The sequence below is a fragment of the Genypterus blacodes genome, unplaced genomic scaffold (genome assembly GCF_046128005.1).
Source record: "Genypterus blacodes isolate CSIRO-AG114 ecotype Tasmania unplaced genomic scaffold, CSIRO-AGI_Gbla_v1 ptg000021l_1, whole genome shotgun sequence".
Lineage (NCBI taxonomy): Eukaryota > Metazoa > Chordata > Actinopteri > Ophidiiformes > Ophidiidae > Genypterus > Genypterus blacodes.
In genome coordinates, this window is record NW_027466834.1 from 11222203 (window position 1) to 11361616 (window position 139414).

Consider the following 139414-nt stretch of genomic DNA (forward strand, 5'->3'; position numbering starts at 1 on the left):
GAAAAAGTCAATGAATGAAAATGAAATGTATTGTCACACAGCGGAATCTAAGTCTCTGTTCTCTGCATGTAACTCAGCCTAGGAAGATGGGACACTATTCTTTTGTAGCTCCACTTCATAATTGAGGCTGAAAATATATATTTTTCAGAGCAAATTTCACTTTTTAAAGTCTCAAAAGAAAGAGAGAAAGCTGATATATAAAGTCTCTGCTTATCTATCTATGTTCAACTCACACACAATTAAAATCTCCCCATGTCACAAATCTCAGAGTGGAATTTCATTTCTTTAGCTTTGTAAATGTGGAATCAGTGCATTGAGAAATTAGGCAACATGTTTTGCTTCGTAACTCCTGAGGTGTGCCAGTTGAGGGTTGACATGTTGACATGACAACAGGGCTTCCTTCTTTCCATCATCCACGTTTTAAAGGAAAATACTGCATGATGTAATATCTGTGGACTAAACAGTCGAGTTGGCTGCTGCAGGACTAACGGCCACGTTTGAAGTGACCCGTTTGACATGAGGACATCCTGACCTGCCCGTGCTGAAGGTGCCACCATCCAGTACAGGGGGGGTTGTCACATGGAGATCGAGTGCTGTCATCATTAAATTGAGCAGGTAGCCGTGCTCATTGCTCTTACTGCTCGGCTTAGCATCGCTGTCTTGGTGATGTCATTCTGCCAGATGATGTGCTCAGTACGGCCGTGTGTATGTTGTTCCCTTCATCCTCTCAGACTTAAGTTTCAACAATGATGAAGAACTCTGAGGAGGGAAAGAGATTCACATTTGATACATCGGTGTCTGTGATACCTTCTTGATTTACTACTTTAGTAACTGTGGTTATCTTGGTATCATCTCTTTTTTCCCTCTTCTCTGGTGTTGGTGTTTGGTCGATGCAGGTAGTAGATCACGTGCTAAGAGGAGCCGCCATCTAATGTTACAGTATAAGATCAACACAGAGCTGTTGTCAGTGTAAACAGCTTTGTGCCACTGTGGCTAAAACCAGCTTCCAGAACGGTCTTCTAAACAAATACATATTGAAACTATTACACAATCTCAGAATAAAGAGATTACTGCAGTGAGCCTAGGCTGTTTATACTGTAAGCAGTAAAACCTTACCAGACAGGTTTTTTTTATTCACAGTGGAACTGAGTAGGTTGTGACAAAACAAACCACTTCAAATGTAGCAGTGCATTTTTTTGTATTTGTGTAATTATTTTAGATGTGAGGAGTCCAAAGTTTTTATTACAAAACATATTTGGCTGATTCCCTTAAGTCCAGAGAACTATTTTTGCTTTAGTGAGAACTACAATTACACATAAAACCATCTTGAGTGCCAATAATACCACCTGAAAAAGTATTTTTGACGCCTAAAATACATTTGAGAATGTGATCAACATAAACGAGATGTGAGCCTTGTAGATGTGGAAGTACAACACAAGGTTTTAATGTTTCAAAACAGCAAGTTTGTACACATTATAAACCCATTAAATGAGTCACAAGTTGCTGTTCCAGCTTGAGAAAGTCTTCATCAGGCAGGAGAAACCTCTGAATAATTTCCACTACATCTTTCTCTGTAGAGCGATCGTAGTCGTGCTTGTTCTTGAAAGGCAAATGTCCGGCGAGCTCACACAGAGCAACGTTAATAGCCGATTCCTCTTTGGCTCCAAAGCAGGATATCCTGGGCCATAAGGCCACACGCACACCTTTCCTAGAGCTGCGTCCCTTCTCATCCTGTGTGCAGTCGCCGGGCAGAGACCCCCTGGTCATGAAGAGGTTGTGAGCAACATCTCCGTCCACAAGCAGGTCAGTGACTTGACAGATGGCCTTTGTGACTTCATCCAAATGCTCTGATTCTGTGTAAAATAAAAAGCATGCAGGAAATTCTTCCAGGCGGTAAAATCCCCTTTCAGGAACCAGAGGCTTTACAGGCACCGACTCTATCTTCAGCTGGTGGGCCAGGAAATATCCGTGTAGATGTAGATGATTGACAGATGCAAACGCTCCCAGACTGTTGAATCCCACGCGAAAGCCTGGATCTGAGCTCAGGAGCACAGATTCGATTCCGACCCGGATGGCAAATTCTGTCAGAACCTGCGGCAAACAGAGTGAAGGGTCTGGAACAAACAGGCAATGTCCAAACTCCAAAGGGCTCACATTGACTATGACAATGATCCTACAAGGTTGATCCTCCTGGGGTCGAGTCTCCTTTATCATCTCTAATATGATTTCTTCTGGGTTGATTCTGTTGAAATTGAACTGCCCGGCATTGAACTCTTGCTGGATGCTCAGTATCTCCTGAGGTTTCCTTCTCTCGACCCCTCTCTGGACATTCAGCTGGGCTACAAAGCCACATGGGCCCGGTAGGATTCGGGTTTGCAGATCCCCCAGGTGGTAGCGGAAGAGCCCCCTGTCCATCCTGTCCCTCCAGCCAGCTTGGAGAGTTGAGTCAAACCTTGTTGGTGTTGATGGCACCACCCCAGGACCATTTTTACCAGTCTGACTCAGATCTGTGACGAAATCCTGGTTGCTATAAATAAACTGGAGCACCATGGTGGGTCTGTTGATGATTGGAAGAGAGAAGAAGAAAGCTGTTCATCATCATCATCATCATCATCACAGGACGCTCTGTAATCAGCTGTATATGTGCCTGTGACACTGCATGCTTTTGTTTTTTAGAGCTATGGTTGCTTCGTGGGTTGTTTGGTAAAATAACAAGCCGTAAAACTCAATATTGGGCTCTAAATACTACGTTAAAAGTCTCCTAAAAGAAACGTACAAATACTCACTTTCACATTTGTGCAATACGCGTGTTATCTGTTTTCAGAAGCCGGTTAATTTCCGCGTTTCCTCGTGTGTTACGTCATCGGCAGCTAGTGAATTACTTCCGGTTAAGTTTTCAAAATAAAGCCCCTATGTTTACGTGTTTAGTAACCCGGTTACTGTGTGGTGTAACCGGGGTCACGCTTCTTTTGGTCAATATAGACCTTATGAATTACCTGAATTACCACAAATCCCCCTTGATGTCATCATTGTGGTCATTTAGCTATGTGTTGATTTCACAGTCAATTTTTACCCCTGTATCTGTTCTGTTTGTGTCTCCATTCAGCAACTCACAAGAATAAAAAAGGCTTTTTGGTAATAGATAGAGGTTCTGCCTTTGGTCACATGAGAACCCCCCTTCCCTCTTTCCAAAAACTATTTTTGTTTGGCATTAAAACAAATATTACCCAGACTTTACGTGCCCTTTTTTTTATACCCCTACAACCCACACATCCAATCTCATCTCATTGATTACACCTGGGTCCAATTTGGGAACATGTCCCTGAGTCATACATTTTCTTCATCCCTAAAGTAGATCAATTTAATGACTCCATGTTGATTAATTTGTGAACACAGAAATGACAATATCAATAATTTCGTTGTGACAGCATTTGATGAGTAATTATTTACTTTATCGAGCAACTATATTTGGAAGATACCATTACTAGAATAGTATCAGTATAACATTTAACAGTTGAGTAAGTATCCAATTATTTTTGCTGTGCTATGCAAGCTTAACTAACTTTGCAAGAATGAGCAGCTGGCCAATCAGGCATCAGGTTTATTTTAGTCCCTGCATGCTTTTAGAGATCATGTAGGCAGTGACTGGCCAAGCTGCATATATCTGCCACTGACCCAGCTGCTCAACACAGAAGCTTCATCTTGAATTCACACTGAAAAACAAGGACAATCGTGAGGAATAATGGAAGAAAGCAACAAAAAAGTAAGTCTGACACTGTCTGAAATGTACTAGTATGAGCTAACTATATATGGAATTTCATAGAAAATGGAAATACTTCTAGATTCAAACATGTTTTAATTCTTGTGTTTCTGAGGTGGAATGACTGTAACATATGAAAGCTTTCACAGCGAATAACACCAGCCTTATAGCTTTTTAGCTGAACAGATAGCAACTTAGTCTAGTCTGCTGTGCCTGTGTTATTTTTACCACCACCAAAGTTTCTATTACTAGTACTGTCATTAGGCTGTAGTACAGCATTCGTAAAACACCAAAGTTAGTCTTAAGACATGAATAGATTAAGTGGAAATTCATTTTGCAACAGCAAATTTTAAGAAAAAGTTATTATAGGCTAAAAGTAATGTACAGAAGCACTTCCCAACAAACAACACATATAGATTGTGAATAGATAGATGCGTTTCATTTTCTCTTTGTACCCTCTTACCATTTTTGTCTCTCTGTAGATGGAAACAGGAGCTGAAGATAAGGCTGAAGATAAAGCTCAGAGTCTAAATATAAATGTGACACCAGAGAGTGAGGGACAACTCATGGCAAAGGATTCCCCGTCACCGTCCAAACCCATTGTTCAAGGTATGTCATATACTCATCAACACGTCATCGAGACAGTGGATATTACTGTTTTGCTATAAACAAAGTATCTCTAAAGGTAACATGTCACACACATTTTATGTGTTGAGTTTGAGTTTTATATCTAGTGATACAGCTATTTTGAAACAAAAATGTCCTTAGATGCTCAGTATATTTTTATGGCTTATTTAACTCTATATGTCATGAAGCCAAACACCAGAGTACACAGGAAAAAATAATTACAGAGCTAAATGATATTATCTATGAATATTGCACATCATTTCAGTTATGAGGTTGATGTGACCAATGCTAAAAACTATTTATTGCTTTTGTTTCTCAACAGCAGGTCAGCTTACTAGTTCTGCTGAGAATGTAGAGCACAAACCTAAACCACCCAACCCAGTCAAAGATAAGGAAAATGCAATTCAGCCAAAACTGCAGTTAACCTTTACCACATTCACAGTCAAGTGTGGTGAAGAACTGAAAGTAGAGATCCCAATATCTGGACATCCAGCTCCTAAGATTGAATGGAAGAAAGACGGTCAAGCAGTTAAAGAGACGTCAAGGCTTGATGTTTTAAAGACACCATCATTAACAGTTCTTCATATCAGACACGCTGCCAGGGATCACTCTGGCCAATACGCTATCACAATGAGCAACAGTGCTGGGAAAGTCACAGGAGAAATCACAGTGACTGTTCTTGAAAAGCCTGACCCACCCATAGGACCTGTCAGGATTGATGAGGTCAGTTCTGACTATGTGACAATCTCCTGGGAGCCTCCACAATACACAGGAGGCTGTCAGCTAGACAACTACATTGTTGAGAAACGTGACATTGCAAGTACAGATTGGCAGATTGTGTCAGCAACTACAGTAAGAACCACAATCAAAGCCACCAAGCTGAAGACAGGTTGTGAATACCAGTTCAGAATATTTGCAGAGAATAGGTACGGAAAGAGCACTGCAATCACCTCCCCTATTGTAATTGCACAATATCCCTTTAGTGCACCCAGTGCTCCTGGTGCCCCCCGTGTGTCCACAGTTACAAAGTACAGCATGGTGGTTGAATGGGAACTTCCAGCTAAAGATGGAGGCAGCCCCATCATTGGCTATCACCTTGAACGCAAAGAAAAGAACAGCATTCTATGGACCAAATTAAACAAGCTTGAAATACTTGATGCTCGCTTCAAAACAAGTGGACTGGCGGAAGGCATTGAGTATGAATTCAGAGTCTTTGCTGAGAATATTGCTGGACTTAGTCCATCTAGCAATGTATCTGATTGCTACGTGGCAAGAGACCCATGCGATCCACCTGGTAAACCTGAAGCTATTGTCATTACAAAGGAGAACATCACACTGCAGTGGGCAAAACCCAGATTTGATGGAGGAAGCACCATCACAGGCTATGTGGTGGAAAAGAAGGAGCTGCCAGATGGCAGATGGATGAAGGCAAACTTTACCAACATTATAGAGACACAGTTCACAGTGACAGGCCTGACAGGAGGCGAGGGTTATGAGTTCAGAGTAACTGCCAAGAATGGTGCTGGTGTTTGGAGCACACCTTCAGAAAGTACAACTATCATTGCTCAGGATGTCATTGAAGCGCCAACAGCATACGTGGACCCCAAGTTCAAAAGTACTACTGTTATTCAAGCTGGAGAGACATTTAGTATTGATGCCAATTACTTGGGAAAGCCCCTCCCTCAAGTCACATGGTTGAAGGATGGAAAGGAAATTGACAAAAGTACACAGAGAACGGAGGTCAAAAACACCCTAACTCATACCACTCTGACTGTCAGAGACTGTACACGAGTTGATGGAGGACAGTTTGTCTTAAGTGTTACCAACAGTGGTGGAACTGTTACTATTCCAGTTAATGTGAAGGTGCTGGATAGACCTGGTCCTCCAGATGGACCTCTGAGGGTGAAAGTGTTCAGCGCAGAGAAGTGCCAATTTCACTGGAACCCTCCTTCAAATGATGGTGGTGCTAGTGTTTCACACTACGTCATTGACAAAAGGGAGACTAGCCGTGTCTCATGGACGGTTGTCGAGCCTCACATTGAGGCAATCAGTTACAAAGCAACAAAACTGGTGCCTGGAAAAGAATATATATTTAGAATTGCTGCAGTGAATAAATTTGGTGTTGGTGAACCTCTGGAATCAGACCCCTTTATAGCACAAAACCCATTTACAACAGCTACTGCTCCATCTACCCCTACAGCCAGTGCTGTGACTGGAGACTCTATTTTGCTAACATGGGAAAGGCCTGAGAATGATGGCGGCTCAGAGGTTGATGGTTACATCCTGGAGAGATGTGACAAAGATGGTGTCAGGTGGACAAAATGTAACAAGAGAAGACTTAATGACTTGCGTTTCCGATGCACTGGACTCTCTGAGGGACACTGCTATCAGTTCAGAGTATCTGCAGAGAATGCTGCTGGTGCAGGTGCACCCAGTGAGCCAAGTGACTATATCAAAGTCTGTGAAGCCACTTACCCACCTGGCCCACCTACAAACCCCAAAGTGACGGACCATTCCAGCAGCACTGTGACTCTGACCTGGTCAAAACCCATCTATGATGGTGGAGCAGCCATCAGTGGCTTCATAGTTGAGATGAAAGAAGCAGCAGAGGATGAGTGGGCCACATGCACACCAAGCACAGGGATAGAGGACACAAACTACACTGTAAAGAGACTGAGAGAGAATGCTGAGTACAATTTCCGTATTCGCGCAATGAATATTGCTGGACATGGAGAGCATGTGGAGCTACCTATGTCTGTGAAAGCAGCTGAAATATTAGAAGCACCTGAGATTGAGCTGGACAATGCCTTGAGGAAAATTGTTAATATTCGGTCTTGTTCCACATTGCGTCTCTTTGTCACCATTAAAGGGAGACCGGAACCTGAGGTCAAATGGTCAAAGGAAGGTGGCACTCTAAATGAGCGTGCTCAAGTTGAGGTGTCAAGCGCCTACACAGTGTTACTCATTGAAAATGTCAATAGAAATGACACAGGGAAGTATGTTTTGACTGCTGAGAACTATAGTGGCTCCAAATCAGCATTCATCAATGTCAGAGTGTTGGATTCTCCTACTGCACCAACAAACTTGGAGGTGAAGGATGTGAAGAGAGACTCTGTGTTGATCACCTGGGAGGCACCTCTCATTGATGGAGGAGCAAAGATTTCAAACTACATAGTAGAAAAGAGAGAGGAGGCCAGACAGACTTTCACAAACGTCTGCAGCAGTTGTGTGAGGAACTCGTACAAGATTGAAAATCTCCAGGAAGGATGCTTTTATCATTTCCGTGTTCTAGCTGAGAACGAGTTTGGTGTCGGACTGCCAGTAGAAACAACTGAGGCGGTTAAAGCATCTGAGACTCCCCTGACTCCAGGTAAAATGACACTCGTTGAGGTTACTTGCAACAGTGTGAGACTCTCTTGGGAAAAGCCTAAGAATGATGGAGGAAGCAAAATCACAGGCTATATTGTGGAAATGCAGGCTATGGGAGATGATACATGGACCGTATGTTCAGAGATTAAAGCCCTAGAAGCGACAATTAATGGGCTGACAAAAGGAAAAGAGTACTATTTTAGAGTGTCTGCTGTGAATGAAAAGGGTAGGAGTGAACCAAAGTCGCTGCTGGTACCTGTTAACATACAGGACAACACTGCCGAACCCACCATTAATTTGATGTCCAACACATTCAGTGTCAAAACAGGAAATGACTTAAAGATTGATGTTCCATTCAAAGGTATGCCGCTGCCTATAGTCGCCTGGATAAAAGATGGCAATGTATTGAAGGAGACAAGTAGAGTTAATGTGCAAACATCTGACACATCTTCTCAAATCGTTATTAAAGATGCAACCAGAACAGATGTGGGAGTATACAAGGTAACTGTGACCAACTCAGCTGGAACTAAATCTGAAGAGATCTTTGTCAATGTTTTCGAAAGGCCAGGACCACCTAGTGACATCAGCGTGGATGAAGTGAGTGCCGACTTTGTGTCTCTATCATGGCAGCCTCCAATATACACAGGTGGATGTCAATTAAATAATTACGTTGTTGAGAAGAGAGATGCAAGCAGCACAATATGGCAAACTGTATCAGCTACAGTTGCTAGAACATCAATCAAAATTGCTCGTCTGACACAGGGCACTGAATATCAATTTCGTATTGCTGCAGAGAATCGCTATGGCAAGAGCCAGTTTGTTGACTCTGATCCTGTTGTTGCCCAGTATCCTTTCAAGCCTCCTGGTCCACCAACCAACCTCTATGTTGCACACGCCTCCAAATCTGCCATGGTAGTAGCATGGAGCAAACCAGACCTTGATGGTGGAAGCCCAATTATTGGTTATCATATCGAATGTAAAGATCAAAGCAGTATACTATGGACACAGTTAAACAGGAGCCCGCTGACTGAGAACCAATTTAAAGTAACAAGCATCGAGGAGGGCCTGATATATGAGTTTCGTGTCAGTGCTGAGAACATGGCTGGTGTTGGACCCTGCAGTAAGTCGTCTGAGGCTGTAGCAGCGAGAGACCAGTGCGATCCGCCACGCAACCTCACAGTCACCAATATAACCAACGCATCAGTTTCCCTCTCCTGGGACAAACCAGAATATGATGGTGGAGCTAAAATAATTGGTTACATCGTCGAGCGCAAAGAACTTCCAGATAGTTGTTGGCTGAAGTGTAATTTCACCAACCTGCTGGAGACCTTCTTGGAGGTGACTGGCCTCACAGAGGACGCAGAGTATGATTTCCGTGTTGTAGCAAAGAACTCAGCTGAACTCTTCAGCGCACCCTCTGACACCACTGGAGCAGTTACAGTAAAGCATGATGTGGATCCGCCGAAAATGGTCTTGGAGGACAGATTCAAGCAGTTGGTGGTTGTCAAAGCTGGAGACCTCCTAAGAATAGATGCTGATATCTCTGGTCGACCCAACCCCACAGTGTCATGGCTGAAAAATGGCAGACTTATTGGCACAAAAGGAAGGGTTGAAGTGAGCATAACAAATACACATACCTCCCTACTTATCAGAGAAAGTGTCAGAAAGGACTCCGGGCAGTATATTCTGACCCTACAGAATACAGGTGGCAGTCTCTCTAAGGTTGTTAACTGCAAGGTCCTGGACAGGCCTGGTCCACCTGCTGGACCTCTGGAGGTTTCTGGACTCACAGCGGAGAAATGCACCCTCGCATGGGCGCCCCCTCAGGAAAGTGGTGGGGCTGAGATAATGTACTACATTGTTGAGAAGTGTGAAACTAGCCGTGTGGCCTGGACCCTTGTGTATGGTGACATGATGGCGACAACATGCAAAATCGCCAAGCTGCTCAAAGGAAATGAATACCTGTTTAGGGTGAAGGCGGTGAACAAATATGGTGACGGCGAGGTGCTGGAAAGTGAGCCCGTGAAGGCCTTGGATCCCTTTACAATCCCATCTGCTCCTACAGATGTTGAGGTCACAAGTGCAACCAATGAGGCGATGACCATCAGCTGGAAGAGACCTGCCTCTGACGGTGGTAGCAGCATCAGTGGTTACATCGTAGAGAAAAGAGAGAAGCAGGGTCTGCGCTGGGTTCGCGTGAACAGAAAACCAGTTTACGACCTGCGGGTTAAAGCCGCTACTCTACGTGAAGGATGTGAGTATGAATTTAGAGTTTTTGCTGAGAATGCGGCTGGAGTAAGTGAGCCCAGTGTTACAAGCACACTCACCCTAGCAGAGGATCCCAAGTTTCTACCATCCCCTCCAGCAAAGCCCGCTGTAAGTGATTTCTCCAAGTCCTCAGTCACTCTGTCATGGAACAAGCCTCTGTTTGATGGTGGAGCAGCGGTGACTGCGTACAAAGTTGAATATAGAAAATCAGGAGAAGATCACTGGTCTGTTGGCGTTCTGAACACAGATAAAACACAGTTTACAGTGACTGGACTCACACAAAGGGCAGAATATGTGTTCACTGTCAGATCCATAAACAAGATGGGTATCAGTGAGCCCAGTCCTGAAACAGATCCTCAAGTGACCATGGAGAGAGAGGAAAAGCCCACGTTTGACATAAGCAATGACATGAGGAAGACTCTACTTGTTAAAGATGGCAGCTCATTTACGTTGACTGTGCCTTTCACTGGCAAACCAGTTCCCACTGTGGTATGGGACAAAGCAGACGTGGATCTGAGAGTGAGAGGGCTGATCAACGCCACAAGCTGCGTCACTTCCATCACGATCGAAAGAGCAACACGAGACGACTCTGGCAAATACACAGTCAAACTGCAGAATGTCGCTGGGACTGCCAATTTGACCCTGAATGTGAGGGTTTTAGATTCGCCTGGTCCCCCGTGTCGCATTGCAGTCAAAGACGTGACCAAGACCTCTGCTACAGTTGCCTGGGACACCCCCGACAATGAGGGAGGAGCTCCTGTTAACAACTACCATGTGGACATACGGGAGATCAGCAGAAAAGGGTGGACGAGACTCACAGACACCTGCCACCGACTGTCCTATAAGGTGTCCAATCTGGAGGAGGGAGGGATCTACTTCTTCAGGATCACTGGTGAAAATGAATACGGCATTGGAGTTTCAGCCGAGACCATGGAGGGAGCAAAAATGAGAGGTAAACACACATAAATAAACATGTTAGACTGGGAAAGAATTCCATAATCCAATACATATATCAAGAAGTAAAATTTTCAACTGCACATTATTCTGCTTCCTTGTTGAATCATGATTTTTTACATTCAGAAACAACAGACTGGGACATAGAACCATCGACTTAACAGATTGGAAGCGGCCCCTCGTTTCATCCCCATGCTGCGTTATTCATCCTCCTGCCGACGACATCATGCACCTCCGGTTTTTTACTGTCAGATGTATGATATGCATTTGTGGATTGTGTGTAATTCCCAACATTATAAGACTTTGTGTTAATAATCAATTGCTGTGTGATTGTATACGTTACCAGAAAGAAAGAAATCCTTTTATAGATATATTTTGATATTTCTTGTTTTGTACACAAATTGCTCTAATCGATAATATCGATAAAAAATATGTTTACAACTGGTCAGAGAAGTGTCAGAAGTCAATGTACTCAAGTATTGTGCTAATAAACCTTTGATGTAGAACTTCACATTTCATTTTTGTGATAATTATCAGTGTAACACAAACATAATAAATTGCTATACCTTTAAATGCATTGAATGTACCTTGTTACTGTACTGCCGTATGTTGATCAAAACTATAGGACTGATTGATAACTTCTAAGCATAGCACAGACAAATAGTGACTCAATAGTTTTTCAATATCATCTTCTGGCGTTGGAAAACAATTGAAAGGGTTAGATTGTTGAACCTTTGTACTGATAAAACACAGGAATAGCTTTGTAATAGCTTCGCAGCGCTACCTGCCACCTGTTGTTGTTCTGTCAGTCTTTTACGTCTCTATGGAAACAGTGACAGGAATACAGGAAAAGGAAGAGGCTAGCTACGTTTTTCGCACCCGAGATCCGACAACAAGGATGCGATAGGTCATTTGCTACCACGTGACACCGACATGTCGTACCTCTTTCCCGGTTTTGCACAGATGCGTATACATTGAGGCTACCTTAGGCTACTTGGTTTTATCCCGTTCACTAAACCATAACTTTAAACATGTCTAAACTTTGACAATTTGTCAATTTCCTTCACTTCCGGGGACGGTTCCGCCTACTTCTTCTCATTGGCTACAGCTTTCTGGTCTGCCCGACTTGTTGTCGAAGCTCGGGTGGGGAACACAGTAACGCAGTCGAACCGAGAAAGAGGAAGTAACACACAGTAAAAGTTGTCGAGATAGTCAACAAGATACTTCAACAAAACTCAGTTCTCGAGGCGAAAAGTACATTATGGGGACAACAGCAAGTAAACTGGGGAAGGATTTATTATCAGAATACCAAGTAAGTACATAGAGAGGAAACTGCAGTTGTTTGTTTTTCCGGACCATAATAGTTCTGGCTAACTTAGCTTGCGGATTTTAGCAACAACACACAGGAAGTCTTACCAGCTTTAAGCAGATACGCACACGTATATTAGTGTGTATGAAGGTGAAACTAATGTCCCTCGCTCGTCTCTAGCAATCATTCTAACGTTGTTTACTTGTACTTTCAGGAGTTGGCGTTCTTAACAAAGCAAGAAATCCTTCTGTAAGCAATCAGCTGAACACTTGAACATCACACTTTACAATCAGTTGATTCAGTCTGACGCTCCTTGTTGTTATACAATGACAAATCTGTGTTTTTCATGTTGTCCAGCGCTCACAAGAGGTTCACCGAACTGCTCTCTAAAGAAGACAAAGCTCTGCCAAACCCCAGAGTACCGATGGAGAGCATTCTGACCCTGCCAGAGCTCAAGGTACAAAGCTTTAGGAGTCAAATAGTTGTTTTATTTCAGGGTTTTGTTCTGTATCTGTCCTGCTCTGTCTGTTCTAGAGGAATTCTGAGTGTGATGTCACGCTGATAAGTGTGAGTGACCCTTGTACTTCTTCCCGTCACAGTGTAACCCCTTCAGAGAAAGGATCTGCCATGTGTTCTCAAATTCTGACATGAAAGATGGAAGTCTGACTTTCGAGGACTTTCTGGATCTCTTAAGTGCCTTCAGTGACTCGGCTACTCTGGAGATCAAGTCCCACTATGCCTTCCGTATCTTTGGTAATTACTTTGAGTTTGGTAATCAAGATGTTGTGGCTGAGAATTCTTTTGTCTAATCAACATTTTTGTGATGTATTTTAGATTTTGATGATGACGGCACCCTGGACGGCGGCGATCTGGAGAAGCTGGTGAATTACCTGACTGGTGACACAGACGACACCAGACTAACCGCTCGGGAAATGAAAGAGCTCATCCACAATGTGAGTTCAGCCTCCCCGCATTGATACACCGTGGCTGGTTAAAGCAGGTCCAACAGTTGTTTCTGCTCCTGGTTTAGATCCTGGACGAGGCGGACATTGACAAAGACGGAACAGTGAACCTCTCAGAATTCCAGCACGTCATTTCAAGATCACCAGATTTCGTCAGGTGAGATGTATTGTCAACTTTTCCTGTTTTGTGTTTTACTTGTGTCCGACCTTCCTGCTTTAACCACAAACATTCATATTTCCTTTACAGTTCTTTCAAGATTGTGCTGTGAAGACCTACACCAGTATATAAACACGGGTCTCTCTTTGATCCTCACATGGTTGCTATTTTTCAAATCAGAACAATTTTACTCATTTGCCTTAATTTATATTTACCTGTGGATTCTACTGTCTTACTCTTTTATGCAATGTTTGAAATACAAAACCTTCCCTTTTATGTTTTTTTAAAACTTCTACGCAGAAATAAAGTTTACATGAACCTTTAATCTCTGTTTGTTTAGGACTAACAAGACTGTACACTTATAAAAAAAAGACACTGATTCCAGTCAATGTGTTAATAATTACACTTCCCTGTATGTTATCCAAAGTCCAGTGTTTATCCTTGTCAAGGGGACTCGTCATTTATACAAAGTTCAAGCGGTTTCCTCCTTGGCGATGGCAGCAAAGGTGTTCCATGCTCCGCATTCTACGTCCACCACACGCAGCCGCTGCTCCCTGAAGAACTCCACCCGCTGAGGCTCATCAGAGCTCGTTAAGGTCTTGTGTCCTAGTTGGCCGTATTCACCTGAACAGCGATGAAAGAACAAAGGTAGGCACGCAGATGCAACGTATACTTTCAAAACAATGGGTATCAGATTAGATTCAAATACAAACGTACCCCAGCCCCAAGTGTAGAGGTCACCAGTCGCTAAAGTAGAAGAGAAAATATCTGATTAACAAACATTCACTTCATAAGTACACACACATTTTTCCTGGAGAACGTACTTGTTACTGCAGCTGTGTGCCGGGAACCACAGCTGATTGTTTTCACTTCACAACACGGCGTGACGTCCAGCAGTGCTGGGAACGCTTGGATGGATATGAACACATCTTCGCTTTCCTTTCCCCCCTCCGGTTCTTCACCAGGAGACGTGCCGGCGTCTTGATGGGACGACGGCGCTGTTGAGAGCGGTTTCGTTTAGTTTAACTTGTCTGTTAATCACCATTAGCACAGTTGAAATGGTACAGCTGAAAATGAGATCACATTGCAGTTTCTTGGTGCAAATCATCCAGTTCTGGTGCGACTTGATGGGAGATCAGCTTTACCTTCAGTCAGCAGATTATAGAGGAAATCGTCATGATCTCTGGAATGATTGTTTTTGTGTGTTGTGTCCCTTTGCTGTATTTCTCCAACAGCACACACACACAGATTCTTTCTGGAATCAGACTAACCTGTGTGCGGGCTGCTTTGCTGCTTTGCGTTCCTCAGAGCCCGTGAAGGAAGTCCGAGCTGACCACTCTCGTTCCATCCCCACACATACAGGTCACCCGCATCTGTGGAAACAAAGTGTGTTTTTTTGAAAGGGCGTTACATGACCACTGGTGAACCTTTACTTTGCCCCCACATCACACACATGAGGCTTACCACTGATGCAGCCAGAGTGCCAGCCACCTGTAGCCACAGAGCTCATCGGCATTCCCCACAGAGCCTCCACTGCCCGGGGTTCCTCCTCAGGAGTGAGGCCTCCGTGTCCCAGCTGGCCGTGGCTGTAAAATGAACACGTGCACAAACAAAGAGATGATTCAGGTGGATTCCAAAGGGGGGGGACAGGCGTGTTCATTGCCGTCCATCTTTGTCAAAGGGAGGCCACAGAATATGTCGGTCTCAGTTTAGAGAGTGTCAGAGTTTTGATGTAACAAGACTCAGCAGCTACAAGTGTGTATCATAGTACAGAGCTGGATGAGATTCTCGCGTTCCCTTTGAGTGGAGGCTCTGGTCTTTGTCAGCACTCTGCTTTGTGCTCCTGTGTTAACCAAGAGATAATGATAGAAGTAAAGGAGTATTTACAAACCTCCACCCTCTCTCGTCTGTCCATTATCACAGAGGTGGTGTGGATTACATATATGAGTTATATAAGCTATTATGAGTGGGCGTATTTGTTGTACCTGCCCAGTCCCCAGGTGTACACAGTCCCAGTGGTGGTGAGGAGGATGGCGTGTTCTGCACCCAATACCAGACTCTTAGCGTTCAGCTCTGGCGACAGGGGGCGGTAGAGAGGCGGCTTTGCGGCAATGTAACCCCCAGGTACTAATGGTAGATTCAGGGAGGGTCCTGCAGTAACAGAGCAACAATAAGTGTATAGTTGGGCCACTGTCATTTATCCACAAACACACATGAGTATATTACCTGAATGGCCTGAGTGCGTTTCTATCTCCATGCTCCATGTTCGCGTCTTCTCGTTGCCCTGCAGGTCCCAGCACTCGACTCTGTCCGGGAAAGCAAGAGTCAGGTACGATTCACCGACGATCGCATCCTCGCAGCCATAACTCTCCTCCATCGACACGCCACAGCGCCTATCAGTGTCGGGGACCGTCCCAAAACCTGCCACACACACGCGACTTCCGCCTGCGAAAGACACACAAAACAGATGTCATTCACACCGCTATTGCCTAATCTTAACGTGGCTCATTTTCTGATTCATCTGTTAAAGTTGCACTCACTTCCATCATCCAAATGCAGAGACGCTCTTCTACTCCAGCAGGCTCTGATTCTGCAGATCGTCAGTCTGCAGTCACTTTTGTCCTCATGCTTCTTTATCTCCGCTGGATTTATTACTTTGACTTCGCTTGCGTCCGGTCTTGATCCTTCGTGATCACATATCTGTCCGAAGGCGTTAAACCCGAATCCGAACCAGCGCATCTGTCTTTCACCTGCTTGTTTTTGTCGGGAGACGCAGTGAAACGCAGATGTCAACACACGTGAATAACCCGGAAGTGCTGCGCATGCGCTTCAGGTCGCTGCCAAAAACGACGTATAATGGAAAAATGAAAGATCTTTTATTTTTCTGTTCATCTTTTCAGTCACTTACAAAATCATTCAGTTAAAAATTCGGAATGTAGTGTGGTGCAATTAATACAGGATGAAATGTGTAACTAAGCACAAATAATATAATGAACGTAAATGAAAGAAAAGATACAAAATTCGCCAGAATATACAGGATGATGTAATCTGCCTGGAGAATATTATGCAAAAATACTATGGGACCTTAGTAGATAAATACAGGCAGCTGGTGAAGCTCAGTCATTACCTTCAAGGGTAACATGATATCTATTGCCTTGTTTACAGCTCAGGTAAATTGTGTCAGTTGTGATAATAAGGCACTAAAGCCACTTCTATAACTTAAAGGCAAATTCAACCACCCAGCCTCTAAGAGTGGCTTTAGTCATTCAAAGCATTTCTGATGTTATAGAGGTTAGTATCCCTCTAATGTCACAAATGCTATGATTGTTGATTTTTTTTGCAATAACATGATTTTAAATGTAAATAGTATGTGGTCCCACTTTTACTATTTTTGGTAAAGATGTGACCATTTCAGTGACATCCGCTTACACACTTGCAAATGTCAAATGTATGTTTCCACACAGAGCTAGAAGCACTTGAATGCTGCATTGTTGTCAGGGCTCATTTCCTGCCACTCTTTCCTTCCCGTCCCTGCTCCTGATGACACCGTACTCCACTGCCATGTCCAGACAATTCTGGGCTATCTTTGAAACTGCAGCGGCCGTGGCTCCTTCTCCCTTCGCCAGGACGGACAGGATCTCCAGAGCCTCACTCTCCATGAGTGTCTCGGCCAGGCTCTTGTCCGCCTGCATCATGTTCTGCACGATGACAGCTCCGCGGTGCCGCAGGTCTGCTATCTCACTGAGCAGCAGGGCCTGCAAGATCTCCATCCAGTGGGTGGTCTGAGAAGAGTACAAAAGGAAGTCGCATTGGCCAAAACGGATCAAAGAATAGTTGCGATGTAGCGAGTGTGGAGCTGTTGTGGTCTGCTCACTGTTTCGGGGATGCGGGCGCAGAGCTCTGGCTGCTCGGCTGTCAGCATGGCCAGTGTCCCTGCGGCAGCTTTCCGCAGCCTCTCGTCGTCCTCTCCACTGTAGAGCACGAGCAGCTTCAAACGGTCGTTCCCCGTGGCCAGGTACAGCTTCTGCACCTGAGGACGCAGGAAACACACGCTCCTGTTTTATCTACACATCCTGCAGACTCATGCCAGACAATGGATGAGTTATAGTGTGTGTGTGTCTTACCTCGGTGCTTAGAACCAAATTACACATGCACTCTGTGGCAGAGGCTCTAACCAAGTCATGCTCTTCAAACATGTAGCCTTCCACCTTTGGTACGGCCTTCTCTTTTATGACCTTTTGCCTGTGAAACGATGCACTTCATTAGAGCAAGTTATTCATACACATACTGATTTATTGTGTTAGTTACTATTCTAATCAAGCTCTAGATCAGCTTATTCCATTATTTACATATATTTCTAATTCTCTCAGACGAAAGGCTGCATTCAAAGGCTCCTCCTAAGCCACCTAAGCACATGACCACCTCCTCAAAGGATGCAGCCCATAATGGAGAGACAGCTGTAGTGTTAGGAGAGAGCTCCCTCTAGTGGCCAACCTGAGTCGATCATTGAGGCCAGCCAAGTTGGTGAGGGCCATCAGCGATTCGAAGTTCTGCAGCAAGGTGCATTCGAGGCTCAGGAGACTGATGAGAGGGCGCACAACCTCGTAGATCTGTGATATAAATGTGAGAAGAGAACAATCAAAGCCATGTTTACACATGTTTAACTGGCGCTGGACAGAATGTTGCCTGCTTTCCTCACCCTTTCTCCTGGAAAGGCGATCTCTGGGTTAGATGTTATGGTGATTTTGGCCAAGGCTTGTGCTGCTTTGGTTTTCCCTTCATCCGTGTTGTCTGAGGCCAAAGGGATCAGAGCCTGGGAAAGAGGAGGAACACAATATAAGGGAACTAGGATGAAGTGCGTAAACGAGTGTGTGGCTAATTATATTCTATACTATATATACTGTATGTATTGTGTGCGCTACCTTTCCTCCCCCCTGTGCCACCACTGTGCCTCTGTCTTCTTGTCGTTCCACCAAAGCCAAGAACACCCTGCCGTGACAAATGGTATTTAGCCTTAGTTCGTCTGAGAGCATTTTAAGTGAAGACTATGTGGGACAAAGATGTGCAGCTGGTTTCCTACCTGGCGATACACTCTCTACAAGCCTCAGTGAGGGCTGGACTCTCATGTTTGACCATACACACCAAGGCAGACACCACGCCCGCCTCCAGCAGCTTCACCAGCCTCTTCTCCACATAGGAGGACGCATCCTGATGTATGAAAGGACGACAGATTTGCGTGAAAAATGCACTCTTTACAGGGAAGCACATACAGAAACTACTGGATTCTGGATTAGCACCTTTGGGTGCTGCTCTGGTACATGCTGCTTTGCATATTTGGCCAGCTCCACCATCTGAGGGTCTGGCTTCTCCACTTCGTAGCTGTTTGTGCAGTTCACCAGGGTGGAGCCGACTGCAAACAGCACCGTCTTATCCTCAGACTGCAGGACACAGAAAACAAAGCTATTTATAAAATGAAGATCAGAGCAAAACATCTCTTTGTGTGAGCGCTCATTTTAGGAACATTTTAAGAAGACTGTCGATCATAAATCGATTCATGGTTAAGTTGTATTGCATTTAAAACAATGTCAAGTGGTTTTGTAATAATAGAACAATAGCAAACTGACACTATAAACATTGGAAGAATACACCTGGACAAAGAAGCAGGTCTCATTCAAACCTTAGCTAGCTCAAACATGGCCTGGAGAGCGTTCTTGTCCTCCACTAGGTCCTCCTTCACGTCAGCATCGAAGGTGAGGTAGGCGAGACCTTCCACAGACCACCGGCGAGAGGTTGCCGGGAGAGACTCGTTGCACAGCCACCTAGCAGAGGCCAGGCAATTTATTTGGACTTGTAAATCCAGGAGAACACATTTTATCTATTGTGTTTCAGGCACATGAGATCAACCTCCACATATTAGATCAACCCCAGGCGTACGTACTTCCTGCACTGCTTGGCGAGCTTCAGCGTCGACCCCTCTGCAAACTGCTTCATGCTGAAATCCGTCCCTCCTGCCGATCCGAGCTTGCACAAACCCTGGATGATGACCCACAGGAGACCGTAGTTACTTTATATTCAACTCTGTTCTTTTCCTCAACTCTTTCGTCAACTTTGCTGCAGCACTCACCACCAAGGCTCTCACGCGTATCCTGTCATTCTCGCTCTGCTTGTAGAGGTCCTTCAGGAGGGCCACGCCGTTGGCCGTGATGAAGGAGGCTCTCTTGGCTTTGCCTGCGGCGTGAATAAGAGCCTCCACCGCCACCTGCTGGTGAGTCACATCTTTGGAGGCGCACAGGGAGATCACCGCATCCATCATCCCCGACATCTCCAGAGTTCTGTTCCCCACGTCGCTCGGCCCCTGGAGGAGCACCGAGACTGCCTGGATGGCCCGCAGCTTGCTGTCCAGGCCGGCTCGGCTAAAGTGTTGCCTGATCAGAAAAACACGAATTCCTCTCAGATTAGATATTTGCAGAGATCGTAGTAATTTTAGTAACAGAAATTGGAAATTAGAAGGACAATCAACCCACTGGACATATTCTTCACACAGTTTGACAAAGTTCTCCCTCTCTTTCTCACTCTTCAGATCATCAAAGAGTTTGCTGAGCAACACGGAGCAGCTCATGTGGGAGTTGTCGGTCAGAGGTGGACCTTCAGAGAGCTCGGGGACTGTTCCAGCCACCTCCAGGATCTTCTTCAAACCTACCAGAGGACAACAAATACTCAGTAAATGGATAACAATCATTCATGATTTAATCCATCAAAGCATAAGCAAGTGAGAAGGTCTAGATGACCGATGGGAGCGTTTCATACCCTGGTCTATCACCCATATGGTGAGGGAGTTGTCAGGGTTTTTTAAGGACTTGCGGGGAACTTGTTTGACCAGCAGGTTGATGGCGCTGTCTCTGCCAGGCCCCGACACTTTAGGCGCTGGCATCATTTCCAGGAGATGGCGCAACATTGAGCGTAACTCCTTCGATGGTTCTGCATTGAATTAAATTCATACAGTCAGTGCGACTCCAGGCAAGAACAAATGCAATAATGCTTTTAGGAGAACACTCAACTACACCATTAGACTCGATACGTACCGGGAAGTATGGCTTCATCTTTCCCTCTGATCTCTCTGTTCATGCCCTCAGTCAGAGCCTCAAACATCACCTGCAGCAGGTGGCAGGCAGCTAGAGACACTGTGGAGGCAGCTGATCCCATCACTGCACAGAGCTGCTCCATCCCCAACTCATTCACGATGGCCATTGTCTGCAAGACAGCAAACACCAAAGATCACAAAACTGCACTGTGCAACGAAGCCACTAAAGTTTGTCTACACCAATGGGGGAGGGGGGTCTATGTCACACTCACTCTGGACTGATGCCCTGTGCATAAACCAACCAGGGTCCTCAGAGCAGACAGGACCACAACCTCCTGCTTGGAACACAGAAGCTTCTGAAGTAGCTTCACTCCATCGTTGCGGAAGATCTGCTCAGCTCCGGCCTGTTCTCGCGACAGCACCACTAGATTCTGAGCAGCCTGAAATGAATCGAGATGAATGAATCATACTTTTATTTGAGAGTTACAACACACCCATGAACAAAGAATTAATGATAAGAGTTGGTAGTGTATGATTCTATGGTCTGCCATATGCTTACTTTCTGTCGATCACAGTCTTTTGCAGACGCATCTACGAGGAGGGAGAACATTTGCTGCACACGAGCGTCTGTGGAGTTGAGCTGCAAAGACTGCAGAATCATAAGAAAATACAGTTATTAATGGGTTTCTCAGTCTACAGTTGACAAACCATCATGGCCCCTATTCTGAAACACAACACTACCTTCAGCTGGATTTGTGCTCCGAGCTCTCTGAGCAGATCCTGGAAGGCTTTGTTCTTGGGCTCCAGCTGGGCACACCTCTGAGCATCCAGAAAAGCCTGGTCAAGCCGGCCCAGTCTCTGGAAAGACTGAGCCCTACGGAACCTGGCTTTCACGTCACCTTGATCTGTCTCAAGAGCTGAGGACAAAGAAATCATTTATTTGACTAATGCTAGAGTTTATATACAGACATTAATCTTTAGCACGTAATTGTTCTTCACCAAACACTCTAAATCGTTTTTTGGTCCCACCTTTGGAAGCATCAGCCTCTGCCTTGGTGTACTCCTCCAGTTTAAGGTAGCAGGCTGAGCGGTTCCTGTACAGAACAGCACCGTCTGTTTGGCTGCTACTCAGCTTTAAGGCTTTGGTGTAACAGCTGACAGCTCCCTGCATGTCTCCTGCCTTGAAGAGGGCATTACCATCCTCCTTCAGGGCTGCAAAGTCCTGAGAACGCAGATGAAAGCAAAGTTTTAAGTTTAACAAGAAATAAAAACTATAATATATATAAAATATAATAAATAATAGGTTCCTTTACATTTTCATTGATTACATTGTGTATCCCTGGCTAATATCCACCTAACAGAGCTATATAAATTCACACAAATGAAGAACAGTTGATCACATTATATTACAGTTCATGCAAATTAACTCCAACATGCACGTAGGGCTTCTATATACACATGTAATATATTATAAAGAGTTAATATATATACTGTATATAAACAAATGAGAACCAAGTTCGTCCCAAATATTCCGTTCATTTGAATGAAAACTGCGATAAAGCATGTTTCTATAGGAGATTACAGAATGCACAAAGATTTGCAACGTCAGTTTTATTTAGCAATCAACGGATGAATTAAAATATTGTTTATTTGATTTACAGCCAGTTTACAGAGTGACTGAATGTCTGCTAGTGGAGCGTTATCAGGCATAGATGCTTCTGGAAAAATGCCTGCGAAACTGCGGCTTCCTTACCTTTCCGGCTTCACCCGCACTCATCTTCAAGATCCGATACGAAACACCACGTTACGTAATGTATCTAACGTGTAGTTTTATTCCTTTTAGCTCACTAACTACACTCTTTTTAGCTAAACATGTTACATCTCATTTCGCTTCCGGGTGTCCGGGGCGCAGTGATGACGTGTCAGACCAATCCCCGCCCACTTCCCCCAACGCTCCTTTACCTTAAAAGGAATAGAGTTTCCAAAGCTGCCGAGCACAGAGCATCTTCGCCACCGGCTTTATTTGGTTATATTTCCAGCCCCTGGCTTTTTATCAAGCTGCTCGTGTCATGTACAGCTGATTTAGGAGCGTAGAAGCTGCATTTTAAACTTATCAGGATCAATAAGGTGAAATCAGCTGAACAGATAGTCACACAGTGTTTGTAGTGCCTTTTGAGCAAATCACTGACTCTCTTCCTGCTCCAAAGGTACTGATTCGCAGATGTGACAAGTACATTTACTCAAGAATTACACATAAGTACACTTTAGCTGTCTGTATATTTACTTGTCAATTTCCATTTCTTACCAGTTTATGCTTTTATACAGCTCATCCATCATCAAGCCAAATTTGATTCTACTGCTACATTTTCAGGCCATCTGGGGACATAATAACAAATCACTTTCCAAAATGTTTATTGCCCTCCAAAATAAAACTCCATTTATTGCACTTCACCTTATTCATGATTACCATTGTGACAATATTTTAGTCTAATGTACTGAGATGAAAAAGGTAGTAAATTCTGTCGGGCAGGCTTTTATGAGCCCGCTGATAAATATTTCTTTTTACAAACAGGCGCTGTGTTTTTATAGACTGAAATATGACCTGACTGAGATCTTATGAAATTTGTCAAATAACCCAATATGATGCTAAAATCATTTTGGTAGACGATGGACAGTAAAACCACTCTAAATAACTAAACTGCCAATCCAGCTATTACATTTTAGTGAAACATAGATTTCACAAAATTGAGTTGCAACATAAAATTGGTAAAAACTGGCTTGACTGATAAGTTGATTGATTCACTGCAACTGCTTTTTTGTCTCTGTTCCATACAAGAAATCTGCTCCGTGGTTTCCTTGGTCTCCTCCTTCTGTCCTGTCCTCTCGCTCACGTCCAGCGTCTGGTTCATGTCCCTGATGGTCTGCAGGAGACACACATGTCCATCTGGCTCTCTGGGTGCACAGCTTGATCAGAGCAGATCAGTCCCCCAACCCCCGCCCCCTGCTGGCCCAGGCACCTCTCCAACTCCTGCAGTTTCTGGGCTTCCTCCCCAACACTTTGAAAAGGTGACAGAGATCATCCTTGGTTGCCTCAATAATTTATGTCACATTAAAACCTTATTCAAAAAGTAACCAACAACGACATCTTCCAGTCACGCATATGACATAGGGTATTCAGCACAATATTTTGGAGCACAATGTAAGGCTTCAGAATATTTAAACATTGTATACTATATTTCTTTTGGTTCCTTAGGGAGTCTCACTTACTGGGACAGCAAGCCTCTATTGTTACATGTCCTCTGCTGCCTCAGAAACCAGGAGGATTCCCACAAGACCTTGTCTTGCGGTACACCTGCTAACTCTCACATTACCACTGGAGCTTTGTGAGTTTTGTGAAGACGGAATGACTTTCTCGGATGGTTGATATTTATGCCCTCAGGACTGAGCTGTGGAACCCTCAGAGAATCAGTCGGACTGGAAAATTGGCTCATTGGCTGCAGTCAAAATCAAAAACAGCTGCGTAAACATGTTTTGCTTATCACAACATTATCATGTGAGCGAGAAATGTTGATATTTTCAGGAGAAATCCTTTCATGACTGATATATCTACTGTTGTACATTCTGCAAAAATCTATTGCTTATAAATAAACAATGTTGTACCAAGGTTGTGAACCACTTTTTTAATGACTTCAAAAAGTTCACAAAGTCTCCCATGGTTGCAGCAGGACAACACCAATAATATCAGCAGATGGTGTGTCTTGCGCAGTTTGCCAATTAATTATTGAAGTATGAGATCAGCTCTTGTTTCCATAAATACAAAAGGAGGTCATGAATGATCCATCAAAAGTGTGACTCACGAGCAAAACAACACTGACTTTTGTACTCTGGCCCTCTCAGGTTTATTGGACCTTGCTGTGTTACGGCTGGAGGTGCTATGTTATGTTAGTTAAGCCGTCATACATTATTAACCATGAGCCCTAACATGGCACAACTGGATTACTCACATGTCATGAATCATACAATGATTGGGACTTTAATTCAGAAGTTGTTACACATTCTCTGCATTGTCAACAGAATTGTCTCCTTTCTCAAACGTTACAAATAAAGGTTGCAACTACTCTTTGATAATAACATAATAAAGGATGGATACAACAACGATGAACGATTTAAAGTAATTGAGTAATAAACAGCTAATTGGACTTGGTTATTATGTAAAATCACTCAACCAGAAGAAGAACTGTCCTTTATAATCATACACAGAAAAATAAAAACGTTGAAAATTGTGCTGTTAAATACACAAGGGATTATCAACTTGAATTTTACAACATCATTTACCACATTGGAGCAATAATGATTTAATGATTCGGAAATCTCGCTCACACCCTGACAGTATTAATCAATACAAACCACAGAAATGTGAGTGTATTTATGTGGGCCTCATCAACAAGGCCCGGGTCACCCAATGACTGAATGATCTTGCACATTTTCCACAAGGTGTAAATTTATTCTATTTAAATACACGTATAGTTATATTGTGAATACTCCACTGTCCATATTAAATTGATAAGCTCTTTATTTTCATTCTACATTGTGATGTAAAATAACTGTGATTTATTTTTCTCTTGATATTAATATTTATTTTTCTCTAAATATCTTTATTGCACCAAACACCATAACAAATTCCTTGTAAGTGAAAACGTACTTGGCAATAAAATCGATTCTGATTTTGATTCGGATTCTAGAGCTATTGGCCAATCAGCGGCCGATGCGCGCGCGGCCCCGGCTCTTCCCACAAAGCTTTGCAGCAGCAGCTCCTTGCAGCGCGAGCTAGCTGTTTCTGTTGGTAATCTGTCAACGGGCAGCTAAAGGAACAGACACACACACACACACACACTCACACACACTCAACCGGGGCACCTCTCTCCTCTCACACAGGTAACGTTGTTTGTTCTTGTCGCTCACACACACAGTCCGGGTGCCGTTGTCCTCCGTGTTCGGTTAGAAGCAGAGTGGACGGCGAACCAGGAAGAACCAGCCACGTATTAGTCTAATGTTATCAGTCAACAGCAGCAGCTAACCACAGACTGATGGCGTTTCCTGGGTAATGCCGGTGGGACACAACCGTCTCTGCTATTCTCGTCATGTCTTACGTCAAAGTGCTCCGTTCTCAGATTTTACAACAACGGAACCTGGATAATTATTAACCCGCAAATCTAGTAATGCCACATCTGATCGCTACTGGCGCTAGCTTGGTTAGCTGCAAATCCATCCGGAATCCAGCCTCAAGTCACCGCGGCGTGAAGTTGTATGTGTCGGTGTGTCGGATAGGTTAACCGGGGTGTGAATGTGACACGGTGTAAGATGATGCCCTCCAAACTCTGTGTTTGTGTCATTCACTTAGTGGGGTTGTCAAGTTTCAAACTACGCAATGTAACCTGGCTAGCTGCCCACTGAGAGCTAATAAACAAGTTCCAGCTTAACGGAGCTTAACCTCTGGGTCAGCAACGCGAAGGACATTGTTCGGTGTCATTTCATGTGTTACTATGCGACATGTTTAAAGGAGCATTACCCTTATTGTTGTCGTGACGCGGTGTGAGTGCTTTAGAGCAGGTTACTGGATGTTTGACTAAGGAGATTCATGCTGTAATCGTTTATGATCACTGTCAAGAACCTCTGCAAATCAGCTCATTAAGCCTGTTTTACAGCATATTTGAGTATTTAAGACTTTGAAGCACAGATGGTCTTAGGTCACTGTAGGTTTCACTCATGTCAAGGCAGAGGAGAGTCCCCCTGTGGTCAGTCAGTCACAGCCTGGCAGTGATTGGATTACTATCACACTGGATTTACACAAAGGAGGAAAGCAGAAACGCCTCAGCTCGCAGAGGAAATCCACTCCACTGAGCTCCGTTCAATTGTTTTCCCGTAGCACTTACATGTCAGATCAAACAATGTCTCTCACTCTCCCACACAGTCCCTTGCCTTTGTGTTTCCTGTGACTGACAGTGCCCCTCAATTCAATTACTGTAACTTTTTCTTTAACAGCTGCACAGGATCCTCTGATGTCATTTCAACTTGGCAGTACTGATCAAGGACGAGCACACAGCCCCTGCATCCGCCCGCTGATGTGATCTGTTTCTCTGCTCGCTAAAGAAGAATGACATTTGTCTCATTCTAATTCCTGGAGGTCCTTGGGCAGAGCTTTGTTTCGTTTAAAAAGGCTGCTGCTCTAAGCCAACCCAGTCTCTGCCTCTGCCCTCTTTATTTGCACTGCTGCAGCCCTAGCGTGCAAACTGTTTCGGCCCTGGAGGCCAAATGAGAGAACTGGGACTCTGGCTGTACTGGAGGATCAGACACTGCTGTGGAAGTGGGGAGCGGAGCGGGAGAGAAGGCCCACACAGACACGCATCATGCTGCAGGGACACTAGGCTCAGTGTTTGAGCCCCTCCTGTGTGGTGCCACTTGTTTTTTTCCTCCCTTTTCCTGCAATCTCATAGGTTTGGATGGTTGAGGACAAGGGCAACTTTGAAGGAGCCCACCGGTGGCTGTGGTTTGGCCAAAGCTGACGGACCGCTTGCCAGCCACTGCTGATTTAGTACGCCTGTCCACTCCTGCCGTTGCCGTAGCCCCCTTCACTGTGGTTTCCAGTATGGTGAGCGGAGGCTGGAGGCGCCGTGGATGTGGTATTGAACCGTTAACGCCGGTATAGCTGGCTGATTCCTCATCTTTTTGAACTGTGAAGGATTTCATTCCGCTGTTTCAAGGACGGACTATTTTTTGTTTGTGACCATAGTTGAGGTTATTTGTTTGAAAATTCTCTGCGAAAGAGAGCACTGCTCCAGAAGAGGATGAAGCTGAGGAAGCAGGTGACAGTGTGTGGAGGGGCCATATTCTGCGTGGCTGTATTCTCACTTTACCTGATGTTGGATCGAGTCCAACATGATCCCGCAAGGCGACAGAATGGCGGGAACTTCCCAAGGGTAAGGATAGAAACTGTTGTGGTAGTGGTCTAAAAGCCCTTTACTGTAATTACTTTTGTGGCACTGTGCACATTGTGTTGTAACACTTAATGGAAAACAATTTTCTGAGGCAATGCGTCGCAGAAAAGCTGGTTTTGTAAACACACTTTCCTTTGAAGAGTCACATCAAAGCCAGAATTAACATAAGCCACGCTGTAAGGCTTAATTGTTAGAGTTTGCGCTAAACCGAATAATTTGCTTACTTCAACATATTTTTGTACAGACTAACCTGAGAGGATTTAATATAATTTAGTAACCTTCCAAAATAACAACTGCCCTCTTATGTAGGTCGTAGCATTAAATGTGTGACATACATATTGTTTTCATAGAGATTTTAACGACTATAAGAGACTAGAGGAATATTTGTTTGGTCAACAGATGGTTTGTGATGACACACATCTGTGTGATTAATGAATGCGTGATGTGATGCATTTGCACGTATTTTTTTTTCCAGAGCCAGATCTCAGTTCTGCAGAACAGGATCGAGCAGCTGGAGCAGCTCCTGGAGGAAAACCACCAAATCATCAGTCACATAAAGGATTCTGTGATGGAGCTCACAGACACAGGAGCTGTGTCTCCCAGTGGCCATCTGCCCTTCAGGAATGCCAATGGTTCTTGGGTTCTACCCTTCGATGGTCGCCCCACTTTCTTCTCCGTCAAATCCCAGGATTGCCAGTTTGCTGTAGGCAGTCCAGTTCAAACAGACGTTCAGGTGCGTTTGCCAAGATAGTGGGAGCAGCATCAACGTGGCCAGATATTACGTCACCCTCGCTTCGTTGTGGATACCGCTGTATGTGTATGAAGAGAAAATAACGTGTTTCTGTTTTATTTTAGATGTTAGATGTTTACTCCCTCCTGAAGTTTGACAATCCCGATGGAGGCGTGTGGAAACAAGGCTTTGACATAACTTACGAGCCAGAGGAGTGGGACAACGAGCCGCTTCAAGTGTTTGTTGTCCCCCACTCCCACAACGACCCAGGTGAGCTGCGAGCACATTCAAACACACAGTGAAAGTCAGAAGCGTCACATGCAAACCCTTTTCAATATGCTTGTAAATGTATACCCGTGCTTGCACTCATTTGATCTCGTGCTATAGCTTTCATGCAAAGTCTGCTGCATACAAAGTCCCATGCAGGCAAATTGAGTGTGTGGCGAGAATTCAAAGCCGAACAAAGGCAGGAACAATGTGGACGATTCCAATGTAATCAACAAAATCACCCAAGTGCAGGACACCTCATTTACTTTACTCGTTCTACCCAACATGGTTGATGCTCGTGACTTATTATTTCTCTGTGAGCTTCTGTTAAGAGAGAAAATAACACACCCTCGGGTGCGGCACGACTTGCTGTCACATGAACAAACTCTCCGAATGTAGCGGTCCAAAGGAACAAGACATTAAAAGCGGCGATTCCTCTTTTTAAGAAAAAACTCTTTGGTCTTTATTAACGCGACGGAACTCCAGGCGTGAACGCAGCCTCAAGGAGCTAACAAGTAGCTGCTCGTCTGCGCGGAAAGAGACGAGCCAGACGTGCCACAGTGGGAGGGCGGCAAAAATCCCTCACAATTTGATCCATTTCGTGTCGTTATTATTAGCATAATGCCGCCAAGAGTGATGGCTTATGCACAAACAATGTAATTAGAAACATATTGGCATTGGGAAACTCTTTGCTATTTTTCCACTTTCAATGGCTGAGATTGTATTTTGGACTGACATTTCCATTAAGTGTGTTTACCAGCCCTGCCGCTAAATTGGCTAGATTGACAGTTATTTATAAGTTGACAGGTTGCGGAGACCTGTCCATCAATAACAGGAAGAGGTGCCATTTGGACATGCATTCAATTAAACTCTGCCGTTATGTCATCCCGAGCAATATGAATGCAATACTGTGCAGGGAAGGAAGGAAGGTAGTGAGATATTGCAACCCGAAATAAAGCTGTCAGCTCTGAGTGAAGACGCATTACTGGTAATGGGCTCCCTTCTCTAAAAGCGTCTCTGGGGGGTTTTTCAGCTCGCTACAGGTATGTAGGTCAAACACAATGAGAGGAGCGTAGCGTTTCAATGGTTGTTCTGTCTCTTCCGAGTCCTTTTGCATGCGAGTCGACAGACCGGCCCTGATGATAAGTCTCTCTAGTTCACCTGCTTTGAAAGACGAGTGTGTGTGTGTGTGTGTGTGTGTGTGTGTGTGTGTGTGTGTGTGTGTGTGTGATTCTGCAGTAAATGGTGTTCTATCGGTTTGTGCTTTATTTTATGTGGAGCTTTGGTCTCAGAAATGCTTGACAAGGTTGTTTCTAAGCTATAGTGCCGTGTTTCTGGATACACTTAAACTGCATCTCGGCCATTTGCACAATACTTGAGTGTTATTTCTTGCTCCATTCAGCACTTTTTCTCCTTCATTTCGTTGTCTCTCTTACCGACTCGCTCACGAATCGCTTACGCCCGCACAACTTGACAGGTTGGATCAAAACTTTTGACAAGTACTTCACGGACCAGACGCAGCACATCCTCAACAACATGGTGGTGAAGCTGGCCGAGGACCCGCGCAGGAAGTTCATCTGGTCGGAGATTTCGTTCTTCTCCAAGTGGTGGGAGACTGCGGACGCACAAAAACAGGAAGCCATGCGCAAGTGAGTCACGGTCTCCCAGGTGGAAAGCAAGCAGAGTGGGCAGTGTGTACATTTACTACTGGTGTTAAGTGTCTTACACAGCAGAATGTTTTCCACTTGCGTATTGTAGACGCTCTGGAAATAGCTTGTTATCTGCTTGACGTGACCCTCCCACTTAAGAGCCGGATTATCCTCACCTTGCTTTCTAAATCCTCTGTGTTCAACAGGCTAATCCTCTCGGGACAAGTCGAGATGGTAACGGGAGGCTGGGTGATGACGGACGAGGCCAACGCTCACTATTTTGCCATGATAGACCAGCTCATTGAAGGGCACCAATGGCTGGAGAGGAATCTAGGTACAGAAAACACCACAAAATGATTCCTGTCTCCCGAAAAGTCCATATTTGCAGGTTTAACATTCTCTTGGCTCTCTCAAAATCTGGGAGGGCTCTCAGCTTCTCCTCACTTCATCTCTGTCTGTAGCAGAGAACAAAGTCTTAAGGATATGAGTCTTTTCAGAGCCTGAAGGTGAAAGCTGAACTCTTCATCTGATATGCATTAAGTGTAGCTTCACACTCAGCAGGGTGATAAAAACACTTCTTTAACCGTGGCCTACCCTGCTGAGCAGAAAAACCAAAAAAAAAGAAAAGATGTTTTCATTCCTTTATCTTAAGAGCGCTGCTGAAATATTCCATTCCCTCGTGTTTTCTTAGGTGTGACTCCTCAGAGCGGGTGGGCGATTGACCCCTTTGGTCACAGCGCTACCATGCCGTACCTGCTGAAGAAGTCCAATTTGACCAGTATGCTGATCCAGAGGGTCCACTATTCCATCAAGAAGCACTTTGCCTCAACACGCAGCCTTGAGTTTATGTGGCGGCAGGCCTGGGGTGAGTGAGCGAGCGAGCCCCAGCCAACAATATCATTCAAATCATGTTGCTCATCTCTCTGAGACTCATTCCTCAATGAGTCATGCCACTTTTTTGGCCTTTTTGAAAGTAAGGGAAACTTTGGAGGGTACATCCAGTTCTTTGCTGCTCCCTCATGCTGTTCTAGATTCAGTATATTCATGTTTTCCACCCTACCATATATTCCATTCTTGCCATTTGAGGCTTTTATCAGTAGAGATGTTAAATCTTTGTTCTACAATCTCTTTATCGTTTCTCTCTTTGCTTTATCGGCTCGGCAGATACGGCATCGAACACGGACATGTTCTGCCACATGATGCCGTTCTACAGCTACGACGTACCGCACACCTGCGGGCCCGACCCCAAGATCTGCTGCCAGTTTGACTTCAAGAGGTTGCCGGGCGGTCGGATAAATTGCCCGTGGAAAGTGCCGCCCAAAGCCATCGTGGATCGCAACGTAGCAGAGAGGTGAGAGGCACTTTGAAGTCACACTGTCCAGCATTTGGTCACACAGAGGACATAATCCGGTGGCTAATAAAAAAAGAAGCTTTATCCATCCAAGGTTATTGTAATTTCCCAGAAGATTGGCGTATGCAAAGCAGGCACCGATTGGATGCCAAGAAATTTGTCCTTCACACTCTCCTCTTCTTCCTCTCATCCTCTTTGTGAAACAGGGCACAAATTTTACTGGACCAGTACCGTAAAAAGTCCAAGCTTTTCCGCAGCAAGGTGCTCCTGGTGCCTTTAGGGGACGACTTCCGTTACGACAAGGGCGTGGAGTGGGATCAGCAGTTCGGCAACTACCAGAAGCTTTTCGACTACATGAATTCACACCCGGAGATGCACGTACAGGTGAGGAAGCGGATCTGTCAGCTGCTGTCGGAACACAAATCCACAACAAGCCGTTCAAAATCAACATTAAGATGAAAAGCCCACGCGTATCAAAGCTTTTTTCCTGTCTCCGCTTGTCTGTCCAGGCCCAGTTTGGGACTCTATCTGACTACTTCAACGCCGTCTACAAAGCAAACGGAGTGCCGCAAGGACACAGACCTGCAGAGTTCCCGGTGCTAAGTGGCGATTTCTTTGCCTACGCTGACCGGGAGGATCATTACTGGACCGGCTACTTCACCTCCCGGCCATTTTACAAGAGCCTGGACCGCGTGGTGGAGTCGCACCTCAGGTGAGGAAGGTTTAGTCGGACACATCGCTGATGAATAACAGGGACGTGGCCTCAAATGCTTTTTCTGCAGATGGGATACAGGGAGCTGCACGTTGCACTTTTTATTTATAGCAGCATGTGATCTCTTTCTTTTTTAGCAAAAGCAGATGTAGGATTTGGCTTATTCGGCTAAAACAGATACGGGGCAACTGCAAGGTCTAGCATTTGAAGGAATTAATCAGATTTCATTCTTTCCCATTTTTTATCTGTGCAAGCAATCAAAATAAAGCAAAATGTCCAATTATGAAATGCAAAACAGGCTGACAAAATGCCAAATGGAACTAAGGTTGTTTTCCAACTTCAGAAATTCAAAGTTTGAGAGGGAGAGTTTGAGAAATGTGTAATAATAACACACCTTCATCTGCCTGAATGAACTTGCCGTGTTCTTCCTCACGGTGCCTGTAAATGCTCCGCAGGGGGGCAGAGATCCTCTACAGTCTGGCTGTGGCAAACGCTCGGCATGCGGGGATGGAAGGGCGTTACCCCGTCTCAGATTATGCCCTGCTGGTCGACGCGCGGCAAACTGTGGGCCTCTTCCAGCACCATGACGCCATCACTGGCACCGCCAAGGAGAATGTGGTCGTAGATTACGGCACCAAGTAAGTAGGGAGTGTTGTTCCTCTCCCTTCTCTCTCCTCTGGATGTGTGAATTTATAGAGCCATTAGCCCAAGTAGCGTTTCTGAATGCTTTTGTTCTGTCCTTTTGAAGGAAAACGGCAAACTGCGCAGCCATTCATTCTCCTTATTCCCTCCCAGGTTGCTGCGCTCACTCATCGGTCTGAAGAGAGTCATCGTCAATGCGGCTCATTTCCTGGTGATGAAGAACAAAGAGTTTTATCGCTTCTACCAGACGGAGCCGTTCCTGGAGACGGTGAGGGGAAACTCTGCGGTCGCGGGCGGAATTAGATGTGAAAACATGCACACCTTGCTTTGGGGAAGTAATGGGCTTTTGTCTCTCTTTGTTTAGGATGACAGGCGTGCGACTCAGGACTCCTTGCCTCAGCGCACTTTAATCGAGCTGGACCCAGCAGGACCCAGGTACAATCAGCAGCCCGTGGCGTGGTCCCTCTGCACTCGCCCCTCCCCTCCCCCCTCACCTTTACACGCTCCACCGCTATTCCTCCTCACCGCTCTTTCCTTTTTCCGTTCCAGGTATGTCATTCTGTTCAACCCCATCGAGCAGGAGCGACTCTGTGCCGTGACCGTACTGGTCAACACGGTGAAAGTGCGGGTGCTCACTGAGGACGGGCAGACCGTCCCCGTGCAGCTGAACGCTCAGTGGAGCTCCCCCAGCCAAATGAGCGCAGAGGTGTTCGAGGTAAGACAAGAAGAAGACGAAGGTCCCGAGGGAACGTTTTGCAGGGTAACTGTCGACCATTCAGCGGTTTATTAACTCATCCGTCTGTAATTCTCTCTCCAGGCTACATTCATGGTTCGTGTTCCTCCCTTGGGCTTGGCCGTTTTCCACGTCTACGACACTCCCGACTCCCCGATGACGCTCCGCTCCGACACCCTGCTCAGGCTGTCGGAGCGGGGGGCCAGCGCCCGCTCCCTGGACCCCCTGCCCGTCCACTCTCAGCAGGCCGACGCGCAAACCTTCTTCATCAGCAGTCAGTCTCTAACGCTGGGCTTCTCTGGAACCACCGGCCTGCTGGAGGTCAGTGTTTTGGTTTTTTTCCTACCTGCTGCAGCAGCGGAGCAGATCAATATCTTGTCGACAATAAATCCGAATGAAAGATTATGTCATTTTGCTTTCATCTCAAGTGCTTGTTTGATCAAAGTTAACATGGCATGGATTTGCGGCTAATTAAACATCCTCTTTGAACTCACTTTCCATTTCTGTTCTCTCTCTCTCTCTCTCTCTTGTTCTCTCTTGTTCTCTCTCGCTCCTGTGGTTGTTAATTTTCCAGAGCATCCGACTCAAAGATGACCCCCAGGAGGTGAAGGTTCAGATCGAGTTCATGGTTTACGGCACGCGTCCCTCTAAGGACAAGAGCGGGGCGTACCTCTTCCTGCCCGATGGAAAAGCAAAGGTATACACCGGGATCCCACGCCGGCTCAGCTGTTTACTCACTTTGATGGGCCCTCCCTGGTGTATTGTACCATGCTGGGGAGCTCAGGGCTGCCTGGGTGCCCCTTCATCTCACTTTGATTGAAAGATAACACAACACACTGCAGCACAAGGGGCTCACTTGCCATATTTTATCGTGTTATTGCTGTTGTTCCTCCTTCTTTCCCCCACTGAGTCTCCCGACGTCTCCCTCCCTCAATATCTGCTGTGTTTTTTTGAGGTATTTCTTTTGTGATGCATCTTCCTCTTCCTCTCTCTCTGCGTTCAGCCGTACGTCCAGAAAGAGCCGCCCGTGGTACGCGTGGTAGAGGGGCCGCTCTTCTCGGAGGTGGTGGCACACTACCAGCACTTCCAACAAACCATCCGCATAAACAACGTGCCAGGTAATTAATACGCATAATATTGTTGTGTGGAATGAGTTCAAATAGTTTTTAGCAGGAAGCTTGTTTCAGGCAACAGATGGTGCAGTACATATGCCAAAGAAGCTAAAAATATGGCAGGAAACAATTTCTAATTCCAGCACTTCTCTCAACTCAGTGTTTCTGCTTATCCGGTACTTTCAGCTCCGTGATTCATTATGCTCTTTTGCAAATGGGGTTGGGACAAAATTTGGAGTTTTTGCATATTCTCTCACCTCGCCGCACCCTGTGGCCTGGCTTTGTTTTGTTAATGGCTCTGTGTGTGTCAGGGGTGGACGGCCTGTCCGTAGATATCACCACAACGGTTGACATCAGAGATCAGACCAACAAAGAGCTGGCCATGCGACTCGTCACCGACATTCAGAGCGGGGACGTCTTCTACACCGACCTCAACGGCTTTCAGGTCCGTCGCCTCCCGGACAGCAGAGTGGAACATTCTTCAGTTATTGATTGTCGTTTTTTAGAATCCGAGCTTTTGTGTCTCTCTCCTGTAGATGCAGCCCCGTCGCCACTATTTAAAGCTTCCTTTGCAAGCCAACTTCTATCCCATGCCCAGTCAGGCGTACATCCAGGACAGCAATCACCGCCTGACGCTGCATACAGCTCAGTCGCTGGGCGTCAGCAGCCTGGAGAGTGGTGTGTGTTTCATTTAATCACATTTATTTTCATTTCATTTGACAGTCCTCGGCGAACAGCGCAGTCTTCCCATAAAAAGCTTTACGGAGAACAAAGCGATTAACACCTTTGCTCCCTAAATAGTCCCTTTATCTTTAAGATCTGAGCGGGGAGAATTTATAGCGGTTTGTAAGCGACTTGTTTGTATTGAAGTCGTTGCCTTTGCTCGTCCTCTCTTAGGCCAGTTGGAAGTGATTATGGACCGGCGGCTGATGCAGGATGATAATCGGGGACTTGGCCAGGGCCTGAAGGACAACAAGAAGACAGCCAACCGCTTCCGACTGCTGCTGGAGCGGCGTTCCACGGGCAACAAGGTCAGGCAGGCGACAGTGCAGGGAGTCGTTAGAGCTCAGTGAGGAAGTTCCACACACAGCATCTGCTTCTGCGCTCTCAAATGAATCTGTAAACTCTATGCATGCCCGTTGAACGGAACAGTATTGTCCTCCATTCTGTTCATTAACACCTTTTCTCCATATTTTTTTCTCCATTACCCGTCACCGCCCCATCTGTCTCTGTGTTCTCCTGCTATCCTCTTGTTTCTTTCACACTTTCTCCTTCTCTCTCTCTCTCTCTCTCTCTCTCTCCGCTTCATTACACTCAGCATGACGGTTTCTTTGCCAAACTCTCCGCCATGTTCCGTTCTCTCCTCTCCCAAATCTTGAGTCACGGAGTTCAAGAGGTAACGTTGCCTTGGCAACAGTAAAGATGCTTGTTAGCCCCGCTTCATAGACGACACACCGGCTCTGTTATGTCTTTATTTTCCCTCCATTCCTTCCATCCCTTCGCCCAGACACTCCATCTTTTTTGACAGCACCATTGCAAATAACTAATGAAATCATTTGTCAGGTAAATGGATGCAGATTGACAGAGAGAGGAAGGACCTAGTCGCAGTTTTATTATCTAACTCTCTCTTATATAACTGCCGACCGTACTTCAAATGAAGTTGCTTTGGCCTGCAGCACTCCTCCATCCAATATGATGTCACACGTCATATCAGATGAGAAATTGCATCGCGCTGTTAATATAAAAGATTGCCATTGCACCTCATCACCGGGCTGCAGCTGCAACACAATCCCAATATCAATCGATTTAGTATTCAGTGTTCGGTGTAGATTGTGTGTGTTTGTAGGTAGAAGCGTGTGTGTGTGTGTGGCATAATACAATCGTAGCAAAGGAGTCGTTGGGTCCAGAGTGGAGTCACTGGTGTGTAGATTAGATTGTGTTTCTTGCTGTGGCTTCAATCTGTCTTCTGTTGTTCCTCCCCCCACCTCCCTCCTCCCCCCCTACAGATGATGGACAGCGGATCGACGAGCTTCCCGTCCATACTCAGTCACATGACCAACGCCTTTTTGAACCACGAGGTCTTGGCTCTGCCCGTCCTCCCTAAAAAGCGAGGCATCCCTCCCCTGCAGACCTTTGCCCCCCTCAAGTCCCTGCTGCCCTGCGACCTCCACCTGCTCAACCTGCGCAGCATCCAGAGTCAGGTGACCAGACAGAGGAACACACACACACACACACACACACACACACACACACACACACACACACACACACACACACACACACACACACACACACACACACACACACACACACACACACACACACACACACACACACACACACACACGCTCATGCAGAATACTAGAGGCCGTGTTTGTTTTGACTTTGAAATATTCAGTGTTTTGCTGCTGGCTCGTATTTTGATTCTGTGCTTTTGTGTGTGTGCGTGTCTGTGTATGTGTGTGTGTGTGAGCAGCAGGACCCCCACTCTCCTTCTCCCTACACAGCCATGATCCTCCACCGTCTTGGGCTAGACTGTGGCCTTGAGGCTCAGAACCTGGGATTCAACTGTACGACCACACAAGGACAGGTCAGTGTAGACACACACACACCCACACACACACACACACACACACACACACACACACACACACACACAGAGTGCTCTGGGATCGGCTGGCAGTAGGAGTGAAAACATGTCTGCTTTGAGCTGTGTGTACGCAATAAGATGAAATCTCCTCCTCTCAGGTCTCTTGTCGATCATCACACGTGTGTGTGTGTGTTAGTCTCTAACATCCTCCCTCCTCTTCTCCCCATGCAGCTGAATGTGTCGGGACTCTTCAGGAACCTGGACCTGCACCTGCTCCAGCCCATGTCTCTGACTCTGATGCACTCCGGCGCCCCTCTGGCTAACGACTCGGCGGTGAGCCTGGATCCCATGGAGCTCTCCTCCTTCAAGCTCAAACTGCGCTAGAAGCAGCCCCGGACCTTAACAGGCAATAAAGCCCCAGCCAGGCTCAGACTCGGACCAAGGACCAGGCCCCGTGCCGGCCCCGTACAGGCTCAGCACAAAGAGGGTCTGGCTCTTCTGTTTTGTTCTGGCGCACATGCAGAACCACACACACACGACCACTCGGGAGAACAAGGATCCACTGTAAAGGGACTAACTGCACAGCAGGGGGCAGGCGATAGCCGTTACTGTGGATGTCTGCGAGCGAGATATCTGGGTGGATTCTTTTTGTAGCCGTTCCTACTTCCTAAACAAGAGAGAGAGCGTCCAGCTTCCTCATGATGCAGCTGCGTATCTGCTTTTCCACCGCAGTCATTATTGGAAAAGGAATCTCATTCACTTTTTGCAAGAACTTAATTAAATGTGTCTTTTTTCTATCTCTGCTCCATTCTGGACTTACTACTGAATGTAAATATCTCAATGATGGGTGGGGGTGGGTGTGGGGTTGGGGGGAAACTCGTGCTGCATCAGAGTGCAATTGATTTGTCTTTAAGCTTTATTTGGTGTAGGGTTTGTTTTGGATTCTGTACGTAGGCAGCGAAGGACTTCCTTAATAGAATTTGTTTTTGTACCTATAAATCAAATGTGGACTGAAGCATTTGTTTGACGGAGCCAAATGCAGCAGCGGACATTTTCAAAGCGAATGTGTGTCCATCTTCCTCACCGTCGGGGTCCCAAGTTATGGCTCTATAAGCTGTCCTACGTCTGAGCCCAAGAGTCTCACTTCGGTCACTGTGCTACATCAATCTGATCATCTTCATCATCGTCTGCTCATATCACCCTCTGCCCCTCTGTTCTTTGGTTCTTCCTTCCTCTCGCTGTGTGTGTGGATGAGTAAACTGTGGAGGGTTTGTGACGGCGTTTCATCTTCATCATTCTGTGCTTCTATGATCACCGGTGCGGGGGTTTGTGGACCTCACTGTATGCAGTAGAAGAGTAGACAAAGACTATACCTCATATGTAAACAAATGGTAGATGTATCAGTGTGTGTGCGTCTGTCTGTCTGTCTGTCTGTGTGTGTGTGTGTGTGAGAGAGGCCTGTGTGGATGTAATTACAGGAGGGTGTGTGTGGGTGTAGCGAGGTCACAGAGGACACTATCAGGGACCATTTGTTGTACTAGGCGTCATTGATCGATCGGTGAGCGTGGAGGAGAGAGTCGTATCATTCAGGCGTCCCTGAAGATCAGAGTGGGATTCAAGCAGAGGCAAGGATCCCCCAATGAGTTCCAGCCCCACAGCTCGCTCTCTTTCACTCTCTCTCTTTTTTACTCTCTCTCTCTTTTACTCTCACGCTCTCTTTCTCTCTGACTCCTCTTACTCTCTCTTTATCTGACTCCTTACTTTCTTTCTCTTTTTTACTCTGTTTGACTCTCACTCTCTCTTTATCTCTGACTCCTTACTTTCTTTCTCTTTTTTACTCTGTTTTACTCTCACTCTCTCTTTATCTCTGACTCCTTACTTTCTTTCTCTTTTGTACTCTTTTACTCTCTCTTTCTCTCTGACTCCTTACTCTCTCTTTCTCTCTGACTCCTCTTACTCTCTCTTTATCTCTGACTCCTTACTCTCTTTCTCTCTGACTCCTCTTACTCTCTTATCTCTGACTCTCCTTACTTTCGTTCTCTTTTTTACTCTCACTCTTACTCTCACTCACCATTTTACTCACTATCCCTCTCACTCACCATTTTACTCGCTATCCCTCTCTTTTACTCTCACTCTCTCTCTTTTATTCTCTTCCTTTCTCTTTTACTCTCTCTCCCTCCTGTATCTCCTTTCCCCTTGGCATGCAGGATGTTGTCATCTGCAGGTCAAGTCACCCTGATCTGCGCCGCGCAACCTCTCCCTCTGCTCTGCTGCCTCCTATCTTCCTCCCAGTTGTCTCATTCAGTTTCCCCCCCCCCCCCCTTTCCTTCCTTCCACTCCTTTTTTTTTGTTGCAATGCTCCTCTGGCCTCTCGTCTCGTCCGCCACAGTTCAATAAATTCCACTCAACCTCCCAGCTGCAAACTCTGCAGATTCCCTCTCTTCTCTCTGGCTGAGGTTAACATTTCTGTAAGACCAGAATCCGCTGCACATCGATTTGCACTTATTTTCCCCCGTCGTCTTTTATGCATCATATCTTCTGTCCTGCTGTTCCACCCCGTCCGAGTCTCTGTACAAATGTCTTGTTTCTTTTCTTTTCTCTTTTTTTGAATGTGATATTTGTTGTAGCATTGTTTTCTTGTTTGTCCAGATGGAATATACGGACGCAGGTGAAGTCTAACCTGTATTTGCTTTATTATCTGTGGACAAAAGTCACAGTTGTAGAATGACAGAGGAGACGACAGTGAATAAAGATCAGATCAGATACACTCATTCTGACCTCGGTGTGATTTCGCACATTTTACACATTAATAAGGGGGGGAGGATTCTGCGGTTCGTCAGTAGGGGGCAACATTGAGCAGCATATTCTCCCCCCTCAGCCCACTGAATACTGAATGTGTCTGGGTTGCTCCCCAACATGAAGAGACGGTGGAGCTAAATCTTGATTTTAAAATTCACAGGGCGGCGTGCAAGAGGAGGAGACGATGGTTCAAACTGGCAGTGAGGAGGAGGAGGTGGAGGAGGAGCGACTGTCCACGGTAAAGGCGGCGGCGAACTAAAGCAGGTGGGAGACGTGAAAAAGGAGGAAGAAGCAGCTTTTTTTGCTTGAGGGGCTCGTAGTTAAGAATGCAAGTGTGACAGCAGGGACGCCCGAGGCCCGTGACACACACATGCACACGCACACACACACTCTTTCTGGTGCCACAGGTGACTTGCTCCACATCGTGTCTGAGTCTCCGCCAACCTGAAGTGACAGCGGATCGGATGAACACATTCACATGACAGAATGTGACATCAGATGATGAGCGGCTGCTTATTAGTGTGTGCGCACGCACACGCGCCTTATCAGAAGCAATGAGCACATCAGTAATGACCGTCATTAATCCGGAATGATCAGATAATTTTTTTTGTACTCATTTATAATTTTAATTAATTCTTTAAAAAAACGACTGAGCTTGAATGCAACACAGACCTATTTGTTATTTTAATTAATAGGTGAAGGTCAAGACTATTTCCATGATCATTTGCATAAGTTACACAATTTAAATGCTTAAGCCTCATGATTTAAAACAAAATTTAAATGAAATCTAATGAGTAAATTTATCCTCCCTTTAAATTAGTGTTAAGATATCTCAGAAATTAGAGGAGCAACTTTACTTTGACACCATATTTCTATTACATAAAATAATAAATGAAAGAATGATGTATTTGCTGGTAGTCCATAGCAAAGAGGTAGAGCTTCAGTATTGCATTATCATTATTGATCACTCAGGTATTGATACACAGCTACATCCTTGTTCTGGACACCATACTGCATGCAGACAGTGTTTGAGTGTTGATGGAAGGCTGATGGGAGAAGTTTTGCATTGATCTGATGGTGGATCCAAGAAATGTTTGATATTTTGTCAGAGAAAGAAGAAATCCACCACAGCTACAAAGAAACAATGGGGCATATTGATCCCTTGGTAGGTGATCGATACGTGCGATTTGGTCAAGATCTTACGCAGCCAAATAACCAGTCTTCTTTGACAGTACTAGTTCGTTGCCAGGACTGCACAATATCTTTATTAATACACAAACATCACCAAAAATGAGGGTGAGAATAAATGCATCATTCATTTTCAGTACATTGACACGTTGGCTCACACTTTTACTTACATATTCAGTGTTTAAATGCCAAAGATGACGTGTCCCAGGGGCGCTGAATTGTTCAGCGAGTTCTCCAGGCAGAGCACAGAACAGATGTACTGTCCCTTCACCCGCCTGAACCCAGCTGCCCATACACAGGCGGCTAATGAGCAAACTTGTGCTCACCCTATATTCCTGCAGAAACATACAATTTTATTTTAATTCCAGTGGCCAATATTTTGCTGCTGGATGGAGTGAATAGAAACGTCCTGCAGGCTTATTTCTTGCAGTTCTCTTTGTTGAGCCGGACAAAAGGGTGAAGAGAGAATCAGCACGGTGGTAAAACTCAACGCCCTGAGTGAAGGAAAGTGTCAAGAAGAAGATGTATTCTCCTCGTGTTAGTGAGTGTGTGTATGCCTGTGTGTGTGTGTGTGTGTTATGGGATGTCTGGAATATGTGTTAGAACTGTAACTCTGGACAGTGAAGACAGAACAACTCTCTGCAACAACATCATTTTATTCCAGCATAAAACTTTACCACAACAACATCCACTGTCAGTGAAATAAAAAAGGATATAAAAGCAACGTACAAATTGCAAAACAACATCATCTTCATTCACTTTCACTCCTATTCATCCCCCCCCTCTCTTCTTCTTCTCGTTAATAGAGTTCCCAGCTTTGGGTCTAAAAGGCTTTAATTCAACCTGTATAGCCAAAAGTACATTTGTCATTCAAAATGTATGGCGCTCCCAACAGAAAGGGAAAAGTGCTTTACCCTGATGAAAACATTCAGGGAGAGAAGCCCCCGAAATCAATACGGGCTCTGTTGGAAAATGAAGAGAAAATGATCTTATTTCTTGCCGGTAGCGAAACCGAGAAGAGAAATGTAGTAAAGGTCAGCCTAGCAGCTCTGAGCTAAGTGCTTTTTTGTATATCATTCAAAACACTGTGCGCCGCTTGGCAGGCAGTAACTCCTCTGCACGTCAATAAGATGTGTGACGGAGAGATCTGATATGTTTATGCTGTGGTTGCTATTCCCACCGGGTCCAGATTGAACACAAAGCGTCCTCCGCTGCCTCCTTATCTATCCGTGGATCTTTATTCCCCTCCCAGCGCTCCTCGCTCAACAAACTGCCAATGCTCACTTTAAAGTTTTCAAACTCTGTAGTGAAACGCACGTCAACTTTTCTGACCCTTGGGTCAAAAACCCGAGCATGTAAATGTGCTACTGTCGAAAATAAAAAAAGGGTGAAATTAAAGATTGTGTGTGTGTAGGAGATGAGTTTAGCTGAGAGGATGTGATGATGAAGTCACGCAGGGCAGAAAGATAGAAAATTAAGTTGCATAACATTGGAACATAAAGGAACTACATTGATATAAATAACTGGGAGAATAAATGCTTCTGACCTTTAAGATATTAATGAGAAAAGTAGAGTGCAAATAAATATTATTTTCAAACAGATGAGCGACGTTCATGAGTGTGTGATGCTGACGGGAGGGTGAGGCGGCAGCGGCCATTTGTTTTGGTGACGATAGAGTTGAGCCGACGTAAATCACATTCACGTAACAGTTTGGTAGAGTCGGGACGCCGGCGAGGCCTCGGCTCAGACGGCACAGCTACAGAGCGGACAGAGCGGGGGAGAGAGGGACGGACGCTAGAGCGAACTCTGCGTCTTGATGAAAGCTGTCCTCTCGCTGTGACCGTCCGCTCCCTCGCTGTCTGATTCAGACTGGATCATGTCCTCGTCCCCCCACACAGTGGGGATCCCCTTGTAGCATATCCGCGCCTTCCTCTCCCGCCCTTGACTCAGGCCCAAACCGAAGCCCACCCGGGCGGTGTTCTCTGAATACACAGAGGGCAGTTTGGTCCTCCAGCTCGACCTCACGCCGCGAGAGCGCAGCTGCAGCAAGAGGAAGACCCCGACAAACGTGGCCAGGATGAAGGCACAGCTCAGCACGGCCACCAGGGCGGGCAGCTGGGAGGTCAGAGCTATACCGAGCCCCGGAGGTTCCTCGCCTCCCCCCCTGTCGTCCTCCGCCGGGCTCGGCCCTTCCGGCTGGTGGGTGTCGCCCTGGAGCTCCCCGGCGGACGGGGACTTACGCTGGACCTGGTTCTGGTGCAGGCAGGAGGTCAGGACCAGGTGGCTGTGAGACGGGCAGGACAGACAGTCGGCCGGCCCGACGCCGGAGCAGGTGAGGCACGCCGGGTTACAGGGCAGACACGCCTGGACCGAAGACAAGTCCACCCAGTTCTCCAGGGACAGGTTGAGGAGCTGCAGGCCGGAGGTGAAGCCAGGGGGGCAGAACTTCACGCAGCCCTGGAGGAAGAGGGAGAAGCCGGGGCTGCACTCTGTCAGGGACAAACAGACAGAGCAGAGGTCAGTGAACGCTCCGCAACTCTACACTTTCACAAAGTCTGTCAATTCTTACTTAACTTTAGTGTAATATTACTGAAACCTGACTGGAAACCTCCAATACACTGCAACCCTCCTTTTGTTTTCCTTTGGGGTCTCATTAACGTCCGGCTGCACTCCACTCTCTCTCCTTCTCCGTGTAACCGTGGGTGAATTTTCCTCTCGGCTCTCAAACTTTGTAATCCTGATGAACTCTGCGTTTTTCTACCTGCAGTGCGAAGCTTATATTATTTTGTAAAGCCGGGTTGTCGATCTTTTCTTTTAGCCAGACACGAGTTGCCGACGGGCTGAGTGTGGGCGGGCCGCGTTCATTTGCGGTTCGTTCCTGCCGGAGTCGGCGGTCAATAAATGTGAAGGATGTAGCGCGTTGCACTTTTGGCTCCTGTTTATACAAAAGCTTTACTGTTTATGCCAGCTTCAGTTTGTTGTACCGTCCCTTTGTCTGTCTTCCCCTGCGGCTCGGAGCCAAGAAGACACCGGAAGCCTTGTCTACAGACAGTACAGTGCAAGCGTCTGAAAGAGCCAAACTTGGGAGACATTTCATGAAATTAAATCAGCTGAATGCTTGGATCCAGCAGAAATATACGGGACTCCTCCTCCCCCTCCCTCTCCTCCTCCTCCTCTTCTCCCCTGGGCACCTGTTTACCAGCGCACCACCTCCTGCACTAATCTGTCCTGCTGCTGCTCCAGACGTCCCCACACTCTGGTCCAAACTCATATGACATATGGTGATGTTCATAGCTGCACAGGCGGCTTTGTAAAGTGGGCAATCTGTATTCGCAACATCCACTTCTTCACAACTTGCAGATACTCTAAGTCTGACCCCGGCGTCTGCTCGGTAACAATGGCGGCGCCGGTGCCAATACAAATGAGACACAGGACACTTAAGGGAGAGAATCACGCGGAGGCAGAAGCGGAGCGGAAGATCCGATTTGTCTCACCGATGCAGATCTGCTGAGCGTCGAAGATTTTGCAGCTGTTGTTGGACGGCCGGGGGAAGTCGGAGGACGAGGTGTTGACGGTGCTCGGTCCCGTGCCCCAAAGGGTGAGAAGGAACTGACTCAACATACCTGGAAGAGAGAGAGAGAGTGAGAGTGAGAGAGAGAGAGAGAGGGAGGTAGAGAGCATAACGTGCGAGGAGAATATCAATTTAATACTCCAAACAGAAGGCAACCGGCTTAGAAACGGGAGGAGAGGAACACGAAAACTGAGCACAACACTGGAGGGAGGAGGAGGAGGAGGAGGAGGGACAGAGGAAGAGGATCAACACATGCAGAGGGAGAGACACAGTGTGTACCAGTGTGCCCATCTCCATATCCCCTGCCGCTCAAAGCAAACAAACTTCACAGCAACGCTCCTGGAGCTCCAGGGTTAAATCTCTCGCCAGCGTTCTCCCCAGAGTCGCTTGGAAGACGACGCGGCGTTTGTTCTTGCCAGCCAAACGCCTTCATCAGAGAGCTTTATACTTTTGGCGCAGAGGGAACCCATCTCTGCCCGGCAGCCATGTTGGATTTGAATCCCGGGCGCGGTTGGGTTGAGAGCCGGAGTGGCAAAGGGAGGAAATAGTTTGGAAACGCGTGGGACACTTACAGACGGATGGAAACACAGGGAACGGTTAGCGGCGACGGGTTCATTCTCTCACCGTAGTCACGTCCGTTATCGGCGACGTTCTCTATCACCAGGGTCCATTCACCCTGAGGGTCCTCATCCCACGTGTGAGTGGACATAAAGGCCCAGTCGTTGAATCCCTCTGAGGAGAAGTCGTTGGGCCTGAGGGGAAAGGAAAGAGGAGAGGGTGAGAAGAGAGATAGGAGGAGAGAGTGAGCGGACAGAGTGGAGAAGAGAGAGTGAAAGGGGAGAGGAAACAAGAGAGAGGGGAGAGGAGAGAGTGAGAAGAGAGAGGGGAAAGGAAAGAGGAGAGGGGGAAAAGAGAGAGGAGGGTGAGAAGAGAGAGGAAAGAGGAGAGAGTGAGAAGAGAGATAGGAGGAGAGAGTGAGAGGACAGAGTGGAGAAGAGGGAGTAAAAGGGGAGAGGAAACAAGAGAGAGGGGAGAGGAGAGAGTGAGAAGAGAGAGGGGAAAGGAAAGAGGAGAGGGTGAAAAGAGAGAGGAGAGTGAGAAGAGAGAGGAAAAAGGAGAGAGTGAGAAGAGAGAGTGAGAGGAGGCAATGTGTTTCCTTATACTTTTCTCTTTGTGGCAGCACGCAAGAGTTTTTAAAGGCAGACGTCTAACAGAGTGTGTGTGTTTGTGTGTGTGTGTCAATATAATAAGGCCCACATGGGTGCACACAGTGTTTACCTAAGTGTTGCAAAATGGAATAGCTCTGCTTTTTACCTGTTAAGTGAGCGCGTGTGTGTGTGTGTGTGTGTGTAAGGGAGAGATAGAGAAAGAGAGATTTATACCCAGTGTAGGGCCGGTGTGTGTGTGTGTGTACCTGGGGAACAGCAGGGTGGAGTGTGTGCCCAGCGGGCTGATGAGATGGATGGCCAATTTTCCTCTCTGGTTGTGGGAGAGAGTGAGGCGAGCCTGGACGTGTTCCAGGGAGTTGACGAACTCTGGTCGTCCCCAGCAGGCGTCCACGGTCTTGCTGAACACCAGCTTGTTCCCAATGTCTCTGCAAGGGGTTGATAAGTGGAGGGTGGAGGAGGGAGGGTGAGTGTGTGTGCGTGTGGTTAATGTTGTGTGGCCTCAGAAATGGACAAGCGTGCAAGAAATCCACACAAAAACCTTCCAGCTGAGGAGGAAACACGGCGGGCGGAGCGACACAGAGACAAACTCTCACAGCGTATAGGGGAGGACTCGCTGTTCGCACACATACACACACAAACACACACGCTGACTACATTTACACTCTGCAGTAACGCTCGGGTACTGAGATTTTGATCACAGAACTTCAATCTGTCTGCCTTGCGATCGGTGGGCGAGCTGGAGGCCGTCGCTCCGTTTAAACCCGTCGTTCCTTCTCGATTCGTGGACTCCTCACTCCTTAAAATGACTAATACGTTTCCTCCCCCCCCCGTCCCTCCCTTCACCCCCAGCTCAGATAACATCAGGAGCAGAATCAGGAAGCTGATGCTGGATGACATTTACAACTTATCAGCGTATTTGATGAAAGAGCGATTTCAAACTGTGTGCACAGCGTGAAACACGACAAATCAGAGTGAAACGGAAAAAGGATTTGATATTTTCTTACTGGGAGTAAAGCTGTTGTAGATTTACTCAAGCATGCACATAATCTTAATGCCTTTCCTCACCTCGCATGTTTCTGATCTTCTATATAATCACTGTACCACAGAATCCTAGTGTGTGTGTGTGTGTTACATGTTAGAGTACGGAGCGTGCAGCAGCGTCACTCCCACTGCCACACTCACCTTGGCTCTGTCAGCATGGAGTTCACACACTGGTGCTGGGGCCCCACTGTGGTCCAGTTCTGTGCCAAAGACACCATGGAGCCAGCATCCAGCAACCCGTAACCGTACGAATGACTCACTGTGAGAGAGAGAGAGAGAGAGAGAGAGAGGCAGAGAGAGAGAGAGCGACAGAGACAGAGAGAGAGAGAGAGAGGCAGAGAGGCAGAGACAAAGAGAGAGAGAGAGAGAGAAAGACAGAGAGAGAGAGACAAAGAGAGACAGAGAGAGAGAGACGGAGAGAAAGAGAGACAGAGAGAGGAAGAGAGAGTGAGAGTTACACCTCAGTGATACCATCTGTCATTGATTTGGACTAATGACTGTGGCCGTTCCCGACCTCTGCGTCCCACTCCGTTGGTCTTCCAGTCCCCGGCGCTGAGGTGTCCAGGCTGGGACGTCCTCACTACCAGGTGCTGCATGTCCCTCCAGGTCAGGTTCATACTACACACACACACACAGACACACACACATGCGGTATTCAACGCAATGCACTGAGCATATTTGAGCAGAAAGTCAAACGTGGGAGATACCAGGATCTTGCGGATGCTGATAAGGTCAAGAGGTGTGTAGACACGCCTGAGACACACTGCAGCTTCACACACACACACCCCCACAGGAAGGACGACCATACAGTAATGAAAGATTACGCCATGAGGGAATCGTCGGTCAACCGTAGCAGAGATACGAGCTCACATTATGGATTGAACGCCGACTTAAAACACCAATATAAAAGCTACAGCCTGACCTGCTGTGATGAAAGGTCAGGGAAGACGGTAAAACAGCCGCTCCTATACGGCCGAGGACCGTGTGTCGTCGTGGTGACAGCTTCTAATGAGCTTCGGGGGATTTGAGGGGGGAAGAGGAGGGTCACCTTCCCCGCACGGAGCCGCCACTAAAAATATTGATTTACGAGGAGACACAGCGACGGGGGGAATCGTGCGTTCTCGGGGCGACGCCTACCAGACGACAATAACCTGCTGGGCGGCTTTGAGGTAATCAAAGCGTGAAACCGTGCGGCGACAACTCGCTCGGTGCAGCGACGCGTGCTGAGCAGAAATGGAAACGCAAAATTACAGTGCGGCGTGCGCGTCGCCTCCCCCCCCCCCCCGCCCCTCGTCGCGTCTGCGTTGGTGTCTCACGTGTGTTATTAAGAGGACCAACCACCCACCCGATCCACTCAATGTCATCTCGCCGGAGGGAGGGAAGGAAATAATGAAATAATAAAACATCAGAAAGCCAAAACACGCTTGGCCTATTAAATGATTCCATCTCTATGAATCCCACTGTGGTCCAAATGCGATAAACTAGCTATCCTGTTATTACTGCTGTGTGTGTGTGTGTGTGTGTGGGTGTGTGTGTGTTGGTCTCAGCCCCGTCTCTGTCAGGCGAGTGCAGGAGCTTCACATCTTTGGGTGACGCAAGGATGCGTGCCCGCCGCATCATCAGGCGAACCCCAAACTATCCTGTGAGGTGCCATTAGTCTTCCTTTGACACATGTCAGACGCTCCCTAATGAGAAGGGGACGCAGCGGGGGGGGCCGGTGCGGAACAGAGAACGGCAGAGCGATGAGAGGAGAAGAGTGACACGCGTGGATCTGAAAGTATCAACGCCATTCAAAGTATTAGAGCGGCCGACAGTAAAGAAAAAACCTGGATTCTGACACCTGCGGTACCAAGCGAGCGATAATGAGACACTCTGGAGATGAAATTGGTTACCAAGGACCCTTCAGGTAATCAGACAGGCTGTGTGTGGGTTGTGTGTGGGCCGCTTAGCTAATGAAGAACCTAGCAGAAGCCTAGTGTAGCGAGGAGAGAAGCTTCCGCACCGGGATATAGGCCAACGCTGGCTCCCAGACACGGAAACTTCCCCTTTAACCAGGCTCAGCGTGCGACAAGGCAAACGGCGTTTACAATTAAATCCACTCTTTAAGCTTTTTTGGCCACGAGGAAGACTATTAAAAAAATAAACGTTAATACCGATACAGGAGAAGGACGAATCATTGTCACTCACTTGGCCTCCAGTGCCAGAGCGATGATTCCAGCTGCCAGCGGCGCCGACGCGGATGTTCCGGTGTGGGAGTCTGTGCATTTCTGCCTCAGGTCTGTGGTCACCTTGGATACGGTACAAGAGGAAGAAAAGGCAGAGAAGTACAGAGTTAAACACAGTCAATGTGATGCGCTGAGTTCTCCACTTAGGCATGAATGGAGTGCGCGGCGAGGGGAAGTGGAGTGCAGAGAGGGAGAGCAGAGGCTCGCAGACGTCGGGAGCTCCGGTTGGAAGTAAAGTGGTGACGGGAAAGGAGGATCAGCAAATAGGTTTCAATGTGAGCGGAGTGGACGGCTGCCAAAGGTCACAGCCAGCCAGGAGGGCAGAGTGTGACAGCCAAAAGGCGGGCGTGACCGGGGGGAGCGTGCGGGGACACGGCGTGTGTGTGCAGCGCAGCATTAATGAGGCCTGTCTGGGCGAGGGCGGTGGGGGGAGGGGGGGTAGAAGCCACGACGCCGCGTGGGACGGCGCCTCGGGTGAGCGACAGATTGACAGTCACCGATGATTTCCTGACAGCTTAAGGCTTCGGCGTGCAGCCACCTCGGGGTGACAGCCGGGCTCCCGCAGGGCCGGTCCACCGGATTGTGACGCCCCTTGCGGTTTGTGTCTCTCACCCCCGGAATCCTGATTGGTTTATCTGAGGCAGGAGACGAACCCATAATGTACCAATACAGTTTTATCTTCATAGCCGTCTTTAGTGCTCTGATTTGTCTGTGCGGCCATGTTTTATTATTTAAATCACTCTGCTACATCAAAAAGCAAAAGCCAAGTGTCACTTCTATTAAATATGGACTAAAGAACGATGGAAGTCTATTAGCTTTGTCCTGATTCAACTTCTTTCAGACAGAATTCTGAGTTTATTTGAAGGATATCATCACGAGAGGCAAGAATTAGGTTCCATTGCCTGCTTGTCACATCCAGATAATACAGAATGCAAGGCGGCATCCATCCTACTGGCAAAACATCTCAGAGTTGGAATGAACCCACGAGCGGTAATCATCGCCCCGGCCATATCTGCCGGCTCACTCTTGTGAATAAAGTGATTTTGAATCGGTTGTGACTTATAAATGGCTACTCCGGCTCAGAACACAGACAGCGACAGCCGAGCGAAACATGATGAGCTTTTTTCTAAAATAATGGAAGTCGTCTGGAGCAGAGAGAGAGAGGAGACATGGGCTTTAGTCGCGTAACCACCCGCAGGCTCAGATAGCATCAGGCGCCAAATGTGCCAATGAGCAGCTTGTGGGTCCGTGTCACTTTCGTTTAAAAAGCCTTGTTTCTGATAAGTTGGCAGTCGGGGGAAGAAAACGCCAGTGCGCACAATAAAAAAGAGCCGACAGGGTGAACTTCTCCACCGGGGCTTTGACACGCCGGAGTCACCGAGGTGTCAAATGTTGCTTACTGCTGGGGAAAAATAAAGTGAAGCAACAGTGTAGAGAGAATCTGAACATTTCTTTAATTGTGTCCATTTTGATGAGCTTTGCTTGCTCACGCTCAGACCGCCTGCGGCTCATTGTGGGAGGAATTGAAAATGTATGGGTGTTTTATCTTATTTTATGTCCCTAAAGGCAAAGTCTTTCTTCAGCTGACAGGCAGCTGGGAGGGAGCATGTGGCATCTCTCAGCGTTTGTCAGCTTTGCTCGCTGTGTGTTACGCATCAGTCATACAAATGTGACAGTTTGATGCCCGTTTTCTGACTTGGGGAGCAGATTAATGTGCACGCATGTTTAAAAATGATTCATTCTGGGCCGCACAGGCAACACCCGCAAAAATATGAGATTCGCCGTGTGATTATTTAGCTGTTGTGACATTTGCAGCGTGCTTAATATCTACAGCGGCGTAAAAACAAACATCAATTTATTGTTTAGACATTCAAGGTGTGTGTAAGCGTGAAGACCCACTATCTGTTTCTCCCCGGGGTCTCCTGAGCTGAAGGTGGTGGCGAGGGTGGAGGAGCACGGCTCGCTGTACCACGGCACGCTGCCCGACTGCGTGGTGCTGCTGATGGACAGCGTGTGAATGCTGTTGGTGTAGCCGTCGCAGTTACAGCTGTCCTGCTCCCTGCCGCCATTACCGGACGCCCAGACGAAGATGGAGCCGAGTCCCCCGCGACCCTGAGGGGGGGTGGGGGGGAGAAACAGGAAGATGTATGGAGACGTATAAACATACACGCTTCCAATCGGCAACAAAAGACAGAAAGACAAAGAGTAATAGCAGGTGGTTAAAGTATGAAGAATTGCATTTGACAAAGCTATTTTGTCTCAGTTTAAATACCTTGTCACTGAATGTCTCTCTCAGAAACAGTGAACCGCTGTAGGCACAACTCTTATTAATACATCATCATGCCAGGCAATTTACCGCAGCAGAACACAGATACCAAACAGGAGAAATGTAATTACAGAATCTACTCTAGCTGTAATGTGAGGCTGACGATAAATGACAATGTGCTATCTGCATAAGCAGCCGCATTGTACGGCCGCAATCTCTTAAGTACATATTCTCGCAATTCCCATTTTCATTGGGCTTTAATCCGGGGCCATCTTTCATAAGTAAATGAAAAAATAAAAGTCTTCTACGTCTTCTACAGAATCCATCTGTTTCAGCCGGTACTTAACTGCGGAGGAGTACAAAAATAACATTTTCATTTTGGAAAGAAAAATAGAGTCATACAAAGAAACTCTAAAGAACTTGGAAATCTGTTCGCTCCATTCACAGAAAGTATAAAATGTTTTGATGGGAAGCAAGCAATTAATAACGAGAGGGGAAACAAAGAGGATGTAAACAATGGAGGGAGGCAGCCCAGACGAGGATTCAGAGAGGACAATCTGTGATCCAAATGAGGAGAAAAAAAAGAAAAGAAGCCCAGATGCTAAAACTCAAACTCAGGGCTGTAAACGCTTATTCCTCCCAGAATGACTGACATCTTTAAGTAGAAGGATTAAGGTTAGGCAATAATACGATGAGTAATGTTAGCATGGAGGGTAAAAACGCCTCAGATGAGCATAAACTATTATTATTATGCTTGTATAACCAAAGACAGGGCTGTGTGTCCTCTGTGCATGTTGGACACCACACTCTGTCCTCCACTTCACTTTGTGATCGTCACGCATGGAATCTCAAGGCGGACGGCTCAACATTCACTGCAGCTGAGTGTGAAGGATGAGGGTCTGAACCTCCAGATCTCAGGCTGGAGGGGGGGGGGGGGGGGGGGTCTCTGCTGGACTATAGTGGATTCCGACCTCAGGGTGTGGGACTTTGATGCTGATCCAAGTTATTCTCTCTGTTCTACTTTGCTCCTTACAAAGGGACCTTTGGGTTATTGAATAAAAGATTCAAGTGTATCATGTATTGTACACACACACACACACACACACACACAAGGCTGTACGCAACACCTTGGCTGGCGGTTTCAACAATGTGTTTGGAGGACAAAAGGGGTCAAGAATGTGTTATTGCTGGATTCTATACCTTGCTTATTATGCATCTGCTGCTCTCCACATCCATGCGTCCGCTATTAAATGAATCTGAATGAATGAATCTCTCCTTCGAACACTTCAGTTGAGCACAAGCACCCATAGAACCTGGATTCTAACTGCTTTTTCCCTCTATAATGGAAATCAGAAAAATGTTCAGCACACAAGTCTGACAAGAGGACATCGCTCAACCAAATGTAGAGAAAGAGCAGAATTACTAGTTCAAACACCAAGGACACCGCAAAGTAGAGAGACTGACTTGTTAGAGAATGGTTCAAACAACTCCAACTCGCCACGTCTCTGGGCTGAGCCCGGGGGCGGTCGGTTGCTACTCCTCAACTTTCCAGACCTTTCCCTGACCTGGTGCTACCCCTGCTACAGGTTACAGAGGCCAGCTGATAAGCACTTCAGAGGTTGTCTTTCTGCCAGGAGAACAAATGCTGAGGCAGAAAGCTTCTGTCACGCTGCTGTCAGCCTTCTCCTCCCCTCCTCTCTAATTCGCTGTGATATGTGGAGCACTACAAATTTGAGACGCATTCTTTTTTTACCACAGAAAGTTTGCAGGCGTTAATTTATGGTCCAATTACGGCGCTCTTTGAAGCTCATTTTTGTTCTGCATAGGCGATTGCTCCTTTTACTATTCTGCTAATCTGCTGATGTACCGCCGCCGTGACACTTGAGGAATTATGACACGACAAAATAATTACTCCGGGGCCGGGCCGAACGGCCGACACAAAAGGTCAGCTGGCAGAGGAGGTGAGTGTGTGAAGGCCTGTTCAAAGTGTCGCATTGCAGCTTAGCACCTTTGAAAATCAGAGGTGTTTGTTTTGGGCTTTTAAAAATGTTAAACATCTAATAAGACTTAGAATTTCACTCACATGATTCATAAATGTAAAAAGGGGTGGAAAAGTGAAAGTGTGTGCTGTTATCCCCTTTTATGTGATGAGTCAAGTCAAGATAACACCCGCTAACGTAAATCACTTAACTCTCTCTGCATGAAGTGTCTAATTTATCGAGGTGCTTATTGTTTCTTTAATTATCAGATTGCTCGTCTTGTTTATGGGACATCTGAGACATTAATCATGTCAGGTGGCTTCCACAGTGTTGAGCTTGGTACCGAGGGCTGGCAGAGCGGTGAGAACGAGCGCTCGTATCAGCCGCAATATGCAAATGACTTTATGATGCGGCGTATGTGTACATAAATACATAAATATAGAGTACTTTAATAACATGCCGCATAAACACAGCCCCACGCCGCTCTGCACCCCGTAATTAGTCCGCTGTGTCGCTTTGGGATGAAACGCCGCCTCCAGCTCACTCGCAGTCAACCCTGCTGTTTTGTGTGTTTCCTCACAAAATGGCCAAAAATGTGTGCTGGATTCTGTGTGAGACGGACGGATGTGTTTTTGCCCTCGTCTCATCTCTGCTGTCCTACTTCATTATTTCTTTACATCTGTTCTTGTTATCGGGCGGTCTTAATGTACAGACTCACGCCTAGGCACTTAGAGCTAAATGTGCAGATGGTCTTGACGATTGAAGGTTCTTACCTTCCAACCGTTCTGAGCCACATTGTAATTCTGAGTTGAAGGGAGCTAAAGAGCCTTGTTTGCTTTTCCTTCAGTCTGAAATATGTTCCAGACTCAGCGAGGCCAGAGGTGGTTTAAAAGGTTTTACTTGTTTGGCTTATTTGGTTAGAATTCATCACCGTCTGAAAGGAATTCACATTAAGGCTTTTTGAGAGAACATTGACTTTTTAAAAACTCTTACTTAATTGTTTCCTTCAGGCACATTTCCCTCCAGCTTTACCAACTTTGAGTCAAAATATTTAAACAGAAGAAAACTATAATTCATCACGAAACAGGATTGGAAAGGCAAATATGACCAAAGTATTGACTGTGCATGGACTTATTCACTCGTTTCTATTGAAAGAATGGACAGAACAGGCCACACATCACACTAAACCCTCTGTCTATTGTAAATCACATAGATCTGTTTTGAATTCACACAGGTCTGCTCGTTACAGACTCAGTAATGTCGATTTTTCGGATTCATCTCTGCTCTGCTGCGTTGTATGAAACATTCCCCTCTACTTTCTGTTCTCCCTCTCCTGGTGAGTTTTCATTGCTCTGAACTTGAGACGGTAGCTGAAGTAGCGCCGTCGAGAGAATTGTCTCCATATTTGAGTATAAATCATTTATAATGGGACTGGATAAGGAAAGGCTTTGAGTAAGAGAAAGAAATGAGAAAGAAAGACAGAATCAAAGGGAATAAGAAAACCACTTGAATCCCCTGGCCTGGCGTCTAAGGGCACGGCTCTGACTGACCTTGGTGATTCCCTGCAGGAACGCCTCCTTAGCGAGTTTGGCGGGTCCGTCCAGCGACTTGCCGTCGTCGTCCGGGCCCCAGCTGGCGCTGTAGATGTGGATGTGCTGCGGGTTGAGGCTCAGAGAGTGGGCTTCCACCACGTCTGTCACTTCCCCGTCCAACATCCGCACTCCTGCAAGAAAAGTACCGACCGGGCGCGGAGCAGATTAGCTCACAGAAGTGATGACATGAAAGGTGGCAAGGAGCGGGAATGACAGGATGACAGGCAGAAAGGAGAGAGTCTGGGGTGTGAATACTGGAAGGAGTAGATGAAACCTGCGGGGAAAAGACAGACGGTGTGAGGTGACGTGTTGAGACAGCTTGTCATAAAGGAGGCAAAGCGGCGGAGAGAAATCAGTCGGACCACAAATCCACATTTAATCATCTGTCACCCGAATGCAACAGAAAGTGGGAGAAACAAAAGACTTTACAGGAAAAAGCGAAAAAAAGACATCCAGTTTTTAATGACCCTGCACCAGCGGCTCGCTGACACATACACACACACACACACACACACACACACACACACACACACACATACACGCCGCTCCGACTTCACCGCATGCCCCGCACACACACACACACATACACTCACATAAAACCCAGCTGGTCATTATAAGAAGAAGGGTCACTGCCTGGCCTCAGCTCACCGCACGGAAAGTAGCCGAAAATATGACAGACTGCACAACAAAGGGGCCGTATGAGCGAGCTCACAGTTTACAGAGCTTCTAGTGTGTCTGCGGGCGAGCTGCAGAATGTCACCTTTCATCATACGTCTGGGGCCCCTGCGCGCCGAGCCTTTTGAAGTGCGGCCTGCCTCAGATCAGCTCTCGGAACATTAATGGCAGTGGAGAGGCGTGAAATGAAACCACCCTCATGTAAGGTCCATTACTGGGAGAGGAGGATCCCTGTACCTCAGAGGCGAGGCTACGACTGCTGACATCTACATTAAGACCCCCATAATACGACCTCGCCGACCCCTACTGACCACCCGGACCTCGCCCCTCATACATGTGTGGGTTCGGTGTGACGCAGGATTGAATACTGGCCAGGCTGGAAGAAAAAATAGGCGATGAAAATAATGCACAGGGGTTCTCTTGATGATCATTATGCCGAGGCTGTATTGCTGCCGTAATGATAATCGGCACCGTAACAATTCTCATCAACTTCCTGCAGTTCAGCAATTCTCTATTAGTGCACTGCTGTTTTAGTTCCCTCCAGCTAAGTCAGAGGCAGCAGGTGGAAATGCTCCTGTGTGTGTGTGTGTGTGTGTGTGTGTGTGTGTGTGTGTGTGTGTGTGTGTGTGTGTGTGTGTGTGTGTGTGTGTGTGTGTGTGTGTGTGTGTGTGTGTGTGTGTGTGTGTGTGTGTGTGTGTGTGTGTGTGTGTGTGTGTGTGTGTTATTGTGGCAGCCGAGGAAGTCGCTCAGGTAGGTGGAAAGAAATCCACACGGTGCCAAGTAGGGTCAATTACAGGTTTAAACACTAAACACTAATCATTGCTCAGAAAGAACACACCTTCACACACACACACACTAACACATGCCGCCCACGCGTCCTCAAACGCCACGCAGTTGGAATTTTGGACCAAATTGCGGCTGTTTATAAACAAGTGACCCCTCGTGACACCGGCTAATTCACCGGGGAGTAATTAACGAGCAGAACCGGGCCAGTTTGCTTCCCGGGTGGGAGATGAATGGTAATGAAGACAAAAGAAGAAGAGTTATGAGTAACACCTGTGGATGAGGCCGTTCGGGGGCTCCGCCGAGTCTTGTTGGCTGCCGTTCTGTCATTGACGGATTGTTTGGTGACTAAAGTCTCTTTGGAATAGACTATCACCTGCGACGATCTTAAGCCTTTCATGTCTCCTCCGTGGGCAGAGGTTTAATTTAACGGAGCCTCTTTGAATATCGCCGAGCTTACCTGCTGAGAGCTAAATTAACATTCACTTTATGAGCTCCAGGTCGATGTTCTGCCCCGAAAGTGTCATCCGTGTGTACCTGGGCAGTTAAACAATGGAAAAGGACGGAGGCGTCTGCAGATCTCCTCATCTCTGCCGTCCTCGATGTCAAAGATAAATTCCCGACCTGACTGTTCTCATATTCTGGTGGTTGCCAGTTTAAATCAGATCTCATGTGGACTAAATTTGATATAAAGAAAAGATTGTGATATGGTTTGTTTGGATGCCTCAGAATAAATAATGGGATGCGTGTCACATGGAGGAAACACTGTCAAATCGGGGAGCTGCGTCCAACTAAATTTGCAAAATAGACAATTTAGTCTGTCAGCTTCCCGTCACGCAGTGGTTTAGACGTTCATTTCTCTGTCAAGATCTCTTTTGTCTTTGCGTTACCGCCCGTGCTTGCAAAGCTCTGCTGCGCCATGAATGAAGTGCAGCGACAGAACTCCTCGTTTCTGTGACTCATCGTGTTGAGATTATAAACAGGCACTAACATGGAAATCAAATGAACCTGCAAATTGAAAAGACACGCTGGCTTGCAAAGTATATGATATCGACTTTGTGCGGCTGATTCCGACGTGTGAAAACACAAACTTGGTGTGAAATGCATCACTTCCAGCAGGTTTGGCTGTTTTTTTTTTGTTGACACAATCAGACATGTGTGAGCTGACAGGATCAATAACATGGTATGGAAACAGGTGCGATGTGGTCATGAGTCACTGATTCCCAGGTGGCACATGTGAGACAAAGGGGGGATAAAGCCTCATATGACATCGTTCTGGAGTTCCGGCGGCAAAAACACCTCAAAACTCACCTCCAATTTTAGCATTGAAGGCCACGCCCACGCCACACACGCCATTGCTGGCTGCTGCCGCAACTTCCCCTGCGCACCGAGTCCCGTGTCTGAGGAAAAAGGAAATGAGAAAAGGGAGGAAGATGAAATTAAAATACCTTAAACAATACGGCGGTCGTCTATCACTGAAATACACCTGCCAGGGAAACCAAACCAACAAACCCAAGGGTCCTCTTTGCAGCTAGCAACGGAACAATGATAACTGATCCGCCTCCCACACAATTAAGCAATTAATTTAAACAGTATCGCTTATCACGGAGCCGCAACGACTGCACGAGGGTGAGATCTGATGTAGTTTCCCCACCGAACAGTGTGCGTGTCAGTGGATTCATCCCTAAGTGCTTGTCAGAGTGTGAGGTCCTGTCCCGAGGAACAGCTGTTAAGAGTGCTGGCCTGGAAAGACCTTTAGACAGACATTATTGCAACGAAGCAAGCGCTGAGAACTCTGCAGAACCTTTCCCCCTCCCCCCGACTGGCCCAGGTATTCAGAAATGACTCACATCCTCACACATCACAATCGGAAACATTAAGGTGCACTATTTCAAAGCCATCCCAAATTATTTTCGTTTAATTTGCCACTTATATGTGTGGGTACTTGGCTGGCTCAGCAAGGGAACGACACTAATGATTCTCCCCTACAGGCACCGAGGCAGGAAGAGGAATCTTTTTATTTTTTTGATGTTTGCTTTTTGTGAGAGGGCTTTGATCAGAGTGACTTGCTCGCCAGGTTTGAATTGAATAATCCATGCATGAGGTGTGCAGTGTAAACATACATTTAGAGGCAAAACCGGAGTTCCAGTTGTACGACAAGAGCTTCATGTCAGCAAAGTACATTCAAATAAAAACATGCTCACTTTCACTTTCTTTCATTTTAGGATATATGACCTGGGAATATAATCTTCACATTAACATATATATATAGATAGATAGATAGATTGTATCAGAGTTACGCTGAAGCAGGTCAGTCTGATGGAGATTCACATCATTTTCCACTCTGCAGGTTGTAAACAAACTGAGCCATGGCCATCTTGTTGTTTTGATCTATTTTGTATAATTTTACTGAAATGAATGGAGGAAGCTCACACTGAGGTATGAAAAGCACCACACACACACACACACACACACACACACACACACACACACACACACACAGAAAAGGCCATTACCTCACAGTAAATGTAACCAAACCAACAACAACAACAACAACAGGTGAGGCTAATTGCCTAATTGGCGGGGCAGGTGCAGCCAATCAAGAGACGAGCCACAATCACCAGTACAGCCAGTAAAGTAATACACTTGTGAGCTACAACCAACTGCAGTGGATTCCATTTTCAGATTAGATTTTCAGAATAAAAAAAACAATTTTGGTAAGAGTTATCCCCAATCTCCGAATGGATTCCAATCAAAAATTACTGACCTGAAAATTATGAGACAAAGACCTGTCTCAAGCAGACAGCCAGTGGCCACGGGCCAAGCCAGCCAAATGAGATATGAGATGTTATCGGCATACATGAATTATTCAGAGTCCCTCATTAATACTTATGAGTGTGAGCAATACTTATGAGCAATAAGGTTCAGGAGTACAGAGCTCAGGCAGCTTCCTTCACAGGAGTCAGGCTGTGTGGATGTCAAATACACCATCCACAAAACAAGATTACAGCGTTAAACAGGCTTTGATAACGACCGGAAAAGACCATGGAAAGTCTAAATTGAAACCTTTGCGCGTGAAAGGCAAAAACAGATCATTAACGAAACGGCTTCAATCTGTTCTATCGACTTTCGGGCCTGGGAGCAATGTGATCAGACTGAGAATGGATGGAGCTGAATGGGCATTTGGCATCTTGGGCAGGTCATTAAGATTTTTCCTGGTGATTACAGTGCACGCATCTGATTAGGCGGCTCACAGTTTCACACTCGTATCCCAGACGTGCTGTTGCTAACGCCGCGTGAATCAAAGCCGATCGGCATCCACGCTTTTTGTCTCGGAAGAAGCAGAAATTACACACTTCCCTTTGTTTGATCTTCCAAAACTCCCGAATGATGAGATAGAGGACAAGGTGTTTTCACAGGGTCAAAGCACAGCGGGGGCCTCCAGCTGGGTTCCTGATTAGACGGTGTGCACCTCTGATATATTAACCTCATGCTAATTCTCAATTTCATTCCTCGCACAAACAACTTTCGCGGCGCATCGCTGTTGTTTTCTTCCTAATTAGTGGAAGGCTGACACGATCTTTATCAGAGAGAAAATGAGTCAAAGTCAAAGGAGAGCGTGAACAAACTCTGCTGGAGTTAAATGATGCTTTCTATTTCCATTTCTTATTACATGATCCGGTCTGTCAACGGCTAAAAGTCTTACAGTAATTTTTAAACATGCAATCAACTGACCTGACAAGGCTTATTGTTCACTCAGATACGCCCTCATAGCCCCGGCTCAACATATGACAGGAAGTACTACATCACACAAAGCCATTAATATATTATCATCCCAATCAAGAGGTTAAACTATGCACTTTTATTGCCATCAAGTGTATTTTGTACTAAATTAATATCTGCAGTCAATAGTGGATTAACAGCTCCCAAAGGTATAATATAGGTTGTTGAGATTTAACAAGGCTTTATTGTGTGTGTGTGTGTGTGTGTGTGTGTCTGTGTGTGTGTGTGGAGGGGAGGATTATTTAGCAGGATTTGCCGGGGCACCGCTGTAGTATTTGAGAAAAATACAGCATCTTATTAAACACAATTACCAGATAAGGATTACAGAATGAAAACATACACAGCGGTGTAGCACTAAAGAAACATGCAGTGTTTGAAACAGCTTGGTGCAGTTAACAGCCGCTGTTAATCAGGCTGCTGAAGGACACTTAGTCTGGATTTGACTGAGTAAATATGCATCTACTGTTTAATAGGAATATCAGGTGAACTGAAGAGGCGAAGAGTCGCTCACTTATTCGACTTAGTTTAGCTTTGTGCGACTGACAACGTCGAACTGATTAGCGCTCCACGCCATCCTCGGCTCGCTCCACACAAATCAATCACGGTATTATGTGCACAGACTGTGCAGAGTGGGAGGTGAACGTCAGTCATTAGAAGCCAAAAGCAAGTAACTATAAGAGTAACGTTGACGATAACATGTAAGGCATCACTTCTGATTACATCAAAGTATGTGGGGGTTGTGTTTAATGCTTCTGAATCACGGTGCAGTATTGAATCTATAGTGTGCTCCATGGTCATTATTAAACATAATAATATATAATACACATATAATCAGTTAACTCACTGAAGCATTATAAGTACATCAAATTATGAACCAAATGTATTCAAATCCTGCCGATAGAAATGCTAAAAAGCAATAACATGGTCATTAAATTACCAATTAAAATTTAATGTTTCATTATCGAGTCTTTAATTGTAAGACTTTATCATTAATGTAGGAGGTTCAGGCAACAGGAGAACACACGTCTACAGCCACTGGAGCTCCTGGCCAATCATTACCAATGACATTTCCTGACCCTGAAGGCGCTGAGTTATGCAGCTTGATTGATACACACAGTATTCTTTCAAGGCTGCTTGGTTTGTTTCTTAGTCTTCAAGATGTTGCGCCACTTTATCTAGGCAGCTACTCCAGTCGAGAGCCGGCGGCGGGCAGTGAACTCATCAAGAGCCACGTGACTCCCCGTGTGTCAGGTGGGATTTCGAGACGGGATCTCATTATGCCTCGTACACACGCCACCACTTTCCCGAGTTGTTACATCGTGCACTTCACGCTTCACGACACGCCTGCTCTAGTGTCTTAAGGGGACGTGGCTAGTCTGCCTTGTCTCAAAGGTGCTTTTCATCACGTGAGAATTGACACTTAAAGTAAAAGACCAAGAGAGCAGGATGTTTCCCCGTGTCTTTGCTCTGTGCAGCCGTCTCTTCACCCATCGTCAGTCACGGCACGAACCACGCCGCATGTTTTGGAGTCGCCGACAGGTTCAGACATTACACACACACACTAGATGCCTCGGTGAGCCCTGCGAATCGCATCAATGACCAATACGCGTGAGGATCCTGGCTCGTGGGAGCTGGGATCAGCTCAGCTCAGATGGGGCAGACTTTGACTTGTGAGTGGAAATTCAGGCCAAAATCGTGCTGTGAGAGACGCCGGAGTCAAATTTGATATCAAAGTGTCATGTTTTCTATTAGTGACATTGTACCTTTTGCCAAATCCATGTTAAAGCATTAACCGCTGCTCACACAAGGTCTCTGTGTGTGTGTCTGGAAGGCAGAATCACATCCAACACGCATTGAAACGACACGACCAAGCAATCACAGGCACAACCTAAAAACAACACGCCATGATCTATTTGAAATCCAAACAAAACTCAAAGACAGCCAACGCTTTGACGGGCGGCTTTAAAAGAATTTGAGTCACAAATGTCTTAAAAGGCCTTTGTGCTCCAGATGGCAAAATATCCTCAAACCAAAAAAGCTGTGGCACAGATGTGATGCCAGGCAAGGAGATGCAGCCAGAGTGAACACTGAGCCAGAGGCTTAGGAAGACATTTTTACATGATTAAATGTCGGATACTGGAGGCCAGCCATTTATACAGAGGCCATACACACTCTCCAACGAGCAGATGTTTCGAATGCTATGTGCATGTGTGTGTGTGAGCCCCTCTGAATTCAGTAAAAACAGCCTTAATGTGTCCAGAGAGGATCAGACGCGCCAGAGCAGACAAAAGAGCGCACGACTATTTTATCTGTCATTTTATGAAACTCTATGATTTTTCGAGACGCCTTCATAGAAATTCAGTTGAAATGAGTTCGGAAAAAGAGTCGGAGACAAAATAACACATTGCTTTTGAGAGATAGAGAAAAAAAAATCTGCCTTTTGTACATGTGAAGAGGAAGACGAACAAAGACGTCGCGCTTGTCCAAGTCATATCCAAGTTGTGGAGAGAGACGGAATGTGCATCCAATTGGACAGAAAATAGGGAGAAAAGACCTGACAAAGGCTGCAGAAGGACAGGCCGTCTCTTCACAAAGCAAATGCCACCTCGTTATCTTATCAGAAGGAGCTAAGGGGGGCGCGTGAAGGTTCCGGTTCTGTCGCTCTTCCTCCAGGATAAGGCGACACATTTGGTGGAGATTTGGCCCAGAGAGAGTGCAGATACGGCAGGTCAGCCAATACAGCCGGACGCAATGTGACCTTGCCAGCGCTTCACTATAGAGTGCAAAGTAATAGTAGGTGCTTAGCCATGAAGTGCTGCATGCAGATAATCATCTTAAATGTCATGTATGTACAGTATATTATTATGTGATTAAGTGATTTTGACAAGAGATTGCGGGAATGTTTTCCTCTCCTTCTTTTTATATTATCAGAGTAAAGGCAAGTGTTTCCTCCGTCTTCACAGTGACGCTGCTGCATGCGCTATAATGAGGACCCTTCTAGTTCAATCATTCACTTTCTTCACCCGGAGACTCGACATCAGTGCCCCATTAAGCAAACACACTCCCTTTCACCAAGGAAAGGAATGAAGTGCTCATATCCTTCGGCTCCAGTCTATTGCGGGACACAATGGATGCGGATGAAAAGAAAATGTGAGAAAGTCGTCAAAGATCAAGTAAGAGCGGTTAACCCTGAGAATAAAATGTCTGATCTCTTTGCTCTTGGCGGCAAGAAAATAACCACTGCACCCATTTAAGAACATAAATGATAACAAGGATGTTAGTGAAACAAATTTGACTTAGTTTGCAAGATAACAAAAGGGGTTCAAGGTATCTGAAGAGGCTTTAAAGCTATCAAAGGAACTTAATGCTTAAAAAACCAACATTGCTTAGCAGGTCTCAGTTAAAGCGGACCCTCCACAGACTGCTGACACAAGCGCTTTAACAGCCCATTCATCAGTATCTAGTCACCCGGGCAGGCTAATGTTGACTGACTCCTGGTGATCCGCGAGGTCTTGTAGATTGGGGCTTTGGCTTCACACTGCCATCTTCAATCACAATAGCCCGTCCCTCACAGAAATAGGAAGAAAGCAGCTTCCTTTTTTTTTTGCAGCAGAAATAGGTACACTGACGCCTGTCGTGAAGTTTCTCAAAGTCTGTCTAACTTTCTGGGTAATTAACGAGTAAGTTTCCAGAGGGGAACGCAGAGGACGAAGAGGAAAGGGGCTGCTGTTACTTTAGAGTGAGCCGGGCTGTAAATCAGCAACGCTTACACGCACGCAGGAATACAGGCATTGTCCCCTCCATGCAATCTAACCATGTTTACCTGCGACATCAGTGTCAAGAAGACAAATACGGGCTAAACCCAAGGATGGCAGCGCTGGAAAAATGTATCAAATATATTCAGCAGAGACAGTGGAGCGCGCTTATTGTTCGTTCTCTTTCAATTCCCTGTAGCAACAGTCCACTTGAGAGGATGAGATTACTTTGTGAAAACTGTCAGATGTTGGGCTGAAGATGATAAATGAAATCTCATAATAGGGCTTAGACATCAAAGTACGAGCAACTGCGCTCACTTTGTACTCATACAAAGAGCAGCCTTTCCTGATATCTATGAGTAGACCGTGTGTTCTATGTGCAAAAGCGTTTGTTCACGCTTTTGATGGTCAGCGTGAATGATTTTTGATGTATAAAAATGTTTTCAGAAGACACGCAATTCCATACGCAACAGAATCTCCGGTGAAAATCGTCCCCTCGGCAAACTGGCGACGCTGGAGACGCTGGAGACGTGAAGTGTTACCACCTCGCTCAAATATTGCAGCAGAGGCGGCGTACTGTAGCAGGGCCATATAGGATGAACCCGTCTTGTTTGATTTGTTCTCTCCTCTCCTATGTATCCTGTATCCCCGCGAGGACTCCGGTTTATTGCCTCGGCACTGACACCGGCGCACATGTTGCCTCCGCACGGCCGCCCTCCTCGTGCGTTTTGCAGTCACGCGGCCTGAGCTTTTGTCATTTGCATTCATATATATTACGCCGGGTTTTCGTCTGTCATGTCAGGGCCAAGGACGCCGCGTCTGCAGAGAATGTTTAACCTTACTGTCATTTCTCCCTCATTATTTGGTGTTTGCAGCGTGATTGCAAAATGGAAGGTGATGCGTTGTCAACACACTACACACACACACAAACACAATGCTCGGTGACACATTAAACACCTTTCAGATTTTGTTTTGACAGAGAAATTAAAGGTAATCTTCAGAGTCAGGTCCTTGGGACATCTTGTCTACGGTTCTGTGAAACTGATCGGCAAAGTTTGAGTCGAAAGTTCATTAAGAATTGTGCAAATCTATTGTAGTTACTCGGTTTCAGGAAATTTGCTCCAGTCTTTTGCATTTGCATAAATGCAGATAATCCAAGAAATACTCAGACGTTTCCTGACAGAGAGAACAGCCTGTCCCGTTTAGTGTTTGCTCAATGATTTCCTGCTTTTGGAGGTGGTGGCCCGTATCCTTGCTGCTTCACACACGGCTGCCAACCGTTCCAGTGTTTGCTGCAGGTCACAGCTGGATGAAGCCAACAGAGGTATATAAGAGAAAAAAAAGAATCTTACCCACTTAGAAAAACTCCTCTGAATGCCGACAACGATCCAGAGCCAATTGTTTTGTCTGGATGTTAGATTTTCTGAAGCCGCTATGAGCTAGACCAGTTTATTGGTGATCAGTCTGAGACCTTTTGAAGGGCGAGGGAAATCGTTCCAGGCTCTGGATAGAAGGTGAACTCAACCACCCACTGCATTCACACCATACTGACATGATGAAACACACACACACATAACTGGGACGTGCATCATCGACTGGACCCTTTCAACAGAGCATGCCAGTGCTGATGGCTGTAGAATACATAGAAGTTGTGTTGAAGAAAAAAAACCCTGACACGTCTCAGAATACAAACAACCTCGACATCCCTGTGAGGGAAATTTGCACCTCCGGCTCTGCTTTAATGTCTTTTGTTCTATAAATACGACTGGCGTTCACTTGCGCGGGAGTTGTGAGCATTATTCAGCGTCTGTCTGCATTACTTATGTTAATTTACAGAACTCACTGGATGTCATTTCTCTCCAAATGTCGACAGTTCCAACGAGAGACAGAAACGCGCTGTTGCTTCTGATTCCATACCCATAAATTAATCCAGTTGAAGAGAAGCTAGTTACCCTGGCAATGTCAAGAGCGTGGGTACTGAGGGAGTGTGTGAGTTAGCCTGTCTGTGTGTGCAGTTCGGTAAGTAATCCATTCCAGTATTGCTTTGTTTCATCAGCAGGACGGAGTGGAACCCACTTTGCTCAGACAGAAAAGGCTGAGGCCGCTAAGCGTAGACGCACAAGCTGTTTCGGCGCCAACGAGAAACGAGGCCTTTAGCTGGGAAAACCTGCTGACCCCAACATCCTCAGAGACAAATAAGCAGATGAATCGCTTGTATTTCAAAGCGGGGCTACAAAATCCTGCGCACAAAAGAAGCGACGTGAAAAGACAGACGATGTGAAAGTTTAAATTAGAACAAATGGACGGGAACACACTCTTTTCTTCTCCTATTGTTTCTGCGGGCTCATGTTCGCTGTCGTTAAGCTGTTTGACCAACTGAAAGGCTCTGAAGTCCAAATAAAGGAGAAAAATAAACAACAAACAACCAGAGAAAGATTTTGCGGCAGTCATCCCAGAATAGAAAGGGGATTTGAAACAAATCCTGCTGTGCGTTTCAGGGGAATTGGACTGAAAGCAGGGCACAAATATTGGAAGGAGAAAGCGAGACGGGGAGGGAGTGGAGCCTTAGAACTCCTCCCAGCTGCGGCTTTGGGGTGTTCCATCATTAAACTGGGCCCAAAATGCTTTCGTGCCATCACTGAGGAGTGGAAGAGACGCCCATAAATCACTGAGGGCGAGTAAACAAGCATTGTATTAGCAGAAATAAATGGCAAAGCAGTTATGGGTTTGAACCTTGAAATGCAGCTACAGCAGCTTAGCGAAGCGAGGGAAAAAAAAGGGGGGAAAGCGTCCTGAGAGAACACGCCGCTGCTTTCCAAATCTGTGTAATTGGTTTCTAAATGTAAATGCTTTTCAGCCAAAAGCAGCGGGATAAGAAGCCTGGATGCTTTCGCTCGCATCCTTCCACTATTTATAGCAAGATGAGATCTGTACGGTGTCGTTAAAGAGCGATGAAAGGGAGGAAGGTAAAAATGGAATGTGTGAAAGAGGGTTTGTTGGATTTTAAAAAAAAAACCTACAAAACAATTTGATCATTCTCAGCTGGTAGATGCTCTTGCTTACATTTGCCTTGGCATTAATTGCGCCTGCACCTGTTTGCCAGAAATGCTTAAGCTCATTTCCAAGCAATTACAGTCCATTTCTGGTCGTTGTGCTGCCAGATTGGGGGCACCTGCTGCCAAATGACTGTACCTGTTCTCGTTCCGCTGCGTGTAGCGAGGCTGGGGGTCAGCGTCTCCGTCGTTGACGTCGTAACTGGCTTCAGGGTCCTTGGAGGGAGAAGGGAAAAGGGTAAACATGAGAACCTTATTTTAGCTTCTTGCGTGGGCTTTCTGTTATCAGAACAGAATTTTGAGCCGCCGTCGCTGTGAGATACTTTACTTCCTGAACGTACGTAATTGCTGGCGAGGTCGGGGTGGTCCTTCTCGATGCCGTCGTCCAGGATCGTGACCACCACACCTCTCCCTGTGTAGCCTTGAGCCCAAGCCGCTTTGGTATTCAGGTCCTGGTTGGTCGGGCTGGACTGCAGGAGATACCAAGCTGCTTATTTACTGTGACTGACATGCACAAACCCTGGACAACCACAGATAAGGATTATCGGTGTGTTTTCCCTCATGCATGCGAAGGCCTTCTATTTATCGCAGAAGAGAGAGAGAGGGAGAGAGGGAGAGAGAGAGGGAGAGAGGGAGAGAGAGAGGGAGGGAGAGGTAGCGGGGCTAAAAAAACACCCATCACCACAAGGATTCTAAAAGCAAAAATAAACAGCGAGAACCAGACAAGAAAGATCACGGCTGCTACAAGACCATTTTAAACCCTCATCCTGATGCATCACACAGGGATGTTTGCCTCCCAGGGCTGATCTGCCAACTGTGAGCACCCAGCAACAGTGTAGTGTCGGAAAAAAGGGAAAAAAATGCAGACAGCCTGTTGCAGGGTCAGAAAGGGGGAGACAGCGAGGGAGAGAGAGAGAGAGGAGGGTGAGCAAGAAGGCGCATGTGAGTCTGCTGGGTGGTTCAGCATCGTTTGGCTTACTGGAGTATGAAGATAGGATTAGGAGGAGTGAGTGTGTGTTAGAGGTGAATGAGATGATTACAGAAATGCAGAGGAAACACAGATAGCAGGAGGGATCAAAACAAAGGGAAACGCGTTCTGCCACGACTCCGTGCCAGGCTTGTTGGCTAAGGAGCTTAAATTCCTGGCTGCACTGTAGTAATGCTGCTGCCGTCACACTTCAAATAGAAAAAAAAAGAAAATTTAAGAGACTGCTTCCGCCGATAACATCTTCCTTACAACTCCACATAAAAAAAGTGAGTGGCTGTTATTCTGCTTGGGTTTGCATCTTTTTGATTGCAGCTGGGACAGAAACACATCTCCAGACGCATTATGCAAATAAATTGGGTTTCTACGAGCAAAACAAAGCCTCGCCCTTGATGCTTGGGTTTTGCTTTTCATTTTGAAGTCGTGTGGAACGCAACTGGGACAAATTAGGCCGTTTTTGTTCGCGCACAGTCGCCGCTGATTGGTCTGCGGGAGTCGACGCTGTTATTCATTCATCGCAGAGAAATTCATCATTTCTGCAGTCGCTTTTGAACTTTTTGAACCACGCAGCAACTTCTGAGCAAAAGCAAGAAAAAATCAACAACCAAGCCACCAAATCTTATTAAAAAATAACATAAAACTCTCATGTGTGTGTGTGTGCGCTGTGCTGCTTGACGCTTGCAGCCTGAGCGTGACAAATACTGACACCCACATTGCAACGCAGCACACAGTGAACACACTCCTGGGTTATTTCCAGCAAAAAATGGTCCTTTCAAAAGAGAGAGAGAGAGAAAGATAAAGATGTAATTCTCTTCTTATGGTGCGACGTAAACCTTCCACATGTGCTGAATCGAGTGTATCTGAAATCTAATATAACACTGATTAGCTTGCCTTTGACATTAATGTGTATTAATTATAAACACGTGAAGGTTCAGTCCTGTGCTGTGCTGTGATTAGAGCCGTGGGATGTTATGTTATTGATCCAGCCGGCTATAGGAGGAGTGAATAACATGACTGCGTCTCTGAGTGCAGTCGGGTCCGCTCGGCAGCTTCCAGCTCGCTCGCGTTATCGACTGCGGCGCCGCTCGCCAGGTTGAGAAAGAAGACGTTCGAGGTTTTGAAGGTTACGTAATTGCCAGGCAGAGGCACTGATCAATGTTTGGGGAATTCCTTTGACAGAACTAAAAGTGGCAAAGGTCCTTTTATAAGAAAAAGCTTTGGAATCTGAGGCGGGCAAGGGCGATGGAAATTGGAAAATTTGAAGAAAACGTCATGCATTCTTGTCAGGTGTGTGTGGGTGTGTGCGTGTGTGACTGTTCAGCTACCCGAGTTAACTAATTACCACAGCATATATTGAGCAAATGTGTGCTCAGGCAAACAAAAGGATGTGTGTAGCATTTTGGAACGAATGCTGCCTGCGCTGACATTTTCCGCACGTAAATTCTGTTCATTGCTCCATATAATGATTGACTAATGAGGTCAAAGCTGCGAGCTCGTTACTCACCAGGTACCACTGCTTGGGGAAATCGGGGTCTGAAGGCTCCTGGTAGAGATCCCTCTTCGTCCTCTTTCTCACCACTTGCTGCTCCGCCCATAGCACCTGCAAAACAAAGACACGCACACACGCACACACACACGCACACACGCACACACACGCACACGCACACAGAGACGCAGAAGGGTCGTAATTCACTCACTTATTCCCCTTACAGGCTATTGTTCGGTTACCAACGCTCTAATTTTCGAAATTGTGGTAATATCCCACTGATATGCAAAAACAAGGCCCCAGCTGTGTACAAAAAAAAGTAATAACTGGAAAGAGAGCCAGAAACCTGAAGCAAATCTAATTTATTTCATTTCTGTGAGGCAGAGAGAGAGAGAGAGAGAGAGAGGGTATTGTGCGCTTTTCTCACACATGGGGACTGCAGGCGCTTTGGTAAATGCATAGCACGGCAAAGTGAGTGCTAATATCATTTCTTATGACTGTCTAATAATCCCAAATAATTCCGCACGTGTCCATACCCGACACATAAAAGCAAATCAAGCACCTGGCAAGTTTGGCTTTCATGCGCCTTTGAGAGCGTGATTGACGGAGAGGACACACACACATACTCACACACCACCGCCGATTCCAATCTTTTCTCGTTCCGACCAAAACACATTAAAAAGACATTTGGAAGAAAGCTTACATGGGCAGTGGGAACTAATGGCAAAGCACATTTTCATAAAGTTCAATTATGGAAGAGCCACTTACTTTTTACATTATTGTTTTGTAATTATTGTTATTGTCAGTGATAAATGCATCCTCTTTCTGCCTTGCTGACCTAACCTCCATATCAACAGCACTTATTGGAAGTATGTCTAAATTTGCTCTATTTTCCATTAGGGCACCCAGCAGATTGTGACAGTATAATTTCATGCGTTAGTGTCGTTGTCCTTGCGATTAATTCCCCTCCTTCCTGTCAAGATTGTTTCCAGCTCTGAGGCGATTTCCCCTACTTGCTCGATTTCATGATTACATGCTTTTAAAAAAGTGCGGGTGACGCCGGAGCCGGTTTGGAAACTTTTCCTCAGAGACGGAAGCCATTAACCTTGTTCCAACTGATCCCAAACTAATTATCATTTATCTCATTTCATTATGCTCGTAACCTCACATGAGTGACCTGATTGTACCGCAGCCCACTGAACACCACAATATTATCCCAGAGACAGAGTTACATTAGGTGAGGTAAAGTGTGCTGGGGGTGCAGGACAGGGACCAGAAATAACCGCGACCCTGGCGTCAGGGACAAGGACGGAGCGTAGACACACACTGTACATACACTAAGCACACCACGGAGCAAACAAGAGGTGAGGAAGGGGCCCTGAACGCGTCGCAGCCTTAATCTGCTGGAGTAATAAATCATTTTGTTCATTTTTCACCCGTGTCCTGAGGCTTTTCCTGTGTTTGTTCTGGTTTCTCATGTGGTGACCGGGAACAGGATCTGATTAATAAAAGCAATATATAGATTCTCTTCCAAATGCCAGTGGAGACGGGGAGAGAGAGAGAGAGAGAGAGAGAGAGAGAGAGAGAGCACAGAGGCAGACGTGTTCCTCCCAACTATCGTGTTAGCGCCTCGTTATAAATGCCGCCGCTGTCACCTACGAAAAAATACCCAATTCTTTCCCCCCTTCGGAGAGAAGCTGAGCTGTGACGACAGAAACCATCTCGCCACGAGCGGCACAGGCCGAGGCTTATGCGTGCGCCCCCGTGTCATTTGGCCGGCGTGTGATTACTCAGAGGGTTTGGTGATAAGCGGCGTGTTAGCGCCACGAGCCCGGGGAGAGAAGACAATGGACATAATGTGAGTGAGGGCAGCCGGATTACAGAGAGGAACCACTGGAACGCGCTCGCAGCTTGGCACAGTCTAATCCAAATCCCGCTATTGTGTCGTTATTGACTTTTTAATCTGTTTCCTCTGTAGCGAGAACCTCCCATTTTTTTTTCTCTCTCTCCCTCTTACAATAACACTTTGATGATCTCATACATATTTGAACATACGATTTTCAAAATCCCACTCTTTTATTCAGCTGTGTTTTTGGCAGGGTTCAGGCTTAGCCCTTAGGTTGGGTTTGTTACCGTGTGTGCGTGTGTGTGTTTGTGTGTTTGTGTGGGTGGGAAAGCTTCACTGGACAAGCTGTTGTTGCTCAGTGAGACCCGTGACGCCCTGAATTCCTGCGGGTTCAAGTGTAGCGTTCACTTGAACCGCTGACCTCTTGACTGAGAGACTCCTGTGAGGCTGAATCTGTGTAAAATTCCGTGTCAAAACACTTTATCTCCTCCGTTGCTTTGTTTCGGCGTAGGTTTTGTTTATTCCAGACGCGTTCCCTTCTTCCTAACAATGCACACTGAGGGAACAGAAGCAGGGCAAACAGAAATAGAACTCTCGCTTTCTTCCCCCCCCCCTCTCACAGACACACAGACACACATCCAACAACATCGCAACAAAGTCGGTCATTTTCCACGTCGTTTTGAAAATGAAAATTAGGACTGCAGTGGAAAAAAAAAATACCAAAATTGTCAAAATCACCCTGATATTGACAATAATGCCCTTCTTCTGTATCCTGGCCATGTCGGCGATAATTCAAATCTAAAATACAACGTTACCATAGCTACCCGGAGCAGATCAGTGACAGGACACGCGGTGCCGTCCGTGTCCAGAAGCCGCCGCCGACTAGCCGCAAAAATATGAGCTCTAAATGTGATGATGTCACCTTTCTGCTGAGAGCTGACATTGCGTAATGTGCTCTTACCGTTACATTAAATCCATTTCTGGTTGTTGAAATGAAATAAACGCCGGCTCCTCGGAGTAAGAGCACATCGTGTCACCGTGAACACATCCAGCAGATGGATCTTCTCACTGTCCAAGGACGTGCTCGTATACGATGAAGACTTTTTCTCTCTCTCGCTTTGTTAACATATTCCAAAAGGAGAGATTACTTTCCTGTTCTCGACTTCTTCCTGCGCTCTGATCGGAGAGACGCCTTTCCTGCTCGTCTGGAATTAAGGCCTATTGGTTTTTAATTCTATAGAGGCAATCAAGTTGAAGGTTTACAACGGCGGTGTAAAGGAGGCCTGCAAAGACCATTATCCTGTAGCGAGACAGTGTTAAATTAGCTTTTCAAACAAGCTGACAGGGATGAAAGCTTGCCAGTTGTACTTGTTTAACCCCCAAAACAAATCCTATCGACGAGGGTATTTTATTTCTCCGTGGAGGTATTTATCGATTTCATTAATTCCAGCGCCGATACTTACCGTTTATGAGCTCGGCGGGGTTTACACTGGCGCGGCTCCGGTGCCTGCGCCGGCGTGTTTGAGTGAGGACTTTATGAGACGCATCAAACCGTCCGTTCTCAGGCGCAGGGAAAAACTGTCTTGCTTCCACTCCAGCCTGTTTCCCCTCAGAATAATGTGTTGTGAAGTACGCTTGTTGATGTGTTGTCTGTTTCATAAACCCCACGCTGTGATTTGGCAGCAGCTAAACACGCACGTCTGATATTCTAAGTGTAATTAGCGTAGCTCCCGTTAAATACTTTGCTACACTTGTTTGGAATTTATCTAATTTATTATTTATTGTTTTTTTTTCTCCGCTGCATTGCCGTGTCCTTCGCTTGACTTGCAAATGCGCTTTTTCCCCGTGTGGGTTTCCGAGCGTTTATTCTGGAGGTGCAGGCTGCTACGCAACAGCGCCGCGGCTTCGGCTCCTTCCTCTCACCTTTCCACCCTCTGCTGTCACTGCTGATAAGAAGTTTTTGAAGACTTACCACCTAAAAGGAATAACTTTGCATGCGAGATGAGAGGTTACGTTCGGGGGTGGGGGGGGGGGGGTTTAATCTCGACTGCTTTCGGGATTGGAAACTCGCAATTGGACTGAGCCGTCTGGAACAATGCAATCACCGGAGTCATTTACATTTTAAACAACTGCACACTGCCACGCGTAATAAGCGCTGTGATAATTGAAGCTCATTCATAAAGCGTCTCTCTGAAGTTAATTGCGCCAGGAAAATGCCAATATGTGTATCGGCGCTCCGAGCGGATGACTTGCTACGTATTGATGTGTGGCGCCGACGCAAAATGAATGCGAAAAGGGAAATCGGTAGACGAAACACTACATTTAAATAAACTGATTAATCAACTGAGAGTCAAATTGATCACAAACGCTTTGATACCACTGAAATTTACCTTCAGGACTGAAACAGTTGCGACGGTGTGTAACTACAAACAGCTTTACGAGACACGGAAACACAGAAACTATCAAAGAGGCCACAGACGGGCGTTAATGAATTTTGAGCGGCGCTTCTTCTTGCCCTCAGCGACACGTGAAATCTGGCACCCTTGTTTACAAATCATTATCCTCAATTTCTAACGAAAATAACAGTTTGATTCAACGACTACATCTGATTTACACGGGGGCTGGAGTTTGCGGAATTCTAATAAAGCAGGTGTAACACTGATTGGGGTGTTGACATTCAAAGATGAAAATGTTCCTTCTTTCAAGCCCGACAGATGCCAACAAAACAAATGCCAGACTCCCCATCTTATTAACATTGAGGTGCAAATAATACTTATGACAAGTCCGGGGGAAAAGGCAAGATGGAGCGCGCAGAGATCCTCCCAGCTGTTCTGTTGTTTTGAGTGGGTTTGCTTTGCATATTTGCAGCGATGCGGTACCTCAGTGTGGGTCAGAGGGACAGATGGAGCGGACGGCGAAAACACACATCAGCCTGATAAGATGTCACAGACGCCGATGTCCTCTTTGGCTGTGATACACTCTGTGTGTGCAATCCAATCTATCTTTGTTGTCTTGTTGCTGTTTGCAGTGTGTTGTGTAAGAGCTGGACTTACCTGTGGTTCTGTCTGCAGCCTGATGTGAATCCCCCTATGGCCGCTCACCGACCTCTTCTCCACGCCGTGGTGCCTGAAGTGATAATAGTCTCCGAAAACCTGCGCAAACACAACAGCAGAGGGACAAAGGGTTCACCCGCTGAAAGAAGGGACGGCCAGACGGGAAAGACACGTGTGCACACCCGTGTTCATTTCACAAAGAGCTTAGAGGCCCCCCCACATCCACCCCAGGACCCGTGCCTACAGACATCCCCATTATGCAGCCGTACAGACGGAGATATGAATTGCATGAGAGGCGGTGGATTCTATCCATCACAAATAATAAGAAGCATCTATCAGACATGGAGTGAGTGTTTCAAAGCGCTGCATTCCTCATATTGCTGCCACATTGCCCTTCACAGCCCCTTCACAGCTCTTGCTCATATAAAAGAGCTTGTAAGGATAATTCATCAGGTGAGGACTGTGACCAGCGGGCCTTAAAACCACAGGAAGGGCTTTGTTTTCGCCAAAGCACAAGTGGCCATCTCGCGGTCTAAGGGTGGCTTCATCTGAAGAGGAAGATAGTGAATACAAAAAGGTATGCAATACGGTACGACACAAAGCTATCGGGCTGCAGGAGAGGAAACGACAAGGAGCTGCCCAGATGAGCTTTACATGGGTATTCGCAGGAGAACAGGCTCCATTTGAGGAGGAAGCACTGCAATCTGTACACGGGTGCCACATGGGACTAGATCACCTTCACGAGCCGAGCGGGGCGGAGAGAGGGAGGGAGAGAGAGAGATTGAAAGAGAGAGAGAGAGAGAAAAAGACAGAGAAGGAGGTAGGAATAGTGGAGGGAGGGAGAGACGAGCGTGCGGGGTCTGACAGGCCGACCAGGCAGGATGGATGTGTGAGGAGGGAGAAGAGCAGACGCAGCAGGATGGAAGGGCTCTCCTGGGGCTGCGAGCTGAATTTGCAGCCTGGCTGCCCGCTCGCCCAACATACTGGAGACTGAAGCTCACAGGCCCAGTCTGTTAGAACCGATACAGAAGTGCCAGCTTAGACTGCAGCCAATTTGACTTCCTCTTGTCAAATATTTGCAGTAAAGACTTGATTTCAAATCTCTTGCTGAAACATCCGTCTTAGCTTTAAATGACGCCGCAATGTGCAGGAATGATCTTTTTTCCCCCTCAGGTGAAGCTATTTCCTTACACACAATTATGTGCAGATGAGCTGAATGTGTCAAGAGACGGCTCCCAAAATGATGCTCCTGAATGAAAATGTATTTGTGAGAACCGCAAGAGGAAATGAGAATACTGCTCAGCGCCTTGTTCTACTTATAACACAGCGTAGGCCAAGGTGAAATATCTCATATCTGAACGTTATTGTCAAGCTCAATCAAAAGGTGCAGAAGTGAAATTGCGGGGAACTGGAGAGAAAGCTGCAATTTGTTACAATTTAATCCACGCTTCACCACGGAGAAGCGGCTGCGCTCGGCGGCGAGACCGCAGCTGGCACTGACTTATTGACATTTTCAGTAAATTACACAATCAGCCGGCGCCCTTACAGGGACCTCGTCTCAAAAAACACCAAAGCGACGCAAAGGGAAACGGCTCATGGATAATGGTGAGATCGAGGTGTGATGAGGGATCTGACCCCAGAAATTAATGAGTCGTGCTTTTACACTGATTGCGGGGGGGCTCAAAGCTCATTTGTTAGGCAGTAGCTCAGTGGGTAGAGCTTCCGCTTGGGAACCGGAGGGTTGCCGGTTCGAGTCCCTGCCGAGGTGCCCCTGAGCAAGGCACCGAACACTAAATTGCTCCCCCCCTGCGAAGGGTGGTAGTGTAATGCAATGTAAGTCGCTTTGGATAAAAGCGTCTGCCAAATGATCGTAATGTAATGTAATGTAATGTAATTTGTGTGGCACCGGGTGGCTTTTCTGTCGGACAAAAGCCCATCAGAGTGCTGATATCCTTTTTTTTTTTTTTTTTTTACACCAAGGGTCTATCGGCCTTGGGAAATTGAGATGGAGATGGAAATGTCGGCGTGGCGGCCCAGGAGTCGTGACTCCACATTCAGAATCTTGTGTTGCAGTTTGTGAATCGACTGGTGTCTGTGTGTGTGTGTGTGTGTGAGTGTGTACGTGCGAGAGAGGGGTAATTGAGATCACCGCGGGTCATTAGTCACCTGCCACGATGCCATGAGTTTGCATTAGAAGCACTCTGCCCTTTACACTCCTGCCTGCCTGGACAGCATGAAAATATGCTGTGCCAGGAATTCTTCACTTTGCCAAACGCATCGTAGGAATTATCAAAGAGTTAACTTGAGAGTTAACTTAATAACTCTATTCATGACCTCTTCATTGAAAATCCATCCTAGAAAAATCTTAAATTGCAACAAAATTCATTAAGGATCTGGGTAGAAATTTCCTCAGAAGAGCTCCAATCTTCAATTATGAATGTTGCAGTAATCAATTCTTTATCAGATGACATTTCAGTTTAATTAACTGTTGTAAACTGACTTAATGAGGCTGTGTACTCATCTCTGCACACCCTGTTTATCTATTTTTATATGCAATTATGTTGCATGCGAATGTGACTCAATGCAAATCTCATTTTATGTACATACGTTAATGTATATACAGTTTTATACTAACTCACCTTGGAGTGATAAAAAGACCAAGATCTCCACTCAAATGTATTTATGAATACGTTTCTACTTCAGGGAGTTTGCTTAAATAACGTACGTTGGTTAAACACAAACAGATTTGATGATGGAAGGTTTTTCATTTTGATCTCAGACTGGACCGTCAACAAGAACGTCTGAGCTTCTCCTCAGTTTGAATCAAGCTAAGCGAATCCTCTAAGACTCAACATCTGCTGCGGTTGTGATGATTGTGGGTAAAGGTCGCTTACCTCTGTTGATATTCAGACAGTCAATGTTTCCCAGGCGGACACGTGTCCAAATCACATTTACGTGTCTCCTCTGTGGTGGAGACGCTGCATTCAGGCCGCAATTAAAAAGGCAGAGGACGAGTGAGTGTTGTCCTCTGACCAAACTGCCGGGCCCATTCATTGAGGCTGCTGTCTCCTCTTACTTATATTACCATCATTTAGGACCTCAGCAGCTGTTAAAGGATCCATTTTCGTTGTTAGAAGTGGGATAATGAATTTGGTGGTGGACGTGTTGCACACACATTATAGCTATAGGAACACAAGGCTCAAGCTGAATGCAAAGCCCGCCGTGTTGCTGTCATTACCATGAAGATTTAATAACGCTTAAGTACTTTCATTTTATTTCCAGCCAGCAGATCTCCTCCCCGAGACTGGCAGCAACATTTCCATTGTGCCAAATGCCGAAATGATAGTTTTTCACGGCTACGGCCTTCAGTAGAGGCCAAAAACATTCTCAAAATAATTTCAGGGCCGGCTTCTCCTTGGAAAAACTGAGGGGTGGCGAATCAGAAGGTATAATCACAGGGATCAGGGAGATTGTGGGGTAAAAATGGTTCTTCGTCCCGGAATTCTCCCCCCAAGGTCGTGGGAGGAAATACAAAACAGACATTGTCGATTCAGACGGCAATGAAAAATCACCAACGAGCTCATGTCCCTCATGTCCTCCGTCTTATGGACGCTTTTAAATGGAATCTCTTTGGTAACTTGGTAACTGTATACAGAAACTGCAGAGTGCTTACATCCGCCTATACGCAGCCAACGAGATGGAGCGATGCCATTGTTGCGTCGGGCAGACGGTCGGGCGAACGCAGACGCCGCGTACGGAGCCAACACGAATCTCGAATCCAGATATTAAACACTTTCAAATTTCAAAAAGCCTTGAACTCTCTTAGAGCGCGTTCCACCGAGAGACAGACCGAAGTACGATTCTGCGAGTGGGTGTGAGTGCTTGTGAATCAAACGCTCCCCGTCAGACCGAGAGCTTGGAGAGGCATCGAAGAGCATAATCGAGCTTTATCTTTGACAATATCTCACATTTTTTTACCGTCTTCCTCTCCTGCTGTAGTTTATTTATATCCCTAACAATGATCACCACTTATCTTTTCTTATACACACACCTGGCGGCAGAACATCTCATGCCGTGCCTCGTCTCATTCCTCTCCTATGCCTTTTATTTCTTTCATTACCCTTTAACTACCCTGTTGCCGATTCCAGCTCACTGTAAAGTAATGAAATTTAAAGGACATGCAGCGTGTTCCATATTAGCTGTAATACTCATTTTGATATGCTGCTATAACCTGCCAGCGAACTTAACGCCCGTATATCTGCCGGTGTAATCAGATACGGTGTTGGTCAAGAATTCAAGGAGGATAAAACTCATTTTTATGCTTTACCTCCTTTATCCCAACACTTCTGCCACCTGCTGTCTTCTGCCCTCTGAGCCATGTTGCCTTGGTCTCTTGCCACAGTTGTAAAGTCAATATTGGCCAGAGGTGATTGGCTTCAGACCTCAGCAGAGAGAAATGTGGCGAATAAGTCTCAGCTGAGGCATTATGCATTCAGCGACGATCCTCTATTTGCAAATGAAATAAAAAGGGAAGACTTTATTTCCCCCTCTTATCAAGCTATCAAGGATAACAAATGATGTGCGCCGCTTGAAAAGTGTTTGAATTAGTTTGTGCCTGAGATGCTGCGATCGTGTCGAGTGGGAGGCATTGAGAGAGGAAAATATACAATAAAATCTAATTTTTCTTATCGGCAAACTGATTCTGCAGGGGGAATAACAATATACAGAGAACTGGGAGTGTGTGTGTGTGTGTGTGTTGGTTCGAGCCGACTAAAGAAATGCGAGTTTGCAGGTCTGTGTGTGTGTGTGTGTGTGTGTGTGTGTGTGTGTGTGTGTGTGTGTGTGTGTGTGTGTGTGTGTGTGTGTGTGTGTGTGTGTGTGTGTGTGTGTGTGTATGCTGTATGCGTGTGTGTGTGTGTGTGTGTGTTCACTTAGAGAGCTTTGGGGTCCACTGTGAGGATATTGACTGTGACAAAGTTCCCCTTTCCCAACAATTCCCTCGAGCGCCGCAAATTCACTTTATTGGCTTTGGCGTCAATCAGGCCGATCCTTCAAGGAAAAACACTGGCAGCAATTGTTGGTGAGAGACGCAGCGATGATAGTACTTCACTCTAATGACTACGCACTTTAATTTACAACCTGCGATGTACAATTCCGCCATCTGTGATAGAGGATACTGAGCACATAAACGCCTTTGATACACACACACACGCACACGCACGAGGCTTTGGGTCCGTCTGTGCGGTAGGAAGGCAGCAGCGAGTCAGCAAAGCTCATTGATCCTCGCCTGGCTCCGCCCCCTCGCGTTTGTCTCCTTCCCTTTTTTTGAATCTACGTTGGTAATCTACAAAAACATTTGTCACTCGCAAAACCCACAGACATATGTTGGCTTCCTTTGCTGCTCGGAGTTTACATACACAGGTCAGTGTGTGTGTGTGTACCGCTCTGCTTGCCTCTGTGTTTGTTAATGCGGTTGGCGTCCACTGCGCCACTTGGCCCTGCCATCTTCTGGACTAATTACAACAGATTCTCGGGGGTTTCCGCTTAAGTGGGAAAAGCTCATTATACTGCACAGAAATAGAGGCTAATTGAGTGTTTTTAAAATGAAGGGTAATTATTTGTTTGTGTCTTAGCTTCTAATTCTGCGAGTTGCCTGCCTGCCTCCACTGCGTTTCCACCGCTCCGGGGGACTTGTTGTCATGGGGAAAGCTGCGCCAAATGCAGTTTTTGGGGCTAATTACGGGGCTGTGGAGGCAAGTTTTAACAAAACGCCTGTGAAGACCGTCTCTCCCGTCGCGGGGAGAGTGAGAAGGACTGTCGCGAGCGGTGTACAAGAATGATGTGTGTGGCTAAATACACAAAGAAATGTTATACAAGCTGTGGTGGCGAAAGCTCAGAAGACCTTGAAAGTGAATGGTTGCTAAATCATGAATGGCGTGTCGAGCCTCTGGGAGAAGAGAAGAGGGAGAGAGAGAAAGGGAGGGAGGGAGAAGAAAGTTGCTTAAGCGAGAGAAAAGAGGAGTGCGGAAGGTACAAAGAAAAAGATTTACCCCCCCTCGGAAAAAAAGCAAGAGTTCCTCCTAATGGTTGACCAGTGGGATGATATCACCATAAAGACACACACACACACAGACCCATTCCCTGTCAATGTGTGCTGCTATGAAATCTTAATCAAGGTTTGTATCCTGCTCTGTAATTCTACGCTTGAATAAAATATGGTCATACGCCTGTTGAGAAGGGTTTTCAGGGGGGTTTGATTAAACCATAAAACTTAATTGCTGGAGTGTGAATCTGGTGCTTTTTCCTGCAGACATAAAAAGGAGAAAAAGCAACATTAGTGATGTAGCTTTATCGACGTGGTGTGAGGTTTTTTTCCCCCCTCCTACAGGGGCGAGATAAGGGACAGAGCACAGAGAGAGGGTGCTTATCGAAAGACGTCACACACACACACACACACACACACCGCTAAGCTACGCCATCAGTCAGCCCAACCTTGCTCACGGTGACAATGATACATCCACCTAGGCATCGTGTAAACGCTGGTGTTCGGAGAAGTGGACACACACAAGAACACACACACACACACACACACACACACACACACACACACACACACACACACACACACACACACACACACACACACACACACACACACACACACACACACACACACACACACACACACACACACACACACACACACACACACACACACACACACACACACACACGAGCGACGGCCTGAAGAAAACCAGAGTTAAGACAGAAAAGAGCAGAACGAGAGAGGAGTTGAGGAGAGAGACTTAATATTTTAGAACAATCCCTGAGTTTTAATTAGAGTTTCATCCCACCGGACTCATTTTCCGGTCTGAAACTCTGATCTCACCCCTGTTCTTCTTCGCCGGTGCGCTGAATATTCATGGAGTCGGGGGAGACTGATACAACACTTCCTGCGATGTTCCAGCACGCCCCGTGGGCTTTGTTAGTCCTTGTATTTGGGATAATCAGTAATCATATCGTACACACTGTATCACGCTCCGCTCACCTATCAGAGCGATTGCCTTGTCAGGAGCCGTAATGTACCTATTACCATTCATAGAGCGGGAGATGGGCAGGAACGGAAGTGGAGACACGAAGGGAGTGATGGAGAGAAGCACCGAGTGGGAGGAATGGAAACAATGAGAGTCAGATGAGCGCCCAGGCACAAAAAAAAAGAAAAACAACCGTACAGTCTGTTTAAGGAGTCTGTGCTGACACCAGCTCTTCCTCGCTTATGATGAAGAACAGGGCCAGATGATTGAAATCTTAACTGGGTTCATTCGGAGACTCTTGGACGAGAGAAATGAAACAGGTCTCTCTCTCTCTCTCTCTCTCTCTCTCTCTCTCTCTCTCTCTCTCTCTCTCTCTCTCCGAGTGCACCTGCCAAGCTCGAGTGATGCTGAGCAGCTTTATGCAAATATGCAGACAAATAAATTGGTGAGAGATTTTGTTTTTTTTTTTTTTTTTTACAAAATGGGGCAAATGAAACTGTTCTGAATTATGGAGTAATCTCTTCGGTGTTCAGTATTCCGAGGTGTTGCGTCACGACCGCCTGAGTGCTCTCGGCCTTCTGTTTATACCTGGAGGCGTCGCACTCGTCTCGACTGCGACGCCGTTACGCATAAAAGCAATTCCGATAAGAAGCCAGCGGCGATTACGGTCTGTGTTTTTGACCGGATTGTGCAGAGAACAATCTCCTTCTCCTTCTCCTCTCCACTTCGTTTATGTTAATAACGCGGCGGCGCTGCTCTTACGTCTTAAGTCGTTCCCGCCTCTTGCCTGTGAGAGCGAGTGAACGGAACGCTCCCCGATAACGAAATTCAGTGGGAAATCAATAAGGTGAAGCCGTCGGATGGCTGTTCCATTGATTTTTCATAGACTGGGATCAGTCAATCAATCAGTTGATGCAAGCTTCGAGGTGGCAGCGTTGGGAAGAAAAAGGTCTGTGGGTGTAAAGCAACAGTGATGGACTAGTGAAAAGGAAATGTGCCAAACGTCCTCTGCCTAGTATGTGCCCTTCACTCGGCTTGATGGGGGAAAATGGAAGCTGTCAGCGTCTTCAGAGACACGTGGAGGAAGAAGCATCCCTGCTACATGAGAAACAAATCCCCGGAGAGGGGAGAAAAAAAATCTCCCTTACACTCCACTTCATCACATCGCAGACTGATTCAGGCACACACACGAACACACACACACACAGTGGCGCCTGATGTGGTTGGGTCAGTAGAAAAAAAACACAGCAGCCTCCAGCGATCCAGCTCATTTCTCAGATGGTGGTCTGCTTTGTACCACTGGGAGTTTGTGAGGCTTGTGGCTTATTCATTCGCAGACTCCCAACTTCACTCACTGCACTCTTTTCCACATCACCCCTCCTCAAAATCCCCCGGGTGCCGAAACACCGCCCCCCTCCCCTCCCACCTCGCCGCCACTTGCAACAGGCTCTGTCACCCCGGCTTGTGGTGAAACTGAAGCAACTGGGACTCCGCTTTCATCTCCATTTGACTGCTTCTCTGCATGCAACTCTTCCACCATTTCCATATATTAATACTGTCAATTCTCACTAAGCCTTGACAGATTCGGGGTGCAAATGAATTCGCAGATGACGATATACTGTACGACTTTTCCCTACATTACAACTCACGGCTCTATTCTCCTTAAGCTGTCCGTGCACAGTACATAAGGCTGAGCTATGTGCTCTTTGAAATCGCGTGGACGAGACCTGGGAATGATTTAATTAAGTGAATGTTCCGAACGCACCAGCGCAACAACTGTTTTTTAAAAATGAATGCTTTATATCAGGCAATAAGTCATCGAATACATCTTCAATTTCAATGAACGCCAAGTGTCTCTTCAGCTTCAGAGGCTCCAGGGTTTGATGAAGAGATTCAGTGAGGCTGCGCTGTGTGAGACTTACACACTTACACTCGGGGGTAAATCAAAACCCAAACTCTGTGCTTGTAGCATTGTTGGGTATGAATATATGTACTGTTGAAACTCTAATCGTCTAGAAATGATTTGCTCTTCGATTGGCTGACATTTGTAATATCAATAAAACTAGCAATGTTTCAGCATAAGCAGAATGCAATTTGCCAAAGCAGGGCAGCTCCACTCGGCCTTCTCTCTAAAAGCCCCACCGGGAACGAATACTCAAACTGAGCGAGCGCAACTGTCACGTGTCTGTGCTCACGAAAACAAAAGGATGCTATATTATCACCAGGACAACAACCGCATTTTCCACTCAATGGCTTTGTGCTGAACGATGCTAGAATAGGAGCGGTAATATCAAAGTCCTCGCGCACGCCGACGAGTGTGCTCCAGACCCTTGAAAGAGCCCGCAGATCCCACACAGCTGCCTCGGAGATCAAGAAACAAGTTCACCCAAGTGTGAAGGCCGCTCTCAAGTTCTCGAGCTCCCGCTGTTCATTTCCCTAAAGGGGTCGCGAACAGAGCGTGCGGAGGCCACGGGACTTCAGTGGCGGGCGAGGCTACTAGACTACAGGGGAGCGGCGTGCTTTGAATTTGGCCTTTTTCTAACATCACAAAACCACGCTCGAAGCCCTCAAACGTGGCCGATCGCGGAGGACATCAAAAGCTGGCGTATGCGTAGAGGCTTGGGTTGGCGTGTTGGAGTCTGTGAGTGGTGAGAATGTGAACTTGTGTTTGTAGTGGCCTCTGAAAATCCCTTTTTTGTAAGGAGCTGGCTCGGTGCCCAGCCCGGGCCCTGATGGAGCGGCGGAGCGGCGCAAAATGCTACTTAATGTCATTGTACATTGGCTTAGGCACAGCGTATATATCCAGCAATCGCTCTGCAGACAAGACAAATACACGACCGTATCCATCAGTGGATTCCCGTGTACACACATGCTACCATGCATCGCTAACAAATACAGCTTATTTTATACTCGCTCGCTACGGGAGAATAATTGCGTATTTAGAACTGAAAATGGTGCTGCGGACCATAACTGCACACACACACAGAATTAACAAACTCATATTTGCCGGTTGCTTAAAAGTGGCGGAGAGGAAACATCTGGAAATAAGAAATCATTGTCAGCGACCGTACACGATTCGTAAACAGATATTAAATAAATTGCACGTTTTATGTTTTGTTGTCTCGTCTGGGCGGAGGACTTTCTATCACTCTGTTTACAGTCGGCTTGTTGCTGCGTAGCGAGGAAATGCTGGCGTACCGAGCGACCGAAGGCATCGGAGCTGAGGCGCAGACCGACGTACGTGACGCTCGGGGATGCCAGGTAGGCTTTGTAAACATTTCTATCCCCGGCAAAAAGCTCCCCGCATTGCAAAGGGCACGCCATTTCAAACCCTTTCATCTGTAGACGAAGCCACCTTTATCACCGGGGACGAGGATTTACAGAGCAAATATACACACCAACATCCAACACAAAAGCACCCACACTCCATAAAGGAACGGAGGGGAATTAATCGGGATGTGATTTAGGACTTTTGGGAGCTCGGGGGTTTGGGAGAGAAAGGAGTTCTGCTATTTTTTTTGTTGATTTAAGAGTTGAAGATGGACTATAATGCGCCCAGATGTGTAAAATTAATGCAGCAAGAACAGAAGGACTAAAACCCAAACTACCAATCATAATATTTGCTGTGTGTGGCGCTGGCTATGCATTTCTGTAGCAGCAGTAAAAGAATATATGAGGGAACAAAAGCGTTTATGTTAAAGCACTCGCATGCAAGGTCCCATGATAACCTTCATAACAATGATAAATGACCGCTTCCTGCTAAGCTGCATCACGTGACGTCAAGAGGCTTTGCTATTATAATGAAGCGGGTGAATACAGTCTGCGCACTAAAAAATGCCTTGTCCACAAAAAACATAAACCAAGGGTAACAACATGGATCCACTGTATGTTTAAGTATATTTTCAAACGTTTTCTACCTCATGCAGCCATCATGGAGGCTGGACTTTCCCCTCACACTGACATTTCTTAATGATACCTTGTTTCTGTGTCGCTCTACCTCCATACAATTCGGTCGACGCTGCAGCTTACAGTATGTTCGCCGCCGGGCAAAAACATCCACACGATTCAAGGAATATTGCTTCCCGAGAGGCAAAATCCATTTAGTCTACGTAAGCATGGGCGGCTATAAGCACGGCGTCTGTAATAACAGCAGGTTTACGTGACAATATTTCCTGAACAAACAGCGATGATGGAGCCTTTTGTGTACACATACGGTACAACCCCATCAAAAAAGAGCAGCAAGCATGAAGGTTAAAGACTCTACATGTGTATTGTGTACTAAGCCAAGTGAAGCAGACAATGTATACCCGTACCTTACAACCCTCATTTTACTGCTTGATTGCTTGCTGCTGGATACATGGCTGCTGCTCAAGGCCTGGCTGATGCTGGCAGCTTAGATCATCTTCCAATTGGTTCTGTCAAGTCTTTGCAAACAGCTTTCTCCTTCACCGCTGTCTCCTCCACCAGAAGCAACCTCGCAACAACAAAACACATCAGAATGTTTCCCTCCTGACACTTGAGAGGAGTTTGATGACGCACACTTCATCAACGCCTCTGTGATGCGTTCGCTTGATTATTGTGTTCATGTTTGCTGGATGTAAATTTGCAGTACCTTAAACGTATCGTATCAGCGGTGATATCCTCCCAATTTATTTCTGTTCTTTGCAACTTGCCTTCTTCCCCCACCTACGGCTTCAATCTCACACCTGGATGAGGAGAGAGGATCTAGCTTTTGGATTTGATTCTAGTTCCGCCTACACATGCTTGAATATTTCAGCTTTCTATCTTCTATCTTAGAGATCACGCTTTGTTCTAGGTCGGAAAAACCTGCGTGGAACCCCTCTGAGACGCTGCATGTGATGGTGGGCTACACAAATACATCTAACTTGATTTGATTCCACTCCAGCACCAGTAGTTCTACGGTTTATGACAATTTTCTAATTTGGTTCTTCTGCACAACACCAGAGAGAACACTGTGGCTTGCGGCTCCTACTGCTGTACCTATGCAGCACAGGTGAGGGACAGATGCATGACAGGGTTAGGGTGAGGGAATCATATAGAATGGTTTATGTATACGTAAAGGTCAAAGAAGTAATGCAGAGTTATTTCCCCGTGACAATACAGTAACAGACTCAGTTATCTGGCTCTTGGAATATGGAGTTCAAAGACATAAATCACGCTGATTGTGATTTATGTGTTTTCACTGCATTGTCAGTATGTTTTTGGATGTTGTCTCCCGTTTCTCAGAGATGATGAAATCGGCCTTCCTGTGTGGAACAAAGGTGTTTCATTTGGCACGCAGGCCCTCCTTCCTCATCTACTGCGCAGAGGAAAGTGTGGAGTCAGAAGGGAGGTGTTTGAGAAGACTTCACACGAATACAGAGAAGGATCTAGACTTTTTTACAAACTTGGCTGTTACAGGCCGTTTCTGGTCCAGGCAATCTCTTTCTTTCAGTGTGTGAGAGCTTAAAAAGTATGGTTCAACATTTTGGAAAACTACTCAAGTGATGCCACATCCAGTCGTTACTCTTAAACAGAATGAAAGTATATAATGAAAACTGGGAGGAAATTCTGCGTGCATCCTCTAGCGTGACCTGCATTCTTGTCTGCTGGCACACTTTCTGCATTATTCACGCTGAGAATAAACTGGCAGTATTATAACCACTACATAATTTCCATCTCTGGATTCCCGGCGGCTGCATTTTAACACACACACACACACACACACACACACACACACACACACACACACACACACACACACACACACACACACACACACACACACACACACACACACACACACACACACACACACACACACACACACACACACACACACACACACACACACACACACACACACACACACACACACACACACACACACACACACACACACACACACCCTTCCAGCCTGAGACACAATGGTGCCAGACAAATCATAAGCCTAAAATGAGAAAATTATTTAAATTGAGATTAATGGCCATATATTTTAGAGATCTATCAAAAAAATATTCAGGCTTATTTATTGGATATTGGATATTTGTTCTGATGCGGTGATGTAACTGGAACTGATTTTGAGATGCAGGATAATTATGTGTTATATATGAGAGCTAACGATTCATTTGCAGTCATTGGCATTCAAAAATCAGTCCACCAACTCAGCACCCTGTGATGAGTCAGAGACACCTGGCTGCTTTGTTATTTAGCCATCACGCTCTTGCCTCAACTGGAAAAATCACATCAATCTGCTATTGACCAAATGTCAGACTTCAGAGGGAATCCGGATTTGTCAAAACCCTCACAGTCGTTTCAGTTCTCCATTCTGCTTTCCTCATCAAAGGTCACATCTTTTATTTGCACAGACAGTATTGTAGGAGAAGGTGAGGAAGAGTCGATTCATTTTGGATTTGCTATTCACGCTGGTTGAGAATTGAGTCAACGTTTTCCTTAAAAAACACACAAAAAAAAGGATGGCAGGAAGCTCGGGGGGGGGGGGGGGGGGGGAACCAGCTCGGAATGGCCATCTGTATTCTCCCAGAGAGAAGTAATGCTGTGCTGCAGTGATTTTTTTTCCTCCTCCTCCTCCTCCAGTACCCTTCAAGGAAAATAAAGAAATAAAAAAGACAGCATGGTAGCCTTTGATTGATGAACCGTGCCACTGGCGTATCATTCTCATATAGGCATAATACACATCGGAGGAAATTCTAATTTAAATTCTCTATTACATTTTAACCCACTGTTCATAAATTAATTGAGTTTAGACTGGTTTGATATTTTAAGGACATTTTGATTGATCGGTAGGAGGGTTTTCATAGACTATATCGACTAATTACAAGCATTAGCTCCTCTGGCAATTTCTGTAAACCAATGGCCATAACACATTTGACAACAATGATATCACTGCTGGAATGGGTTTCTATCTGTAATCAATAATCAATATTCACTATCTTTAATGGTCATGAATGCAATGCGGGGAATACCTCCAGTACTTCTGTCCTAAGTGTATTTGTATTGACGGGCACTGCGGTCTGATTTCCATTTCTTCTGGTGTTAAAATATTCATACGATATTGAATAGTTTTACATTAAATGAATAGCGGTTTCTAAATACAAGAGGGTGAAGTCAAGGCAGGCTGAACATGAAACACATGAAAAAAACTAATTAAGAAAAACCCAAAGATGAAGAAATTGCGAGCTTTCAAAGAGAATCTGAGCAAGAAGAAGAAAAGTAATATCTTTTTATATAATAACCGTCTCTTTGTCACAGTCCAAATACTTTGTGTTTGCATACACGGGCTTCAGATTGTTGATTGTCTATTGTTTCATGTTTTGGTGTAGGTGGAAGGAAAGGTGTTCTTCTGAAAGAATGTAATTGTAGCAGCCCCGCTAATCACATCTCTCCTGCACCACTAGGTAACAATTTCTCTGGATTCATTTCTAATTTTCAATTTCAATTCAAACAGTGCTCTGCTTGATATTGCCATTTATTATATTATAACGTTTCTTCAAACTGGAGCGTTCACATTAAAAAAGCGAAAAGAGGCGGACGGGCAACTGGCATGGGATTTCACGAGGCAATAACGGATGCAAACCACGGCGTTGCTTGATAGTCTATAGGCGCTGTTGAGCTTGAGCCTGCAAATATCCACAGCTCCAAATGTCCAAAGTGGACATTCGCACTTGTCAGAGCAGTAAAAGTACAGCTGTGCAACAAAACACTAACGATGGCTCTGTTTCATTAAGGCGTGATAGCAGCCGTGTGAGTAAACCGGCATGAGCAATTAGGGGGGCCTCTGGAGCTGACACACCAAAAATAAAATTCGGCCATTAATCCACACAAGTCCAAATGTCCGCGGTGATAAAGTGCAACTTCCATCCGCAGCTTTAACACAATGGAAAATGATTACGGTACAAAGCTGCATCTCTGCGCGCATTACTTTAAAAGTTAACTCCGTGCACACCAAAGGCTGGGAGTTATTCATATATGTAGAGAGCCCCCAGGCTGTTTCAAGGTTCATTCGCTGTTTATTCCTGCAGGCAGGACCAAAGATGAGCTCCCAGGGTAGAGCAGAGAGGAAACATAGTCCCGCTTTAAATGCTGAAGGAAAATTCACAGGAAAGGCTTCTGCAAATGTTTCAGTGTTTCAGTAGTTGTTGACACGACGCCTGCACAAGCCTGAGCACTATACAGCAGTAGACCTCTTTCCAACATTTCACTGCTTTAAAACACTTTCTACTCTCTTTACCCGACAACAAATGTCCAACAGGTTAGGATTTGCATGAATATATCCCAGGAACACGTTGGACATTTCATACCATTATTGAAATAGAACCCAGCAGGAACCATCGATGAATGGAACCAACCTGGACAAAGATGGAGTTCCAAACGGGGGTAATTGAGAAAACGACACGGCGCTGCGCTACATGTGTATCACTACAATCGAAGCTCTTTCATAAAGCTTCTCTTAAGTTAATTGCCGCAGCAGTGACCCATTTCCAAGACGTCTTTGTAAGGAGTGCAGCAGGTAAAAGCTTGTGAACAACAACATGTTGATGAGCTGCAACATATTTAAGGCTCATGCTTTATGATGCTTTCCACTCTGACAAAAGCAAAAAGAAGAAATGGCAAATCAAAGTCTCTGCTTTAGAGATCAGCAACTTGAAAGAGTCGGTCTGTGTATCTGTCTTAGTTCTGCCACATCAGATCAATACTTTCCATTTAATTAAACTGAATAATCAACTGAGTGTGTAAGGATATCAGATTTATTGATCAGTAAACATGGGAACTAAATAGAGTTTAAATCATCCCTCAGGTTTCATGCTGCTATAATTTACCATCAGACTCAAATGGATCTTCAATTTTGTGTGACAGTGTGATTTTTATGAATAACTTACTTAGCATATTACTTATGATATCATAAACTTGTACAAAATAACCCCGAAACAAAGACTTACGACTTCATGAGGTTTATTTTTGTATAGTTGTGCTGAATAAGTCAAAGATGTTTTGATTCATCTGTGCACTGTACAATCGTAAACTATAACAACTATAAACACTAAATTAGTTTATTTTTCAACTACAATATAAACAAATATGGGTTTAAGACTTCAGTAGATTTCGATTTATAATGGAATTGTTGTAGAAGACGCTTCTGGTGCATAATATACGAGTACAGGCTGGGAGTTCAAAAGTACAAAAGAGAAGAAGCATAAATACTAACAAAAGGTACAAAAGACACAACAGATTAATCCCAGCTGCCTGTCTGGTTGTAGAAACCCTGTGTAATGTTTACATAGCTGTAGCAGGACCTTAGTTGTCTTTACGCTCCTTTAATTTCCCCAAGGGCTATTTTGTTTGTTACAACTTAAACACTAAACATAACAAGCAACGGTATTAAAAAGTAACTATTGTCACGATAACAACATGTTCGGTTTACGCTCAAGAAACAAGATGGTCAACCTATATATATATGTGTGTGAGAGAGAGAGAGAGAGAGAGAGAGAGAGAGAGAGAGAGAGAGAGAGAGAGAGAGAGAGAGAGAGAGAGAGAGAGAGAGAGAGAGAGAGAGAGAGAGAGAGAGAGAGAGAGAGAGAGAGAGAGAGAGAGAGAGAGAGAGAACAGCCCAGGAAGTGAAATACTGGAGCTGAAGAATACAAAATAGCAAAAGTGGAGCGTGTTGTGACTAAGGCTCCGCTTGATTTATGGCAACAGTCTTCTCTGCGAACAAAGGTTGACCCTTTACAAAAGGAAAGTTCCATCTTCAATTTAACTCAAAGCCACCTGAAGTCAATAATGGACAGATTATGAATGTGAGCAGTCTTAAAAAAGCTCTCCCTGAAGTAAAGAGAGTTGAATAAAGTCAGACAATGCACACGCACGACTGGCTCCGTATCTCAGAGCAACAGAGAGCAGTCTGATAGACTTAATCTTTCTCCTCTGTTGATCTATTCTGTCAAGCCATCCAGACATCCCTCATGATACAACAACAGCCCCCTCTCTATAACATTCTATTACTCCCATCTATTGGAGTCAGTGTCAGAAATAACTGGGAGCAAAGGCCAAAAACGCCCTTTTATTCTACATTTTATTCTCCATTTTTCATTTTTCATCACGACTTGGACGGTACGTCGTAAGCCAGGCAGTGAAAACCATAAAAAAACTCCTTCACAACCGAAATAGCGGAAGCAAAAACATTACTGTGAGTGAGTGAGAGACAACTTACTTATTCATAACTGGAAAACTGGCAATGGCCGAGTCTGAAGTCGACCCAATTAAATTTCTCACACCATGATATCCTTGGAGAACAACGCGCAATATGTCAAACCATATGGTAAAGACCTGCAGCAGCAGCAGCAGCGGCTTATCCACTGGTTTGAGATGTTAATGTTTGTATTTGACAAATGGGTTGTAAATGTGTTTATCGAAGCCACATCTCAAAAAATTGCTCCAGAAAAAAATGGATCAGTTGCTATTTAGATTCTATACCACCTGACCAAGACCCCGTTTGCAGTTCATGCAAAATTTAGTTTTGATTATGTTTCCATGGCCGTGATTAGTGGTTTCTGGGTAAATTTGGCTCAGCTGCAGAAGCGTTTCTAGGACACATTTTTGGAAACAGCTAAAGGGTTGTGTGTCTGCGGGCAGCATATAACGAAGTGGTGCAATTAAATGAGCAGGGACTGAAGAGGTAATAGGCTTCACTCAGAACTGTAAACACTGAGGTGGGATCTGGAGGATAAAGGAAGGCAACAGGGGGAAAACTGCCAAAGATGGAGAGGGAGAGGGAGGACAACAAACAGAGAAGGACTGAGGCCAAACCTGCAAGCCACCGGCACTCACTGGAAACTCTGACAAAGGACGACATGAAAGGGAAAGGTAGTTGGAGAACAACCACAATGGAGAAAATTATGGATGGGCTCCAATTTCCCAACAGGTTCTATTGGATGTTTGCGGTAGTAAAGACTCCGGAGGTACGCTATAAATCGAAAGCCTGTTGAGTTTTACTATTTTCACACCCTTATTACACGATGTTTACAGAAAACTGCAGGGTGTCAGTGCATCCAGTGCGATCTGTAGCAGTATGCAAAAAGGCCAACTCAGATATTCAAATACGAGTGACCTTTCAAAACAAGCGGAGACGAGGGCACCGGCATTGCATTGCTTTATGAATAATTTGCTGTACTAACAAAACATTTCACGAATAGGTAGAAACTACACATCGGAATAGGAATTTATGCCGAAACGGGCTGTCGAGCACCGCACCCGAGAGACTATCGGCTTACGAGAGATCCGAACTGTAATCAATAGCTCTTGGCAAACATAACTGCATGCATATTCACTTAGAGCTTTGACAGTGAGACTTAAATGTGCTCGACTAAGCTCACAGTGGGAGACCTGTGACAGTGTTACAGACTGCGACTGAAACACAGGGAGACCAGCGAGACAACGTGAAAACATGCGGTTTGGCAGTTTGGTGTCTGGCTGGTTGAGGATTTTGACTTATTACCATAGCGATCGGGATTTGAAGCCATTTGCTTTGTCCCCCCTGTGAAATATCACAGAGGGAGACGGAGGCTATCGTCTCGCCAGCATGAAATCACCCCACACACCCACCCACACCCCTCCACCCCGTCTTGACATTGGACTGAATCTGCTGGAAATAAAACCTGGCAATTTTCTCCATGGCAACCTGATGCCAAGGAAAGGAGAAGCTGTGGAACGGTGTGCCAGGAGCGAAGCGAGTCACCGGGGGCTTTAGTGTTCGACTGTGAGGGAGAAAGCTGCAGCAGGAGGCACTAAACCACCGAGATGACTAACCGTCAGAGTAAACAACAACAAAACAAAGATCAAGACGCTTAAAGAGACTTCAAAGCGAGCAGCCACCGCCGCATCTGCCGTCGCTGAGTTATCCTCAGTGTTAATATCTGTCCTCCCCGAGGCGATGCTGTTTGGGAACAAGACGCTGACATGCAGCTGGATCTCAGACATGGACCTCCTGTCTGCACGTTTTGCCTTTGACGGCCCAACATCAAACGCCATCATTAAGTCGTGGCTTCGACCGTGAACAACAATGAAGGTCAAGGAGGCCCCCGAGATCAAAACACACACACAATTTCACATCATCAACATCATCATTACTCTAAAAGTACATCTGTACTATTCCTTCCTCCTACATTGTTCTTCTGCTACAGCGGCAGACAATTTAAGCCACTTAAGAGTAAAAGCAAGATGAAATGATCAAGAAAAGGCACCAATGGAATAATGAAAATATTGTCGTAGCGCAAGGAAGCTCCCAGGGACGAGGCTTCATCTCAAACAGGAAATCTCTCTGCAGCGTTCTCGTGTATGAGCACCTTGGCAGACTTTTTCAATTGCGATTCGTTAGTGCCAAAAGTGAGACTTCACAGGTTTCGATCCTCCTCCCCCATCCTCCCCCCCTTCAAAGTCCTCTGGGAAATAGAAGACGGCGGAACACTGCAGGCTGAATGATGTCGGGCGGGGTTCATGACTAAAGCTGGCGCGCTGAAGTGCACAGGTATGTAGCAGAGAGAGAGAGAGAGAGAGAGAGAGAGATAACAAAGAGGCGAGAGACAGACGGAGCTTTATAATCGCCTTCTTTAATGAACCGGACACAAACACCAGGCGGTTGCTCGTGTTTCGCCGACAGAAATAGAACAAGCGATCAGAAACGCGTTGCAACGTCCATCTAACCTTGAACTTCTATCCCTGAAATAACCAATGTCATGTCGCTGTCTCTAACGCTCCCCTGCCGCACTTACAAAATGGCTGCAGTGAGCTTCTGTCCACCATTGTTCCGACACTGAAACTGGCAAAATAGTCGTGCAATCCGCAGCGCCGCTCGTCGCTCTTCATCACATTAACAATACGCTCCTCTGACAAGCTTAATGTCGCCCAGCAATACTGTCGGAAGTGGTCCCTGACAGTAGAGCCTCTTGATAAAGACGACACATAAAAATTACGAGTTCAGATTTCCTCATTCGCAAACCGGCGAGGCCTGGAAGAAGTTAATTAATAAGTCATCGAGTGAAAAACTCGGACAGTTCCGGTTATTCGGTGGGAATTAATCCAGGATGAATTGGTTATAATGTGGAATCTCCGTAGACTTTTATATAAGCTGTGTGATGATGAATCGCCATGGTTTCGAAACATTAGGGGACATAATTCCTCAGAATTATTCGTTGGGGTTTCATGCGGCTTCTTGTGAGATTTATAGATTTGCTCACAGTTCTCTTCCATTTCAGGAAATAGCAGTCACACCCGCTGTTCACTGTTCTCCCGCTGCTAGCGAAGGGCTGAAGACTTGACGACGTAACCGGCTACAGATGAAGTGGGACGTAAAGAGCTTGACATTATAGATTGGCTCCCTGGCGTGTCCCCAAGGTGCAGAAGTTCCTTTCTATAAGTGTATCTATCTATCGATTGTTCATTCAACAAGTGAGTTTTGGTCTTGTGCGTACGGACATCAAGTGTGTTCTGGAGTGAGTGACTGAGTGAGTAATCAGTGCTCAGCTGCCATCTGTGTCTTCGTCCCTGATGTAAGGAGTCAGAACACAGAAGCTGTTGAGTGCCGCTCTGTTTACAGAAAGAGAACAGCAGTTAAAGTTATTATTAAGGCTCAAAATTGATATTTGCTGTTGGACAAGAATGAATGAAGTTCTTGTAGAGGAGGCCAAATTGATTCTGCTTACCGATTGTCTTGAAAAAGACGCTGAGGTAACTATGTAAACTTTTCTCTGCTGCTACTACCGTTTTGGCTTGATTGATTTGGGGTCGATAACTCTCTGCTCTGTGTCCAGTGTTTTGGCTTGGGAATGTAAACGGGCCTCTCAGATCTGAATCAAGCTCAACATTGAAATGATATGGATCTGGTAAAGGACAGACTGTAAACATGTAGCTGGAGCGTTGCATCTGCCAGAATATAACAGTACAATCAGCTGAACGCAGACAAACATTTGCTCGCCTTTGGAAAACACCTGTTCTCCGCGCCACAAGAGCCAGCCGAGTGTTTCCCTGTCTGGAAGTCTGGAAGAGGCACAGCAGCAGCAGCAGCAGCAGCAGCAGCAGCAGCAGCAGCAGCAGCAGCAGCAGCAGCACGACAGACAGCAGGAGTTTATTTCAGATTGCGCACTGTAACCGCCACGTGTCAAGCAAGCTGCATTTAAATACAGAGACGCAGAGACGCAGAGCTGCAGGGCGATAGAGGGAGAGGCGAATGGAACGAGATGGAGCGAGGCGATGGCATTAGGTGTCTACTCCGCCGAGCAGAGCGATTCAGTCTGTCGACGCCCACGGAGCCTGACCATCCTCATGAAAACAATGACTCTGACTCGTTTTCAGCGAGAGCGCGCCGTTGACATTTCACTGTAAACTCTGCTCGGGAACTCCAGCGCAGGCAAACACAACAACATCAACATTAGGAACACATTATAGGGGAACACACACACACACACACACACACACACACACACACACACACACACACACACACACACACACACACACACACACACACACACACACACACACACACACACACACACACACACACACCTAGGTTGCCTTCGTTTTCACACACTCATAAGACGCATAATGTGAGGAAACAATTTCACATAGAGGCGCAACAACAAAAGAGAAGCGTCCCCGAACCCTGCAGTTAACAAATAATCTGTTATGTGATGATCTCCTAATCACATTAGTGATAAAAATCCCATTACTTCCTGATTAGACGTTCATGTTCTCCCCCCGTGGGCCCTAGAGAACAGGAATGCGAGAATGACTAAGCTCTTTCTCTCTCCCACCACCTCAGGTTACGCAGCATCTCCAAACTCCATATCCTCACCTAACCCACACTGTGCCGTCATCCCCGGCATTCCAACGTCCCCTATAGATTATCCTTCCCTCTTAGCAGCGGCTGTGGAACACGAGACTAAAATAAACCTGATTTTTGGCGCCTTATTCCGGAAAACAGAGGCAGAAGATCCCCTTCCCACGTAATCGCATTCCAGACAATGGATCAGACTGAATTTCACCTTCAGATCTTTAAGTCACCTGCCTCACTCATTCCTTTTCAGTGCCAAACACCGTAAGGGCGACACATTAGCAGCCTTCCCACGCATCCTCCACTTCTGCTCCTTTCTTACAGTTCCGCCGTGAAACCGGCAATTATCTGCATTCTCTACTCTCCTTTCATTCTATCTCTCAAACCTACACAAGAGATCACGTTAAGTTGTTGGAGCGGGCTAGCACAAACTGTAAATACTTCATTACTCGCCGTTAAGTCATGATGAAGGACTCTGACGTGTTTATGAGTGCTGCTTTGTTGTGCAGAGACGCGAGCGAGGTTTTCCCTGCTGTGCGTTATTTGAAGTTATGAATAGAAAAATACCTCATGAAATAGAAATTTGAAGAAGAACCTTCAGATTGTGAAGACGATTAGGAATAAATTCAAACGAGCGGTTACAAAGGACAGCGTTTTGATTCGGGGTTTGGCGGTGACGGACGTTTGAGGTGCATTTTGTGCAAACCGAAGAGGAGACTGAGATGTTCTTCTATTGAATCTGGGGAAAAGGAAGTTATTGCCATACTTTGGCTCTTTTACTCTACTGCGCAGAGGGGATCTGTGTTTGACCAACCATGGGAAGGCTTCTGTTCCAGATAGAGAGCAGTCAGGCAAAGGCACAACGGAGCTGTGCAGCAGAGGCGCTCATGGCAAACAGCAAGACCAGATGGAGAAAATATTGGGACAACGGCCTAAAGTTACTCCACTCAGCTCTGTTATCAGCGGTTGAAGCAACATTAAGCTGATTTGTTTTGGTCTGAGTAGAGGATAGAGCTGACAGCATTTCCTCCGTCACAGCCAATCGTCTTCCAGCTAACAAGAAACACAGACTTGAGGGTATAATGATTAGTAATTCCCAGAGAGCCGACAGATCATCGAGAGCCGGCACCTCATTGACTTCTGCTCTTAACGTCGCAAGATGAAACGGGAAAAGATTCGACCTTATCTGAATAATATAATCGAAAGGGAAATATTGCCAATTCGCAATGACCTTTGTTCACTTTCAAACTAATACTAGAATGGAAACACGGCTGTGCAGGATTTGTGCTTGGAGATCATCGGGCTGCGCTCTCCTTTTTTTCACACTCTTGGACTCGAGCGGCTTAACATTGTGTGCACCAAAGTGACAAGCTGCCATGTGGCATCAGGCGTTCCGTAATAGACAAGTCTCCTTGGAAGGTTTGGGTCCTGTGCTCTGCTCGGTAACGGGGGAGAGAGGGGAGTGGGGGGGGAGACATAATGCTATCATACATCTCCTGGCTAAATGAACAAAATGGCAGGTGGGGACGTGTGTGCTGCTCGGTGTAATGGAAGAACAGACAAATAGGATAAAGAAAATGATAAAAGTTTGTGGGGGAATGCTAATTACATCAGCGGGAGAGTGAGGGAGGAAGACAAATGGGCCTGGGTGGGAAGAGGTGATTTGGTTTCTTTTGGGGGGGGGGGGGGGGCTCCATGGAACTGCATCCCTCAGTGAGTTCTAGAATTTATATATACAGAATGTGAGCTGTGTGCCGAATACTGAACATTTCATCTGATACGCCGGGGCCACACACACACACACACACACACACACATTCCCCCCTGTATAGAATTTACAGAGAGAATTAAGAAAAGAGATCTGTTGGAGGCATTTATTCCTAATGTGGGCTTTCTTCAACTCAGCAGCACAATAGATTTAGACTGTTTAACAACTGCATCCAGCCGGATCGATGCCAAATGGATGCCAGATTAAAGGAGAGTATAAGTCTTCGGCAGAAGTTCGATAAATTGTCACGTGGGCCCGATTTAATGCCACGGCGAGGACAATAAAGAACATTTAATAATCACGCTCACGTCCTTTTTCTCTCCCGCGGCGCTTTGAGCCGGCGTGGCAGCTGTGATAAGAGGGAGACTCCAAACAAAAGCTCTGTCTTTACCAAATAACAAAGGCAGAGATAAGCCTGAATTAATGCTGTAAACCTCTCTTTCTGTAAAACGGCCTCTTTTTTTTTTCAAATTCAACCTCCTACATATATTGTCTGACTGTGTGTGTGTGTATGTGTGTGTGCAGCACTCGGAGATACGCGCATAAGAAGTTATATCAAGTGGAGCAACAGGCGGAGATGCGACCAAATACTGTCAGCCGCCGAGCGCAAATATGGCGAAGAGCTTAGTCTTTGGAGGCATTTTCACTTTCAAGGCGCCTTACAAATACCTGAAAGAACAATAAGCTGCTGCTTCCTCTCTCTCTCTCTCTCTGCCCCTCTCTCTCTCTCTCTCAAAAGATTTCCATTCCTTATCCCCCAAAGCAGGGTGACGCAAAAGCTCCAGTAATAGATTGGCTGAATAGAATAAACGTAAAGCTGCAGCAGTAAAACAAAACGACTCGTAATTAAATGCAGACGCTTTCGGTCAAGGCTGCAGAATAAAAAAGCCTTCTTCCCGTCATATTTCTGATAGAACTAAAGTAAATACAGGCAATGACATGTCTGGGCTTCAGGTGTGACGAGCGGGGGGAGCTCGTGCTTACGCTCGCACGGGCGCATGGATAATTTAGAGGCTCTCTGCAGCTCAGCCCGGGGAGCTGACATTTATCTGACATCAGGGCAGAAGAACACGTCGCCTCAGCATTAATGCTGCGACACACACACACACACGTGCAACTGTCACTTTTGCAAAAGGAAATCAGCGGAAATAATAATAATGAGAAACCAAAGTCAAAGCGACACTGACTAATAACATCATTTAGACTAATTTCTGCTAATTTCGTTGTTGGATCTGCATGCACGCTCTGCCTGTTAGAACAATCACAGTCATCTCCAGGGCGACGAAGACAATAACAAGCATCTCATCTGACTGAAGAAGGAGACGAAACTTCCAAATCAATACGCAGAGCAAGCAACTCCTTTATTAGTCCACTTAAACAGACGCCGCAAAGTCAAAGGTCCGTTTCTGATTGGAGTGTGAGATGGGACGGGATCACATGTGACACGAATACACACTAACACGAACACACACACATACAAGAACACACACACACACACACACACACACACACACACACACACACACACTTACATTGCCGTGGTTGACAAAGCCGTGTTCCTCAGCGATGCGGTCGGCCTCCTCCGGCCCCCCTTGGATCTGGACTGCCCAGGCGTTGGTGTAGACCTCTGCAGCATCCGTCCATTCCGCCTCTGTGGTCAGAAGGACAAGGGCCGTCCATAGCTGCAGCAGAGCCACCCTGGCATCCATGAAAAGAACACCGCGCCGCCTTCTATCTGTCCGGCCGTGGAGAGCAGCAAAGTGGAGCAGCGACCTGGCGGATGAGAGGAGAGAATCGGCTATAAGCAACAACCGTGGCCTCGGTAACTGGGTCACTCTGGGGTCTGAATGATCCGGTGTGGACGCTATTAAGAAGATAAACCCCAAACCACAGCAGAAATAAACAACACAGCCATAGATCATATCAGCGCCTCAGACACAAGCAGCCACTTTACCAACCCCAAAGAGAGAAAAAAAGCTTTCAGGCTACAACATTACGTCGTCCTATTTGTTTTTTTAGAGGTGAGACTGTAATGAATGTAATAATATGAATATAATAACACACGGCAATCAGGCCTCCCCTGTGGAACAGGAGAGGTTAGAGCGTAAACTCCACTGCCATTTAGATTTGATATCAAGCTGAGTGTTTTGAATCACATTAAACATTATATTCACGCTTAGTTGTTAGAAAAATATTTGAAGAGGTAAATATGAAATGTGACTGAAAAGGAAAGGGTATGACTCATCAGGGAAATCACTTGAAGATTGGAGGTCGATGTGCGTTCTTGGAGGATGCGGTGAGTCAAGCATGAAAAGAGAAAAAAAGCGGCGAGGTAAACTTGACTGACACTTAGTGGGAGGAAAGGTGAAGACTGAATCAATTCATTGTGCAGAAGATGAAGAGGAGCGAGGCGATGAAGCCCTGAACACCCGTCAACTATTTTTGTTATTTATGATGCCGCATCACATTGCTCAGTCTAGCGCGTTCAACAAACACACGTTTAGCATCGGCAATTAGCATCATATCATCATTTCCCCTCCGTGTTTGCTTCTAATAAGTGACAGACGACTTTTATCGTTTCTGATCTGCCTTTTTCGTGTCTTTGTAAAAATCGACACGAGTCGCTCCCACTGGAACAACAGCTACAGGCGGCGAGAGAGAGAGTAGAGATTTAACACAGGAGCCGCTGGGAAGATGAACTGTTACTTTAGGAGATTTTCCCCGGAAATCAATGGCGTAAAAAACTGAAGGGGGATGCGTGTCAGAACTTTAACCGACGTGACGAAGGACCCTCGCTCTTCGCTCTTCCCTGGCTTTGACAATCGTCTCTGGCTTCGGGGGGAGTCCTGCCTATTCGACATATTCCCCTCTTTAAATACATCATCCGCTGCTCTTCGCTCAGGCGGTTTAGGGAAACTGGTGTGATTCGGGAAGACGTCGACGACGGGGGGGGGGGGGGGGGGGGGCGGATGGAAACATGACCGGGGGGCTGTCACTCCTCCTGTGCTGCAATTCTTCTGAGCTCATTAAATGCTACGCTGAAGTCACAAAAACAGGAGCAGGGGGTCCGCCTGTCACATGGAGAGAGGAGGAGAGAGAGAGAGAGAAGGAGAGAGAGGAGAGAGAGAGTTGACTCCTCCATACAGCACTGCGGAAAATAACGAGCACATACTACAACACCAAAACATTTCACCCCCCCCAAAAAAAAGCCAGCAGAGGAGTTAACAAGAGGCTGACTATTCCTACAATATACATCAAAGCCTCGAAACTGCAACAGAGGCCCACCCTTCAAACCATAGGAGGACTTTGAACTTCCAAAATCCACACTGGAGTGAAAACAGAAAGAAAAAAAATCAAGTTGCGTAACCTCTTTAGAGCTCATTAGCAGATTGGAGTAGCCGAGGTATAGAGCCAATGGTGGATAAGGAGCCGGCGGTGTGTGAATGTGATGTGACGGAAACTGAATTATTGACTCGCTACCTTCTGTTTCAAGGTATGGATGAGACGGGATCGTAAGGACGGCGAGGGAAAGAAGGCTCGAGACGTGGTCGCTCTTCAAAGAAACTCGACTTTCTCACGTATGGGGAGTAGACTTCGGTTCCAACCATAGGATTCCCAATGAGAAAATCCGCTCCTCTTCCTCTGAGGTTGAACTTTGAAGAGGAAAATGTCCAATCTCCAAATTCCGTCCAATCCGAATTTCTGGGATTAGACGGAATTGGAGCAAAATGACATAAGTGCTGTATGGAGCGACCTCGGTGTGACTTCTGTCCCCTCTTCCCTGTCTCAACCACCCCTCCACCCCTCCCTCCCCTGAGACTGCAGCGGCCTCTTCCATGCCGTACATTCATTATTGTTTTTATATCATCATAAAGCACCTGGGCAACAGCAACCATTGCCGGGAAACTCTACAGACTAGCAGCTTTTAGGAACGGTGGCTCTTAAGATCTGTTATGAGCCAGAGTGCTAACGCAGCCAAATCAATATGGTCTGTGACATTAATTTTTGCGGTGATATGCTGCTGGTGTTGATTTCTTTCATTTTAAAGCTCCATTACGGAGACTTATACGACTGCTTTAGCTGAGTGACATAAACTGTAATTGTGTTTTACCATCAACATTGTTAATCATTGCGGAATATTTATACAAAGGCCTCGATGTTTGATTGTGGCAGTAAACTCGGCTGCAGATCAACTTCTCTTATAAAGCAGCTGGGGTTTAGAGGCGAGGTGAGAGAAGCGAGGCTTAAGGGCAGAAAAGTTGGCGGTTGAAATCCCCGACGCGTCTGCTAAATGCAAATGGCCTGGAAACGCTTTTAGGTTTGGAAGTGCGAAGGTGTGAGCAGCGCTGGAGGTCTGTGGTAACGTGAAAGTGTGAACAGCAGCTCCTGCCATCATCTCACCTTCTCTGCACTCATACGACTCTGGAGAGACGCAACCGACATGGCAGAGGAAAGTAACAGACCCCCGAGTTTCATCTTGCGACTGACATCTAATGACATCAGGCTGCTGAACAACTCCCGTAATTCCATGCGACATCAACCTACAAGTTTTCAACCAACTGACTCTACACATAAAACCATAAACATAAACTTAAGATTATTAGTTTCGTCGTCTCCATTAGGTGAAGCAGTTACTTATGTCAACCGTGACTTACTGAGCGTATCTTGATGCATTCTTCTTCGTTTGTTTGTATTTTCATGTTTGTTTACTTTTCTTCATCAGCTAAAACATTGTTTGTGGTCTACAGACTAGCGGGAAACTGTACACGCTGCCACCTACTGGGCTGGAGTCGCCTTCACACCACTTTCCCTTTATGACAAAGCCTTCATGAAGATGTAAGTGGAAATAAAAAATGAAGTTGAAAGAATTTTACAACACAAACACTCGCAAATCTCAATTTACTATTATTTGAAACAAGAAACACAAAGGAATATCACTCTGATGATGATGAAACTGAGCACACAGAGCCACCATGGGTACCCAAGCTCCACTTCAAGCTGCCATTTGTCATATCCGCCTCCACCGATTGCACCGTGCTGCATTCTCAGAGCCAAACTAAAGCAGAGGGGGGAAGAAATGCATCAACTGTGAGGTCCCACAGACAGCTGAGCATCCTCTCCTCACAGAGAAACCGCCTCAAAGTCAACGTCTTGATTGTGCAACCGGCGCACTGGGCGTGTTGTGCTCGGACAGGACAGCGCGCACGCCGCCCGACGCTGACCGGTATCGACGCGGTCCTAAACAGAGTACAAAGTGAATGAGAGTTGCTGTGACTGAGCACCACTGAGGGCCAATACATCATAGCTCTCTCACACAGAGTGCAAGCTACAGAGACCAGAGGGGGAGGAAAAAAAAAGCAACATGATAGAATGTTGACGTGGGCAGCAGCAATGCATCCAGGGAAAAGAATCAATTCTCTAAGTTATGTCCTGTGAAGCGATCAAAGCCGGTTTCTATAGCCACCTGAATCTCTGACCTACTTTCCATTAGAGTTATACTGTTGATGAGTTTATCTTGCTCATTCTCATCCATCCAATTCCTTTTTTTCCCATCATGCATCTTATAAACTGTGTGCTCCTAATAGCTCACTGATCGCAAAGCGTCTTCTTCTTCTTCTTGCAGGTAAGAGACAGATCTTCCTCTTATAACTACCATGGTCTTGCAGGTGGGTGAGGCATCATTAAGGCCTGACAATTAAGAGACCAAAGCTTAGATTGTGCTGGGTCATCCTGTGTGTGTAGAGATGCTGTAATCTAATCTGATGCCCTGTTGTTTCCCTCACTAGTTGGTGACCTTGACTTCCTCCGACTGGCTTCTTCTTCCAACTGGAGATTTAAAGGAAAAACAACCAAAAAAATGATTCACAAGTTCGGTTACTGGAAGTTTAGTTCCCTTCCTTCATCCACACCTGATCTTTGCCTTTTTCCTTCTAAAAATAGGAGTCACACAATATAACACCGGTGTGAAAGAAGAAAAGGTGCGTAGGTGTAAACAACCGCTGCCTCCCTCTTCTAACTGAGCCTGATCACTGTAATCCTCACTGTACACAGGCGAAAAGTACTTGATGAAGAGTAGGATGAGGATGGGGGTGATGTTGTAGACGGTGGAGAGGAAAACAGGATGTAAATGAGCACGAACGCCATCCAGAATCACACGTTAAAGACGAGCAACCACACAATACAATACAGAGAAAAATAGAGGTTTTGTTGTCTTACCAGCGATAAACTTCTGAGATGAAGCGCTGCGGATCAAGGCTGCTGTAATGTCCGGCTCGGGCTCATCTTCCAGCAGCAGCAGGAGGGAAGAGATCAACCTACACTGGGTCGCGGTAGCCCGTTATCCAGACTGGGGGGAGTGATTCATCTGACTGGGAGGACTGGTGTGTGTGGGCTCGTCGGCGGCTCCGGCAGGGACTTTAAGCTACAACCGCGTCCATGCTTGACGGGAGTAGCTCCTCATTGTTCCCTCCCCCCCTCTACCTCAGCCCCCCTCCTCCTCCTCCTCCTCCTCCCTCTACCGACACACGTCCAGCGCTTTGACTTGACCGTCCCCCATTTTTAACTCAAACTACTAAAAGTGCTAACCGGTTTGCCAGTCGTGCCGTCGTCAGGTTCCAATCAAGGAGCGCCTGGTCACGCCTCATCCTCCCTCCCCTCCCGGGCGGAGACTCCCCCTTTCTCCGGCGGCTCGCCTTTTAACTTTGCCTCTAAAAAAAACAGACCTCTCGGAGCTCCAGAAGATGAATTAAAAATGTCTCTTCGTCTGCCAAAAGTGCCGAGTTGAACTATCCCGCTTCGCTTATCATCCGCCACCAACTTGCCATCACCATTGTTCTATTTTGATGACTTCACTCGTCGTTTCCACTAATTTCTTTGAGCTCCGGGGTCTCATTCGCGTGGCTGTGATGTCGAAAAGACTCTGTGTTGTTTATAATTCACATATTCGGAATAATCAAAGCAGCAAATCGTGAGGAAGAGGGGGGGAGTAACACCAGTACGATACAACAGATCGGCACTACTACAGTACCACAGACCCTCTCCTCCAGGAAATACGTCACTCAGAACTGATGGAATATCGTGCGCGCTTGATTTGTTTTACTGTAGCCGTCTAGGTGGGCGGGCGTTACATTGAACGGTCGATAAACCTAACTTAAACTCACTTTTTACCACCTTTTCTCTACAAGAATACAGGTGTAACGGTTCGCATTCCAGAGAGAGTTCGAGGCATAAATGTCAAATCACGAATTCACACACACGTCATAAGAACTGTCATCGATTTGCATGAGGAGCTGCTCTTTACGGAGTTAATCTTCAATTCTTGTTTGAGCGAACACAAGAGAGCTCTTTTTGATTTAATTGCCATTATTTCTTATTCGTTTATATATTCGCAGTCACTGTTGTTGTGATTTGAATGCTTAGATTTAATACAAACACAGGTGACGGGCCGCGCATGTACACAAATATAACTCATACCCTATTTTCAGATGGCTGTTTTGATGATGGCTAACACACCACTGTGTGTTAGCCCCATCTAGTGGTCATCTCTTGTAAATGCATATATTTACACGATACCTCGCGCTGCCCGCTAGAGGGCGCTGTGACACAAAGCTTCAGCGGCACCCGCATGGTTGTGGCTACCCCGTGACAGCCTGGTATAGATGCAATCCAGCCCGCTTTCAGCAGCTCCGCCGCTAACACGGACCAAAGTTATCCCGGAATAAGGACAGCACGCATGTGCCGTCAACCCGGATGTAGATTTCCCAGGCAGCAACCCCCCATATCATCAAGTAAAGACAAAATTGTACCGAGAATGCGCATTGTAATCTTAGCACCCCGTCGACAAATCGCTTCCGTTCCATTCCAGGTTAAATCGGGTTAAACAGACGTGATTTGTGCCACTTTACCAGGATGTCACAGCTGACTAACAGCGTCACAACAATCGATCTCTGAAGAGATCCCCTCGGTTTACGGTGAGAGTAGAACTTACCGCTTGGTTTTGTTATTAACCATGTAACAAATACGAAACGGAAGTCCGAATTCCTTCATAAGGACTGTAACAGAGTTCGATCACTACGCTTGAAGTTGACATGCATATCGTTTGATCAGCGCCTCTATTTTGCAGATCACGGTTCCTGCAAGTTAGTAAACATGGACTTTCGCGGTAGGAGGCATGAGCGGGGCAGCAACTGGACCGACCCGGAGATAGTGGAGCTGCTCCAGCTGTGGTCTGACGAGTCGGTCCAGATAGAACTCGAGAGCTCGCTGCGGAACCAGCGAGTGTTCGACCGCATCGCTCAGATTCTGCGTGAAAAGGGAATCTACCGCACCGGAGACCAGTGCAGGGAGAAGATCAAGAAGATGAAGCTGGAGTACCGCCGGATAAAAGACAACCACAAAATGAGGTCATGGAAGTTTTATGATGTGATGGACAGGGTGTTGGCCAACAGACCGGCCATCACCTACTCGTCCCTTGGCGGAGCTGTCATAGCCCAACAGGTCTTTCAGAGCCCAGGTGGGCCTGATCCATATCTGCAAGCGCTCCCCACAGGGTCCTTTGGTCCCGTCTCCGCAGGCGGGTTTCTGTTCGGTCAACCTCCTAAACCTGGAGACCCGCTGGATATAAAGTGTGAAGCTGTGGAGGACGGAGTGCTGAATTCAAATGTTGCTCCCCCTGAGATGTACTATGGCTCTGCTGATGAACAGGAGACTGACGGGCAGTCGCTGCTGGAGCCAGAGGACACGCTGGGGCGGGGAGAGAGCTCAGCAAACATACACATCTCACCCTCAGGTGCTCAAATCACACGTGCATGAGTTTTAGGTGTGTGCTGTAATGTGAAAGTGGATTGTCATGTCTTTGTTTACATCCCCAGATTTTGACCTGAACGTGCCGAGCTCTGCTGCAGCTTCCACTCAGGCTTCCTGCGGTCCGGCCTTACACGAAACAGCCGAGCATCCCAGGAAGGTGCATCCTCGTTACCCGACCAGCGTGAGGCAGAGGAAGCGGCGGCGGGCGGGTAAAGCATCATGGGCCCACGGGAGCGCTGGAATCAGTGGCCAGGGCCGTCTGGATAAAGCCCTGGCCAGCTTCCTCAACTGGCAGCGCTCGGCGGAGGAGCGTCTCCTCTCCCTGGAGGAGGCCCGGTTTGAGAGGGAGCTGCAGGTGGAGGAGCGCAGGGAGCAGCTGGAGGAGAGGAGGGCAGAGCAGGAGCGTCAGCACGAGCTCCGCCTGTTCAGCATGCTCACCGGGGTGTTGGTGGCTGTCAGAGACGGCGGCGGTGGGGGGACAACAGTGACAGCCTCCAATGACCCGTCTGTCTCACCCTTAGCTCACCTGTCTGCTTCAATGACCGGCACAGGCGCCTCCACCGTGTCCTCCTCTCTGTCTCAGCCGCCTCCAGAAGCTCCCACTTCACACGGCGGTTCCACTCTGGCGACAACCAAGTCGGCGCCGGCGACATGTGAGGAAGCCTGTAAAGCATCAGAGCATATTGTGGTGAATCTGAGGGATCCAGAAGCTCCCGGCTGTAGTGTTTACCTTTCTAAGCGCGGTAACAACATCAGACAACACCAAAGCATTCTGCAGGACGGCTTTGCCCAATATCACACGGACAGATACCACAGCACAGACAACCCTGAAGTGAGTGTTTGAGGCCACAAACACAAGAGTCAGCGTGTTTTTTTACGTTATACTATTATTTATGAGGCCCTCTTTTTGTTTGCAGGGTATAATCAACATGGCTACCAGCGAGAACAAACTCTGCTATGATCTTCTGCAGAAAAGGGTAGGATAACCAGCACAGTCATGTTGGAGATAATGATGTGACGCTGCACTGAGCAAAAGCTTCTCGTTTATGTGTGTGTGTGTGTGTGTGTGTAGCCACTGTTCTCTCCCTCTGTACTTACAAAGCGATCACTGTTTCCTCTTTTCTGCAGCTGACCCGGCCCGACATGTTACACTTTGAACCGTCCCTGCTGCAGTATTCAGACTGGATCGGCCACAGATTGTAAGACAGAGCCCCGGATCGTCACATCACACCGCATCTGTCATGTTCGAGCAGCGATTCACGAACCAAAGAACAAAACAAGGGAGCGTTCGTCTCCCTCTCTCTCTTTCCCTCTCTCTTACAACCTGCTTCTGTCTCGCTGTCTTTCAGCCTGAGAGACGAGGTCGCCAAGTTCCTGTCTCACCACTGCGGCTCTCCCAGCCCGCTGAAAGCTGACAACGTGAGTGTCGCTGATCTCAGTCATCCCACAACACAGGCGTCCGTTCACGTACACAGAATATCAAACGCAGCTGGTGTAAAGTAAAATACAGGATACTTCCCCGAAAAATGTTATACTTCAATGTTTTAGTGGTTGTTCTTTAAAGGCACTTACACACATGATATGGCCATAAAAGATGATGTAATGTTAACTGGTTGTGAAGCAGCAATCACATCATTAATTTAACGCTCCTGGAGGAACAACTTTAACTTTTGATACTAAAGTAAGCGTAATATAATAATGTACTGCTGATCATTCTGACTGCAGTACTTGAGCTGTTTAAACACATTGGCACCCTTATATGACTGTAAACTTACTTCTGTACGTATAAATGCTCAGTGAGATCGGTGGTGATGTACTTGCCTGGATACATTTAGTTCCATTAACGGAATTAATGATTGTGTAAATGCCAAAGTCTGCACTAGAAGAGGAACAAAGCTGCCAATTTGATTTCTAATGAAAATGAATGTTGTTGTTGTTTTGGTAGATGGATGAATTTATATTCAGGCGTATTAAGCTTTGGTCAGCACCTTAATTGCTGTGTGTGTCTCTCTCTCTCTCTCTCTCTCTCTCTCTCTCTCTCTCTCTCTCTCTCTCTCTCTCTCTCCTCTCTCTCTCTCTCTCTCTCTCTCTCTCTCTCTCTCTCTCTCTCTCTCTCTCTCTCTCTCTCTCTCTCTCTCTCTCTCTCTCTCTCTCTCTCTCTCTCTCTCTCTCTCTCTCTCTCTGTTCAGGTGGTGGTGATGAATGGCTGCAGCTCCATCTTCTGCGCTATTGCTGCAGTCATTTGTGACCCTAAAGGTAAATTCACAAACACACTCACACGCTCATAGAACACACACACGTCTACGCTGTATGAAATCTGGGGTGCCCACGTATTAAAAACTATATTAGAGATGAAGAAAAATGTAATATAAATGAAGAAATCAAGCTTATTCCTATTTAAATCATTATCGTTGTAATGCAGCGTATGTGTAGCATATTTAGTTTGTTTATTAAAAGCTATAAGACGGAAAAACAAACCATTTCACACCAACTTAGATCACTTTGATGCTCATTAGTGTTCATTTGCCCGACGGAATAACATTATGCCAGCAAGCAGCAGCCACTTATACATCTATTAATCATGTGCAACAAATACGTATATGTTAATTTGCCGTCCTAGTTTGGCGAGGCGATGTCGTCGATGCCGTGCGCGTGCGTGTGTGTGTCTAACCGTCCTGTGCTTCGTGTGTCTCTTTCCATGTCGTAGATGCCATTCTTATCCCCACTCCCTTCTATGGTGTTCTCACTGAGGATTTTGACTTGTACAGTGATGTTAAACTCTTTCATGTCCCTCTTGACTGTGAGGTAGGAACGCATGACCGGATTTGCACTTTGTGCGCAATATGTATTCAGTGTCAATTATTTACATTTGATGGGCATCGGTTAACTGATTCACATGTGGCGAATTGCAGCATAGCAGCAGGGACGTGTTTACATTGTTCATTGTTGTTGTTTCTCGCTCGTCTTCATTCTCAGGCTGAGGGCAAAGAAGGTCGACCCTTTCATCTCACCGTAGCCAAACTGGAAGAAGGACTGAAACGAGCGAAACAAGAGGTAATACACAGGGAGAAAAGTGTTTGAAAGTTCCAGGTTTTCCGCCTCAGATTCCCATACATCACTCACTAAAACCTTTGCTGTTTAGGAAGTTGTCATCCGAGCTGTCATACTGGTAAACCCTCACAACCCCCTGGCGGAGATCTACACTCCTAAAGAGATGATTGCTTTCTTGGAGTTCGCCAAAAGGTACGGTCTTCCTCAGCTATCATCCCACGCTGAGGCCTTCCTCTCTAATCCCCCCTTCCTCCCCTCCCTCCCGAGTCTTGCGGTCGCGTCGGCTCCCGCCAGCTCATTGCCGAGTCGTGGCAGCGCGCTGAGGTGCTCCTGGTGTGAACGTTTATTTTATGGCCGAGAGCCGCGCCGCGTCCCTGTGTGAGGAATATTAAACAGTCTTGATGGAGTTTTATCACCTCTGTTAACCATCAGCATATTGTCAAGTGCAGCCATGTGCCAAGGCGTCTCTGTGCATCACCTATTCTTCTCTAAATGATCTTGCCAGAGTCATTTCCTCCACGGACCCTCGCAGGCACTGAGCTGTTGTAACCATAAACCACCGAGCTTTTACACCCGACGCCGGACGCCGAGGAATCCATTTTGCTTTAATGTTGCCGTTTCGTCGTCGTAAACAGTGGTTAACAATTTAAAAGCGAGGATTATTATTATTATTATTAACGCCCGCCCGTGTTTTTGTCTCCCCTGCTTACTCGTCATTAGAAACGAGCTTCACGCCATCGTGGACGAGGTGTACATGCTGACTGTCTTTGACGAAGCCGTCTCGTTTCAGAGCGTCCTAAGTTTAGACAGGTACTGCACGGACTCATCCATTTGTAGAATTACTTTAATTGCAGACATTATGGATGTAATCAGCCTCTGAACGCCGACATAATTATATGCTCTCATTCCAGTTTGCCGGACCCGCAGAGGACACATGTAATGTGGGGGCTCAGCAAGGTACAGAGTGTGCTGCAGTAGATTGAGAGAGTGTGTGTGTGAGTGTGTGTGTGTGTGTGTTTTTGCCTTTTATAACACTGCAGGATGTAAAAATCGCTTCTTCTCCTCAGTCTTGCGTTGATTCTTCTTTTCTTCTCAAACTCCACCTTCTCCAGGACTTTGCCATGGCTGGAATGAGACTCGGCACTCTGCACACTGAGAACACAGACCTGGTGGAGGCGTTGGCCCAGCTGGGCTCCTTCCACGGGATCTCCGGACCAACTCAGCACCAGATGGCTCAGCTGCTTAAGGACACAGGTGAGAGCATGAGCATGAGTTTAAGATGGAGTTCACACACTTCCTCATGCCCTCTGTCCTCCAATATGCTTCATATCATGTCAGATATATGATCAAACATACAGTTATGCTCATGTCAGCCCCCTGCTGGACACGTCAGAGATGTGGAGGCCTTGGTATCTCTCTTGTCCCCGGCATCACACACTTAGAGTATCTTCCCACGTAGAGAACACATGTGTCAGCAATCTAACATGATGCAAGCACAGATTGTTTTTGAAGGCGAGCCCTTTTTTCACGTGTATTCAATTACTGACATAACTGCTTCACTTGCCGCAACTCACTCACTGTGCCTTGACTTGTTCCAGAGTGGATGTGCGAGGAATTCATGCCAGAGAACAGACGCAGACTTAAAGCAGCTCACAGCCACCTGACAGGAGAGCTGCAGAGTCTGGGCGTCCCCTACATGGACAGACCTGCTACATTATTTGTCTGGGTTGACCTCAGGAAGGTACTCACAACATCTCCTCTCTTGGGCTACGGCGCTACAAGGCTGCGTCTATTTGTCAGCACGCCCGATTGACTGTTGACCTGAGGCGTCTCTCTTGTCTCTTCTCTCTAGTATCTCAGAGAGCCGTCGTTCCAGGAGGAGTTGTGTCTGTGGAAGTGTTTCCTGAGGCACAGGGTGGTGCTGAGCTGCGGTCAGGCCTTCTCCTGCTCCACGCCCGGCTGGTTCCGCGTCGTCTTCGCCGACCAACAGCGCCACCTTCAGCTCGGTCAGTCTGTCCTATGGAGACATCTGCACCTTCTGTCTCTTCCCCAGTCATTGACTCACTCTGTCTCCTATTATGAAACCTTTAACAGGCAGTTTTCACATTTTCAGTTAATGTGTTACCGTTTCTGCTTACATTGATTCAACTCTTATCTATTTTTTGCTTTTTTTTCCATTTCTTCCATCAATGTATTGTGTTATTCCAACTTATCCGGCTTCTGGTTGAAATGAGGTATTGATTGGATAATAGTTATCGAGTTATTCTGTTAATACGCTGTGTTATTCCAGGCCTGAAGAGAATCAGAGAGGCTTTGGAAGAAATCGAAGACAGATGCGCCAACCCTGATTCAGACTCAGTCAAAGAGTCCAGTGAGGAGGGCAAAGTGTCGGCCAAGGAGGACAGCGCCGACTCAGACAACGGCGCCATTGTCAATTCAACGTCGTCGCCCCAGAGCAAGGCATCGGAGCAGCTGAAGGAGAAGGACGGCCCTGTTCCCGACACAGGACCGCTGGCCAATGAGGAGTACGTGATGCTGGACTGCCAAGCGTCCAGACCCGCCGACAGCCTGGACTCTCTGATCGGAACGCTCAGGCAGCAGATCCGCTCCTCCGATTGGCTGGAGAAGAACACGCCCGAGCTGTCAGCCGAGGAGGATCCAGAGATCCTCGACGTATTTAAGAGTCTGCTGCAGAGAGCCAGACATTAAAGAAATAGAAGGATGTAGATGTGAATGTGTACAATTTATAATTTAGCCACAGTTCCAATGCGTTCTTCTTGCTCTCTGTGATTATGGTTAAAAGAGGAAGAGGAGGAGGAGGAGGAGGGGAGAGAAGAAGAGAGCAAGGAAAGGTAACAGGAGAGAACGGGGCAGTGATCATTTTCCAATTACAATTCAAAGCCTTAATTTAAAAGTGTTAAAGGGTGAACTTTTGTAAATGAGGATTTTAACAATGAATGTTTATTTGCTGGAATTGAAGGTAAAAACCAAATGTAAATGAACCAAAGCCAGTCTCATTCTATTCTCCAAACATTTGATTCTGAACTGTGTATCTTTATTATTTGGATCATATGTGTGTCAGAATGTGTTGTTCTGTGTCAAATTATGATTCTGTAAATAAAATGGTAAAATATTGTGTCTGTATGAATCTGACCTGTTCTAAATGGAGTTTAGGAAAAAAACATTCAAAGTACTTATTAAATTATTATCATTATTAAAGTAAAGGGAAATTAAAAATGATATTAGAGTGAAATGAGATTATATACAATATTCATACAGGTATATAAACTTAAGTAACTCAACATCATCCCTTGTTTTTTGTGATAGAGGATTTTCTCCTTGCAGTAAACTGAAATATTTTAAACCTAAAAACTCAATTCACTTATATATGACTTAGTTTTAGTGTCTGGTAAATAAGAAGCAACTTTATCACAAGCAAATAAATAAAAGTACATCAGAGCCGACAAACACATTCTCTATTTCACAATTATGTCCAAAACCCAAAAACACCTGAAAACTCATTTTTGTTGTGAGCACTTATGAAACATTAGAGTAAAAAGTCAAAATCCATTTACTGTTGCTTGTTTGTTTCCATGTGTTAGTGATGACATCATATTCTATTATTACACTAACTAATGGGGCCCAGGTGGTCATGACCTCAAAACACACACACACACACACACACACCCTCTGCCTCCACTAACATCAAGGCGATCTTCAAGTATGTGCTGGCAGAATAGATAATAACATCTCACCCAGAGCTTATTGAATCTTTAATATTCTCTCTCTCCCTCTTATCTGTTTATCTGCCAGCATCAGGATCCCTGCAGGCGCTGGGATCTGACATTGCTTTCACTTGCTCTTGGGAGGGTTGTTCCACTGCGAGAGGGGAGCAGAAAGGGGGTGGCGGGGTGGTAAACAGGTAGTGACGGAGTGTGTGTGTGTGTGTGTGTGTGTGTGTGTGGACCACACGTGTGTGAGGGGGTGAGAGTGGGATTTCCTTTTCAGCGACGTCATGCTTCCCCCCTACACACTTTCAGTTTTGAATGCAGAGTTTATAACAACTGGTGGGAATTCAGACTTTAAAACTTCCCTTGTCATGCGGTTGTGTGTGTGTTTGTGTGTGTGTGTGTGTGTGTGTGTGTGTGTGTGTCTCACATCCCATTTCTTCTATGATATCAGACTTCATTAAACCTAAATGACTTTCACTTCTTAGCTGCTATTGCTTTCACTTTGTGTGTCACAGTGGAGAGTTTGGGGGGATTTTAACCGCCAGAGTGGGGGGAGTTTCCACTGTAGGAGGGGGGCGGTGCTGAGGGGCGTGTGTGTCGGTGCCTGTGTGTGTGTCTGTTTTACTTGTGTCATCACCACACCCGTTAAAACATGTAGTGTTTGTTCATTAGAAGTTCCTGTAGTAGTTCCTGTTAACACCGTTTACTGTTCTCATACACACACACACTCTCACACACACAGTTCGCACACTTCAGGCTACAGTTTCACAGCTTTTTCCTGATCAACAACACGGGTAAGCCTTTTTGTTATTGTATTAATATCCTATTCTTATTGCTCCAGCTGATCCTCAGTCCATGTACGCTCACCTGCTCTCTTCTCTCCTCTGTTCCCTTAGTGTGGCAATATGAAGTTGCTGGAGTTGGACACCACCACCAGCCGCTTCAGGGTGGCCCACTGCGGCGTGGGGCTGGCAGGTTGCCTGTGTGTGTCCTACGCGGTGTGGACCCCGCTCTGGATCAACGGCAGGGGCCTCTGGTCAGAATGGGCCGAGACAGAAAACGACCCTATGACTCACAAAGATGGGATCGCTGTTAACGGTAAGCAACGACGTTCAATCTTACCAGCTAGGCTCCCGATCACATCTGTCACACCTGTCTAAAAGGTCTGGACAAAGAAACACGTTTCCATTCAAACGGCTGTATTTAATGAGGCATAAACTGAGTCTTTGCTGAGCTGCTGAGGGGGTTGATTTGGTTTCTGTTTGAGATCCGCCTCGGGCAAAGCATTTCTTTTTATATATTTATACCTCTGAGTGTGTGGAGGGAGGCAACAGAAGGCTCAGCTCCTCTAAAGTGCAGTAGATTCGGTTTCACTGAGCAAGTTTCGTCTCGCTCTTCCAGCAGAGGAGTTGCATTCTTACAAGAGGCGCCAGAGGAATTTGAAATGAGCTAAAATGAGAGATTTAGTCATTGATTAATAGAACGAACTTAATTGCTTCTGTTGCTATTGTTGAAGTATTTAAACAAACTTGCTCACAACAATGAATGGAATCCAGCAAAGCACATTTAAATTCTGCTCTTATACCTAAACTGGTGTGTGTGTGTGTGTGTGTGCGTTTAATCATTTGCATTATTAGTGTGTGTGTTTCACGGATCAAATCAAACACACATTCACGTCATCCTACCTGTGTATGTGTGTGTGTTGTTCATCTCCTCCAGCTGTGGAGGCGGAGCGTGTGTTCGGGGTCCTCGCCTTCCTCATGGCCCTGAGCACCGCCGCTCTGTGCCTGGTGTTCGCCTGCTGTTGGACCTCTGAGACAGCGCTGTCCTACTCCAACACCCGGGCCTTGCTCATGGTGGGGCAGGCGCTCTACCCCACAACCCTGCTGCTCCTCACCACCGCCTGCACAGGTAACTACACCATCTCCTTCACCTTCACCCTGTTTAAACACATAGATGGAGGCATGAGAGGATGTATTGTACATTTGGAGTAACACGGACAGGAAGCAGATGACCTCCAAATAGCGTTTTAGTCTATTTAGTGTGAGTTAAGTTCCACACCCAGAGATATTCTTTTATGTACTCATTTACATGCCCTACAGGAGTAGAGCTTTTAAAGAGCCTTTTTTACTTTCCCTGAAATTGCAGTTCATTATCATATAAACTCTTCTCTAAAGCTGCAGGCATATGGTAATTGACCTTTACAACTTTTTTAGCCCTTTGCAATGACACTTCTTCATTTCACTTCTCCTCTTCCGACAGGGTTCTTCTTCCTCCTCAGCTGGTCTCTCTTCACCTATGAGCACCGGGTGGAGATCGGCCAAGACTTCACCTGCCTGGGTTCCTCCTACTGGCTGGGAGCTTTGGGTTGGAGCCTGCTGCTGGTGGTGGAGTTTATAGTTTTCATAGCGGAACAAGCCATCGTGCCCGACATCCTGCCCGATCTGGAGAAGGCAGTGGAGACGTGGAGAAACGCCTCTCAGCAGAAATTTATCCAGAGGCCCTTCAGCGACAGCTATCGTAGTGACAACAAAAAGGCCCTGGCTCCGAAGAGGGTGATGTCAGCGCCTTGATTGTTGTGCGGCAACAAAGAGATGACTGAGGAAGAGAATGGGCATGCAGAGGGGGACACATTTATGCAAACAGACTTGAGTTCAATGTGAGAAACTTCCTTGCTGTTTTAATAGATCTCAAGAGCAAACTGAATACTGATGAACTGAATCATCTGGTGTGCAGTTAAATGCTTGTTGAGAGGAATTAAGGTTCCCACAATGCTGAATATTTGTGCACTAAGGGCTGCTGCTGCCAGTGGACACTTTCTTTATGTACTGAGGTAGAATAACAAAAGCTAACATAGAATAAACACTAGTCACAGCTAAACAAAGTGTCCACGACGCCCGTGAAGAGGATTAAGTATTAAGACCGTTTTTTACAAAGTCTCCTGTTAATCGTTAGATGTTTTGTTTGTAAAGGAACAGGAACAGATCCAGGCGTGGAAAGTTTCCACAGTTTAATGTACGTCAAACAAAACACTGTCACAGATTTTACAGCTAGTTGATTTAATGGGGGTGTTTGAAAGTGCTACAATAGATTTACAGTAAGTAAGGAGGAAACAGCGCCCTCTTGTGATGGACGTGTGAAACTCAAAAAGTGTGCTTCTAAGTCAAAGTGTGAAGCACCTCAATGTTCTATTGGTGTTGAGACTGTAACTACACACACACACCATGTCATAATGCATGTTCCACTTTAAATAATCTAGAATTCCACCTTAAATGATTAAACAGAAATGTGAAACATGTTGCTGTCTTGTGTTGAAAGTAATTAAAACCACAATTACTTCAGGTTTATTTTAATCATTTACTGTACATAAAGTCTATTGATCCTTGAATGCAACGGACTGAGCCACTATAGGCCTTGTATATAAGATAAGACAGCATTAAACGCATGGGTTCGTTTCCTTTAGCAGAGAGTGAACCTGAGCGAATGAAACTTCTGTGTGAATAAACATTAAAAAGTTTTGGTCCCTTTGTGGATCTGCTTTAAAGCAAAGAGAAACTAATAAAACAAACTCTATAATAAACTGTCTGGACAGTTGTCGTACATCAGCCGACCTGCTTGAGTACACAAACAGCACGTCGGTGTACTCAAGCAGGCATTCCTACGCCTGCCTGTGCAAGCTTTTGGACACACCGTCCCCTCTACATTTACACATAGAGTAGATCGGGGCCCTGCAGAGCATTTGGACCACGACACAACAGACTGCTTCTCTAGTCGTTATTTACTTTTCTCTCCCGGGTTCCCGGAGGGGAGAGGAAGGTCTACAATACTGGACTGCTTACGTTTATGCTCTCATCCTGCCAAAATGGGGGCGAATTAAGTGGCTCTGGCTCTGTTAATTGGGCGTTAATCAGGTGTTGCTCTAATTAAAAGGCAGTTCCGCCCTGTTGGGCCCTGGTAATGAGTTTGTTATTAAATCCACAGAGGATTTTGTCTCTTTTTCAATTTACCAACGGGGGTAGTGCTTAATTGCTGTGTAAATGAGGAGAATGTCCTTGAAGGTCGTCTTGCTTCAGCATGCGATCCATGAACAGAATTGCTCTAAAGCGCTTTCCCACCTCAGTTTCAAATCCGTTCAGTTCAGCGTGTGTTGACCTCTCGTGTCCGGCAGAGCCTCTCACCACTGGCTCTTATATCAGGTTCTCATATCTAAAAGAATCCTCCTCTTCATACCTCATTCGCTAATAGAGACGGCGAGTAACCCAGTTTTCCTCTGTCGAGAAATGTACTTTTTAAAATTGATTTTCCTTTCATCTACAAATGCTTTTATTTCTCCACAGCAGGTGCAGCCCGGGCCCTTGAAAGACATCAAGACTTTTTATGGTGGCCAGTGTGTCATAAATAAACTCTTCACTTTTCACCTTGCACCACCACCACCACCACACACATGCTTCTCTCTCACCGTCCTGAGAGAAACAGACCAAAGGTTGAGAATGCCTTTAGAGGAAGACAGGCTGAATCAATGAGAAGATAGAGCGAGAGAGATAGTGAAACGTTTAGCTACAAAGGCAGAAATGACAGATGAATGGTAGATAGATACACACAGATAGAAGGATGGCCAGATAGACACAGAGAGATTGTGGAAGGTGATTGTTGAAGGGCATTTGCCACAAGAGGCATCCATCAGAAGATAGCGCCAAGACTGAGAACGCCGCCAGCGCGTGTGTGTCGGTTGTGGTAAGCCAGCACGTGTAAAACACAGTCGGGTCCACACCGCTGCTCTTCATATCAATTAGAGATCAATTACAAAGCCTTGTCTTGATAATTAGCAACTATTCCTTCTCTTAACATGAAGCAGTGCGAGTGTGTGAGTGCCCTTTAACTCCTGTCTGTTCTCGTGTTCACACAGAAACAAACAAGATGTTGGTTGCTACGGTGATGCATCCTCATTCCGATTATAGGAGCAGTAAGTTTGTATTTTTCAGCTGAAGAGTGTAAAGAGGGCAAGTGTTAAAAAGGTTGCTCTTCCCTTCTCTTAATAAGTCAAGTTTTATTTGGCTGGATCTGGGAGCTTGATGAATTATGAAATAAAGAGGGAACTCAATGCTTTTTGCAGTTTTTCCTTCTCACTGGTTTGCATAATTCATTAGGGACATTTGTAACTTTGCTGACAGGTTAATGCTTTGGGTTTCTAAACGCCAAGACGCTCAGGAAACACACAGAAAGACAAGACGAGGTGGACGGAAACAGACGTGAAGATGAGGGGATGAGAGGCAAAAGAGGGACAGAAGGGGTTGAGACGTTGCAAAATAGTTTCCACGGTGACCCTGGCATCTTTACTGCTTTTGCTGTGGCATGTTTTGACTTGTACCTTTTCCCCTCACTCCCCCTTGTCTCTCGCACTCGTAGCAAATCTTCACATGCAGTCAAAATATGTCTCGGACCACTGCGGTATAGTGTGTGAGTCCGTCCCTCCCTCCCTCCTTCCCTCCCTCCCTCCCTCCCTCTCTTCTCTCCCTCCCTTTCCACTGCATTGTCATCAGTATAAGTGGACAGTCTTTGAAAAAGTCAAGGAAATTTGATGTCGGCAGTCCCACAATTTCAGAAAAAGCAGACGGAGGGATGGAGAGAGAGAGAAGGAGAGAGAGAGAGAGAGAGAGGGAGGTGGAGGGGGGATGGATGAGGACGTCGCCTAGCTCGTGTCCTTCAGTCGTTTGTTTTGCGAGGACCCGGTTCATCTCACCAGTGGAATCTTCAATGAGCCATTGCTCTTTGTGACTGACATCTCACCCAGACCACCCAGCTGATTACATTTGTTCAGCAGAACAGGGCGACACACAGACAGACAAAGGAGAGAGACAGAGGTCGCATCATCGCAAAAAAGCACCTTGATTCTTTTTGGACCATTTGCACATTGAGCACAAGTGTTGCCTCCTCTCACATTAACATGTTTGGGCCTGTGAATCCCTCGTCTGTCTGCAGCACATCTGCCTGTCGCTACCTCCGCTCATAAGTGGTGTCGTCTTGTGCATCTCCGTGCAGACAATGAAGCTGTAGTCCCATTCTTGTCACTCTATTCATCCTTGGCCAAACGCAGCCGCTCCCTTCTCTTATCTGTGTGACCAAGGAAATTAAATTACAAATATAATCACTTGGCGCAGGCTTCTTTAACGGTATGGCTCTGCTTTGCATATAGAGTGTGCGTATGTTTTGGGGAGACGCGTGGGGCGAAGTTACTTATTAGCCTATTTACCATAATGAGCACTGCTTTACTAGTGGTGGTCACGTCACACACTTTCACACACAACCACACCGGCAATGAGGGAAGTGAGACTCGACAAAACACCAGACATGAGCTCAGACGTATTGGCAAATATACTTTGCATGTGACAACTATGAAAAGATGAATAACATGCTGCTGCATTTGCCCACAATCCTCAGCCAGCGCTCGCATGTAGACAACTTCCTCTTCGGTTCAAATCTATTCTGCACACGTTAAACCATCTGACTGAATAAACAGTCCCCATCTCACTCTCTCTCTCTCTCTCTCTCTCTCTCTCCCCTCTCTCATAAAAAGGGAAGGAATGAAAACCTGTGTATATTAGAAGGATGTGCTTCCCGTGGGAGGCAAAAAGGAAAGTTGGTAAAAGGAAGGAATGAAAGAGCATGAATAGAAGAATAGCATTTTTATCATGGTTATTATGAGCAGGCCTTCACAGGCTTCCCTTGCCTCTTTCCCTTATTCCCTATTCAGTTAGGCATTTATTTATTTATGCAGAGAGCGTTAGACTTGCTTGCTTGTACAGACAGGCCAGCAAATGCAAAACTGTATCAATACCGTCAGATCTATGCAGTCCCAAAGCACTCCCCAAGCAGGTGGATAGTGTATTTATTTGTGATCTTTATGTATTCAGTGCAAGTTACTCTCCCCTCCGACTACAGGGACCTCGTGTTTGTCAGTTCTTTCCTGAGGCGCCTCTGTGTTCTGCTGCAGTGAACTACAGCCATATGGCTCCGAGTCGAGCTCAACTGCTCAATTCTTTTCCGTCGCGGTCCAACACAGAGACAACATATGAGTGTGTGTAATATCTGGAAACACGGACAGGATTTGTTTGGGTTTGTTTCTGTAATTAGAGCTTTGATCGTCGGCAGCTTTGCAGTGTGAAGACAAGGGTGGTAAAGTAATGCCTCCACCCCCCCACTGGACTCTGTGAATCATTGCGATGACTGGTTGATAAATGCTCCACCACTTGGGCTCTGGCTCTAACAGTCATTTCTCTCTCCAACTGTACTGGCTGCCAAATGACAACAACACCCCCCCCAACCCCCCACCTCCACTCACACACACCTCACCCATCCACCTCAGACCCTCCCTTTAGCTTCCATAATTACTGTACTCTCTAAGTCTGGTTTAAGGGCCAGTCACTCTAAATCAGCCTCTGAATCGACGCGTGTAACTGTGTCCATTGTTCTCTTGTCTGAGCTCTGGCAGAGCCGGTGCGTAAAAGGGCACGGCTGTCCTGGCATTTCCTATAATGGACTTTTTAGTTAAAAGACAGGGAAATAAGAAGCAGATCCATGTGTGGCGAAAGGAGCTCTTTGTGTTTGGTGGGAAGTTAAGACCAGGGACGTCTGGGGGGGGTTAGAGTTGACAGACAACGGCGCTGCTCTCTACACACTCCTTGACACATAATGGGTCCAATTTTTCTCTCTACATCTCTCCCTAGTGGCCATGATTTGCTCATTACATTGATGGAAGGCGACTGAGGGAGGGCGGGAGAGAGCGAGGGAGGGAAGGAAGAGTGACCGGTCAAGAAACAAATAGTGTGAAATTCCGAAGTGGAGAATTCAGTAGGATTTTAATTTAAACTGTGAGCAGTACGGATGTAAGGTGTTTAACGATGATGGCAGGAAATCCTCCCTTTGGGCCGGGCATGAAATATTGAGGAGTTGTTTGAGAGACGCTATCCCTCAGCTGACAGACCTTCTGTGTAAACCGGCACCAGACAGTGTGCGAAAGAGGACTAATACGTGGTTAAACACAAAACAAATCCACTGAGCGGATGTTTACGTGACTGTAGGTCCCCTGGCATCAAGGCTACTGCTCCTCAATCAGGGAAATCTACATTTAATTAACACAGAATTAAAGAGTATTGTTATTTTGATTAAACGCACTGGTCTTGATTCCCCTCTCTACTCTAACGCTCCTGAATCTGGCTCAGGGTTTAATTTCATTTGGCTTGCCGGGAGTGAATAAGGATCCATCTGGAATATCTGCTCCGATGCACGTTTTCACTTCTTGGAGCGTTCGTACTGTAAACAGCAACAACACACTCCCATTATGTATTCGCTGCAATCTCTGCATGATGCTGAACTCTATGTGCCCTTTTCCTGCTTGGGTAATAGGATTTTTAAGGGTCCTTTAAATGGACACTCGCAGCAGTTCCGTCAGCTCAACTTGTTCGCCATATTGTCTCGCTCACCAGAACAGAAGCGATGAATGGAACCAGTCCAAAACCATAATAACTCTGCGGTGCCTCGGGGGGAAAGTTATAATACAAGGCTTGGAAGGAATTAATGCAGAGTCCCCAGACTAGCCAATCCGATGAAATAAATATATTTGAATAGCAGGACACGGAAGATATTAGGGTGTCAGGCTGTCGGCAGCTTGCTAAGAGGGGGAGAGGGGGGGCTGGGGATGTTATTTGTAGAAGCTATGATGCTGTGTGTTTCGTGGCTCTCTGTTAAAGCTCCATCAGTCAGGATGAGTCGACAAGAAATGCGGCCCAGTCACACGGGGTCAGACGAGGCCCGGAGGCGGCATCGCTCAACTCAGCTGTCACCCGTGTGATTATAAGCCCACTAACCTGCGGTACACACCGAGGACGAAGCGGCAATTAATCACCTCATTGGAATAATCACATAATTGATTATTAACAAAACCTAAGGTGAAGGTGAGGGGAGAGGGAGGAGATGAGGGGAGTAAGAGTTTGAAAGAGAGAGGCAGGGAGAGATGAATGAGGGGGGATATGAGTAGTGGGGAAAGGGTTTCGTTCTGGCAGGTTGCTTTGACGAATGGCTCCGCATTGGATCCTACCTCCTTGAGTATTTATTTACCAAATCATGTCTGGGGATGAGGGATGGTCAAGGCGGACGGCGGCGGGCGACTGTGACTCGGCGAGGTGAAACAGACCACGAGCTGCGCCGGGGAAACGCAATTAAAGTGTCACGCCTCAGATGAGACGCTCGCTCCTCAACCTGAATGCAATCGCCACAGATGCTTACATTCTTCCTGACATTTAGAAACATCACGTAGGAAATTTTTGGTGGGTGTATTCAAATGTAGACCCCGCTGACATTTGATTCCCTGTGAGGAAGATGAGGAAGATGCCGAGGCCACTGAAGAATTCATCCATTGTCCAGCGCCGGCTATTGACACGTTTCCTTAGGCTGATATGTGAGCGGAGCTGTCGCAGGGCCTTTCTGGACCTTCTTGCTTACATGGTTCAGCCTGGAAGCCTTGATCTCTTCCCCTCCTTTCCTTGTTGCAGTGTGCAATCAGCCTTAAGTCCTTTTGTGTTCTCCCCTCTGAGCTAAGCCTGTTATCCTGTGCAACTCCGTCACGTCACACAAGAACACAGCTACATCCTTTTTTCACCTCTTAAACCTTCCCGCTCTTTCAATCTCTCTCGGTTACACACACACACAGGTCTGCAACATGTTTCCAATCTAACAAAGGCTTCTATCGCTGACATGATACACACACTCATGACACTCTGCCTCTGTCACCTCCTAACAATCCCTCCTACCACCCCAACACCTGCAACAGGCTCACACACACACACACACACACACACACACACACACACACACACACACAGTTTGCATTAGCCATCTACGAAAACACCCTTTGCCAGTGGCGAGTGTCCGTTATTGGCGCATTGCAAAACTCCTCTATGTCCTAACCCTAAACCACTGCCCCGAGTCCCCCGGGGTCTACTCCTCACATTCATAACACTCAGCTTTATGCCAGGTGGCTGTCTCCCCAAGTCATTTCCCCCATAAATCAGTCTGTCATTGGGTTGATCAATAACAAGTCAATTAGCAGATGCAGAGAGGATGAGGGTCTCAGGGGGTCAGCGCTTGTTTGTCAGGGAAGACATCTGCAGCTCTGTCCCTGTCAGCCGTGCCTCTAGAAGTGACGCTTACCTTAGAAGCGTGCGGCTTCCTGGCCTCCATACATCTAAATATCATATATCATAAATAGGCTCCGAACATCTTGCCGCCATTCATCATTTGCTTGTTCCCGCATATGTGATGTATCAAGCATCGTACAGCTGAAACACCTAGCGTGTGTGATAAATGTGAACACATCCGAACTAGGAAACACATAAAGAAGACTATTTTCCGCCACCAGCTTCTGCTACTCAGTGTTCCTCGCGGAGAAATGTTCTTTTGACAAAAATCTATTGTTGGAATTGCCGCCTGAGGTTATACTTGACCATATGCACCAAATTAGTCTGCCAGTATTTATCCTGCTCCCTGTTAAGCTGACAAGAGTAGGAGATCCCCAACTGTTCTTTGGGTCCCACTGACTGTGCGTCTAATGACTTGGCTGGCAAATCTAACGCAACAGCAACAGGCTCCTGTGGTGAATACACCAGATTAATCCCCTGGATAATTACAAACTAGAATGATCTTGGGCAAATACTCCCCATACCTACTGAGACATTACATGAAATGATGCTGTCTAATTAAAACTCATTCTTAATGGTGTCAGAGAGATGGAGACGATTTGGAAGAAAGGATTTACTACTACTACTACTACTGTATGGAAAACATGCTAACAAACAAACAGACAAGCTAACAAACAGCTGATGAGAGCAGCAAAGAGTGGACGGAATAACAATACAGCAGAAACATCCAATAGCTATGAAGTAAACAGCAGTAAACTATCCTCCTTGTACCTCAATATGTTGCTTTCTGTTGATTTCAAAACTCATTTATGTAAATAATTATCGGATAGAGAATCAGAAGGCAGCAGCTAATGCATATTGCCAATTGGTATTCAACCTAATGTTACTCATTTGTGTCGCTGCTTTTGTTATGGCTTTTTCGAATCCGCCGGAATTGCTGATGAATCAGCCGCAAACTCTATAACATTCTATAATATGGCAGGGGAAATGCCTGAAAAATCATAATTGCATTTGCCGAACACATAGAAACTGCATCAGCAAAGGAAGAAAGGAAGGAAAATGTGTTTTGTGTTTGTTTTTTTTTCATTATTCTTATCCTTATTCTTTTTATGACATGAAATTGTCTGTCTTTAAAAGTGTGTCATGTCTATGAAGTAATAGAAAATAGTAGTGGTAAAAAGCATCAGAAAGCTTTTTCTCCACTGTCTGTTTAGCAGGAAAGTGCATTTTTCAGTTACACACTAACCTTTTCATGGCTTTACTACTGTTGTTCTTTGTCAGACCACCTGGCTGAGGGGAGTCTGTAGAGAAATACTGAGAAATGGAACATACAGATACTCCAATGTGTACAACTGTCTTCTTGGTTTGACCTTTTTTTTTTTTTTTGCAAACATCAGCTGCGTCTATCAGGTGGCAAGACTTGACAGTTGGGATCCCTTGAATGGAGGGGTATAAATACAAGTCACGAGGAGAAAGTCTGGAGCAATCCTACTATTGGAGCCACAGCTCCTACAAACAGATGCTCCAAGCTTAGACAGACTCAAAAATATATGGTGTACGTAGAGTGTTTGCCCAGGCTTCAGGGCTTCCCTTGTGCTTCCATGCAGAGAGAAGACCCCCAGGGGAGCTGATGCCAGCTGAGACTGAAAAACAAGGTAAGAGCCCAGCTGATACACACACACACACACACACACACACACCCACACACACACAGGCTCAGCTGTTTGTCTCAAAGGAGAGTTCAGAATATGAAATACACAAGCAGTCGGGAAATGAAGGCGACTGCCAGATTCAAGCCTCCCAGGGAGAAAACATTGTAGGATCGCTGAAAGATGGATGGAGGAGAGATGCAGCGTGTGTGTGTGGTCTGTAGGTGCATCATGGTAAGGTTCAACTGTGGATGTAACCGTTTCTAAGATTGTTTGACTGCATTATTGTCTGAACTGGGAATGGAGCCGAGATAGTATGAAGGGGGAATGAATTAAGGCCTGTCAAGCTGCGGTTCAGTGTAACAGTATCATTGATCGTAGCTGTGTCATATCATAAGAGCAGTTGGCTGTTGGAATGTGATTTATATATTGAATAATGTTGCGTTTGGTGCACTTCGTGATCTTTATTCAACATGATGGTTTATTATTATTTTCTTTTCCCTTATGTTTGGTCAATATCTATGTAATATTGGATGAATTTCCAGCGTCTCCAAATGTCGGAGGCTCCTGGGGCTAAAATGTTTTTCTCCAGCCAAGAAAATGACTAATATAAGTGATTGACAGCTTTGCAGGGATAAGGGTCCCATTTAGCAAACTCACTGTGTCAAAGGAAAAAAAGTCACAATGGCTCCCTGAGCGATGGGATTGGAGATGAGAGAAATGAAGATTTTGGCGCCGCATCGATCCCCCAATGCTTGTCTCATGCATTTTACAGAAGATCCAAATGCCACTTATGGTATTATACACCACTTTGGGTCAGGGCTCACTACTTTCTGTTCAGTGGGACTTTAGAGTTTTGGGGTGTGTATAAATTCAAGGGGAATCAAGCAAAGCTGTTATGTTGTGTCATGGTTTATATAGTGAAAAGGTACGAGAGATATCTGGGGATCTGACCTTTAAAACCTCTTATCTGAAAACAAAAATGTGCCTCTGACAAACAGCGAACTTGTATGCATGAGAATAAAGGGAGATAAGGCAGAATAAAAAGTAAAATCAACAATTAACATTTGATATTAATTGACATTAAATATTAATTGAGATAAATAAACCAGAAATAAAACCAAGTAGTTTCAAAAAAAAAATCTTATCTCTTCTCCAGGGCCTAAGATCTAAGTCCCACCATGGCGGAGGACAGCCTGGAGACAGATGACCCCAGGTCCACCATGCCGGCTGAGCTGCACCATCCACACTCTAATTTCGCACAGTGGAAGTTTAAACTGTTCAGGGTGAGATCCATGGAGAAGGCGCCGCTACCCAGTGAGAGACAGCCTGAGAACGGAGCCCTGTCAGGGTTTTTGCCTGTCAGAGCTTCAGACTCAAACTTAGAGAGTGGTGTGGGATTCCCGGGGAGTTCTGGGAGTGTTATGAAATTATGCCTTGGAGGGAAAAGCAAGGAACATGTGGAAGGCCCGGGCAGAAGAGTTGATATAAAACTGCAGGAGATGGACACCCACATGAACCATCTTAGGTGAGTCAGTCAATTTGCTGCAACTATAACTATACTTTACTGATAGTTGAAGGTTAAGAATATATAGAATACTTTTTCTGTATGCGTCTATAAGATGACCTGTCTACCGAGTATAGTGCTGAAAAGTCCCAGTACCAGAATTAAAAAATGATGAAAACTGACATTTAATCTTTCTTTGTGAAGGTGTCTGTGCCGGCTCTGTGGAATGACCTTAAAAAAAGCCAAAGGACCCATTCATGAGGTTAATGGGGATATGGAAGAGTCCAGCAGGGGCGCTCTGCGTAGAATGGGCTGCAAAGTCAATAACTGGTCAGAGGTCATCCTGAAGGTCTTCAAAGTTGATGTGACGCAGGACACAGAAAGCATCCAACCTCTGTCTTTCTGCCATCGCTGCTGGATGACGACCATGAGAGGAGGGGGAGTCTGCAGCTTCACCAGGACCAGAGTCCCTGAATGGAAACCTCATTCTTTAACCTGCCTCATTTGCACCCCCAGGAAAGTTTCATTCCAGCGAACTGGGAGGAAGAGAAGAAAACCTCTTCCTCGAGCCAACAGATTGGCAAAAAGGATCAACTGTGACAACACTGCCACTGGTGAGAGGAGAACTCCCAGACCTTTCGGGGACCATCGCCATGGTCAAGTGCCCAGAATAAGGAGGATACCCAGCATCCTGAGAGAGCAATGGATGAAGAAGCTCATGCACAGCCAGAAAGATTACCTTAGTGCCAAGCTGATCGCAGAGAAGCTTCCTGCTGACTTCCTCTTTTCCATCACCTGCCTGGTGTGTGACCACCTGCTCTCTGACCCGGTCCAGTCTCCCTGTGAGCACCTCTACTGCCGCAGCTGTATTACCAAATACATCCATGTTGTGGGACCTCACTGCCCAGGGTGTGAATTGAACTTTGACCCTTCAGATCTGAGAACACCTTCCAAAACATTCCTCGCAGTCCTATATTCTCTGCCTCTGTCGTGCCCCAGAGGTGGCTGTGGGGAGCAGGTGAGGCTAGACTCATTTAGAGCTCACTTTCTCAGCCATGACCTGGAAGGGCAGGATACCAAAGAGAGAACAGTGGAGCAACACCTTGACAACCACCTGCTAATCAATAAAGGAGGAAGACCCCGGCAGCACTTGTTATCGCTAAGCCGGCGCGCCCAGAAACATCGGCTGAAGGATCTGAAGAACCAGGTGAAGCAGTTTGCAGATAAAGAGGAAGGTGGTGACATGAAGTCTGTGTGTCTGACGCTGCTGTTGCTCGCGCTGAGATCGGGAAACGAGCACCGGCAGGCCGACGAGCTGGAGGCCCTGATGCAAGGTACGAGCCCCTTATAAGAGGTTTATCCAAAGCAACGCAAGAAGGGCAGGCACACACAAATGAAGATGATGATAGTGTTTACTCATTAATATTTCCGCCTACCTCACAGGGATGGAGTCATCTCATAAATAATAATGAGTTGAAAAGTTCAGGGACGAGAAAGTTTTCTGTGATTCAGACTGAAAAGCTTTTCATTACTGTCCATCCCTCTCTCTATTGAACCACCCTCTCTCTTGTTACCCACCCAGTCGCACCCTGACTGCCCCCACCCCCCCACCCCCTCCTCTGTGTCTGTCAGTCTCTCACAGTCCCTTTAATGTACAATAACAACTCATGTGAAGGGGCTGTTAGAATCAAAACAACATCAGCAGCTCTTGTATCTGCAAATTACACAGACAACACCATCCTCCTCTCTGGGGAATAGAAGCCAGCTGGTGTCTGTTTTCATCTGGAGCCAATACATCACTTTAGCCAGCTTCACTGATTCCCCCCCCCCCGTCTCAGTATAACATTTTCAAATTAGTATACTGGATTTTGTAATCATTCGCTAGTAGGCTTTTGACAATAAAGCATTTATAGTTAGTTGTTAAATTCATGTTTCATTCTCTGATAGTATAAACGGCTACAAACGCAGGGCATCAAAGAGGGGAAATGTTATATTGTGGTTGGTTCAAAGCACAAGAAATTACTTTCCATGTGCTCCATTGTTTTTTTCTCTCCTTCCTTTATTATCTTTTTCTGATTATTCTGCCTCTCTGCGTCTATTTCTCACCTTTTTGCTTATCACAACTTTTCCATTTTCTCTCTCTGCAGGCCGAGGCTTTGGGTTGCATGCCGCTGTGTGTTTGGCCATACGGGTCAACACTTTCCTGAGCTGCAGCCAGTACCACAAGATGTATCGAACTGTCAAAGCCACCAGCGGACGCCAGACCTTCCAGCCCCTGCACACCCTCCGAGCTGCGGAGAAGGAGCTTCTCCCGGGTTTTCACTCATTTGAATGGCAGCCGGCTCTCAAGAACGTGTCTACATCCTGCAATGTTGGCATTATTAATGGGCTCTCTGGATGGAATTCCACAGTGGATGACGCCCCGGCAGACACAGTCACTCGACGTTTTCGCTATGATGTGGCGCTGGTGTCAGCATTAAAGGATCTGGAGGAGGACATCATGGACGGACTGAGGGAGTCTGGCGTGGAAGACAGCGCTTGCACCTCCGGCTTCACAGTTATGATCAAGGAATCTTGTGACGGCATGGGCGATGTCAGCGAGAAACACGGTGGAGGCCCAGCGGTTCCGGAGAAGGCTGTGCGTTTCTCTTTCACGGTTATGTCTGTCTCTGTCCTGCCTGACAGCGAGGTGGAGGCGGTTACCATTTTTACTGAGCCCAAGCCAAACTCTGAATTGTCCTGTAAGCCCCTTTGCCTCACATTTGTGGATGAGTCAGACCACGAGACGCTCACAGCTGTCCTGAGCCCCATAGCTGCAGAGCGTAAAGCTATGAAAGAGAGTAGACTCATCCTATCCATAGGTGGCCTGCTTCGATCCTTTCGCTTCCACTTCAGAGGCACAGGATATGATGAGAAGATGGTGCGTGAGATGGAGGGCTTGGAGGCCTCAGGCTCAACCTACGTCTGCACTCTCTGTGACTCCACTCGTGCAGAAGCCTCTCACAACATGGTGCTGCACTCCGTTACACGCAATCACGAGGAGAACTTAGACCGCTATGAAATATGGAGAACCAATCCCTTTTCGGAGACTGTAGAGGAGCTGAGGGACCGAGTCAAAGGGGTCTCTGCCAAACCCTTTCTGGAGACCCAGCCCACACTGGATGCTTTACACTGTGATATCGGTAATGCCACTGAGTTCTACAAAATCTTTCAGGACGAGATTGGGGAGGTGTACCAAAAGGTCAACCCCACACGGGAGGAACGGCGCAGCTGGAGGGCAGCGCTAGATAAACAGCTGAGGAAGAAGATGAAGCTTAAGCCGGTAATGAGGATGAATGGGAACTACGCCCGGAAGTTAATGACCCAGGAGGCCGCGGAGGTAGTGTGCGATCTGGTGCCGTCAGAAGAGAGGAGGGAGGCCTTGAGGGAACTCATGAGGCTCTACATTCAGATGAAACCTGTATGGCGCGCCACCTGCCCGGCCAAGGAATGCCCCGACCAGCTGTGCTGTTACAGCTTCAACTCCCAGCGCTTTGCAGACCTCCTCGCCTCCACTTTCAAATACCGCTACAACGGGAAAATCACCAATTACTTGCACAAGACCCTGGCCCACGTCCCTGAGATCATCGAGAGAGATGGATCAATAGGAGCCTGGGCCAGCGAGGGAAACGAATCAGCCAACAAACTGTTTCGGCGGTTCCGTAGGATGAATGCGCGTCAGTCAAAGGCCTTTGAGCTGGAGGACGTGTTGAAACACCACTGGCTCTACACGTCCAAGTACCTGCAGAAGTTTATGGAGGCTCACAAGGACACTGCCAGAGCTCTGCAAGCTACTTTTGACCCAGTAGAGATGAAGGACAGTGAGGATTTGTCACAGGATATAAGTGATTTTTAAAGGTAACATGAACTGACGATGATTTGATGATTGAAGACTTAAAATAATCATTGATGGTGGGATTTTTACAATATCCTTTAACTTTTTGAAACTTTTGTTCTTGGTAATTGCTCATACCTGTAATGGAGCAGCATGCGGCGCTAAAGGTTCCTTTTCTCTTCCTGTAAGCCGGAAGGTTTTTATTTTTTTCAAATCCTCACCATCTGTGAAATATGGTGCAGTTTATTGTATTGCAAGGATATGACACATTTATGAATTTATATGGAGAGGATATTTATGGAAACAGATGAAAGCGCTGTAAGTCATGGGAGGGAAATTGTGTTAAAGAGACCACATTTGTGGCCACTGTATTAATATATCATTTGAGCTGAAGCAAAATGCAATCACAGGGACCCAAATGTTCTTTGTTTCATGAGTGCCCTCTGAAAAGATTACTTTAGTGCTTTATCGTGAAATCCCTCAGGGGCAGAAGAGATGCCAGGTCACTTTGAACCAATTTTTATCTCTTTTAGTTTTTGCACAGTGGAGGATAGATGATACTTATTCTAGTTCTCACCTAAAATGAAGCATATAGTGACCTTTTGTTGATACCATAAAAAACACAGTATGGTCCATTATGACGCCTAATACCTCGTGGACTGCCCCCGAGCAGGGATCTGAATATAACCTGGCTCTTTCTCTCTGCTGATGTGTCTCCATTGTCAGCGCTGACAGAGCAGAGGGATGTGTGTGACAGCAAGAAAGACTTGATGTAAACAGATTTGTTGGCAACTTTATTTGTTTGATTGATTGAACATATTGTCTTTTTCTGCCTTCACCGTTTTGAGTTTTGACAAGCAATTTTGTTTTCTCGCTTGATTGAAAGATTGATTTTTGTTTTACTGTCAGTTCAACTGTATGAGTTGTGAAATATTTACATGTCACTTGATCGTTTTTCACAGTCCCACAATAGCATCTGATTTTAGACTACATCCTATTGCTGCATGTCTCGTTTGTTTTCTTAACATAATGAATAGCATTTCCAAAATAATGGATGATGGATGATTCATGAAATTTCACTTGCTCATTTTGCTCATGGTTTTTTTCCATATTTGTTGTCAAGGCGACACAAATGAGGAAGGAGGTTTCAACAGTAACATTTTGCACACTGGTGTTTCATTGAAACTACCATTACTTTTACACACATTGTTTTAATGCTGTTAACAGTAAAGAACTTTTGACTTTACCTGATTTTGTTGCTTTTATTTAACAATAAGACAATGAGATGAGGTAGTTTATTTTTTGTCATCAGTTCTTTTTGTTTCCTTGTACTGTATACAACAAAAATAAACATTAAATGAATTATGATGATCTTCTGAGTTGTTCTTATTAAAACAAAACATATTTGAATTTATCTGGAAAATTATTATTAATTATTCAATGAAAACTATACTTATATAATATAAGAAGGTACAAGTGCTTTTTTTTTTTTAAATTTTCTACTGTAATACAAAATAACAATAAACTGATGCAAAGCCTGGAAACACTAAATGCAGACTTAATAATTGATAATATTTGTCATATTTTAAAAATTAAAATCAGCCGAGACACAAATTTATATTCAAGTTGCTTTTTATTGTTTACAGCTTACATCTCAATAAACTGAGCACAGATCTGCATACAAAGTTGTTTATTCTTTGCAAAATCATAAAGAAAAGACAGAACATCTTACACAGTGAGCAGATAAGAGAACACATCAGTCAAACAACCTCCTGAAAAAGCTTTTTTTGGCAGGGGACATGTTTATTGAGGGAGGCATCTTCCTCTGCTTGACCTTCATGGGGGTGCGCTTCAGAGGCAGGACCTGTCGAGGTGGGGTCCTCTCCTGATAGGGCAGACCTCCGTGCTCCAGACAGAAGTACTTTCTCTTGCCTTGGGAGAGCTTCACCAGCATGGACTCGGACAGCTCCATGCACTGGGCGTGGACCCAGTGGCCTCCCTCTCCTCTGGAGCAGAAGATCATGGCTGGCCGGTGGAGCTCGGTGGAGTAGTAAGGCTCCCATGTGTTGGGGTCCACCTGGCAGCCCAGGAAGCATTTGATCCAGTAGCTTGTTTGTGTTTCATCATCTTCATCCTCCTCATTGTAAATGTCTCCTTCATCACTGCTGTCCTCCAGTTCATGGGGTTCACGGCCAAAGTAGAGCTCCTCAGAATCCTCAAGAGGAGTCGAATTGTCAAAATCTGTCGACTCTTGGCTGCAGGCCTGAGTAACTTCCTCCTCTGTGCCTTTACTCTCTTTTTGGAAGTTCACTTGATAGAAGTAATGCACATCTGTTTGGGATGGCCTCCCTTCAGTTGGAACGGCAATTAGGGCACTTACTTCCCCCATGCTGCTACCGAACCAAGTGCGGCTTTGACGAATATCACTTGTCCACTCAGGTGGCACTGACGGCTCAATGTGGATCCCTTTCTCATCCAGAACCACTGTGTTGCAGTCCATTCTCTTCTTGGACTCTGAGTGATAGCCGCCTAAAACAATGTATTTGTGTGTGGGACCTGTGCGGGTGATAATGGCGCTTGAGATGGACATACCGGTCTCCAGGGCCTCACAGGAGAGCTTGGGGCTGCCCTGCAGAAGCTCAACACGCAGGCAGAAGAGGCGAGGGGGCCGGGAGTCTGTGGAGAGCGAGTGACCACCTAAGAAGTATACACACTCTTCCCTGGCAAGAGCAACGTGAAACGACTGTCCATCACTGAGCTCAGGTAAAGTGTGAGCAGACGAACATCCAAACTCCAGGTCAAACAGGAACACCTGAGGGGGGCAATCTACAACCCTGTTCCAGTTCTCTGATGTCCTCTCTCCTGCAGGCATGTACGACCGACCCCCAAACAACACACATGCTGTCTTCCCACGGCTCCGAACCATATTGAGTGTGTGACCGTATCGAGCACCGGGCAAATCACCTACAAGCTCCTTTTCTTTACAGCGCAGGGTCAGTTTGCGATTGCAACCGCGGCTATCCATGGTCAGCAGGTACAGGCAGGAGGAGATCTCATTGTTTGGGGTGCGACCGCCATGGATGAGATAACTCTCTGGATAGCCGTCGTAAGGGTCAAGGCGGCAAACAGCAGGGCAGCGTAATGGAGGAAGGTAACAGGAGTCATTAGAGAATGAGATGGGCCTCAGTTTAAGCTGTTCACACTTCAGCCGCAGTGCAAATACTCCTGTTGGGCATGAGCGCTTTGGCCAGCCTTTCTGACCAAACAGGAGAACCTCCCCGTCGAGCTGCAGCAGGGAGCAGCCAGGCTGCAGCAGGCCTCCACAGTTCACTGGAGTTAATGGCTGCAGCGTCATTTCCAAGCAGGTGCCTGTGTCAAAACAGTAAACACAAGGCTGTCAGTCAGCTGCTGCTTGTTTTGATTCAAAAACTGTACTTCCTGTTTGTTCAAATGTGATCAATTACGATCATTCACACCGGTTCACCATAATTATTCTTTTTGCTTATTGCTTTATTATGATTATTACTTCCATGACAGTTTAACTTTAACCATGTTTATTCCTTTGATCGTTTTCTAAATCAAATCTTAAATTTTCTAGCTGTATAGGTTCTATACAGTTAAGTACAGTTTTAAGGAGTTATGGAATGATCGTAGTATAGTGATCTTGTTTATCACTGTGAAGTGGAGTCATGGGAACATGCTCATGTGGTTTGATCCGCAGAATGAAGATAAGCAATTCATAGAGATGAAGGGAAAACTTGTCATGAAACTCAGGGATTGCCTGTGTGATCTAGTGTTCATGGTGAACATCACCAGGGCTGAGCGTCAAGCTGCAGACCCCCAACCAGCTTCTCAGCTCTCTGCTTTCAAAATGTGGAATCATTTGAAGCTAAATTAAAGCAGTGGAAAGTGCCACTGGAAAGGAGGAACGCTGTGCATGTCCTCACTCTGCAAGGACAAAAGCCTGTAACCACATCTGAATATGTTAATTGACGCATTTAGTGAAAGATTCAAGGAGGTGAAAAGTAAACAACGGGAGTTAAACATCTTAGCTACGCCGTTAAATGTTGAACCAACTGATGCGCCTGATAAACTACAACACAAAATAATTCAGCAGCAAAGCGATGATGAGTCTAACTCCCACTGCTTGAGTTTTTTAGACCTTACATAAGCGCTGATGAGTTCCCACTCTGAGGAGACGTGCACTGAATTATGCATCTGTGTTTCGCAACGACTTACCGCTGCGAGCATTTCTTTTTTAAAACTGACCCCTGGCACTCGCCTCGACCGCGCTCCAGACTGACCGACACCGACGTGAAAAAGCAGTCGGGGCGAAGCAACATCATAAATACCAGCCGACATCAAACGCCTCACCAAAGAGAAGCAGCTCCAGCCATCGCATTGGGGAGAGATAAATGTTTGACTAAAAAAACTCAAGTATGATGTTATAAATATCTAAATGATAGGAAAAAGGTTCCTATTTCCATTTTCCTACCTCAGAATCAGATACATGAGCCATTTTAATGCAGTATTAAATAACAACAAATTAACTTCCTGTTAATGTATTCATGTTACGCTACATTAAAGTTAATTAATAACACATTGATCCATGATGATATCAAAGTTGACCTGTATAACAACATGGAGATCGACTATAATATTCCCTTTAATGGTAATACAACACAGATACATTTCACCATCAGCTCGACGGTTACAACGCCTGTTTGGATACGATTAGACTCACATAATATGTATTTGAATAGCTGGAATACACAACATTTCCATCAATTTTAAATGAGACTTTTGAAGGTGCTTACCTTGTGGCCAATGGCGGGGTGCAGTGCTTGAGCTCACTTTAGAGGGGATCTCACAGGCGGAGAGATGAACCCAAAAGGAGGTTTGTGTGGCTTAACTTCGACTTAAGGCAGGCTGTGACAGAGTTTATGAAGCGCTGTTGACTTGCAGATCTTGAGGTTTAACAGCCTGTGACTGCTGCTCACTGGCAGGTGTGCTGCATGAATGCGTTTACAAAGCAAGCAAAACGGGCTATGGGCTGAGTTTTATTCAGGGTGGACTCCCAACCTGTGTAATACCTGGAGAAAATCTGCAAATAGACGGAATATTTTGGCATTGAATGAAAGCTGTTGTTGTACTTTTCTAAATCTCCTGCCCGAGTGTGTATTATGTGTTCTTATCCCAAAACCAAAAACAGATTGGCAGCAGTTTTGGTCACATTATCCCACCTGATTTCACTAATTGTGTCTGCAGAGAGAGACGGACGGTGACAGTGTATTTTTATGAAACGTCGTGTAGGCGTCCAAGACTCTCAGCCAAAACACAAACAGACAAAACAAAAAAGATAGGACTTGGAGAATATCCCAGTACAACTGCCTTATTAAAACTTACATCATTGAATTAACTCTGGCAGATGTAAGCCTTCATTAAATTACATTACATTCCCTCAAACATATGATGAATGATCTTCTACATTGTTTCCTCTTTCTTTACAAATCATTTTCCTAATAACTGAAATTCTCGTTTAATTACCTACACTTAGACGACTGAAATGGATTTTCCACTTTATTTACCAAGATCAGGGCGGTGAATTCACATCATTTTTCCAAAGCTGATTATGCAACTTAATTAAACAAATTTTTGTTAATCACAAGGTAGCAAAGAGTTTAGCAGACGCACCCGAGCCTCCATTTGTATCCTTGGCATGTAGGAAAATAAGGATGGGGGTCGAGCAGAAGATATATACCCTCACACTCCACTACTCAAACGTGTTGCCAAAAGTATGCACGTGTTGTATCGGGTGTGATTACTGCTCCACATAGGTATGGCTTTGCTGCTTAGCAGGTGTTAGCTGTAATTAATAGCTTTGTTTTTACACGGCACATTTCTCCCCTCTCCTCAGCTCTTCTCCCGCACTAAACCTTTCTACTTTTATCTCTCACGTTTCTGCTTATTACCTCAGCTAATGAGGTTATGTTTTAACCTGCTTCAATTAATTGTTTGCTTTATTTGGCTGTTAGCAGAGCCCAATTAAATTTGGGATTCATGAATTTTTAAACTGTTCTCGTTCGACATTGTGAGACTTTTTTGGATACTTCTCTGGATGGTTTCTCATACAATTCTATTCTCAGCCTGTTGTGGTAGTTTCCTGTTTGGCCTTGGTGTAGCTATCGGAGCTTTGGTGTTGAAAATGATTTGAAGCGTATCCTTTAAACACTGATAGATATCGCTCAGATAGCTTTCTAAAAAAGCTCCTTGGATGTTTTAACAAATGTGCCCACGGAGAGTCTCATTATCGCTACAGATCCGGTGCCTCATAGGGCATATTACTGTAATACCACCTGAACCATAAGCTTAAGAGTCAACACTATCCATCCCAGCAGACACTTTGACAGGCTGAGTCAGTGCTGAGTGAGACGCTGTACGCAGTCTAACTTATTTACGCTCAGAGGACGATAAACCTAAGGTGTTAATCAAGAAAGTTGCAAAACATTATTTATCCTAGTAACTAGTTATGCCGTTCCTGTATAGGGTTTGAGTCTCAGCCCAAGGTGAAAGCAGATATCCTATTGTATATGTGACACACGCATGCTTAAACGTCTAGTGAAATACTAAGCTGGAAGCAGATGTCAAGCCGCTCATTAACATAATGTTTTTGTGCACTGAGCAGCTGGGAGAGAAAACTTGAGGAGTGTGCAAAACAAAAGGCTGAAACCACAAGTGCCTGGAAGACCGTTACAGCTTGAAAACACCAAACAGCAGAACACCTGTGTGTCTAAACTGATGCTTACAGGGCTGTGTGCAGCAGAAAATGAGTTCTGGAGGAGACGATGCATGCATTTCTACCAGTCGACTCCTAAGAAAGGATCTTTTTTCATTTTATTTGCCTTAGTATTATTCCATTTGTAATCATCCAGCTTTGGAAAAATAAACCTTTGGTTGCGGTTACCGTAGAGCAGCCATGCATGGCCCTGTTGACGGTTGCCGTAGTCACATCTGGGACGGTGCAGAGTGTGAGTAGGAGGCACAGCAGTGTCTGGCAGACCCCAGGCCATGCAAGGATTTGTTCATAATTGATAGAACAAAGTAATTAGGATCTAAGGTAGCACCTGTTTCTGTCCTGCGTAATGTATCACCACCTGACTGCTCCTGCCCTGAAGCGGGGTTTTGACGGATGACGCTGTGACAGCTCTGATGTTGTGACGATCACCGTGCAGCAGTGTTTATCACTATTTAATGTTACGGTAATTGTTCCCCTCATGGCGATTGGAAGTGAGTGCCAGTGGGAGAGTTCCACCTCATTCTGGCTCAGAATGCTGCAGCACGGAGGTTTGGATCTTGTGTGAAGTGACTCAGGGTAACACAGCTTTCGTCGTTACACATCAGTGATGACCTTCCCGTTCTGTCTTCTCCACAGCCCCATAATCCCACTCTTCATTTGTTTCTCCTCCACTGTCCCTCCTCTGTTTACATTACATTACATTACGATCATTTGGCAGACGCTTTTATCCAAAGCGACTTACATTACATTACCACCCTTCGCAGAGGGGGGAGCAATTGAGGATCGGTGCCTTGCTCAGGGGCACCTCGGCAGGGACTCGAACCGGCGACCCTCCGGTTCCCAAGCGGAAGCACTACCCACTGAGCCACTACCCACTGAGCCACTGCCTCACGCCTGTTTGGTTGTGTTGCTGTGCGGCACGGTGCAGTCTGGCTCTGATGCCCTGGCACTGGTACCTGGACCCTGGAGTCTCTCTGTACCTTCGCCAACCGCTCCCAGGTCAGCTTTATTTAGTTGTCTCCAGGACAGTGCCACCAGTCATGGGATGTGACTCCTGTATGTTCAGCGGTGCAACCTTAAGTCATATTTTACCCTGATAAGCTTAGATCTACTGTCACCATGCCTTTCGCTTCTCCCAGCAGGGGAACGCTGTGAGCTGACACATGACTGTGGCCCTGCAACTTAACTCCTTCCCAGGGGAGATGGAGGGATCAGGAGGGTGTAGACAGGAGGAACAGAGCAGTAGGAGAGGAGAGAGAGAGGGAGAGAGATCTGACGACAGTAAGGCGTCTTGCCTGTGGATCAGGATGAGGTCAGTGGCTCGTGGATCCTTCTGTCCATCCTGTAAGCTTGATGGATTGAAGCTTCCAGATGGAAAACCTGCATAATAGTTTTCAATCACAGCGGAGCTCTGGGTTTAATACTCCCTCCTCTCCTTCACCTGTCTCAGTGCTTCCCTCCACTCTCTCTGTCCGTCTCCTCTAGTTTATCTCTGCCATTCAGCTTATTTCAGTGAGTCTCGATTTTCTTTAAGCAAATGGCCAGACTCTTTCAGCACAGGGGAGTTTACTTCAGACGTGTACATTGAAGCATGAACAGGACCTCAGGCATCGCCAGCTATTGATTTTATCATGATTCTGATTA

At 46.0% G+C, this 139414-nt stretch overlaps 12 protein-coding genes across 14 annotated transcripts; 7 read left to right on the forward strand and 5 right to left on the reverse strand.

Moving 5' to 3' along the window:
• Positions 1-1224: 1224 nt before the first annotated feature.
• On the reverse strand, positions 1225-3201 carry gdpgp1 (GDP-D-glucose phosphorylase 1). The gene is made up of 2 exons (XM_076142154.1): positions 2787-3201; positions 1225-2557 (listed from the first exon to the last, which is right to left on the reverse strand). The coding sequence occupies exon 2, from the start codon at positions 2548-2550 to the stop codon at positions 1474-1476; it is 1077 nt and encodes a 358-aa protein (XP_075998269.1). The 5' UTR covers positions 2551-2557; positions 2787-3201; the 3' UTR covers positions 1225-1473.
• Positions 3202-4326: 1125 nt separating this feature from the next.
• Positions 4327-6203, forward strand: LOC142991895 (immunoglobulin-like and fibronectin type III domain-containing protein 1). The gene is made up of 3 exons (XM_076142063.1): positions 4327-4369; positions 4710-6002; positions 6166-6203. Exons 1-3 carry the CDS (start codon positions 4327-4329, stop codon positions 6201-6203), a joined length of 1374 nt encoding a protein of 457 aa, XP_075998178.1.
• A 106-nt stretch (positions 6204-6309) lies between these two features.
• LOC142991896 (titin-like) lies at positions 6310-10055 on the forward strand. Its single transcript, XM_076142065.1, has 2 exons — positions 6310-9946; positions 9990-10055. Exons 1-2 carry the CDS (start codon positions 6980-6982, stop codon positions 10053-10055), a joined length of 3033 nt encoding a protein of 1010 aa, XP_075998180.1. The 5' UTR covers positions 6310-6979.
• A 1910-nt stretch (positions 10056-11965) lies between these two features.
• On the forward strand, positions 11966-13731 carry cib1 (calcium and integrin binding 1 (calmyrin)). The gene is made up of 7 exons (XM_076142557.1): positions 11966-12290; positions 12502-12536; positions 12645-12744; positions 12887-13040; positions 13122-13240; positions 13318-13406; positions 13497-13731. The coding sequence occupies exons 1-7, from the start codon at positions 12240-12242 to the stop codon at positions 13516-13518; spliced, it is 570 nt and encodes a 189-aa protein (XP_075998672.1). The 5' UTR covers positions 11966-12239; the 3' UTR covers positions 13519-13731.
• On the reverse strand, positions 13497-16217 carry rccd1 (RCC1 domain containing 1). The gene is made up of 8 exons (XM_076142556.1): positions 15947-16217; positions 15633-15851; positions 15392-15557; positions 14871-14992; positions 14678-14779; positions 14231-14404; positions 14124-14153; positions 13497-14030 (listed from the first exon to the last, which is right to left on the reverse strand). The coding sequence occupies exons 1-8, from the start codon at positions 16143-16145 to the stop codon at positions 13879-13881; spliced, it is 1164 nt and encodes a 387-aa protein (XP_075998671.1). The 5' UTR covers positions 16146-16217; the 3' UTR covers positions 13497-13878.
• A 48-nt stretch (positions 16218-16265) lies between these two features.
• Positions 16266-22416, reverse strand: unc45a (unc-45 myosin chaperone A). Its single transcript, XM_076142442.1, has 19 exons — positions 22241-22416; positions 21517-21709; positions 21229-21404; positions 21047-21136; positions 20760-20927; positions 20489-20657; positions 20214-20384; positions 19931-20102; positions 19531-19831; positions 19345-19439; positions 19084-19225; positions 18704-18844; positions 18487-18614; positions 18329-18395; positions 18106-18219; positions 17901-18016; positions 17531-17648; positions 17281-17436; positions 16266-17188 (listed from the first exon to the last, which is right to left on the reverse strand). Exons 1-19 carry the CDS (start codon positions 22262-22264, stop codon positions 16901-16903), a joined length of 2829 nt encoding a protein of 942 aa, XP_075998557.1. The 5' UTR covers positions 22265-22416; the 3' UTR covers positions 16266-16900.
• Positions 22417-25275: 2859 nt separating this feature from the next.
• On the forward strand, positions 25276-40039 carry man2a2 (mannosidase, alpha, class 2A, member 2). Of its 2 annotated transcripts, XM_076142130.1 has the most exons (24): positions 25276-25422; positions 26530-27464; positions 27958-28215; positions 28338-28482; positions 29957-30128; positions 30335-30462; positions 30820-30993; positions 31293-31479; positions 31686-31863; positions 31989-32191; positions 32647-32829; positions 32987-33101; positions 33198-33268; positions 33383-33548; positions 33651-33887; positions 34141-34263; positions 34570-34684; positions 34990-35123; positions 35215-35356; positions 35576-35709; positions 35997-36074; positions 36685-36879; positions 37155-37268; positions 37500-40039. In XM_076142130.1, the coding sequence occupies exons 2-24, from the start codon at positions 27333-27335 to the stop codon at positions 37650-37652; spliced, it is 3537 nt and encodes a 1178-aa protein (XP_075998245.1). In that variant the 5' UTR covers positions 25276-25422; positions 26530-27332; the 3' UTR covers positions 37653-40039. The 2 variants fall into 2 exon arrangements, with proteins under 2 accessions (XP_075998245.1, XP_075998243.1); XM_076142128.1 differs by lacking the exon at positions 35997-36074.
• A 1997-nt stretch (positions 40040-42036) lies between these two features.
• Positions 42037-104607, reverse strand: furinb (furin (paired basic amino acid cleaving enzyme) b). Its single transcript, XM_076141819.1, has 16 exons — positions 104381-104607; positions 99697-99937; positions 74518-74616; positions 69637-69732; positions 67489-67617; positions 67287-67363; positions 57868-57956; positions 55057-55229; positions 51161-51373; positions 49224-49324; positions 47551-47654; positions 47178-47295; positions 46241-46420; positions 45451-45578; positions 44750-44878; positions 42037-43744 (listed from the first exon to the last, which is right to left on the reverse strand). The coding sequence occupies exons 2-16, from the start codon at positions 99871-99873 to the stop codon at positions 43050-43052; spliced, it is 2508 nt and encodes an 835-aa protein (XP_075997934.1). The 5' UTR covers positions 99874-99937; positions 104381-104607; the 3' UTR covers positions 42037-43049.
• Positions 104608-105783: 1176 nt separating this feature from the next.
• On the forward strand, positions 105784-113156 carry accs (1-aminocyclopropane-1-carboxylate synthase homolog (Arabidopsis)(non-functional)). 2 transcript variants are annotated; one of them, XM_076142464.1, is made up of 16 exons: positions 105784-106134; positions 106287-106952; positions 107035-107801; positions 107887-107946; positions 108098-108168; positions 108319-108388; positions 109159-109225; positions 109677-109774; positions 109946-110023; positions 110112-110212; positions 110741-110830; positions 110932-110977; positions 111133-111274; positions 111619-111761; positions 111873-112026; positions 112311-113156. In XM_076142464.1, the coding sequence occupies exons 2-16, from the start codon at positions 106313-106315 to the stop codon at positions 112727-112729; spliced, it is 2946 nt and encodes a 981-aa protein (XP_075998579.1). In that variant the 5' UTR covers positions 105784-106134; positions 106287-106312; the 3' UTR covers positions 112730-113156. The 2 variants fall into 2 exon arrangements, with proteins under 2 accessions (XP_075998579.1, XP_075998578.1); XM_076142463.1 differs by having other exon boundaries at positions 105784-106952.
• Positions 113157-114391: 1235 nt separating this feature from the next.
• On the forward strand, positions 114392-117294 carry LOC142992030 (uncharacterized). Its single transcript, XM_076142292.1, has 4 exons — positions 114392-114545; positions 114648-114849; positions 115471-115662; positions 116014-117294. The coding sequence occupies exons 2-4, from the start codon at positions 114657-114659 to the stop codon at positions 116322-116324; spliced, it is 696 nt and encodes a 231-aa protein (XP_075998407.1). The 5' UTR covers positions 114392-114545; positions 114648-114656; the 3' UTR covers positions 116325-117294.
• A 9480-nt stretch (positions 117295-126774) lies between these two features.
• rag1 (recombination activating 1) lies at positions 126775-130995 on the forward strand. The gene is made up of 3 exons (XM_076142408.1): positions 126775-127121; positions 127305-128434; positions 129248-130995. Exons 1-3 carry the CDS (start codon positions 126775-126777, stop codon positions 130993-130995), a joined length of 3225 nt encoding a protein of 1074 aa, XP_075998523.1.
• A 1735-nt stretch (positions 130996-132730) lies between these two features.
• On the reverse strand, positions 132731-135849 carry rag2 (recombination activating gene 2). Its single transcript, XM_076142389.1, has 2 exons — positions 135792-135849; positions 132731-134343 (listed from the first exon to the last, which is right to left on the reverse strand). Exon 2 carries the CDS (start codon positions 134327-134329, stop codon positions 132731-132733), a length of 1599 nt encoding a protein of 532 aa, XP_075998504.1. The 5' UTR covers positions 134330-134343; positions 135792-135849.
• Positions 135850-139414: the final 3565 nt, after the last annotated feature.

Bases quoted from the DNA above. Each gene is read 5' to 3' on its own strand.
- gdpgp1 (XM_076142154.1), bottom strand. From the start codon at position 2,550: ATGGTGCTCCAGTTTATTTATAGCAACCAGGATTTCGTCACAGATCTG.
- LOC142991895 (XM_076142063.1), top strand. From the start codon at position 4,327: ATGGCAAAGGATTCCCCGTCACCGTCCAAACCCATTGTTCAAG. The intron at 4,370-4,709 runs GTATGTCATATA...GTTTCTCAACAG, and splicing joins GTCCAAACCCATTGTTCAAG to CAGGTCAGCTTACTAGTTCT. The intron at 6,003-6,165 runs GTACTACTGTTA...TCTGACTGTCAG, and splicing joins CGTGGACCCCAAGTTCAAAA to AGACTGTACACGAGTTGATG.
- LOC142991896 (XM_076142065.1), top strand. From the start codon at position 6,980: ATGAAAGAAGCAGCAGAGGATGAGTGGGCCACATGCACACCAAGCACA. The intron at 9,947-9,989 runs GTTCGCGTGAAC...TGCGGGTTAAAG, and splicing joins AGAAGCAGGGTCTGCGCTGG to CCGCTACTCTACGTGAAGGA.
- cib1 (XM_076142557.1), top strand. From the start codon at position 12,240: ATGGGGACAACAGCAAGTAAACTGGGGAAGGATTTATTATCAGAATAC. The intron at 12,537-12,644 runs GTAAGCAATCAG...CATGTTGTCCAG, and splicing joins ACAAAGCAAGAAATCCTTCT to CGCTCACAAGAGGTTCACCG. The intron at 13,407-13,496 runs GTGAGATGTATT...TTTCCTTTACAG, and splicing joins AGATCACCAGATTTCGTCAG to TTCTTTCAAGATTGTGCTGT.
- rccd1 (XM_076142556.1), bottom strand. From the start codon at position 16,145: ATGCGCTGGTTCGGATTCGGGTTTAACGCCTTCGGACAGATATGTGAT. The intron at 14,993-15,391 runs GTACAACAAATA...TTCATTTTACAG, and splicing joins TACACCTGGGGACTGGGCAG to CCACGGCCAGCTGGGACACG. The intron at 14,405-14,677 runs GTTAGTCTGATT...CGCTCTCAACAG, and splicing joins GCAAAGCAGCCCGCACACAG to CGCCGTCGTCCCATCAAGAC.
- unc45a (XM_076142442.1), bottom strand. From the start codon at position 22,264: ATGAGTGCGGGTGAAGCCGGAAAG. The intron at 21,405-21,516 runs GTGGGACCAAAA...CTTTGTCCTCAG, and splicing joins AGAGGCTGATGCTTCCAAAG to CTCTTGAGACAGATCAAGGT. The intron at 17,437-17,530 runs GTAAGACACACA...CTGCGTCCTCAG, and splicing joins ATTTGGTTCTAAGCACCGAG to GTGCAGAAGCTGTACCTGGC.
- man2a2 (XM_076142130.1), top strand. From the start codon at position 27,333: ATGAAGCTGAGGAAGCAGGTGACAGTGTGTGGAGGGGCCATATTCTGC. The intron at 33,549-33,650 runs GTAAGACAAGAA...TTCTCTCTCCAG, and splicing joins TGAGCGCAGAGGTGTTCGAG to GCTACATTCATGGTTCGTGT. The intron at 34,264-34,569 runs GTATACACCGGG...CTCTGCGTTCAG, and splicing joins TGCCCGATGGAAAAGCAAAG to CCGTACGTCCAGAAAGAGCC.
- furinb (XM_076141819.1), bottom strand. From the start codon at position 99,873: ATGGATGCCAGGGTGGCTCTGCTGCAGCTATGGACGGCCCTTGTCCTT. The intron at 69,733-74,517 runs GTAAGTCCAGCT...TTTGTTTTGCAG, and splicing joins GGCTGCAGACAGAACCACAG to GTGCTATGGGCGGAGCAGCA. The intron at 45,579-46,240 runs GTACACACACAC...CTTTCCCCTCAG, and splicing joins TCCACCCTGCTGTTCCCCAG to GCCCAACGACTTCTCCTCAG.
- accs (XM_076142463.1), top strand. From the start codon at position 106,313: ATGGACTTTCGCGGTAGGAGGCATGAGCGGGGCAGCAACTGGACCGAC. The intron at 110,024-110,111 runs GTAATACACAGG...TTTGCTGTTTAG, and splicing joins TGAAACGAGCGAAACAAGAG to GAAGTTGTCATCCGAGCTGT. The intron at 111,762-111,872 runs GTACTCACAACA...TCTTCTCTCTAG, and splicing joins TCTGGGTTGACCTCAGGAAG to TATCTCAGAGAGCCGTCGTT.
- LOC142992030 (XM_076142292.1), top strand. From the start codon at position 114,657: ATGAAGTTGCTGGAGTTGGACACCACCACCAGCCGCTTCAGGGTGGCC. The intron at 114,850-115,470 runs GTAAGCAACGAC...CATCTCCTCCAG, and splicing joins AGATGGGATCGCTGTTAACG to CTGTGGAGGCGGAGCGTGTG. The intron at 115,663-116,013 runs GTAACTACACCA...CTCTTCCGACAG, and splicing joins CCTCACCACCGCCTGCACAG to GGTTCTTCTTCCTCCTCAGC.
- rag1 (XM_076142408.1), top strand. From the start codon at position 126,775: ATGGCGGAGGACAGCCTGGAGACAGATGACCCCAGGTCCACCATGCCG. The intron at 127,122-127,304 runs GTGAGTCAGTCA...TTCTTTGTGAAG, and splicing joins ACCCACATGAACCATCTTAG to GTGTCTGTGCCGGCTCTGTG. The intron at 128,435-129,247 runs GTACGAGCCCCT...CTCTCTCTGCAG, and splicing joins GCTGGAGGCCCTGATGCAAG to GCCGAGGCTTTGGGTTGCAT.
- rag2 (XM_076142389.1), bottom strand. From the start codon at position 134,329: ATGACGCTGCAGCCATTAACTCCAGTGAACTGTGGAGGCCTGCTGCAG.